The 126,528-nt window shown below is 33.4% G+C and overlaps 13 protein-coding genes across 15 annotated transcripts; 4 read left to right on the forward strand and 9 right to left on the reverse strand.

Annotated features, from left to right (window-relative positions):
• The first annotated feature begins 12,054 nt into the window (after positions 1 to 12,054).
• LOC106118714 (gloverin-like) lies at positions 12,055 to 13,692 on the forward strand. Its single transcript, XM_013313456.1, has 5 exons — positions 12,055 to 12,120; positions 12,241 to 12,361; positions 12,433 to 12,526; positions 12,608 to 12,799; positions 13,064 to 13,692. Exons 2-5 carry the CDS (start codon positions 12,264 to 12,266, stop codon positions 13,199 to 13,201), a joined length of 522 nt encoding a protein of 173 aa, XP_013168910.1. The 5' UTR covers positions 12,055 to 12,120; positions 12,241 to 12,263; the 3' UTR covers positions 13,202 to 13,692.
• Positions 13,693 to 22,624: 8,932 nt separating this feature from the next.
• LOC106118712 (glycine-rich protein DOT1-like) lies at positions 22,625 to 29,480 on the forward strand. Its single transcript, NM_001312005.1, is given in 2 exon segments — positions 22,625 to 22,710; positions 28,284 to 29,480. Coding segments are annotated over 2 exon segments (1,026 nt in total). The 5' UTR covers positions 22,625 to 22,698; the 3' UTR covers positions 29,298 to 29,480.
• Positions 29,481 to 57,360: 27,880 nt separating this feature from the next.
• LOC106118570 (UDP-glucuronosyltransferase 2B7-like) lies at positions 57,361 to 60,042 on the reverse strand. The gene is made up of 4 exons (XM_013313234.1): positions 59,159 to 60,042; positions 58,739 to 58,961; positions 58,273 to 58,492; positions 57,361 to 57,968 (listed from the first exon to the last, which is right to left on the reverse strand). Exons 1-4 carry the CDS (start codon positions 59,984 to 59,986, stop codon positions 57,683 to 57,685), a joined length of 1,557 nt encoding a protein of 518 aa, XP_013168688.1. The 5' UTR covers positions 59,987 to 60,042; the 3' UTR covers positions 57,361 to 57,682.
• Positions 60,043 to 60,947: 905 nt separating this feature from the next.
• LOC106118561 (UDP-glucuronosyltransferase 2B31-like) lies at positions 60,948 to 63,772 on the forward strand. Its single transcript, XM_013313225.1, has 4 exons — positions 60,948 to 61,812; positions 61,927 to 62,149; positions 62,848 to 63,067; positions 63,466 to 63,772. Exons 1-4 carry the CDS (start codon positions 60,982 to 60,984, stop codon positions 63,755 to 63,757), a joined length of 1,566 nt encoding a protein of 521 aa, XP_013168679.1. The 5' UTR covers positions 60,948 to 60,981; the 3' UTR covers positions 63,758 to 63,772.
• Positions 63,773 to 65,630: 1,858 nt separating this feature from the next.
• On the forward strand, positions 65,631 to 67,839 carry LOC106118572 (UDP-glucuronosyltransferase 2B19-like). The gene is made up of 4 exons (XM_013313235.1): positions 65,631 to 66,476; positions 66,663 to 66,885; positions 67,102 to 67,321; positions 67,521 to 67,839. The coding sequence occupies exons 1-4, from the start codon at positions 65,649 to 65,651 to the stop codon at positions 67,807 to 67,809; spliced, it is 1,560 nt and encodes a 519-aa protein (XP_013168689.1). The 5' UTR covers positions 65,631 to 65,648; the 3' UTR covers positions 67,810 to 67,839.
• A 93-nt stretch (positions 67,840 to 67,932) lies between these two features.
• On the reverse strand, positions 67,933 to 74,991 carry LOC106118498 (UDP-glucuronosyltransferase 2B4-like). Its single transcript, XM_013313158.1, has 8 exons — positions 74,079 to 74,991; positions 73,689 to 73,911; positions 73,192 to 73,420; positions 72,582 to 72,741; positions 69,619 to 70,443; positions 69,323 to 69,545; positions 68,970 to 69,189; positions 67,933 to 68,274 (listed from the first exon to the last, which is right to left on the reverse strand). The coding sequence occupies exons 1-8, from the start codon at positions 74,895 to 74,897 to the stop codon at positions 67,989 to 67,991; spliced, it is 2,985 nt and encodes a 994-aa protein (XP_013168612.1). The 5' UTR covers positions 74,898 to 74,991; the 3' UTR covers positions 67,933 to 67,988.
• Positions 74,992 to 76,335: 1,344 nt separating this feature from the next.
• Positions 76,336 to 79,552, reverse strand: LOC106118703 (UDP-glucuronosyltransferase 2A3-like). Its single transcript, XM_013313437.1, has 4 exons — positions 78,269 to 79,552; positions 77,851 to 78,076; positions 77,220 to 77,439; positions 76,336 to 76,894 (listed from the first exon to the last, which is right to left on the reverse strand). The coding sequence occupies exons 1-4, from the start codon at positions 79,103 to 79,105 to the stop codon at positions 76,609 to 76,611; spliced, it is 1,569 nt and encodes a 522-aa protein (XP_013168891.1). The 5' UTR covers positions 79,106 to 79,552; the 3' UTR covers positions 76,336 to 76,608.
• A 6,949-nt stretch (positions 79,553 to 86,501) lies between these two features.
• Positions 86,502 to 94,964, reverse strand: LOC106118499 (transmembrane protease serine 9-like). The gene is made up of 13 exons (XM_013313159.1): positions 94,741 to 94,964; positions 94,277 to 94,426; positions 93,832 to 93,967; positions 91,355 to 91,447; positions 90,903 to 91,071; positions 90,374 to 90,626; positions 90,053 to 90,202; positions 89,539 to 89,714; positions 88,341 to 88,396; positions 87,762 to 87,933; positions 87,391 to 87,643; positions 86,913 to 87,062; positions 86,502 to 86,711 (listed from the first exon to the last, which is right to left on the reverse strand). Exons 1-13 carry the CDS (start codon positions 94,879 to 94,881, stop codon positions 86,502 to 86,504), a joined length of 2,109 nt encoding a protein of 702 aa, XP_013168613.1. The 5' UTR covers positions 94,882 to 94,964.
• Positions 94,965 to 95,309: 345 nt separating this feature from the next.
• On the reverse strand, positions 95,310 to 97,307 carry LOC106118501 (vitellin-degrading protease-like). The gene is made up of 3 exons (XM_013313160.1): positions 97,263 to 97,307; positions 95,878 to 96,010; positions 95,310 to 95,485 (listed from the first exon to the last, which is right to left on the reverse strand). Exons 1-3 carry the CDS (start codon positions 97,305 to 97,307, stop codon positions 95,310 to 95,312), a joined length of 354 nt encoding a protein of 117 aa, XP_013168614.1.
• A 763-nt stretch (positions 97,308 to 98,070) lies between these two features.
• On the reverse strand, positions 98,071 to 101,219 carry LOC106118666 (UDP-glucuronosyltransferase 2B15-like). The gene is made up of 4 exons (XM_013313357.1): positions 100,164 to 101,219; positions 99,200 to 99,422; positions 98,693 to 98,912; positions 98,071 to 98,359 (listed from the first exon to the last, which is right to left on the reverse strand). Exons 1-4 carry the CDS (start codon positions 100,980 to 100,982, stop codon positions 98,071 to 98,073), a joined length of 1,551 nt encoding a protein of 516 aa, XP_013168811.1. The 5' UTR covers positions 100,983 to 101,219.
• A 241-nt stretch (positions 101,220 to 101,460) lies between these two features.
• LOC106118665 (UDP-glucuronosyltransferase 2B4-like) lies at positions 101,461 to 104,767 on the reverse strand. The gene is made up of 4 exons (XM_013313356.1): positions 103,305 to 104,767; positions 102,625 to 102,847; positions 102,044 to 102,260; positions 101,461 to 101,736 (listed from the first exon to the last, which is right to left on the reverse strand). Exons 1-4 carry the CDS (start codon positions 104,121 to 104,123, stop codon positions 101,472 to 101,474), a joined length of 1,524 nt encoding a protein of 507 aa, XP_013168810.1. The 5' UTR covers positions 104,124 to 104,767; the 3' UTR covers positions 101,461 to 101,471.
• A 2,179-nt stretch (positions 104,768 to 106,946) lies between these two features.
• Positions 106,947 to 113,772, reverse strand: LOC106118502 (UDP-glucuronosyltransferase 2C1-like). The gene is made up of 6 exons (XM_013313161.1): positions 112,923 to 113,772; positions 112,422 to 112,644; positions 111,832 to 112,051; positions 110,918 to 111,169; positions 110,300 to 110,306; positions 106,947 to 107,198 (listed from the first exon to the last, which is right to left on the reverse strand). The coding sequence occupies exons 1-6, from the start codon at positions 113,745 to 113,747 to the stop codon at positions 106,947 to 106,949; spliced, it is 1,779 nt and encodes a 592-aa protein (XP_013168615.1). The 5' UTR covers positions 113,748 to 113,772.
• A 4,713-nt stretch (positions 113,773 to 118,485) lies between these two features.
• Positions 118,486 to 121,133, reverse strand: LOC106118588 (uncharacterized). 3 transcript variants are annotated; one of them, XM_013313257.1, is made up of 6 exons: positions 121,034 to 121,133; positions 120,280 to 120,493; positions 119,669 to 119,811; positions 119,259 to 119,400; positions 118,756 to 118,882; positions 118,486 to 118,667 (listed from the first exon to the last, which is right to left on the reverse strand). In XM_013313257.1, exons 1-6 carry the CDS (start codon positions 121,086 to 121,088, stop codon positions 118,491 to 118,493), a joined length of 858 nt encoding a protein of 285 aa, XP_013168711.1. In that variant the 5' UTR covers positions 121,089 to 121,133; the 3' UTR covers positions 118,486 to 118,490. The 3 variants fall into 3 exon arrangements, with proteins under 3 accessions (XP_013168711.1, XP_013168710.1, XP_013168712.1); XM_013313256.1 differs by having other exon boundaries at positions 120,280 to 120,511; XM_013313258.1 differs by lacking the exon at positions 121,034 to 121,133 and adding an exon at positions 120,721 to 121,001 and having other exon boundaries at positions 120,280 to 120,511.
• Between the last annotated feature and the right edge of the window lie 5,395 nt (positions 121,134 to 126,528).

Genomic DNA, 126,528 nt, shown 5'->3' on the forward strand with positions numbered 1-126,528 from the left:
AGAGTGGGCTCGTTTAATAATAAACTGTTTCGTGTAATGAAAACCAGAATCGTATTATGGTAACATGCTATGTGTTGCCGACACATACGGCCCTTGTGCCCTTTTATACTTCTTTTTAGCCAACTTCAAAAAGAAAGAGGTTATGAATTCGTCTGTGTGTTTTTGGGGTTCCTTACCTCACAGTAAAAAAACGGAACCCTTATCGGAAAAAAACGGATCACTTTCTTGTTCTTCCGTCTGTCTGTCAAGACCCTTTTTCTCAAAAACGCGTGAATGTATCAAGCTGGAATTTATATCAAATGTTCAGGTCTGCGGTCGCTAGGTACTGTGAAAAAATAAAAAATCAAATAAAAGATATAACCGTTTATTTTTTATGTGTGTTAACGCGTAACTAAGCTCCTGGTGCTCCGATTTAGAAATTTTTTCACTTGATCGAAAGGTTTTGCTAATTGGGTCCCATTTTTTTACTTATAATTTTTATATTTAGAACAATATGTATCATTTCTTCCTTTTTCTATTCCAAAATGGCAGTTGTAAATAAATTAACAATCAGATAATTGCGTGCTTATCCTTTTCCTTTACTCTGCTTTATAATATTTTTATTTATTTTTTAATTATTATTCTATTTTCCAAAATGTATCTAAATCCGACCGTTCGTTTCCTTCCACCTTACTTTCCGTCGTCTTTACTATGTTTTGTTATTTCAAATCGTAACAAAAATTATTCTGACAAATCGAATGAATTTACTATTTATGAAATAAACATCTTAACTCGTCCTTTATAAATATTAAATTTTTTTTGTTAAAGTTTATTTTGAATTGATATTATTTTGAATTATTAGCTTTAGCTACTATAGGAAATTAATTTTTATTACTACAAAGAAAATAGAATAATTACGAAGTATTTATCAACAGTTTATACTCAAAACAGTTTAATTTGAAGTGACCCAATTGAAGTTGTAAAAGAACTTTTGTGGCATTAAGTTATAAAGCTTTCTAAAGCTCTAGAAACTTGTCCTACTTTTATTGAACCATTATGATGCGTACTTACGGATTTATTTACGATTTTTTAAAACTAGCGCTCGCCTGCGACTTCATCACTGCATAATTAAAGTAGCCTAAAACATGCCCGCGTACATAAGCTACCTTCCGTCATAGTACTGTCAAAATCGGTTAAGCCGTTCCTTATATTACCTGGGACAAACGCTGTCTTGCGGACATACATACAGACAGACAAAAAAGTTTAAAATTGTTTTTCGTCATCATCTACGCAAATATATCATGTGTAGGAAATGTTTTCGATATAACATACAAACACAGACACTCCAATTTAATTAATATGTAGAAATAGTAAGGTTTTTATCGAATATGTATGTTGTTTGTACATGTCCATTTCTTTCCGAATTATTCTTATATAACTTGATTCGTCGGTGGCTCAGGGGTCAAGCACTTGACTTGCAATCTGCAGGTCCTGTGTTCGAATCCCGCCATGTACCAATGTGTTTTTCGATTTCAGATTTACATATGTACATTTATCCGACGTTCTTACGGTGAAGGAAAACATCGTGATGCAGCCTGGCACATATCTGAGAAGAAATTCAAAGATATATGTGAAGTCTACCAGCCCGTACTGGGCCAGCGTGGTTGGCTATGGCCTAATCACCCTTAGGGTAGGCTCCGAGCCCCTCGGTGGGTCGTATAGTGAGCTGATGGTGATGAATTACTTGATTTATTTATTGGTTGAGATATAAACTAATTATTCATTACTTGTCTTATTCAATCGTTTACAAAGAACAATATGTAAAAAATCCATTTAATTGGTGGTAAGGTACTGGGTAAGCAATTTGTAGAATCGGCTATTGTTTTTTTCTTTTTAAAGTGTTCTTAATCGCCGGAACGTTTTCATGAATATGCAGACCACGACCGTCTGGAAATAATAATTATTCGAATATCAAGCAATCGCCGCTTAAATGTAATAAGAAAAAAGCAATTGGAGTACTTAGTATTATAATACTATTAGAAATTAAGATACCAATATGAATATGTTAACCGAAATCTTACTTCTTACTTATATCATATATGCGAATAGTTAGATGGATGGATGTTTGTTAGAAGATATCTCCAGAACGACTGCAAATTTGGCATATGTGTAGAGCATAGTCTGGAAGAATACATAGGATACTGTTGCCGATATAAACGGACCTTTTTAGTCTTTTTTTACTTTTAATTTTTATATTTAGAATGTCTTATGTTTTTCATCTTCCTTTTTACGTTTCTGACATGAGAGTTGTAAATAAACTTCCGATAGTGTGTGCTAATGTTTTCATTTTCATTTTTAGTTTAAACTTTTATTGTTTTATTTTCCCCCAAATTTACCGCCCGTTTCTTTCGTTTACATCTTTACTTTTCCATCGTCTTTAGCTACCTATTATGTTTTTTTTTTAATTTGGTGCGGACGGGGTAGTGGGCAACAGCTAGTGATTTATAAATCGTCGAGTTGAAAGTCTCCATGTTGCATATTTTAAGAGCACTTCAGCGTACATGAAATATGTATTAGCATATGCTTTAATTTATAAATAATTATTTTAAATCAACATTAATTTAAGTGGGCTTTTTAATGCCGTTGCAGTTGGAAAATTTCCTTTTTAATTGTTACTCAACCGTGATAGTCAACAGAGTTGAAACTTTTAATTAAATATATGCAAGCAAAATTATTAATTTAAAAATTCTCCGAACGAGTATGTTTCCTTATCATCTTATTAATATAATAAAAGCGTATGTTTAGATGGATGGATGTCTGTTTGAACGACTGTATGGACCTCTCTGATCATAGTCTAAAATAATACTGGGTACTTATAACGTTTCTTTTTTAATACCGTGCGAAGTCACGGGCAACAGCTAGTTTTATATTGTTAGAGACTCATTATCTTATTGATATTTCAGAGGTTTATTACGATGAGTTTCTACTGCCTCTTAAACAAAACCAAGTTAGACATATTTTCATATCTCACATAATTTAAAATACACAATAATGCCGACGACTTATGTTACGAGAAAATGCAATCAGGAGAAAAAGTAGTTTGTTCATGAGATAAAATCTGAACAGATATTATAATAATATAGCTAAGTTGAGAGTAAGCAGACACTGATAGTTAAGTGCTTAATGTATCCGGAGAGGCATCTCGCAGCTTGAAATTGAAATTGCTTAAGGGTTGTTTTCACTAGCGCGACTCCGTTCGACTTTGTTACTTCCAACACTTTTTTCTTGTATAATGTCGGCATAGTGTGTACGGTTACAGGTTTTTGAATATTTTTTTCTTGGTTTTTTTTTTATTATTTCAAAATGATACTTCATCTTTTATGCTCTTTTAGTTAAAGATCATAAGACATGATTTTTAGTACTCTCTTATCTAATTATTATGTGTTTTTTTTTAATATAGTCCTAAATTTAACATTGCATTTTAAGACATGTAAATCTAAATATATCTTTAGTCTATATCTTTAAGGATAGTTTTATCATAACGCTCTTAATATGTCAATTGGTTTTTAACAAAAATAATACTTCGACTTTTATTCGCGTCAGTGGAACTGTTGTTTAATTAAAGTCTACTTTATGAAAGTAACTTCAGTTTTAATATTTTACCAGCAGAATAAGCTCTAATAGGAAACGTTTATTATAGAATCCTTTATTACTTCCTGTCGCATGCCATAAGCGACCGTTCAATACAAATATCCTTTTATGTTTAACACAAACTAGTGTTTACGTTTCAAGTAGTTTATTTATGAGAGTTTTTGTAGTAATTTGAATTTAATTGATGATGTTTAAATGTTCTAATTGCATGGTAAATTCCTTTAATCATCATCATCATCAACCTGCCCTTATCCCTATTGAGGGTCGGCACAGTATGTGCTACTCCTCCATACATCTCTATCAGCCGTCATATCCGAATCTACCCTACGCATATCCTCTTTTACACAGTCATTCCATACTTTTTTGGTCTTCCTCTACCTTAGTAGCCATCCACATTCAATCTCATTACTTTTTTGCTTATATCATCATCATCCCTCTGCATAACATGTCCAAACCACGCTAATCTTTTACTCCACAATTTCTCGATCACTGGCGCTACTTTCAAACTTCCTCTAATATATACATTTTTAACTATATCCTTTCTTGTCACACCACACATCCATCTTAGCATACGCATTATATATATTTTTTCATCCGCAACCTTGGTGGCCCAACATTCAGATCTGGTAAATTCATTTAATATAACTCAATATTAGACTCTGAAAACTGATCGACCTACTTTTGGAGACAAGTCAAAGTCAACAGTTTGTATGCGTCAATCACTGCTATTAGGTCTCACGCAATGCCACCTATAAGTACCTATATGTAGGTTTTTTTAGTACTAACTTCGTTAAACCAATTTAAAAAAAAAATTGATTATTTCAATTTAGTTATTAGCAAAAATTTAGATAATATTTGTGTTCCAATAAATAATTAGCTACCGAATATTTAACATAAAAAACATATTTGGAACACGCAACTGCTACTGACCTCGTTGCGACAAGTATGTTGGTTTCGTTGAGTTTAACTTTTAGAAAAAACCGGGCTAAGGTACTCAGACTAATGGCAAGACGGCGACAAAGAAATTCTGTTCAAACTGTACATTACATTTCCTTAAAACTTTACTTAATTAGTTTTTTAGTTACCAGCCAGTCTCAATCTAAAGCTGGACATAGACTTCCTTTGATACCTACTACAGTATACTTATTCAAAAACACTGAAATTATGAGAAAATTAATGAAAAATACTAGAATAATACTACCTGCCGCCAGCGACTCCGTCCGTGTTGGATTAAAAATTAGATATTAATTGATTCTCAGACCTTCTGAATATACATGTAACATTCCATAAAAATCGGTCAAGTTTCGGAGGAATATGGTAACTAACATTGTGACACGAGAGTTTTATATATAAGACATTTAACTATTAATATTCTTTTGTATTAATAATAAAACAAGATATTGAAAGTTAAAGGAACTTTTTGGCAAAAAAACCTACAAATTAAAGGTGTTTTTTTACGAAAATTAGATTTTTTGTTGAAATTACATAAAGTTATGTTTATCGCTTGAAAATGATATTTAATGTAACAAACCAACGTAGAGCTGACCTGGCGTGTCTGACGCTTAGGGATTATAAAAATGAAATGCAAAATCCCAGGTTTGTGTCGACGTTGCCTTTTAAAATTATATTTGCATAACTATACATTCTTGTGAATGTTTTTTGTTAATTTTTGAATGTTTACATTGAACAACTTTTCGAGAGTATGCATGTCCGTTTTATCGTGACCTCGACTGATTTTGTTAAGCTAGATTTTATAGACTAACAGACTAATGACTGTCCATTTGACTGTCTAATATTTAGACCTATTAATGTTGTTATGGCTTTGTATATTTTAACGTATTAATATTTATCGCAAAAAGGCATCTTGCAGCGATTTTTCGCAATAAAAGTTTCATGTAGTAACCTTATTCTAGGGAATGAATTTTATGCGGCAAGAACATTGCAACGAGCTTCTATGCATAGTTTATTCTTAGCACCTAAGCTTTGTAAACAAATATAATAATTTTGTCTTACATCTGGGGAATAGCATGTAATAGATAGTAAATTAAAGGAACAATCGGATTGTTAATTGTTAACGATATGCGAAAAAAAATTGTCTTAACCCTTAATTCGATGGTGTCCAGTGTGACGAACAACTAATTACAAAAATCTATTAAACTAGTTTAGAGATAATTACGTAAGTATATCTTTGCTAAAAAAAACAGTATTTTTGCTACAAAAAATTTCATCGAATTAAGGGTTAAGCGTAACACTAAAACTGACCTATTTCTTTTTCCTTCTGTTGCACTATAGAAAAAGTAGTTGTCATTTATCAAGTTGCAAATGGAACAACATTGTAACACTTACTGGCAATGTTCCATATACTTTTGTTATACAACTAGACTGTTAATAAACAGCAGTTAATTTTTATCTTTGAATACATTAGGATTATAACATTCTAGAAATAAGACTAGATTTCTAATATCGGAACATCAAGTGAATTTAAAACTTTACTAGCTGTCACCCGCGATTCCGTCCGCGTTGAATTAAAAACAAAACATAATTAGTAGTCTATATGTTTTTTCAGACTATGTTCTATATTTATGGTAAATTTTATCGAGATTCGTTCAACTGTTTTGGAGATACCTTCAAGCAACATCCATCCGTCTAAACATTCCATCTGAATATTCCTCGAATCGTAGTTATCTTAGTCGTAGTTGATTTAATACCGTAAAAATCGGTAATTGGTCACTAAAACAGAACCTTAGGGACCGACTATGTAACGTAAACCGAATCGGAATGAAAAATGTCTTAGCCGTTTTCAAATGGTAGCTCTAGCATGGTTTAAAGTGTAATTCGTTAAAATGGAAAGCAAATCTCGTTGAAAGCGGATTCCTGCGGGAATCCTGCCAAAAACCTCAGAGATACGGGAGCTTTCAAATCCCCTTTGATTTCGTCTTGAGTCTTGACGAATGTAGACATTTGTAGGTGCACAATCAAATAGCAATCTTTTATTTCAACTCGATTTTCCTGTTGCAAAGATAATTTTTATACTCAGTCCAGTAAAGCAGATAAGTACAGGTTGCATCACGATGTTTTCCTTCATCGTAAGAAAGTAGGACGAATGTACATATGTATATCGAAAAACACACATTGTACATGGAATCGAACCTAAGACCTGCACATATCCGCGAAAAAATTCAAAGATATGTGTGAAATCAACCCGCACTGGGTCAGCGCAGTCGGCTAGGCCATAGCCGACTGCGCTGACCCAGTGCGGGTCACCCTTAATTTTTTTTTCAGAAGTTCGCCAACATTGAGCCTTGACAAATTGTGCTTACCCTTAAGTTGAGGTAGGCTCCGAGACCCTCAGTGGGGATAGTGAGCTGGCGCTGATACAACTATACAAAAAGAAATAGTAACATAAAATACAATATCAATTCGACCACTGATCTATTGTGACTTCGTTATCCGTACAGCTGAAACAACACGATACTGCAGCGTTCGTCCGCGGGCACTAATTAAAGCCGTTGGTAAACATTGGGAATGATTGTTATTAATTGTTTTATTATTATGTACATTTTCCAATAAATTTGTACAATTCAAAATAAACTCCGAACGGTTTTGAGGTTCATATTTTATGTATTGTCAAATGATAATAATTATTCATTTATTTATTGATTTTTAAGATAAATTTCCCCAATAAAAACATATATAGAACGACAAAGTTGTCTTACCCGGTGGGAATAAGTGAAACTAAATTAATATAGCTCACTAGCGCCACCTTCTGAATTTAAAAACATGTCATTAGTACATTGTCCCATTGTAGTTGACATGTCATGTTTTATGCCATTTTTAAGCTTCTAAAAAGTGCGACAAATTTGTCTATCCCGTGACAGAGGTCTTGTTAACAGTTGAGTTAGAAAATATTAAAACTTTGAAATCTTCTCTGGCATAGAAAATAGAACATTAGACAGCTTTGCTCTACGACAAGGTTTTTATCTATCACTGTTAGATATGTAAGAAAAGTCTACTTAGGCATAAAATTTACTAATAAAATACCCAACAAGAATGCTGCAATAGCACAAAAATATTTTGAGACCTTTTTACATTGACAAGGGGGCGTTAGTGAGCTATTATAATTAACTTTGATTTATGTCCATAGGGTCAAATAACTTTGTTGGTCTGTAAGTGGATAGAATAACGTTATTTTAACGTAAGTATTGCAACGCTGAGTTTAGCTAGTAGAATCAAACAACCACCCAATATCGATTAATTTGCATTGCATAATCTTAATTAAAATTTAGCCTCTAAAAAATTAATCTCTTTATTATCGAAATTTTAATGTAAATTGTAAACATACGGGAAGCTCACATAATGTAGGAAAGATAATGGACATTAGTGTCAGAATTTTGCTTTTATAGTAAACTTATAACGTAATACAAAAACTAATTAAATCCAAAGTTTATTAGGTCTATTTATCGATATTAAATATCGTCCGAAGAATAGTTCTGCACTCTTAGTAAAATCGCCTTCAATATTAAATTTATTAATAGAAAAGAACAACCTACTTAAATGGTAAAAAGGAAGACTGAGAGTCTATTACGAATGATTGCGATATGCGTTTTCGTAATCTCATCGAAAATAATGTCAAAATTTGTCATTCTACGTTTACGTCCATCCGGGCGGTTTATACAAGTCTAATACAAATTTTTCGATGACGTTACGAATAATAGTCAATCACCTAATGGTTAAGGGTACGGATTTCCGATCACGAGGTCGGGGGTTCGAATCATGCCATTAGACTTTTGTCGTAAAACCATATCCAAACACAAGCCTAGAGCTTAGTTGGAATGGTAAAAAAAATATTAGTAAATTTATAAAAAAAAATTGCTAATATTTTACCAAAAAAAATTACTCGCTATTTTTCGTGTTAGGCCCTCCCTGTATTCTTGTTTGTCATTTTGAGTTAACTATCTATTGTTCAAACTATCACGAGTGGAAGGACAGCGGTATTTTACTCTAAAATAATATGACATTTGATAATTTTTGGTCTTCTTTGGCATCATTCCAGGAACGAACTTTGACGTTGATTTGTTAAGATCTTTATCTGATGGACTGATTTGGCAGCGATTACGGAGCTATATTTCTTACTTACTTATACCTGATTTACATTATGCCAGTTCCGTCCCGTCAGCCATGAGACGCCCACTGCTGGGCATAGGCCTCCCCCCAAGATCGCCACGATGACCGGTCTTGTGCCACCTGCATGACGCTCCCGCAACCTTGACCAGGTCATCGGTCAATTTCAGTAGGACAGTATATTCTGGCATGGACTTTATAAGCTTACGAGTGCCAGTCAGTGTTTACTTACCAGTTGTTTGCCAGCACTGATTTGAGTGCTATTGTCTTACTGTACTGGCATAATGTAACCAGGCGTCATATATTTTAGAGCATATTCGTAATGATACTTGCCGATATTTTATTTGGAACTCATTGAAATATTACACTACTGCTATTAGTTTGAAATAAACTTGGTTCCATATCAGCAATATTGGCTCCTGGCTACCATTATATACACCGTATCTATTACTCGCAACATACGTGCGGCGTGGTACAGTTTCTAGCAGTAAATTTTGGGCGTTCGCCAAATGCAATGCTCATCCATTATGTTGACTCGGCAGTGTACGGGAAATTGCGCGGTCCCATTGTCGGATACGTTACGACAAGTGACCCACATATTGTATTTAAATTAATCTTGTTGTTATGTGTCTTCAGAACGGCTGAATTGGTCACGCTGAAATTGGGCCTAAATGTACAATATAGTCTGGAGGAACGCGGAGGTCACTAATTTTTTTTTGTTCTGCGTGGACTTAGTGGCGCACGGCACTGAGTACTGCTACTTTTTTCGAATTTGTTTTTATTCTAATTGTGTCCAGCAGTTTAATCTGCTGTTTTGTACTATGATTTTCTTATAGGATGCTAATATCAAATTTACTTTACAACTTGACGAAATTTACTCTTTCATTAATAAATAATGTACCTATTACTCACGCCTCTACTGTTGAAATTCGTTAACAAAAACATTCCTCTTATTATATTAGCCAAAAAAGAAGATAATAATAAGTATATGCAGTGATATTTTAGTTATGGAAAATAACGATTTACCATTGTAGTTTTAGTTCGTTTCGTAAAAAAATGTCAATAGTTTTTATTTCAGATATCGACATTATGCCGTGCTACTTTGACGTGAGGTACAATGGACACGAACACGTTATATACAGAGTAAATACAGCTCTCTGGAGTGTGCTCTGTGATTGAAGCATGTTACATGTCCGGTGCGGGTCCATTTCCCAAAATGCATGGATTTAGGTTATGCATACATACATATAGTTATATAATATGAATTAGGAATATTAGATATTATAATAATTGATATTTAATTCAAAACATAGCTAATAGTATTAGTCACTAACTATCCCCATATAATGCACTAGCGGGCGCCCGCGACTCCGTCCGCGCGGAATAAAAAAAACATAATTAATAGCCCATGTGTTCTTCCAGGTTATATTCGATATGTATGCCAAATTTCAACGAGATCCGTTCAGCCGTTCTGCAGATAATTTTAAACATCCATCCATTCAAACATTCGCATTTAAATTAGTAAGAAAGATTTGTTTATGTGGCATTCACCATCTGTAGCTTAAAAAGGTAGAGGAAGAACGAACAATGTATGGATGGATGTGAATAATGATATGTGCAAGAAGGAGGTAAATTCAGATATCACGGCTTACATACTTACGGTACAGTATATATTGTGTCGACCCTTCGTAGGGTTAAAAGTAGGATGACTTTGGAACTGATGCTATATTTAACCATTAATATTTAAACTATATTTATCTGTTTACGTGTATGTGTAACCATTTTTAATGGCATCATTCAACACATACAAACACGATAGACTAGGTGATTACATTGCAAACACCGCCCTTGTTTTTATAAAAATAACAGTCGAACAGTTTTTGAACGCTTTGTGTACGGTCAGTAAAATGGTAATTAATTTTTTTTTGTGGAAAATATTAAAAATACAATTTAAAATGCAATTATATTTAGTTTAAAATAGCAAGGATTGTTTATTGGTGGAAAATATATTATAGGTATACGTTTTTTGTCCCAGTGCTGGGCATTGACCTTTGTCAATGCTTTCCAAAGACTACGACGAGTAATTATTACAATTGCTAAAGTTTCATACAATTTATGTAAGCAAAAAAATGGAATAAATAGCATTTTCCCTGCTCTTAGAGCAACTCTTGTCTTTGTTAAATCGTGAGAAAAAATGCTAGAAATAAGCAGAGGGCTGTGGCAAAAATCAAGTTCAATTGTTATGCTATCGCTACACCGATAAACATCGAAAGAGCGCCACTCCAAATCCGGCGCTATGCGCTTCCCGCATGTCGCGCTGTTTATCCAGCCACGGCAAATACTGCCACATCCGTGCCCCCGCATACACAGTGTGTACACTGCCTAACGTGCAACTGCATCGCGCTTCCGTGCCATCGCATAGTGAGAACATACCCTAACATGCATCCACAGAGTGGTATGTCTTCATACCTCTGCATAGTGTGAACACATCCTAACAAGTTTGCAATCTTCATACATTCTTCATATCTTTGCGTAGTTTGAAAATACCCTATTCCTCATCGGCTGCATTACTTCATGCTTCTATGCAGTATTTAATATTATGAATAGGCCTTAAACTACATCTGGAAAGTGGTATATCTTTTTACTTTTGCATTCTAATGTGCGTTTGGAAACTAGCATGACTTGTTTTTTCTGCAACGTATGAACCAGCCTTAACTATGCTCATGAGAACGTCAATTCATGTACTGTACAGTGTATCCAAGCCCTAACGTGAATTTGCAAACTGCCGTATCTTAATGACCTAATGCACAGAGTAAACGAGGAATCTACAATGTGACGTAACACTAACCTATTTAACTGATTGCGCGAAATAGGTTAGCAAGGAATAAATTAAGATTATTTAACACTAGCTGTCGTACGCGATACCGGCCGCACAGAATTAAAAAAAACTTAATTATTCCAACCTATGTTCTTCATCTATGCCACATAAATGCAGCCGTTCTGAAGATATATTCATACAAACAACCACCCATCTAAACATTCGCATTTATAACATTAGCAATATTTATAACAGAATATCACCGATTAACGTCAGACATGTCCATTGACTCGCTGATTCAGGTTATCGCCCGCATTTTTTTTTCAAATTAAATGAAGCGTATTAAAAAATATAAGGATAAATATTTCTATTAAAAACATTGTAATTTGTGTTAAGGAAAATTGTACTCTCGCTAAAGTAAAGTCCCGGTAACCAGTTAAAAGTTAATCCCCTTATAAAAATGGGGTGAGAAGTGAACATATAAACGAATACTTTGTTAACATTTCTCCATACCATAATCAAGGCTTTGACAGCAAAGAACAAATTTACAGGTAAGTAATAATAATTATGTTGAATTCAATCAAATCTTAAAGGATAAGTAATTGTTTAAAAACAAAAAAAAAATACTTACTGAAATGCAAATTTATCATCACTCAAATATTTTTTTGCAGTCGGTAATACAAACTCAAGCAAAATGCATCCAAAAACCACAGTCTATTTAATATGTTTGGCTATCTTGGTTTCCATACAAGCAGTATCATCAAGGTCTGTAGAAGATCTATCGAATTCTGGGTAAGTTACAACACCAACTTTGGCTCATCATTTTGTAAATAAGGTTACTTATATAAAGGCAATTGTTTTAGGGAACAAAGACAACGACGTGATGTTACTTGGGACAAGCAAGTTGGTAAAGGCACTGTGTTTGGAACTCTCGGCAACAACGATCAAGGACTATTCGTAAGTTCAAAATAATCTTTATTACTATAGCAACGCATTGACGAAGTTAGAGAACAAGTATCATTTTAATTTACTTTCCAGGGTAAAGGTGGTTACAAACAGGACATCTTTAATGACGACAGGGGAAAGTTGCAAGGCCAAGCGTACGGTACTAGAGTGTTAGGTGCAACTGGAGATAGCAGCTTGCTCGGTGGTAAACTCGATTGGAACAATGTCAACAAAGACGCCAGTGCTACTCTTGAAGTTACTAAGCAAATACATGGACATACTAACGTAAGTTCAATAGTCTTTAGGCGCGAGAGCGAAGCGTGAAAAGAAAGCGAGAACAGAAGGCTGTTTGCTTGAAATTTTGATTACTGCTAGCGTCTTCTTGCTTTACACTTTATATGTTCGTGTTTTAAAAAATGTTTCACTGATACTTCCAATCCATTGTTATCTATAGTCAGACTTTACAGCTTGGCCAATTTTGAAACATCATTCGATTCGTATTCCTTGTACTTTACAGTCGATTCTTTAAATTATTTTCTTACTTAATAGGTGGATGCGGCATTATCTAAAGTATGGAACTTCGTCAAAAATACTCATTTGTCTGCTGGTGGTACGGTCAACACGGACATCGGCCGCGGCAAACCCGACTACGGTGTGGGTGCCACCTTCGAACATAACTTCGGATAAGGATACATATGTGGTTCGTTAATGCGTCTTGACGGGGAGCGATAGTGGCCCAAATTCATAAATGAAAGCTGAAACCTTATTAATAAATAAATACTAATTATAACTACTTTAAAGATAGTGTATGTATTTTAAAATATGTAAACCACTAAATTTATAAGGTTTGGATTTCTTGTAAGATGGTAAACAAGCAAGCGACCACCCGAATACGCCAAAATATCAAAGCGAACGCTGTCCATAGACATCTGCGACATTCCTATGCGTCCTCCGCCAAATCCACTTCCCTTTTCCAACATTTCCTTAAAAGAAAGGGGTGGGCAGGGGACGTGGGGTAGTCCTCCGGAATTCACATTTACGAAACTCGGAATCCCTTCCACTTCACGCCAGTCTTTCGTGTGGTCATGATGTTACACCAATCGACATGACTTATTCGTGCACCCAACAAATACTGTTGTTGTGGGATCTACCACTGTTAAGTCTCGATTATCTGCATTTATAAAATTTCCAATTTAACTAATAAAAATCATTACATTTTTATATGAGTGTTTTGAATAATTTATGTTTAATTTATTACCTTTATGCCGTGTTATTCTGTATTTTTTGCACATATAATATTAACCTCTATCCAATTTGTTTCCATTAAGTTAGATTTCTTATTTATCTATTCATTTATTAATTATTAAATAAAAATCTTATTATAATTGTTCAGTCCCGCGTTGTTTGCTTCTTTTAGGTTATATTCTGACTTAAGTAATCCAAAATAAAAATAAAAATATTGAACAAAATAATTTCGCTCAATATTTTGGATCAACGAGTTAAAATCTTTTGTATACAACATCACGAAATGTAATGTTTTAATTATGTATCTAAAAGCAATAGAGATAAAAAACAGACGAATCGACGAACTCCTTCTTTTTGAACACGGTTAAAAACACAAAGCATTAACGTGACTCAATCTGGGGGATTTACCGTCAAAGGAGCTATAGTATAAAAACGGAATACGTGCAAAAACCATTAACAGACTTACAAAGTTGCAGTTCTTTCTCGCATATCGTGCGATGGATTCCAGAATCGTTTTCATTTTATTCGCTTTAGCCTGTGTTGTTTGCTCTCAAGTATCTATGCCGCCTGGTTATAAAGAAAAGTAAGCTATTTTAATTATTCTAAGCTTTGTATTTTCAACCATTCAAACTGCATTTTACACTGAAATCAGTAAATCTCAAAATAGTCTGAACAATTTTATTATAGTACATTATTTTTCTAACGTATTACTTGACTTTATTTTACAATATTCATCAAATCTTACTATCTTTCTAATATTATAAATGCGAATGTTTAGATGGATGTTTGTTTGACGGTTTCTCCAGAACGGCTGAACGGATCTCGATAAAATTTGGCATACATATAGAACATAGTGTGATTTTAATTCCGCAGGGACGGAGTCACAGGCGACAGCTAGTAATTGGTAAAAAATAATTATGGCCACTAGTGTAAAACCGTCTCTACATATCTCTATTGTACTTGATTTGTTATAAAAAAAACTTGTTTATTTTTAATTATTTTATGTTTTAGATATCCTGAATACTACAAATATTCCAAAATAGCCCGTAAACCTCGTAGTCTTCCAATGAATGGGTTAAATTTTAATTTAATAAAGTTCAACTATCGCAACACGAAGTAAAAAACAAGGAAGAATAATATATTAAAAAAATATTTATAATGATGAGAAATTATTACAGTACATTATGTTTGGTGTAATAACATGAGTAACCAAAAGCACTTAAGAGTAATTAATAAACTCATCGAAGCACTCAACAAATTAAGACCATATTCCCAAGAACGATACACTTACTGAAAGTTGTTTCATGATGCCAAAGTTTACCCTTTGCAGTTAAACATACTATTGATTGCCAAACTTTCTCACCTTATCAATGAGCTTAGTCCAACAGTTTTACCATAAAAATAGAAGGGGAATAAAAACAAAAGTGTTATACTAATTAATTACAGTGCCATCTCTCGGCTATTAGTAGAACTAATGAAAATTTAAGACTGCTTGAAAGAGTAAATTAAAAATAAATTTTAGTTTATTCAAAAAGCTAGCTAGTAATTTAAATGGTAAGAATGCATTTAAAAGCTTATTATAAAATCTGACTAACTGTATGAATGAACAAGTTTTTATAAACAAGTTTTAAGTACCCTAATATGTGCCATCTATTGAGTAAGTTAGGAACCAATTTGTAAAGAAAAATTCATCTAGTAATTGTAGATGGCTGTAAATTTTAAAAGTATGTAAGAATTGCAATAAAAAGTGTATTCTATAAATTGTACTACCTTTTTTAATTAAAGAATTTAAAAATTCAACTATTCTAATTTAATAAAAATATTTTAGTGTTTATTCTGTTTTAACTCAAAAACTAATCAAGCGATATCTAGTATACATTATGTAAATACGTAATCCAGTTATTTCCTAATAACAAGGAATGCTTTCTTATTTCATTAATGTTTCGTTCATTACTCCGCTATGGTTTGCTGATCAATATAACAGTAACGAGATAATAATTAGGCGGAGATTCGTTAGTGTGATTGGATGCGGTTCCGGATTCTTGCATTGACTACAGTCTCGGATGTTATTATCCGTGTCTTATTGATACTAACTATATACACGTTTTATTTTCGATGTTTGATTCAACAGTTCCGTAGAAATAGCTTATTATTAATGTTATAGATTTGGTTTCACAGATGGCGTTGTACCATATTTGTTAAATTTAAATAAAAAAAAAGTTATACACAAAATTTCGTTACAAATATTCAATTTAAATACATTACATAAATAGAAATTAAACTAACTGTTTTATCTTCAAAAACTTGTATTTATTCTTCTCTGACAAAACAAAACTTACGCAACCTATACTTTTGACAATCCAAAAAATGTAAAATTATAAAACCTCTTTCATCATAATATAAAAAAATATAAAAGAACAACAATTATCAAAGAAAAACACTTGTACACACTGTTGATAACTAAGTCCTGTGTCACTTAAGTTTAAAAACATTATTTGAAGTGCTCTTATTACATTTTTGCACAAAACTAGACGAAAGTCACGGTCTAATAACTATACTATTAAGTGATGCCATTGAATTACATAGCTATGTAACTTGTTACTTAAACGTAACTTAAATTTAAGCAATTTACATAATACTTTACGCTTCAGTGATCAAAGTCGAGAACATCTTTTACAGTTGAACATTTTTAGTACAAGAACATTTTAATGTCTAGTTTAAGTTGTAACGATTACGATAAACCTTTTTTTACTTAAACTTACCTACTTTTAATAGTATGTATTGTAGGATTTTTCGTTTTTTTAAGGCCCTTTGTACACAAGGCAACGTAAATCGTCGAAAATAATATTGTGTGCGTTGCGAGAATCGCGTTTCGCGCTCCGTGCACACAACTTTGATTCGTCGCCGCGAGACGTCTATTCGGTCAGTATAAGCATAGCGACTACATGTCAACTGTATAGATTTGCTCTGCCATCTTGAATATTGCAGCGACTTCTCTCACAACGATCTTAACCAGTGACTATTTTTGGTGACATGGCAACTTCAATCTTTGTAAACGAAGGGTCTTATATTTATTTAGGTTTATTGGATTTCGTTGGGATTTACATTTTTCTGAACTAATAATTAACTGCACATAAGTCTAGTGAGTCGGCACCGGCTAGTCTCAGATCCGGGGATCCTTGTTTATAGTAAGTTTAATATTACTTCTTGTGAGTCACTTTCAATCTATCCTTTCACTTACAGCTCCAGTTAGCTTTAGTATAGATACAAACGCGGAAGGAAGAAATTATTCGAAAGGTTTAATTATTAAAGAGGTATAATCTAATTGCAGTTTCTACATCCAGATAATTGTATCCAATGCTATATGTACCGGTAAAATACCACGACCACACAGAAGACAGGCGTGAAGTGGAAGCAATTCCGCGTTTCGTCTGATGAGTGTGCGTCCCGGAGGCCTAATTTAGTCATCTTTCCCTTCCCATCCTTTTTCTTATAAGGAAAGGATGGGAAGTTAAATTGGACTTTCCGGATGAGAGGATGCATAGGAAGGGAAAATGATTTCTTTCTGTGCATCCTCTCCTCTGTCGATTAAAGGTAGGCAACGCAAATGCAATTGCGTTTGTCTATGGGCAACGGTCACTACGCTATTTCAGCGATTTCAGGTGGCCGCTCGCTCGTTTACCACCTTATACCTTAAAAAAAAATTAAAACCAGGATGCCTCATTAATTGCAAATAATTACTTATGGTTATGTTTTTCTTAAGTCCGATTGTTCGTTCAACGACATGACTAGTTAAAAACTGTGTGGTCTTCCGACCATATTCAACCCCGCAATATAGCAATTTTACTAATCTTATTTCTTACTAAAAAATGCGAAAGTTTAGATGGACGGATGGATGGATGTTTGTTACAAGGTAACCCCGGAACGGCTCAACGGAACTTGATGAAATTTGTCACAGATTTAGAACATAGCCTGGGAGATGAAATAGGCTCTTAATTATATTTTTAATTCCGCGCGGACGGCGTCGCAGGCGACAATTAGTGTATCAATAAAAATCCTTACTTTTTTGGTATCAATCATTGAAGATTTTTCTTTCCCTCCCTCCTTATAATTTATTAAAGTTTATTTTAAGTTATATACATCAGGCTCTAAAATTATATAGAAGAATACCTTTCTCATTTCATAACAGCCTGTATGTTGTCTGCTTCTGAATGATATAGTATAGATCGAAATCGATTAGTTAACCACAATGTTAAAGTGCTCAGGAGGTTATAAAATAACCGGATATCGAATCGGTTTGTAAACAGTGATGTCATATTTATGTAAAAAACAATATTATGTTCTTACTCTAGTAATATTATATCCATAATATAATGCATAATGTAATGCAAGTCAAGTTACTGCAGTGAGCATTTGCTCGATAATTTTATCGGGAGCGTAAGTGGTTGAGGGGTTAAGCACTGGACTTGTAATATGCAGGTCCTGGGTTCGAATCCCGCCCTATACCAATGTGTTTTTCGATTTAAATAGATTATTATCTGACATTTATCTGACGTTATTACGGTGAAGAAAAACATCGTGAAGACATTTCAAAGATACGAGTATATGTGAAGTAACCCGCACTGGGCCTGCGTGGTCGACTATGGCCTAGTCTTCCTTGACTTAGGGTAGGTTCTGAAACCCTAAGTAGTGGCACGCAAAGTGAGCTAATGATATTTTACGTGAATTTGCAAATTCTTATATGTATTCGATAAACACCATGAGCTAACATATAGCACTTTAAAGGCCATGTTTGACACTTCATCAAATCCAAAATATATGGTCAGGTCTTTTGAAAAAACTGATTACAAAAACATAGCATGATTATGAGTGGCATGAATTATTATTATTTAAAATTTACATAATTATTTTTATAATCGTAACAGAAACATTTTTCTTTTTACTTAGTAAGTGCAAGATTTTTATAAACATGTTACATAACTTATAATAATTTTAATTAAAGATAAATAAGTTCAACTCTTTATGCCGGCTGAATTGAAAGTTATTTATTATTTTATAATAATATAAAAATAAAATCTCGTAACAAAAAAACCGTTCAAATATTTCTTAATCTGTCTCAACTGTAACTACTGAAAATTGAGTTTAAACATCTTTAGTAATTCTGACCACCACTGACATAACACGGTCGTGAGAGTTTTTTTCTTAGACAATGTGTTAGTACGTGACTGCACGTTTTGCGGATTAACTCAGAGATCGTCCGGTCGTCGACCCAACTAGGAAACTGTAACAGTTGCATTTAACTTTGAACAGGAACTTTAACTTAGTATAACTTAATTACTGAACATATGGAAATGTAAAACGGAAGTTAAGTTTGAAAATTGTTGAATATTAAATGGAAATTCAAATGTATTGCAAAGCGTTATGTCATGTTTTTGTTGTTTTTCGATCCCAATTAAGATGCGCCTAGAGCAGGGAGATGAAAAATATTTTGGTCTAAGTAAAGGGGGCAGATAAAGTCGATAGAAAGAGAGAACCAGTGAGAGGAAAGAGTATGGGTTAAAGTAAAGAATAAAGAAAGAAGAACGAAGTCTAGACGATTGTTTTTAAAATCTTAGGCACAGAAATTGCATCAAGTTCTATATTTCAAACACAGCAACAACATTTATCCGTAACCCAAAGGGGTAGACAGAGATAACGGTTATTCATTTGGCACGGTCCTGAAACACTTCTATTCTCTCTCGAACATTTTTATGATGCTTATTGAATGCAGGTATTTAATGAATTTTGTAATAATTAATTTATATAATTAGAAGCAAACTGTTTACAATTTTAAGTACAAAAGTCTTTGGTGGAATTGTAAATAAACAGACGTCGGCCGTGGCCCCTTCAACTGAGGGCTAATTTATTAAGATCGTGGCAAATGTAAATTTGACCGACGGAGTTATCAAGGCCCTTTGTGTTCGAATGCTTATTTATATTCATTATACAACCAAACTTTAAGGATTCTTACACACTGTGGTATTATATTTTATGTCCCATTGCGTATTATTGTGTCAAATTTTGCAAAAAAACAGGTGTATTCGTTAAGGTTTTCGGCGGCGGGAACTACAACTATTGTAATTAACTGTTTTACACATGATCTGATGATCTCTATGTCTGTTCTTGTCTCTGTCTAATCGTTTTGTTTCATAAATATTAAATAATTTAATGAACACTGTAAGATTATATTACTTGTTTTTTGTATGTTCGTTTAGCTTCAAAAGCGAATTAGCTATATGTATACTGTATGTAACTACTGCGAAATAAAAATAAACACGGCTGATTTTGTAATGCGTGGTCTTACATGCCTCATACAACAAAATCAAACAAATAATTTAGGTTACACAAAGTTGTAATAAACCAAACTGACTGATATACAAAAGAAAAATCAGTCAGTCGGGTAAATGTTACAAAGAGACTGAGTTTATAAAGAGTTCAAGCGAACATGTTTGAAAGGCGTTAAACAAGACTTTAAGCTTTAAATGGCGATTCGGGTTAAATGACTCTCAAGTGACCATCGCCGAACATTGGCCAAAGTTAAACCGAGTGTTAATTACTTAACTAATGTGTAAGCACCCTTAAGTTTAAGTTCCAACCGAAACTGTTTTGATAAAACAGTACGAACTTTAGACTTACTTATTAATTGAAATTGAAATTTATATGAAAGTAGACGAGGCTTTTCGATGCGAAGTTCTAATTTTCTTGCGGTCGCGATGTTAAGATAAATGTTCAATGAATTATGTTCCAACGTAAAACAAAAAGAGGTGCGTTTTAATTAGAAATTATTATCATTTTATATAAAAAAATTCTCGTATCACAATGTTAGTTACCACAGTCCTCCGAAACTAGTTGACTGATTTTTATGAAATTTTACACGCATATTCGGTACGTTATATACGTTTGAGAATCGGCTGTTATCTATTTTATAATCCTGGGAAGACGGAGTCACAGATGACATCTAGTTGAATATAAAATCATTTATTATAGAAATAAAGACTAACCACTGTGTTGTATATAGATAAATCTTGGATAGATTGTTGCTTGTATATGACAGCTTTAGTTTCGTTCAGACCTAAAAACTTCAGTTGAACTGACTGTATAATTAGTTCGAGTTTGCAACACTGCAACCAACTTCTAACATCAGCGTTAAAATGGGGAAAATCAAATAAGCACAAGATATTACGACTTATAGTCTGTCCAGTGAAAGAGTTAATGAGATTAACTAATTTCTGAACTACGATTTCTATGAATTAAGGATACAATCTCAAATCAATTTCATATCATCATATTCATCAGACATACTCGATTTGAGATTAATTGTAAAAAACAACGTTTTGGCGGCATTTTAACGGCACAAATCACGTTAAACGACTTAAGATAAGATAAGATAATTAAATTAAAGTTGAAAACGTACGATATTAGTGTCAACATTCAGTGGAATTGTACCTTAAGTAAGTGTTTACATATAAGAAAGATGAAAGTAAAAGACGGTGGTTTGTAATACGATAGTTAAGTAATTCCGTTCACTTCTGTACACTTGAAAATAAATTGACTTTAAAAAAGTTAAAAAAGGATCATGTTAATTAAACTGTTTGTCTACTTTTTAACGTGGTTTTACATTACCGAAACAATTATACTGAACATATTGCCTTCCCTCTCATTCTTATTTAAAAAAATGAAATAGAAAACATTTTTTGTATGGATTCTTAGACCGTGGAAAATCACAGTAATATTTTATTGCTTTGTATTTGCGAATTAATATTCGCTTATAGTTTTAAACAAACTTAATAAAGGTATTAAAAAAATTATGTGTCGTTTTAACAAAAATGTTTATTTATACAGGATGTTCCGTAATGAATGGATAATCCTGAAACCGCTTAAATATACCAAATAAGTGCTCAAAAAAGTCAATGAGTTTGCAAATTTTGAAACTTAATTTGCAATTATTTTATGTTTTGTTAATTTACCGTAGATTTATGTACCCTATAATATCAAATTAATTAATTACGATTTTGTCACATATACTACAATATTATAAAGTCTGAAAATTATAGTATTATTTTCTATACTTTTTATTTAAAAAAAACTGGACTAATACTGTTTTCGATTTAGTAAAGTCTCTATATTGATATAGATTATGTGACGATTCATTCAGGGTTAAGACGATACGAGAACCGGACTTAAGACGCACGACGGACTTCCTCTGATCCCAGGTAAGTACAGGGTGTTCCTTTTTTGTACATTATAGTAATATTTGAATATATTAAATGTAACAAGTAAATATCATTAGTTGAGCGAGCATACCATTTCCTTAAAGGCCGAAAATGCATATGCAGTTCCTCTGGTGTTGCAGATGTCCATGGGTGTCGTTGATCACCTCGGTGTTCCCGCCGCTCGTTTGCTCCCTTATTAAAAAAAAGTTATCATACTGACTACAAAGGTAGAGGAAGACTAAAGAAAGTATGGAAAGATTATGTGAAGGGATATGCGTAAGAAGGGTGTAGATTCAGGTATGACGGCTGATAGAGAAGTATGGAGGAGTACATACTGCGCCGACCCTACGTAGGGATAATTTTAAACCATTCATTTCTCTATTAAATAATTTATTTTTCTTTGTGAAACCAATTTCGAAAAGTATATCAATTAAAGTGTAGAAATTAAAACCAAATGTACTTACTTTCGATATATTGTATATGAACTAAGGTAATCAAAATGGTAAAAAAATATCTTATCTAACATAGTAACCACTCTATAGATGTCTGAAAAGCAAAGCCTTTCTCGTGTTCCTTACACTAACAATCTCTTCCGGTCACTATAAAATGTAAGCGTGTTTGTACTAAGGCATCATTGCATTGCTTCCTATCGAGCGGCGATACACCGCCTTCCCAAGCATTACCGACATGAAGACTTTTGTAAGTTACATTTCATATTAACTTAAAAGTAACTTAGTTTAAGTTTAAACAATATATCAAAATAAATACCTTAGTGACAAGTGAAGATAAAGTGTGCATCAGTGAAACGAAATAAAAATAATATTGTTTTTGAGTGGCAAGATATGTCATTGATTTATGTACGTGTAAAATCGGGAATAACGTCTACTGGTTTACATTAACGAATAACAGATGTCGCTAGTAGTCTTGTGGTGTCACTAACTTTTTGAGTTTCTATAATTTTTTTTAAATATTAGCAGATTTTTTGTTAATTTACTAATATTTCTTTTACTGTTCCAACTATGCTCTAAGCTTGTGCAAGGATATGGTTTTACAACAATAGTCGAATGGCGGGATTCGAACCCCCGTCCTCGTGATCGGAAATGCGTACCCTTAACCATTAGGCTATTGACGCTCCAAAATAGTCCCCAAAAAAACATAGCTTCATCTATACTATTAATAAAATCGTAGTGTCTGTATGTAATATTGAAAAAAAAATCGATTTCGTACACTTGAAGTTTTTATCGATAACGAAAAAGTAATATTTGACTGTCTGTCTGTCCGCAACTCCGCGTTGCTTCCGAGTAATTTCCGAAACAGTTGGGCCGATTCTGACCGGACTTTGACGGGAAGGTAGCCTTACAAGCGAACATATTGTAGGATACTTTTTATTCCTAAGCTAACTAAGTTTAAGGCAACCGGTGATTTAGGTTATGTTAGGTTAGTTAACAAAATATTGTTTATTTATATTACTTTAGCTTTTATTTACTGTCACAATTTTTTTAAAGAAAATCTTATAAAGATAAATACTTTTTATAGTAATCTGTTAACCTTATCGTTTATCCAGCACAGCTAAACATAAGCTTCTTATTTCTAAAGTGGTTTGCTAATAACACCGGACTCTTACATAAATGAATTTAATTTTCTGCTCGGAAGTAACTAAATGTGTAATGCTTTCATAATAGTAAATTTCCATACGTCTTGATTGTTTTTAATTTTTTAGAATGGAGGTCGATACATTATTTCGCTATTTATTAACTGACTTTTGCCCGCGACTTCGTTCGCGCGGAATTAATTCAAAATCTAAGTCTAAGTAAGGATTTTTTTAATCAGTTCAGTAGTTTCGGAGCCTATTAATTGCAAATAAAGAAACAATCAAATCTTTCCTCTTCACAATATTGATATAGAACCATATCGAAATACCATTATTTTACCAAAGCCATTGCAGTATTGTTTGTTTAGTTAACTAGCTGTCGCCCACGACGCCGTCCTCGTGGAATTAAAAATAAATACTTAATTGGTAGCCTATGTGTTCTTCCATGCTATATTCTAGATTAATGCAGCCATTCTTTAGATACCACATCTAAACATTCGTATTTATAATATTAGTAGGATTGGTACTTTATTTTGTCAATTTGTGTATGGATTTTACGAGATGTTTAAGTAATATTATAAAGTTCGCGTTTATCTATAGATACATATGTGTGCGTGTATATGTTGTTTACGAATGGTGAATATATCTATATAACTAACATATATTTATAAATATAGAAATCAATTACCGTTCGTTAGTCTCGCTAAATCTCGAGAAAGGCTGAACGGACTTATCTTGGTCTTCAAATGTTCGTGGAGTTCAAGGGAAGGTTTAAAATTTGAGAAAAATTCTAATATTTGCCGGGAACTAATTAAGTTATTTTTCAATCCATGCGGACGGAGTCGCGGACGATAGTATAACATATATTTTACTAGACATCTTGTGAATATAGTCATAAACAAGTCACTGTAAACATATTAATCAAATAGCCAAACGGAATTTGGACACGTTTAGGCGATTACTGTAACAGGATATTACGAGGGATAATGTTATGTTAAAGCTGACTCTACTGGTGAACATAATATATTAATTGTTTACTAGTAAGCCTTGGAATTGGATCCGAATATTGAAGAGAATTAGTGACGAAGGTCCTAGGTTCAATTACCATTATGTTTTACAGTGGTAGACGCCAGTCATAACAGCTGGCTCGATCGGTGTATAAAATCTCACAGAACATTTTCGTCAAGTGGCAGTATATTCCGCGTTTCGTCTGATGAACGTATGTGCTGCAGGCCGAATTTTAGTCTCCCTTTAGGTGATTTGGCTGATTAAGCGCATATGACAGGGAAATATTCTCTTCCTATGCATCCCTCTCCGACAATTAGGGGATGTATAGTAGTTCCTTATAGTAATTTGATACATACAAAATATTAGAAATTAAACTAATTGTCAAAATATTATACGTGATTTTTTTTTGGAATTTAGAAATTATAAAAATCGCAATATTACATGGATGTAAATTTTCAATACAAGAAATCTGCGTTTTTAAGATTCTTGGAGTTATTTAAATTTATAAGAGAGCTTTTAAGCCATTGAAAGTAGCATTATTCAATTTCGCTTTACCCTTACATAACAATATGGACTGAAAAAACTCCGGTAAATCTCCTTCAGGACTATAATATGATTTCAAATGGTTGACTGAAGAATCAGTCATGCGCAAATTAAATCTCATATTTCATAGATTGCTTCCAATCACGTGCTAGGGATTGAAAGGTTGAAAGGTATCGATAATTTGTCGATAGTCTCTCTGTTTTTATTCCACTCATGTGGAGTCGGCGAGCCAGGTTTTGTGAAACTTAATTTTGTCGATATTGTCCTCTTTATTCATAACCATAATTTTGTCAAAATCATTTTAATTTTATTTACTTAAATATTTTATTGGATATTGATTTATTTGTCCATAAGAGAACTTGGAGAAGGTTTTAGTAAAAGTCTTGTTGTAAAAATTTACACGTTTAATCGTTTGTTTTTTATTATTTTAATTGATGATTTTATAAAGTACTGGATACTGTTTAAATGTATACAATTATTGAATTAACAAATTTTGTTCCATTGTCACAAGAACAAAGTTTGATTAAAATCTACTGACCTCAATTGATGAATTGTGAAAAGGCTAATATTTTTTGGTAATTGACAGTTAATTATTTTTCGGTTTGTTGTCAACAACACAAGTTGAATAGAAAAGTTGTAAAGATTTCGTTATATTTTAAGTGAAATTAAAATACATTAATTTAACAACATTATTATCGATAAGTCTGTAGGACAACACTAAATAAGAAAGGTTTATTTATCATGTTACAAAAAGCTGAGTTTACACAAATATCTTTGCGTTCCTTTATAAAGTAGCGGTTCCGATAAATTATTTTACAGTGATTTAAGTAGAGAGAATTTTAATACTAATAATATTTAAAGGCTGATCCAAAATTTAATGTTTCGCGTTACTTGTTATGTTACCGATAAGTCCCATTTCCATAATACTTGTATTAAAATATGTTGTTATCTCTACTTTTTCAAAAACAATGAGAAGGATAATGATATTTAACTTCTTACTAATATTATAAAAGTAAATGTTTAGATGGATGGATGAACGGATGTTTATTTGAAGGAATCTCTAGTTCTGCTGAACGAATCTCGATGAAATTTAAGATACATATAAAATACATATATCTGAAAGTACACTTAGACTACAAATTAAGTTTTTTTTATTTCGCAGAGATATAGTGGCGGTCGACAGCTAGTCAAAAGACTATGAGCGTGTCAATTGTTGAAGATTTTGATACACTACTCATTTAAAATCTGTTGAATACAGCGTGTTTTTAATACATTTGTTGTTCTTAAAATATGATGTCAAATGACCAGTTTGCGGCAAACAATTTAGTGTCGATTAATCACGCACGGACCGGTCGCGATAGGCGAGTAAAAGGGAACATTCACTCTCACTACAGATTCATAACGTGGACCACAATTGTGGCCGATCACTTCCCGTACTCTTCATTAACTTTCAATGTTGTTTTTATTTTGTTTTTAAAACACGCTTTATGTAATTTAATGTGCAATGTGAATGGTTTTATATTTGTTGTTTATTGAAGCTTTCACCGGTTTTAATATGAATGGAGTGGATAGTTATTTTAGAAAGAAAGAAGATGCTTTACTAATATTTTCACGTCCATTCTTGTGTAGTTTTAAAAATACATAATGCTTTTCTAGGCTTTCGATAAGAATAATTTATATATGAAGTCTCAAATTTTCAAAGTATTGTTATTACTTTTTTCATGGTCAATAAATTGCCCGCTCGTTTTATCACGACGGTATCATTGCAGAGTATTTTTTAATATTACAAGAATAGTAAACATGTTAATCTAAATAAAAGATTACACGCATTTACTCCCAAATGTTATTGATAAAAACAGTAAATGCTGTGATATTACTTAACCGAAACCAAGATTCTTGTGAAACATTGTTCTGTGAACCGCGTCACGGTCTGTCGGTCACAAAGTTATGTCGGTGACTTTTTTGGATAAGACGATTTTATTACTATTGTACAATATTACATAATTACCTAAAAAACGTTTAAACACGTGCAACAGTTATTTCAAGTGATAAACTATCGTAGAACTAGCGGTCGCCCGCGACTCCGTCCTCGTGAAATGAAAAAAAAACATAATTAGTAGCCTATGTGTTCTCCCAGACTATGCTCTATATGTATGCTGAATTTCATCGAGATCCGTTCAGACATTCTAAAGATACCTTTAATAAATGTCCATCAATCCACTCATCCATCTTAACATTCGCATTTATAATATTACTAAGATAGTGGCGTTGCGATCAGTTGCTCATTTAGAACGTGTAAAGAGATTCGAATATAATGCTATTTATACAGCGGGCTATATGAGAACTTTCATTTAAATATTTCGGCTTTACCATAATCGTCAGTACCGAAATTTGTCATATGTAAGTATCAAATTAGACATCCCACACTCTACCAGTCGTAAAGCATGCGTTTTGTTTCGTAATTAATATTAATATGTGTGTATATACATAAGCGCTAATAGCCTAATGGTAATGTCACGTTATCGATAAAAAACTTCAAGTGTACGAAATCGATCTTTTTTTTCAATATGACATACAGACACTACAATTTTATTAATAGTATAGATGAATCTATGTTTTTTGGTGACTATTTTGGAGCGTCAATAGCCTAATGGTTGAGGGTACGCATTTCCGATCACGAGGTCGGGGGTTCGAATCCTGCCATTCGACTATTGTCGTAAACCATATCCTAGCGCAAGCCTAGAGCTTAATTGGAATGGTAAAATAAATATTAGTAAATTAACAAAAAAAATCTGCTAATATTTACACTATAAAAAAATATCTATTAAATGTCTTCACTTAGGTATTAAAACGTGCAGTATAATTGATTCACAACGTGTGAAACAACGTCTGTAACAAAGTGAAAGTTGTGCAGAGTGAATGTGAGCTGAGATTGGATGCACTTGTTTTGACGGATGTCAGGCGTTACAGTTACCTAATCGTAATTACTTATACATTCTAGATTGCTAGTTATGATATTGTGTGGAAGTTTTTTTTAATTAAATAGAATAACGCGAAATTTAGTCCGGATTCCCATCTTGGGTGACTTGGAATGAAACCTTTTCTAACCGAATTTATTTTATGGTTTCAGTTGTGTGTTTTGGCGTTAGCAGTTGCATCATGCAAGGCTGGGTATGAAGCGAGCGAGTTTTCAAGCAGTGGGGCGGGAGATCACGGCGGGTACGACGGGAACTCTGGAGGAGGTCACAACTTTGTACCTATAACTGGGGGAGGACAAGACTTCTCTGGTGGTCATGGACAAGACCATACCCTTGCGCTCACTCAAGGATCGGGACATGATTTCTCTGGAGGTCAACTAAGTCATGACGAAGGAAATAACCTAGGTGGTCACGAAGCTACAGCTTTCGGAGGCCACGGTGGTGGATCCTTTGGTGGTCAGAGTTTTGGAGGAGATTCGTATCTACAAGCGGCACATGATCTAGGCGGTCATGGCGCAGGATTGGCTGAATTTGGAGGACATAGCGGTGGATTCGGTGGCAATGGAGGTGGGCAAGTTGGACATGTAGGCCAGTTCGTTGCTCAAGGTGGCCATGGAGGTTTCAACGGCGGTTCCGATGAGCACGAAGGAAACTCGGGTGGATACGGAGGACAATTCGACGGCCATGGTGCGGGACAAGTTCAAACTTTCGTCCTTCAAGATGGCGGACACGAATTCGGTGATCATAGTCAGGGTTTCGGAGGTTCTGGTTTCGAAGGTCAAGGGTATGATGGTCATTCTCAAGCTATACCAGTTGGCGAACATGTTGATGAAGAACATCCAGTAGCTGTGCCTCTGTACAAACACGTAACATACCCTATCCACAAGCCAATTCATGTTAATGTGCCCAAGCCAATCTTAGTAGGAGTGCCCCAGCCATACCCTGTAAAGGTACCAGTTCACAAGCCTGTGGCTGTGCCCGTTGAGACTGAAATATCAATTCCAGTTGAGAAGGTTGTACCCTACCCTGTTGTGAAGCATGTTCCTTACCCTGTCGAAAAACATGTGCCCATTAAAGTAGAGAAGACTGTGACCGTCCATGTACCTCACCCCTACCCAGTTAAGATTCCCGTCTACAAAACGATCCATCATCATAAAGGTCACTAAGGCCTTGATGTAGCGACTCGTGTGATGGCTTGTGTGCGTAAATTTGTGTTTGTTTGCCTGTGCCTTGTAAATATTGTTATCTAATTTTAAGTCATTTTCAACTGTCTTCATGTTGTAGTTGATTTATTTATTGTGTGGTTTTAGTTATAAAATGTTTGTTGAATATACGAATTTGTTACCTGATGAATCCTTTATTATAATTAATCTACCTAATTTACACGACGGTCTTTACAATAATCTAGTGAGTTGCTTATTCTTCCTTATTCTGCTATGAAAGAGAAGTAGTTGTTTGCGAGATTTTGCATCTTCTTCCCTGCTAAATCTCTATGTACCTTTCTAGTATTCTTTATAGTGGTGAGATCTGCTTCATCATCAACCTGTCCTTATCCCTACGGAGGGTTGGCACTGCATGTACTCCTCTATACATCTCTATCAGCCGTCATATCTTAATTCACCCCATTCTTACGCATGTCCTCTTTCTCACAATTTACCCATTTTTTTGAATTTCGTCTACCTTCTTCATTACTAATAACTAACACATTATAAACATTTAATATGCAAACTACACGCCGAAGACATTCATATGTATTGTGATCAGTCCCGACTCTGGGGCTTTGAGTAAATCCTCTATTGAGATTTATCGACTTCCAAACGACATTGCGAGCTGAGAGTATAATACGAAATCGAATTATGTTGCTATGCTAAAGGGTATTTTCAATTTTCGTTTGAATTGCAACTTATTATACCTTTATGTTCAGAATTAGATTCTTATAAACATTCTGTTCATATTTTTGCAGTATAAGATAAATGTATTATCAGATCGTTAACTGTAATTTTAAAGATATCTTACTGATAGTATAAATGGTTCATGGATCACGCTGAAATTTAGCATAAATGTAGAACATAGTCTGGAAGAAAACATACGATTACTATGCTAAAGATTATACTATATTATATATGCTTTATGTGATACTAATTAACTTACTTAACATGTATGCTGTATGTTATACTTAAGTTTTTTTAATTCCGCACGGACGGAGTTGCGAACTACAGTTACATATTTTGGAAACAATTTATTTTTTTAGGTACTCCTATTTTTTATGAATTAAAGATAACTTATAAAATTGAAGTTCTGAAAATTTTATTTTGTTAGTTTTATATTTAATTACGCTTTATCTTTCAAAGATGTTTATTTATCTTTTTTCTAAAGATAAGTTATTGGATAAAGATCAAATATTATTCAATTATTCTATAGAACAGCATTTCTAGATTATTTATATATTTTAGTTCTGACAAAATCCCTTACTAGGATATCTCGCTATCCATATGACGCTGGCTCTGATGGAATAATATAAAATGGTATTGAAGAAGGATTTGCGTAGGAAATTGTGCAATTTGTAAAGAATTCACTAACTTACTTCTTACTAATATTATAAATGCGAAGATCTAGATGGATGGATGGATGTTTGTTTATTTGTGGAGATAACAAAGGCTGTACGGATATCGATGAATTTAGGCATTTATGTAGAACAAGGACTGGAAGAACTCATAGGCTACTAATTATGTGTTTGTTTTTAATTCCGCGCGGACGGGGTCGCGAGCTCCAGCTAGTTTACAATAAAATCATGAAACTATATTAATTTTATTACATTTCCAACGTACTTTAACCAATAGTATACAATAAAATGTAAGTATCATTTGATGTTGTTAAAAATTCTAGAGGCCTATGTCATTAGTAAGTTTTTACAATGTATATTTTGAGGGTCCTTAAGCAACAATAAACAAGGCTCCAAAATTATCTCTACGGCATACTTTAACTTTAACAAGTCATAAAAGTAATTTTAAAGTTTTGGTGCATTCTTATGAGCAAATACAAATCATATTTCCAAAATAATACCCCGATGAGATAATTTAAGTAGAGTATTTACACTTGGTACGCCTTCGACATTTAGAAATGGATGGTAAAAGCCATAGAAAAGAAGTAAAATGTATTCGAGTAAAAAGTAATCTGATATAAAAACGGCTAAGCACTCAGGTATATTCGTCCGGTGGCAGCACTGACTAGTTTCGAGCCCATGGGGAGCCCTTCATCAGGATGAGTGGTACTGGTATTATTTCGCGGACGCGGCCTGTCGCTCACTGCGCGCCTGCGCTCTTAGGGCGCGGGGTGCGCCGGCGTCGTCGACGATATTGATACCAAAGCGTCGGCGTTGTTGTTGTTCAAGTTTCGAGTAAAAAGTATTTAATTTGAAAGATTGTTCAGTTACAAAAGGATATATGAATGTACTAGCTGATGCACACGATTCTGTTCGCACGAATAAGAAAATAATTAGTAACCAAGATGTAAAATTCCCGCTCCGTCAGTCAGGTAAATTTCGGCAGTCAGTTCTTTCAAGATTTTTATCGATATAACGCATAGTTTTTAGACATCACTATTCCGTTATCCTGAGGGTCGGCTCTATTCAAATTTGGAGCACGACATCATTTGGACGCGGCCATTGATATGAGCTATGAGTTTTTTGCGAGCTCCCTATGCTAAGATGTCCAATAAACCCGCTCGAATGCCAGTCTCCTGATAGTCTATTACGTACAATACGATTTCACTGCAATACTTTGCCATACGTACAGTTGAGGACGATTATTTCCTACCCATTCAGATGAAATATCATTTGACGCTCTCAATCCTATTAGGTCGAAAAACTGAACTGAAAATATAAGTCGTGAATATTTTTCTTAATCAAAATTAAATAATTAGATTGATAAGAAATATATTTATATTTTAAATACGCTGTGTATGTGGAAGAGGTGAAAGATTTGTGCAGAATTGTGCAAAATGTGCATCTCTACCTATCGTACTAGGTAACAACCATGAGTTGGGTTCCAAATTTTTACAACTGATAATTTTAATATGTAACATAAATTTTAGTTTACCATGTTATCGATAAGTTTATAAAAAATGCGTACATCACTATTGCACATCCTAAATGAGGGTTTTATTCAAATTTGAAGTAAGATGAAACTTCGGACGCCGCTCCTATAATATAAGCCAGAAATATTTGTTAATTCCCAAAGGAAAAATTCATTATTCAAATGTAAGTTTTAACCTAATATATTGTAGGTAAATGTGGTATGAAAGATTAAGGTGAGTCTTAAGGTGTGATAATTTGTGCTTTATAACTTAGAAGTGTGCATTGTTAGGACTAAAAAATGGAATTTCTAAGGTTTGTAATAGGATATCAATATTTGTTTTTGTTAAGTATCTATTACATTTATTTTAAATAGATTTGTTTGTTTCAAAGATGGAGTTTCCTTTGAGCTGTTATGAAGAAGATTCGAAAATGTGGCAGTGTATTGACCCAACACTAGCCTTACCAAAATGTCGACGTTTATGTCCCCTCACTAATCATTCTGACACTGGATTTTGTAACGAACGCGAATCATTCGCGCCAAAGGATTCTAACTAATAATTTTTAGTCATTATAATGTCTAAAACTACTGAACTGATTTTAGAATTTCTTTTACCAGTAAGTAGATAAGCTTAGCCTGGTGCTGCATTTTTTCTGCGAATATTTGGAAGAATTTTCTTATAAGGAAAGGATGGGAAATGGAAGTGAACTTTCCGGATGAGAGGATGCATGGAAAGGGATAATATTTTCTTTCTGTGCATCCTCTCCTCCGTCGATTAAAGGTAGGCAACGCATATGCAATTGCGTATGTCTATGGGCAACGGTCACTTCGCTATATTAGCGATTTCAAGTAGGCGCTCGCTCGTTTGCCACCTTATGATATAAAAAAAAATTGGAAGTGATTGAATATTTAAATGTCAAAATTATCCATAGAGCATCTCACATGTAGATAAAAGTGTTAGACAAAATGTCCATCTAATAATTTGCTATTTTTAATTTAAAGTCAAAAAAATATTCGTTTACCGCGTGCTTTAAAAATGATTTTCAAAAGGAGAAAATTTAAAATAGAATTTCACTGAGAGAAGGTAATGCGCCTGTGGAAAATTAGCCGGTATTTTCATTTGACACATTAGCATAGGCGCAGTTTGTGGAGAGTTTGCATACTAAATCACTTTTACGTCGCAACGCCGCGTGGACTGATAAAACTCGACCGCTCACTGCTATTTCACCGCACAAATTAATCTCCGCCTCTTAAATAGCGAATAAAATTATTCCTCTACCGAGATAACTTATATTTTGGTACCGCTACTACTTACTACTACGACTTAGGGTCCTTCAAAAAGCGAGCTTATTACCATCTCAAACGCATCTGCGGTTCCTCTGGTATTGCTGATGTCCATGGGCGTCGTTAAACACCTCGGTGTTCCCGCTGTTCGTTTGAACTCTTCTCTTATAAAAAAAGGTCTTGACAGACGGACGGACAACAAAGTGATCCTATAAGGGTTCCGTTTTTTTTTGCTATGAGCTACGGAACCCTAAAAAGGTAAAATAAGTGAAACAATTGTAATACAGATTTCTGTGACATTAAAAAATTCTGTCAGAATGATTTTGATTGCGTTGATCGGAGCGGATGGAAAAAATTGGTTAGTTGCGTTTTATTGGTTCACTTCACAATTTTCCATTGATTTGTAATATAACCGTAAGTTTCCATGGAGATATATGTTAAGTAAACACATCATAAACGTCGCAATATTTCTAACGTTTTAATTTTGTAAGATTATTTTGACAGTGTAAAATCCACGGTATTATTAAGTAATGATTTTCACTATATAACGGACAAATATTTCATGCATACCACCGCTTGACAACCTGTTGAATTCTAGTGTGTTCTAGATTTATTCATTCGAAAAATAGAACTTAAATTTATGATTCACTAGTTGTCGCCCACTGACACTGCGCGTGATTAAAATAAAAATCGTCGTCTATGCGTTCTTCCAGACTATGTTCTTCATCTATGCAAAATTTCAACGAGATCCATTCAACTGTTGTAACAAACATTCAAACATTCTTATTTATAATATTAGTAAAATGTAATTTAAAGGCTTTACTTTTAATTTTTGTCTGTTGTATGTTGTAAAACAGTACGGTCGCTTTACGACTGGCGATGTCACTTCACAGCTAATAAAACTTCCCCTCGAGTCACATTTTCTTTGAGCTTTGTAATTCAATTATTCTTTTTGCGGTTATGGAGGCGTATTTAAAATTTGTGTAAATATTTTTTTTCGTTTAGTTTCGCTTTTTTATCTTATGTGTAAATAAATTATAAACGTGATATGGTTTCAAATTATAATTACAATTTTAAAATACAATATAATATTACTTGTACTGATTGTGAAGCAAATTTTTCCTCAAAACACTTCGTAGGACATGAATTACTTTAAAAACAGAGATAATATTTCTTCTTACTGAGGTTACAAATGCGAATGTATGGATTAATGGACGGGTGTTTGTTCGAAGTTATCTCCAGTACGGCTGCATGGATGTCTCTGAAATTTGGCACAGATTTAGAACTTAGTGTGGAAGAAAAAAAAGGCTACTAATTAGGTTCTTTTTTAAATCCGCGTGGACGGAGTCGCGGGCGACAGTTAGTATTTTGTATAAGCCATGGAATTTCCTAGTTAACATATTATATATTTGTGCTTTGTTTTTCTTAATTTGAACGATGTAACAAAACAAAATAAGATCAGTAACGGTTCTACAGCCCCGGATTAACACTGGCATGATGGAATTTTTATTAAAAAAAAAGTTATTTCTGCAGTAAAAGTAGGGCGCGATAGAATTCCAAATTCAAATTATTCCACGCATTTGCATGAGCACAGCTGTCGGGGTGTTTCAATTTCTAATCCGTTATCTGCCGCTCGGAATCGACTCACTTGACAGCCAATAAAACAGCGTCTATCAAAGTGTACTATAAGCGATAGTAATACAGTGGATTTACTTTTAATTTACATACCTTTATCCTTTAAAATGGACATACTGTTATGAAGTCAAAGCATTTCATCGATGTTATTGCACGTGTTATGAAAATAATGAACTTTATCACACAAACTAAAGGAAGGCGACGAAGACGACTACACTGTAATTCTTTTGTTATCTTCTATTGTGACCTAAAAGACTGTATCGATTTTAATGAGTGAGAGGTTATCAGTTTCGGTGAGTTACATTCTCTGAATAGCATACAGATATATATTTTTTTCTTTGATCTTATAGCAGTTGTCAGATAAACGGTGGGTTTCTGAATAGCAAATCTTCTGAAACAATAGTATTTCAGGAAATTGTGCAGACTATGAAATTTTCGGGCCACTTTGAAGTGACCGACAGTTGTGCGGAAAATTGAAGAAAAAATTCGAACATTTCCACCAACGGTCACGTACAAATGGCTTTATGGCATAAATTTGAATAGTACTCACATTCAAGACATAAGCCTGTGAAACGTTTCAAAACAATTCTACAATATTACCATGTATTCAATTACTAGCTGTGACACGCGACTCCGTCTTACGTCTTACTTAAAACTTAATAACTAGCCTATGTGTTTTTCCAGATTATGTTCTACATCTATGCCAAATTTAAGTGAGATATGTTCCGGAGATAAATTCAAACAAACATCCATTAAAACATTCGCATTTATAATATTAGTAAGATTAATAAAATATCAGCATGGAATTTCTTCAACTAGAACTAAAACAAAACATTTGCATTCACAGAATTTTGCTGTGGGTTTTGATGTAAATTGCTTCGTAGTTAGATTCTAAGACATTTCCGTTCATGCGGTAAATATTATTTCTGATGAATACTGTGAAGATGTTTACGTATTTTCCCAGTTGGGAAAATTGTAAATCTAAGATTAATACGCCATTAGCATCACTGCTCATTTTTACATTACCAATGCGTTGTTTAGATGCCATTAGTATGTATGAATTGTTTATGTTAGTACTTTTATAACTATTTTTTTTATATCTCAAACTGAAGTCAATGAAATAGCGAAGCGACCGTAGCCCATAGACATAAATATATATATATGTATAATAGCAGATGCTTTCGCTACTTTTAATCGATGTAGGATGCACAGAAAGATAATATTTTCCGTTCCCATTCATCCTCTCATCCGATACCATCCTTTCCGTATAAGTGGGTGGGAATGGAAAGATAAATAAAATTGGTATAAATGCGAATTTTTAGATGAATGGATGGATGGATTGATATCTGTTTGAACGTATGTCGAGAACGGCTGAAGGGATCGCGATGAACTTTGGCATACATGTAGAATCTAGTTTGGAAGAACACTTATGCAACTGATTATGTTTTTTTAAGACGCGCGAACGGAGTCGCGGAAGACAGCTAGTTATTTAAACATTCCTTCCGCAGCTTCTTTAAATTTCTTCCTTTTGAAATGTTAATAAATATTGCAGTATATAAATTGTTTCTTGAACAATTCGAATACACGCTTTATGCTTCATTTTCAACACAAAGTAACTTTAAAGAAATGTCACAAACATTTTTGCATGCAACTTTAAAACTGGATATTCCTTAATAGGATGTCACATTTCAAAATGTTGCAAACATTATGTGTCAGGCGACGAGTTTTACAAAGAGCTTTTAAGTTTAGAAAACACCTCATAAATTATCTGCCTTTTTTCGCGATAAAGCACGTTTTATTTACAACAATAATTCACATTTTACGGTAACTCCGTTACAATTTTGTCAGTTTTTTTTACTAATAATGTGAAAATGAAAATAATGCCAGAAGTCAATTTTTTTTTTAGTTTGATGTAAAAGAAAAAACATCATAAAATTAGAACTGTTCTCGCAAAGAACAACGCTCGTAGAAATCTTATCTTACTAATATTATAAATGCGAAAGTTTAAATGGATGGATGTTTATTCAAAGGTATCTCCGGAACGTCTCAACTGATCATAATGAAATTCGGCACAGATATAGAACATAGTCTGAAAGAACACATAAGCTTATTCTTTTTAATTCCGCACTGACGAAGTCGCTTGTGATAGCTAGTATTATATTTTTAATCTTTATAACAAAATTTATGTTGGACATAAATCTACAATCAGTTTGCGGATGTGGCGTGAAAATGAAAAGAAAGATAGTAGCCGGAAATTGAGACCGGATGATCTAATGAAAAACTGAGATACTGTTCAGTTGGAAAAAAGGCAATTTATAGCTTTATAGCTTGACATATAGATAGGCTATATTTGTTCTACCAAACATAGCATTCTACTCCAGAAAGATTTTTTACTGTTATTTAACTTAAATCAGCATCATAAGAATGAACTATCCAAATTATAAAAATTATGTATAATATAATATATTATATAAAATTTTCTAAATAAAACTCCGTTTAACGTAATTTGTGCGTGCCTGTAATTGGCATATATATGTAAAACGTTTGTGTGATTTTTGTTTTACTGCTATTTTATATGCTGTTGGCTTGTCTCAATAAATAAAATCTTATATCTTTAAATGAGCAATTCTTGTATATATATATATAATTGGAATCTCGGAATCCAGCAATCCAATCTCGAGCAACTAGATTTTAAAAATAAAACGACCACAACAAATATCTTAAACGTAATTATAATTCCTCATCAAATACCATGGATATAGAAATTTATTACGTTTACTATAACAATAAAACAATTTAAACTATGAAATATACTACATAGAACAATTTTACAACAATGTAAAAAGAAACAAAATTTATTACGCCACAGAGGAATTTATTTTTCAAGATACCTTTATGGTTCCATTAAAGAATTCGCGTAGAAAATATTTAGAGCTTTAAACTTTATGCTACAAAAGTACTGAATTCAATTATATAAAAATACTAGCGGTCGCCCGCGACTCCATCCGCGTGGATATGTAAAAAAAACTTAATTAGTGTAGCCCACCCATCCATCCATCCAAGTATTTGCATTTATAATATTAGTAACTTAAATAAAAAGCAGCTCTTCAAGGCATAAATTCGGAAAAAAATGAATAAATAGTATCTTATGTCCGTTTCCTCTCTCTAAGCTACCTCCTCACCAATTTTCAACCAAATCGGTAAAGCCGTTCTTGAGTTATAAATAGTGTAACTAACAAGACTTTAGATTTTACGAGCGTTTATGGTTTACAAAGTAAAGAAATCAAACTCACAGAAATGAAATTATAAAATTGATAACAGAGTACATACAGAAATTATATTTAATGAAGGCATACGAAACAAACGGTAACCTTAGTATACAAGAATTTAATTAAGCATGAAATGAATATAATCGTTCAAATAAAGGCTTCCATTTCTACGCAAATATAAGCATTGTGACTGTCGCTTATGACTTCGTCCGCTTGTACAAGTAACCTTCGGTTTCCGTATAATATGTGTATAAAACATATCGTTTTCCTTGTTTTTCATCTATAAAAAAACAGAGAAAACAATATGATTTAAACGGTGTATAGATTTTGGTGTCAGACATTCATGATAAGTAATTTTCCAATAGCAAAGTTTCGTCTATACATCAGTTAACTAGTAAGTTTTTCTAACTTATTTATATTGATTAAATCTTGGTTATATACAAAAAAGGCTAGGTTTTACTGTTGCCATATATAGATATATAGTATATATATATATAGTATATATATATATATATATATATATATACTAGTTACTGTTTGCCTTGAAGAGGCATTTACAGCTTCACCGGGCGTGAGGTGGCCGAGCGCAGATGGTGCTTAGCCTGAATCTCGTTTAAGAGTAACAAGACTCGAGGGTTCCATCAGGAGCCTCGGCTCAGGTAGCTACTTCGTTATAGTTACCGGATTGGGAGGTCACCGAGCTCTTAGATCGCTTAGGTATCCATAGTCATAATGCAAATGGCAAGTTTAAAATCAATATTTGTCAGTTCTAAGACCATCAGCTACGAAAGTAACAACAAACTTCGTGTAACTTGAACAAAACTTAAACTTTACTAACTTGGAAACGTTGAAACGAAATTATCGAATTAAAACTTTACTACGAACTATATAGAACTTGCTTTTGTTAGAGGAACGTAAACTTGTGCAAAGTTTTGGCTACAAATTGTGAACATGGAAAAGAAATAAGGCACATACTAAAATAATCTTATACTTGTTTCACACTAGGGTAGAACGGTGAGGCAAAACAGTAGACAATGCAGTACTACCATTATTTAATACTACACATCTGTCTTAATTACTGTTCTGTGGCTTTGCGCAACATTCAACAATAACACATATAACAGTACGACACTGCCTCACTCTTCTGTCTCTGTGTTAAAAGAGCATTAGTAATCTTACTAATATTATAAATGCGAATGTTGAATGGACGAATGGATGTTTGTTCAAAGGTATCTCCAGAATGTTTGCATAGAGCTGAAATTTGGCATAGATGTTTTACATGGCCTGAAAGAACACATAGGATACTAATTAAGTTTTTGTTTAAATTCCGCGCGGACGGAGTTGCAGGCGACAGCTAGTATTATAGTAAAAGCCATCCAAAACTGTCCATCAATATCCTTTACTGCTAAGAAGAAGAAAAGGTCTACCTAAATCATGATCTGTCAAATTGTTTGGTGGTTTAGTTGTCCTCCAATAATTGAAAATATTGAAGATAGAATGTGTATGTATGTAAATAAAAGTGTCGAGTTTCAAATTGATATCTTTATTCCGACGCTGTAACACCATTCTAAGAATTTTCTTCCAGTTGACCTCTGATTTGCAAAGTTTCCAATTTAGTAGCATTACTGCAAGAAATTTCCACACAGACTACTGCAATTGTTTCGCAAAACTTCATCCGGTTCGTGTACTGTTTGAAAAGACTAGCCGAGTGTAGTGCCTCTCTAGTTGCAAGTTACTCTGTAATAAAACTTCTTCCCCTTGTTTAAGCTTTGATCCTCCGACTTAGACCTAGTTATTTGTTTGTTGACGGTATTATTTTGTGGAAGTACAATTTAAAAAGGGATTTAAATAATCTTAAAAGTGTAAATTGCGTGACAATGCAAAATTAAGATATGTTACTGATCTTGGAGTTGGGAGCTGGTCAGAGGAATTTCTAAATCAAAAGACAGAACTTGATCTAGTTCAGGCTCGTTTGGATCATCTTGATGAATTCAGCTTGTCACTATATTTTACAAGAACATGATAAAGGTTAGTTTTTCTTTAAAGATTTACACTGATTATCAAGTACGTGTATATGTAAGAAGAAGATAAAATTCAACGAATGAAAACAAAGCGCGTGCACAAATAGGTCGCATGAATACGGCTTTATATGCAACAATAATAGAGCCACTAACATAGCTATTATAACGTACGTCGTTTAAAGTGAATGTTTGCTCTTTTATTTCAGTTCTAAGAGTTGCCTTATTAATGTAAAGGTCCTTAAGAGAAAATATTTATTATGTTTTAGCAACTTTGAGTACTATTTTATTTACATTCTGAAGGCGATACAATATAAAGATAGTTTTTGCATTTATTAATTTAAATATCTAATGAAGCTTAGGATAGTTTTGTTCAATTGCCAGTGTGGTGTGGAGTCAGTGACCTTGACTATATCAAACTTTGATCATTAAGTTAAATTCACCGTTAAATAATTTGATACAAACTATTAGGTTATAGCTTTCCAGACAATTTCATGTGACGTTAGTACATCCTTCGAACAATTGTGGTTGAACGGTAACATTAATGTTCATTGTACTTTGTCGTATTCCTAGTAAATGGTCAGGCAATATTAATGACTTTGCAACAGTCGACTTAATTCGAACACTAACCGCGAGAACATATTCTGAGAAAGTTAATTCTTAAAGAATTCGACTTTACCCATATTATTCAGCATTTTTTTTGTGACTGATTGCCACTGTTTGCCTTGAGGAGGCATTTACAGCTTCACCGGGCTTGAAGTGGCCGAGCGCAGGTGGCACTTAGCCTAAACCTCGTTTAAGAGTAACTAAGCTCGAGGGCTCCCTCAGGAACCTCGGCTCGGGACGTTACTTCGTTATTATTACCGGATTGGGTCATTCAGCAGATCGTGTGTAAATGTTAGGGCAAAGTCTTTTATTACCTTAAACCGCGTTTTAAAATGACAACAACGCCATCTAGTTAATTGTAACCAAACTATTTTTTTATTCTTATATTATAACATTATTAGTTATTTACGTTTTCTTTGAATTCTACTTCCTTAAGTCGATTTAACTTTCTTTAACACAAAGCTTTGATTTCCTTTTAGATATTTAGGAAGGACATTGTATTTTGATAGGCCAGAATCAGATAAAACCGAAAAACCGTTTCTAAATGCCATAATATGTAAAAACATCCAATTTGATGGCATCTTTTAAAAATACTCCGACATAAAAATATTTTAATTTATCTCCTTTTTTCTTTCGTTGGTATCTACAGTTACACCATTCAAAACTGACTACAAATAAAAACTTCTTGTCAACTTGTATAGAGTAGGTTAATGACCCGTAAAATGTCGAAATTCGCGAACGTACCTCGTAATTAATGAGGGCAATATAAACTTTATACATTTTCATGTAACGACACCCTTTGCTTTGCTCTCAACTCACTGTATCGTAGAAACTTCGGAAAGTGTAATGTAAACTAATAACGGCCTATCTACTGGAAGAAAACGCTTTCACTCTACGTATACGATACTAGCTTTCGCCCGTGACTCCGTCCGCTTACAATTAAAAAAATAATTAGTATCCCATGTGTTCTTCTGAAATAGAATCTACATGTATGCCAAATTTTAGCGAGATCCATGCTGCCGGTCTAACGTTCGCCCATACACCCAAACATTCTTATTTTTAAGATTATTATACTATGAGATAGCCAATACACAAATAATATAAATATTAATAACTGCCTCTTACGAATATTTGCATTTAAATCTACCAAATGTTTGGTAAAAGCGCGGACAGTCTTTTGTTAGGTAATCGAACTGTGTACTAACTATTACCACGTTTTTTAAATTCGGATAAAAATGAAAATGAATGTAATAGAGCAGATGCAAATACGAATAATAAAAATGTTTTCAAGCGACGTCTATAAGAAAAAATCTTTATTAAGCAGAGCAATATGAATGATGTTCAATTTCCTTAACGACTGTAATAAAACTCCTAGTACAGGTTAGCAGTAAACAACTTAAAGAGAAAATAAGGAAAATGTAGGTGAATGTAATTACACGGATAGGGTCACATTCATCTGCATAGGAAATAAAAATAAAGTCGATCAGAGGCAATCTTACTTATATAAAGTCTTGATAAGAAAAGAGCGTCGGTGGTTCAGGGGTCAAGCACTTGACTTGCAATCTGCAGGTCCTGGGTTCGAATCCCCGATATCCGACGTTCTTACGGTGAAGGAAAACATCGTGATGCAACCAAATATCTGAGAAGAAATTCAAAGATATGTGTGAAGTCAACCAACCCGCACTTGGTCAGCGTGGTTAACTATGCCCTAATCAACCTTAAGGTAGGCTCCGAGCCCCTCTGTGGGGATGTATAGTGAGCTGATGATGAAAGAAAAGATAAAAAGAATGCAGTAGCATTACTAGGAAATATCATAGGCGAACATTTAGCCAAAAGTGGTGAGAAACAAAAGAAAGGCGATTTTAAAAGAATCCAAACTAATGTGCTTGTGGTTAATTGACTGTATTGTGTTTGCTAATTTTATTCTATACTAGCTGTTGCCCGCAACTCTTCCGCGCGGGATTAAATAAAAACACAATAAGTATGAGTCCTTCCAGACTATGTTCTACATCTGTGTCAATTTTCATCAAAATGCGTTCAGCCGTTCCGGAGATACAATCCAACAAATATCCATCCATTCATCCAATTATCCATCCATCCAAACATTCGTATTTTTAATATTAGTGAGATTTTTGTAGCTGTTAAAATATCCTTATTATGAACACTGGTTGGTGTTTAATCCCAAACAATTATTATAAGTACTTTTAAAGTACGTAGCGTGTTTTGATCTAATTTAAAATTTCTACCGAAAAAAACTTCAGCTCTGATACAAAAGTTGAGCAAAAGTGAGAAACCTAAAACGTTAACATGATTTATTAATCTACTCCAGCACTCAAATTAATATCCTCAATTTGTATATAGGAAGCCAACAAAACTTTTTTTTCGAACAAAACGTTTTGCTTTAAATTTATGGACGATGAGAAATGTTTTTACATGTCTACGGAACGGTATTTTCTGGTCTATTAATTAATTGGTTGTTTACTGCCCAATTTCGTGAAGTTTATACACAACTTTGATCCCTTTCGAGTGCTTCAACTTATAAGAAAAAAAATTAGGGTCTGTTAGTCATGTTTATTTGATTAAGGTCCAACTAACTTCCCCTTTGTTACTATTGTGGAAGAATTGCTCTCTTTTTAATCTATACATATAAATAAAATTGTAGAGTCTGTTTGTTATATTGAAATAACCATTTTTTACTACATGTATATGAATATATATACGGAACACGCACCAAAATTATATATTTTTTTTACAAATGTTGTCTGTCTGACTGTTTATTCCGGTCAATCTCTGTACATGGATTTAAATAAAAAACCCTTGTTTGCAGAAAAATGTGTTAATATTGTAGAACATGAATAATAAAAAGACATAGAAAACTGATCTGACATTACTAAATTCAAAAGTTTAAATTTCTTCTTTTTTCTTAGATTTAATGGCAGCTAAAGTGTAAAAACTCCTTGAACAATCTCTAAAATATTTGGACCGATTTTGACGGGAGGGTTAATGGCAGATAGCTGATGAAATAAGGAGTAACTTAGGCTAAGTTTATTTTATAAGAATTCCTTTCTTTTAGAAACATAAACTAGTGTAATGTCCAAATACTGTCCATTACCGCGCGCAGCTCAAAGATAGTATTTCCCGTGGACAAAATCGCAAGCACAGCTAGTCTGATATAAGACGTGACGTCAGTCAGATGGAAACAATAGCTCCTAATGTACAAGTAACTTATCACTCTTGTTTCAATAGTCATTTGTGTAAACATTTAAATGTAATGTGGTTTCCATGATGTTGCTTTAACTGTTTTATAGCCAACAATAACAGTTACCGCAAACGTCTGCATGTCTCTGTTTCTCGTGATATGATTACACTGAATACAGAGTTTAATCTAGCCTCTAGCGTTAGTTTGCCTGCTCTTAAGACTATAATTTTCTATAGAGTTTCTATTGTGTTTATTGTTAATCTAATGAGTATAATTTTTATTTGCCTTATTTGCTATTTCTAGTTGCTAGTAAGTCTCTAAAAATGTAATAGCATAGAACAAAAATTAGCCAATTTAAAATTATTACATTTATATTACTATAGCTATTGCCCGCGACTCTATCCATGTGGAATTAAAAAAAAACTTAATAAGTAGCCTATGTGTTCTTCTATACTATTTTCTACATCCGTGCCAAATTTCAGCAAGATATATGCAGCCGTTTCGCAGATATCTTTAAACAAACATCGTATTTTGTATAAAATGAAGTGTGATTGAGCTAATTCATTGAGTAATTTGTCCACAGCCTTCCGTTGGTTCAAATGATTTCTGTTGAAAATGCCCTTTAATTTGTCTCTAGTTTCGACCATCAAATTACGGTAAAACGTGACATGCCGACGCTAAAATACTACCAATACGTAGTAAGTTGTATTCATTCAGGCTTACGTCATCTATATTTATACATATAAAAGAAAGTCGTGTTAGTTACACTATTTATAACTCAAGAACGGCTTTACCGATATGGCTGAAAATTGTAAGGAGGTAGCTTAGAGCCAGGAGACGGACATAGGATACTATTTATTCTTTTTTTTTATTTTTTTTTCGAATTTATGCCTTAAAGAACTGCTTTTTATGCAAATGTTTAGATGGATGTGATGTGGATGGATGGATGGGTGTTTGAAGATATCTCTAGAACAGCTGAAAGGATCTCGATTAAATTTGGCACACGTATAGAACATAGTATGAAAGAACACATAGGCTACACTATTTAAGTTTTTTTTTATATATCCACGAGAACGGAGTCGCGGCGACAGCTAGTTTTAAATATATGTAATATATGTTTTTTTTTATATCATAAGATGGCAAACGAGCGAGCGGCCACCTGAAATCGCTGATATAGCGAAGTGACCGTTGCCCATAGACATACGCAATTACATATGCGTTGCCTACCTTTCATCGACGGAGGAGAGGATGCACAGAAGGAAAATATATTCCCTTTCCATGCATCCTCTCATCCGGATAGTCCACTTCCACTTCCCATCCTGTCCTTATAAGAAAAAGGTGGGAAGGGAAAGAGGACTAAATTAGGCCTCCGGGACGCACACTCATCAGACGAAACGCGGAATTGCTTCCACTTCACGCCTGTCTTCTGTGTGGTCGTGGTATTTCACCGGGCTCAAGATGTTAAAGCGGGCTCTACCACTGTTAAATGTGTTAAGATTTCAACGTAAATAAACGTAACCCTAGCATTTTTCCGTTTTTACAATGCATTTAAATCAACAAAATATCAACTTTTTAGAAAAAAATCCTATTGATAGCGGTCAAAAAGCAGTGACCAAATACTTTCTTTGTTGTACATTCGTTTGATCAATGGCATAACAACAGATCTTCTCGGTATAGGCGCAAAACATTAAATGCGAGAATTGGGTTGTGTGATGCTTTGTTCAACAATTCCGTTTGTGCGACATGGAATTGGACGACGCCGACGGATATATCAAGACAATAGACTCACTCAGGTGTCTTATCGTAGTACGCTTGTATTTCCCTATAACGTTTTGGTGTTTTTACTACTAAATAAATTAAATAACTCCTTCCTCTGGTATTACTGATATCTATGGGCGTCGTTGAACACCTGGGTGTTCCAGCTGCTCGTTTGCCCCCTTCTGTTATAAAAAAAAAACGAATTTTTCAACACCATTGTTCTAAGTAGAATGGATGGATGTTTGTTACAAGGTATCTTCAGAATAGCTGCATGGACCTCCCTGTAATTTGGTATATATGTGGAACATAGTCTGAAAGAGCACATAGGCTACTAATTAAGTTTTTTTCTTTAATTCTGCGCAGACGGTGTCGGGTGCGACATCTCGTATAATATGGTAAAGAAACGTTCGGTATAAAAATCAAAATTTGTTTGTTGTTCAATTTATATTTCATTTCCTCTTGCAACATTTTTACCGAAGTAAAGTTGCGTATAATAATGCTTAATAAAACATCCTGTATACGGGCGTTATAAGACACGGAAGAAAAGTTGTTCACCCTTGTTCTCCGTAATGATACAAGTAAACACAATTTACAATCCTTATAAAAATGCCAAGTCGACGTTATTTCGTGTGAATTACCAGCTATATAGGTTTTATAAACACGGGAGAAGAGTTAAGTTTTTACGCCATTTTCTTATAAGATTAGGGGCCAAACGAGCATTGTGAACACCGAGGTGTTCATCGACTCCACAAACTCAGTGATCAATTTGGATCTTATAACTTTTAATACTAGATGACTTTAAATGTAGTCATCATCATCAGGTCACTATACGTCCCCACTGAGGGGCTAAGAGCCTACTCTAAGTTAGGGTTGAATTATATTATCGTATACATACGTATAATATGGACAAAATGTAAGTAAATTCCTCTTTTTGTTTTAATTAATATTTAACTTGACCCTTTCAAATATCATAAATTGTGCTATCACATTCCACGCCACTTAGCACCACGTGCGGTTTACCAAATGATTGCGGAGGGTCCGAATCCTGAGTCGGCATTTTATCACACCCTATATAGTTTCATAGCAGCCATGTTATCTCTTTTGTTATTTAATTATCAAATAAAATATAATTAATATTCTTGATTACTTAATAATTTATACGAATGATTGAATGCTAACTCTGTTTGGAAATAAAAGCTTTTCTTTCCTTCCGAGAAACATGCCAAGTGAGGTTCCTGTCATCTAATTCTATCTCTATTATTAATTCGAGTTTTCAACACCGATACAGTCAGCAACGAAATCGTGAAAATCAAATACGCACAAATTACCACGGCTTTGAGCCTGCCTGTCCAGTGGAATGTAGAGGCCAGTAACTCAGATGCTTACGCAATTGTGCGTAATTAATATAACGTCATAATTCATTTAATTATCACTTTACGGGCCGTTTGATATTAGTCACAATCGCTTTAATAAACAAGAAGGGATAATATATTGATATGTTCTTCGTATGCGTGTACAGTCGCGGAAATCCGCGGTGTTCCACGAAACAATTACCTTGTTTCTGCAATGAGTTGCACAAACTACGGGATAACAATAAAAAGGTGTAAAAAATACCAATAAAAATTATTCGTTTTCCACTGATGGACACATTAAAAAGTTGCTTTCTATTGGTTCTTGTTTAAGCGTTGTCGTCTTTATGCATACGAAACGTTGTTATGAATTTCGCTTCTAAAGTGTAACACTGCTAGTTTCCCCGACTGTATTTTTTTAAATTGCTCAGTATTTTAAATCAGATTAAAGAGTCTTTTTACTTTAGCTTGGACAGTAGTCTCATTCAGTTTTTGATACGAGCACAACAAAACTTTGTTCACCAAAAAACTTAAAGAAACTCGTTAAAACACTTTGCAAGTTTTCCGTAACGTTATTAGATTCAGGACGTTGATACTTGCAAAATATTATTGTCGGTCGAATGAAAGCAATCTCAACTCCAAATTGAACTTTACGTTTTGGGAATTACAATTTATATAAATGGAAAATGTTTTGATAAGGGACGTTTGCGCGCCTTTATCCGCCAAATACAAATGGGTCTAAGTCCACAGTGTTTGGTTTGAATGTATCTTATATTTCTACAAAAATATAATAAAACTTGAAGTCGGCCGCAACTCCGTCCGCGAGGAATTAAAAAATAAAGCTTAATAAGTAGCCTATGTGTTCTTTCAAACTAAGTTTTGCAATCTGCCAAACTTCATCAAGGTCCATTAAGCCGTTCCGGAGATACCTTCTAACAAACATCCATCCATCCATCCAAGATTCGAATTTATAACATTGGATTTACACTTATATAAATATTTTACTTAAATATATTGATTTATACTGAAATATAATAACAACAATTTTAATATAAAAATTAAACAAAGGTGTTGTTTTGATTACTATAGTGTGACGTAAATCCGTTGTCAAAATGATTTAAAATGTTTTGAAGTAACGGTCACGCTGCAGCATTTTGTTGGCTTGCGGCAGATCAAAATCACAATGAAAGGATTTAAAACATATTGTTTTATACAATAATCCGTTAAGGCACAAATTTTCATATAAAAGTAATAATAACAAAATACTTTGAATAAAAAAGGACGTGTGAATTTTTGAAAATAGAATATAATCTTTGCAAAGTCGCCATTTTAATTTTTTCTCACTTTATTGTGATGTTCATTTATTTTTATATTTTTTAAGGAAGCCGAGTAAAACGCCAACTAAGAGACAGTGTAGCATATTAATAGTGATTTTTTTTTTAATTACTCAAGTCACTTTTGAGTTTATTACATGCATATTAAAATTTACAAATACAAATATTTCGTCATCGCACTGTTATAAAAAAATAATTGCATAATCTTTTCCACAACAATCTCCAGAATTTTAGTGAGGGTTGATCGTCGACAGTACGACGTTAGCGTCCGGTATATGGAGCAATAAAATGCCCACTAACGATCCGGAGTAGCAGTGAGTGTTCACCGAACGTTCGGCGAACGTTTGCGCGCCGCGTCAAGTGGCCTGGAAAGCGATAACCTTGCAATTTATGTCCGCACTATTTGAATAGATCGCGTTCTATGTTGCCAAATGAATTTAAACTGAAGTTGTTTAAGGTTTTAATTTTTCCTGCTTATAAATATTACTAATTTTATAAATGCGAGTGTTTGTATGTATAGATGGATACTTATTATAAGGCATCTCCGGAACGGCTCCACGAATCTCTCTAAAATTTAGCAAACATGTAGAATTTAGTTAGAAAGAACACATAGGGCTACTATTAAGTTTCTTTTTAATTCCGCGCGTGTACGGAGTCGCGGGCTACTATAGTATTTTTCGTTTTAAAAACCAGTATCAACGAATCCACCTCTATATTATTTTACGTTAAATACCTTAAAAATCTTCAATAGAAATGTGTTTCTATACGTGGGAAATTACGAAGAAATGAGGAATGTTATTTTTCTTAATAATGTTTTGGAACCTGCTTTGAGAAATTCTTTTTGTAATTAAATTTGAGAAATTTTTCGCTTCATACCGCTAATTAAAACGTGAATAATTTCATACGATTTTGTTTTTTAAAGATTTATAATTACATTTTTACCTTAGTGATGTACGATCTTTAGGAAATTAATTACCATTCTTCATATATTTAATTTATATATATAGAAACCTTTGGTGATATTAAAAAAACTTTTTAAGAGTACAGTCGGTCGCGGAGTAGCGGGCAATAGTAAGTTAAAAATATCTTTATGCTTTTAACGTGTATTCGCGTAATTTTCTTAAAAAGTGATAGGAAGTTTTTGTTTCCTATATTTATACAAATACGTAAAAGAGATTTAATATGTATTTTATTTGACACAAAACGCACGCTGCCACACCGCCGTTTCACGTTTCCTCCAATGATTGTAAATTGTATTTACATGTGTCGTAAGATGTTATAACGGAATAGATTTGTATCAATAAATAAACAGAGCAGTTAGGATATTTCATTGCCATCATTTTCGCAAATTTATCGCGGAAGGAAAAGCTAAATAAAAAGTGAGCAAGTAAATGTGTTTATTTAATCGGAAATGAAGCTGAAAATAAGTCTGACTGTACCTCTGTGTGTGGAGTTCTTAAACTTTTTTGCGCAAAGAACCCTAAAGATACGCGTCCTTTGACCCGCACCGGACGCACCGCACGCACGGATTAAACGTATTTGCTTTTTCTAGATGTGATGCGGGCGGCGCGGTTGATGAACGCAGCTCTATGTAAAATTATACAAACCAAACTAAAATCCACTGCGGGCCGTGCGTCCGGCGCATACCAATGGACGCTCACCTTTAATTCTAGCTTTGATAATTCTAGGGAATATGGAGAATACGAATGTCACCTCATACTTTTGACTTTCGAAATCTATAATCTTTAGTTTGAGGTTAATTGATTATAGGTGGGCAAGGCATTTGCTGCGGACGGCTATGGCCAACGGTCGCTATTTTGCTTGTATTCGGGTGATCGCTTGTTCGTTTGCCACTTTATAATATAAGAAAAAAATTGCTTTGATCAATTGTGTTGTATGAATCGGATTACAAAAATTATTTGATCGTTCTAACCAATATTTAATAAGTCACAATGACTTGGATTTGTGATTGCTATTGCATTATTAATATCAGATAAATTTACACCAAATAGATATAAAAATACTGCAGTAGAGAAAAGTTCGAGGTAAATTGAACAAGCAGTTTGGGCTACAGGCTGTTATAATGCATCTTTGTGTGTCCCATATGTGTGTGCACACATGTAGTCATGTAAAAAGAAAGGATAGTTTAAGGATTAGTAAAAGTAGTTACTTAAGAAATCTGTTTTGTTTCATAAGTAACTTGGTCGCAGTTGTTGGCAAAAGTCAGTGAGTTAATAAAACAGCAAGCGATTTGACAAAACTTTACTAATATGGAGTTGGTAAGGGGACATACCCTAATATAAAGAAAAAAACTCTTGCAACACATGAAAGAGTTTGAAGTTTTGTAAAGTTAAACAGTAATAAAAACATTTGAAAATGAGGGATCACTTTTTTTAAACCCGATTCGAATAAGAAATAACAATAATCTTACTTCTTATTAATATTATAAATGCGAATGTTTACACGGATGGATGAATGTCTGTTTGAAGATATCTCTGGAACGGCTGAACAGATCTCCATGAAATTTGGCATACATGTAGACCAAAATCTGAAAGAATACATAGGCTAAAATTATTTTATTTTTCTTTAATTCCGCGCGGACGGAGTCGGGCAGCTAATAAGTAATAAAATTATATTAATTATTTCTGTATACTATGTTTAACTTTAAAGAGTTGTTTAAGCAGACCTGTAGTTATAATTTAAGTTTTACTAGTATTTGTTATGCATTGTTCTACTAAGTTAAGTTCCAAAACTCTCAGATTTAACAACAGTGTTGGTAACATTTGAATAAACGGGCTCTTTATAGTTACAGTCGACTATGAAATATGAAGAATATTAAGCAAACAAGACCTGAAACTTAAGCAATAAACGTAACATTTCTGCTTAGTGCAGTAAAATGTCCTGAGTAAAGCTTTCTCATTACATTACCGTTTCAGTGCCTTGTTTTAGGTACTGTATGAATAATTTCCATAGTTACTTCCTGAGAGTAGCTTATTGTCTATTATACAGGAACTGTTTTGTTTCTTATTTAAATGAAATTGGGCATAGTATAATACATAATCTTGAAAAACGCATAGGATACTCAGTGAATAGTGGGTTTTGTGGGATAGATCTTTTCAATAACTTGATAATTAATATATTAAACAATATTAAACAAGGAAATAAATACTCAGTTTTTTAGTTATGTATTTGTAAGAGCTCGCGGCTAATAGCAACAGTTACTCAATACAAAATAAGAGTGTAACGTAATATCGAAAAAAAACATATTTCCTACACATAATGTTGTTTTGTAGCGTTGCTGATAACGAAGAAACAATTTATAAAAATTTTGTCTGTCTGTATGCTTGTCCGCAAGGCCACGTTTTTTCCGAGTAATCTGCGGAACGGCTGAACCGATTTTGAAGGGACTTTTAAGAGACGGTAGCTGCTGAACGCGGGCATTTTATAGGCTTTGTTTTTTGCTCTGATGAAATGGCGATCGCTAGTGTTACAATAAAGGAGAGCAATTAAATTTCAAGCATGGAAATAGAGTATTAGTTATATATATCTTGGATAAGACAGTTTCCGTGGCCCAAAGTTAAGACGGCTAATTATTTTAAGTGACATTGTTATCCGCTTCGAACACTGCAACGCTTTGTATAGCTGCATTACATTAATTAGTACAATGTAACGTAATACAATGTAATTAGGTTACGAGTAGCGTAATATCTCTTGAGAAAATGTTGTGAAGTACTATAGAATCTAGCTGCTTCATTTCACTACAGCTAAGAACTCTGAAGTTGACTTTGTGGGGGAGGGGAATGAATAAGGGGAAAATTTGTTTACTAGGTCCGACTATGGTTGAGTCCAAGCCGACAAAAGTCCGCCAACATTGAACAGATTTAATTCATATTCCTCTTCTGAGTACAGGGGTACAATCAATCGGGTTTTTTTGTGGTTAATTAACAGAGTTATTAACTATAAGTATGTACAGACAGCTTTATTAACGAATACGTGCATACTTTTTGAAACCTACAGCCCATACAAGTTTCTGAAGTTTTGTTAATGTATAAGAATGTAATAATGCAGCCGACTGTACATTGTACTATAGGTATGTTGTAAATTAATTTACATGCGATATGGAATATCAACTACAGGTGCTATATTGTTAAGCCGGTTATGAATGTCTAGTCAGTTGCTTCATAGCATTCGTGTAGCTTAGCTGTCGAGATGAGAAATGTTGGCGTCTCTAGAGCTTTATGAACACAGCATTTGGTCAAAGGCAAAAGGACTTGCTGAATCCAGTGAATCCGTCTTGTATTACTTGCATGATATAAACTACAACAATACATTAGAATAGTCTTGTTTGAAGTGAAAGTTAATCTATAGGTACCTAATAAAATTCCAGAAAGTTTATTATCTAAAAGTGTAAACCTTCTTGGTGGTAGCAAAGAGTTTGTTTCGACAGACTGAAAAAAAATTGTGAACACGATTATATTTATGATCTCCGTGAATCTATGTTACTGTAATAAAACATCTTGTGTACTAAATTTATATAAAAACGGCTAAATACTCACGTATATTCGAAATGATTGACAACCTGATTAAGGGCCCCCGATGGGCTCGAAACTAGTCGGTGCCGATGCCGGATTAGCACACGTGAGTGTTTTAGCCGATTTATATAAGTTTATTATAATTTCTCACGAAAGTTTGAATAATCTTGTGTACTACTAACCAAGGCCCAAATCCCAGTTTTAAACACATTTTTTTTCTCAAAGATAAAAGACAGGGATTACGATATATTTTATACAGTAAGTTTAGGAAGCAATTCCGCGTTTCGTCTGATGAGTGTGCGTCCCAGAGGCCTTACTTAGTCCCCTTTCCCTTCCCACCCGTTTTCTTATAAGGAAAGGATGGGAAGTGGAAGTGGACTTTCCGGATGAGAGGATACAAGGAAAGGAAAAATATTTTCTTTCTGTGCATTCTCTCCTCCGTCGATTAAAGGTAGACAACGCATATGCGTATGTCTATGGGCATCGGTCACTTCGCTTTATAGCGATTTCAGGTGGCCGCTCGCTCGTTTGCCACATTATGATATAAAAAAAAATCTAATGTATACAGTGAGTTTAGTCTCAGACACCAACGATAAGAAAAATCGAATGGTATAAATATTAGAAAACATAAATATAATCGTAGATAGGAATATAATACGAATATCTGATGAGGAACAAATTCAGGCAATACAATCATTGACAATTTTGTGTCTATACCATCTCCATTTAATATCAAAGTTTGGACAAACAAAGCAATCCAATTACTGTACTAATTATCAAAATTTGGTCGAGCACGAAAGGGTTAATAATACTGTAAATACGCTTCTGTGGGTTATTTTCATGTAATTGTATGTTTGTTTAGAAAATATAGAGTTACTTTTTGTTAGGGAACTAGACCTCCAGGGAACGGTGGTGAAAAAAAATCAATTTATTATTTCTAATCTCTTGATTATTATGATAAAATAGTTAATGAATCATTTCTGAGGATGACACTTATTTGGACAATATTATCATACATATTGAGGTTATCAGCCATATCTATTAGTAGACATATTACTTATGTTACTTTGAATCATTTGGCGCGAATGGCGCACTTTTGTTACCAAGTCAAGTGTCAGAATGATTAGTGACGGGACATAAAGATCGATATTTTAGTAAGGCTAGTGTTGCCAGTACACCGGCACAGTGTCGGATTTTCTTACTAACACTATGTATGGAATTGCAATGTAAAATCAAAGAATCGACATAAGGTTTCATTCATCTAGACATAACAAACAGATTGACTGCAATATTTTAATACAATTCATATTTAAATAACGAACTCCTTTTAATTTGTAATTAAGAAAAACAAACCAATAAACGTTGGTTTCTGAGACCAAAATTTGTGTAAAAAGCATATCCCTGTCATTATCTTGCGACAGAAATGAGATTACAATATATTTTAAAAGGGGAATTTTGGTCTCAGAAACCCACAGAATTATAGACAAACATGACAGAATATAGAAGCCAAACCTAGTTAACAATATACATACGAATAATACCATGTTGTGTATGTGTTACTCTGATTTATGTTCCGGCTCGGCACTAGGTTCGGTGCCAACGTAAATCATCTACCGATATGGTAGATGATATTACGTTATTGACATAAATTGTCAAATATTACCACAGATAAAACGATCTATATCCTCTATATTTATATAAAAATTGTTGTTCGTTAGTCTCGGAAAACTCGAGTACGGCTGAACGGGTTTATCTTATATTGGCCTTGAAATGTTTAAACTCGAATAACCGGGAACTAATCAAGTTTTCTTTCATCCCACGCGGACGGACTCGCGGGCGACAGTTAGTGTTGATGACGAATGATGTCGAAAGACAAAGGAGATGTAATAAGCAAGCAAGCTTGCAAGCAAGCAAGCTTGCAAGTGGTCAAAAATTTAATAATTAAAAGAAATAAAGTCGCAATTGCGGATGTCTATGGACGAAATTGCTTCGCTATTTCGGCGACCTGGTCACTTGAATCATTTATTAAATTACTAGCGATCACCCGCGATTCTGTCCGCGAGGAATTGAAAAAAAAATCTTAAGTAGCCCATGTGTTTCTGTGCAAACTTTTATTAAGATACATCTAGCGGTCTATTCATCTAAACTTTCACATTTATAATATTTAGTAAGATTGAAGTGGTTTAGTCTTATGTTAGGTCTTGAATATAAAGTTACAATGAAAATGTTATGCCTAAAAAAGGTAAATTTGGGAAAAAAGAGCTCAAACATTCCTCTAGTGATGTTTCGTTTTGCATAATCGCCAGGTAAAGAGGGTATTCTTGACACGTTGTTTTGCCTTGCCTACATAAACATCTTGTCTTGTGCATTTATACCAAGTGTTTCCCTCTAATCATCATTATAATTTTATACCACGGACATTTATATTGTATTCAAATGTACAGTTTATTCTCAGAAGTTATTTATATCGTATTTAATATTCTACCCAAGCAAGGTTTTGGCGACAGGCGATCAGCCGAAAAAAAAGGTCAAAACCTTAAGGTTTATAAAGAGAAAAAGAAGACCACGGACAATTAAAAACTATTTTTTTCAACCAACCTTGACCACAATTACAGCCAAGCAATATTCTGCTTTGGTTTTTTTATATCAGTCACGTTTCGTATCCCAAAAAGTCGTAAAGTGGATTGTGGATGTTCGCTTGTCCACACCAAATGGAGGTTCGTTGTCTCTTCGTACCCCTCTGGGTTACAGGTGTTAGTTGTGCATGTATGTCTTTAATAATTGGTATGTACTCGTAAAGATTTACACGTATGAAGGAAATAACATAGTTAAAATTTATTCAACAACTACGTAGAATATGGAAACGCTACGTGTGGTGCAAAGGAAGTGAGTAATGGCCGGAATTCTTTAGGGACCTTGCATCCTGCTAACGAGAAAAGTTCACGTATGTATATCAAAAAAGGCAGTATATTTTACTAAATAGTCAGTCTATTTTTATGTAAAAAATTAAACAAGTAAATTAGCATTTAAAACTAAAAAGTGCTTGACAATACTTGTAACCTACTACAACTTTTTAAAAATTGTTTTTATTATTTTGAACTTCAATATTTTTAGCAATGATATACACAATTAAAAACGACACATATACAAAAAATGACATACGTAACAAAAGAAAATTGTACTATTAACACTATCTGACTTTCGAATACAGTCGAAAATATTAAAAAAAAATATTTAACGCTATAAAAAATATGGCTAGTTAAATTCGAACTTGATATTCACTAATTTAAAACTTTATTTCTTACGTAAACACTCTTTTAATTCTAGTAATTAAATAACAATTCGAGTAATAAGACTGTTTTTTTTAGTCAAAATTATCTTTGATATCTCAAGGGTTAACAAACCGCATATCAAGTTCGTTATATTCTCCAAATCCTCCAAGTTACCCGACATTCCCCAACTATTATTGATACATATAAACTTTCAAATTTCGTCATCCCTAAGGGAAGAGAAATTCACAACTAAATTCATAATACCTTACCACATTACAATACTTCGTTAGAACTGTCTCTGGGTACGTTTAAGTTTAACATTATAATTGATATTCACTAATACAACTTATACAACAGACAACTTATAGTTGGTTTCTGATACCAAAATCCCCGTATAAAAGGTAATCCCTCTCATTATCTTTGACAAAACAGAGATAACAACATGTTTGTTACAGGCATTAAAGTCTCAGAAACCAACGATTAAACTTGTTTCTAAAGTTGTATGTAATTTCAACTTTTGATGCCTTGCTATGAAATAAAATTAACTGTAGAAATTTACTACATTGATACATTATTGACATCCCTTTCATTACCGTGGACGAAACAAAATTCATATTTTAGGACGGAGGCCTAACTTAGTCCCCTTTCCTTTCCCATATATATCCCCCTTTTTCTTATAAAAAAAGGATGGGAAGTGGAATTGGACTTTCCGGATGAGAGGATGCATGGAAAGGGAAATATTTCTTTCTGTGCATCCTCTCCTCCGTCTATTAAAGGTAGGCAACGCATATGCAATTGCGTATGTATATAGGCAACGGTCACTTCGCTATTTCAGCGATTTCAGATGGCCGCTGTTTGCCACCTTATGATATAAAAAAAATATTTAGTATTACTGTGAAATAGAACAAAGCACACTTCTCTTTGTCTTATATGAGTTTTTCTTCAAGCCATTAGTTACAGTATGTAAATCTGTTGGATGTTTTTGCAAAAAAAAAATCTTTGTAACTTTAGATAGTAAACCGTTTAACTCTTTATTTAGTATCCGGGACTATTTAGGACTTTAGCGATAGTTGGATTTCGGCGGTAAACTGATTGAGAACACGTTAGTTCAATTATCGAACGCAGTTTCGAGCAGCATTCAAATGGAATCGCTTAACATTGAACCATGTGTAGTTAATTACAATTTTAGAAACTTTGGATTCTAAAGTCTGGATTTAGACAGTTACATACTTTTTAATTTCTGTTTTCGAAAAATTCTTGAGACATTAGATACTATTATTCTGATTAAAATAAATAATAATAATGCAGAAATTAAGGTAACAGAACTTATAAGGAGACATAATTCAATTTCGTAATACTCGGTCCAAGATAAGTTGGCAGCGGGCGCCCTCAAGTGCTTAGCGCCGCCGTTGCGAAGGACGTATTCTGTCCACCAGACGGCGCGCTCTAGTGGAGTCTGAGGCTGGTCCTGCATCAGGGTTCGTAGTCTTTTTACGTTATCTCGGTAGCTTGAAGAATAAAAATACATTTTAAGCTTACTAATTAACAATAATTGAAACTATTACGATTGGCTTGAATCTACACAGAAGACAAGTCAAACTAATTCCAAGTAGTGATGGGGTGATAAAGTGTTAATGTTAGTTCTTGTCTCCTTCATATTCTTTATAGAAAGAAAGAGATGGATGTAACCTTGACCATTTCGAACACATATGGACAGGCGTGAAATCTCCCACCGATGATATTGATTTAGTTAATTTAATACTCGTATATTATAATATAATTGGCTCAAATCTGTTCTCAATAAAACTTTACCTTTTATTTTCAATAACTTCTAAAATTGCATTCCTTAAGCCGTCTTCACTGAGTTCTTCGAGATACAATCTAACTCCAATTTTATGATGGATATATTTCTCTACATTGTACCATTGGTCTCCTAAAATCGGAACACCGATTAATGGAACACCAGCTGTTATTGCTTCATCGGTAGATTGCAGACCTCCTTGTGTTATAAATATCTTCACATTTGGATGCCCTGAAAATATAACTATTATTTTAAGAAAACATATCTTACTAGCTGTGGCCTGCGACTACGTCTGCGCATTATTGAAAAAAAAAATATAATAGTAGTGTACGTGTTCTTCCAGGCTATGTTCCAAGTATATGACAATTTTCAGGAAGATCCATGCATCCATTCTGAAGATACCTTCTAACAAATATCCATCCATCCAATGTACAATACTTATTGGAATTAATTTTGTCTCAGTTTTTTTTTACTTACTTAATAGATCGGCTTGTGGTAGCCATTGAAATGTTTTGATATTCTTAAATTCTTCAGGTAAATAATGATCCTTTATCTTCCACAATACATTGTATGGTAATTCTGAGAGAACTTTTTTGAAGATCATAATTTTTTCTTGAGGAAGATGAGATATGTTGACATTAGTTCCAAAACTAAAATATATCACACCATTTTCTGAAGCATCGAGATATTGCTGAAGATCCTGGAATGTAGATAAAAAGCTGTAAATAAATTATTACATACATTATAATCTTTCTGTCTATGACGTTGCTATAATATCTCCTTTACGATATCAAGAATAAAGTTTGAAAATATATATATCACTTGTTTGAAATCCATTTGAAATTGAAGTTGAAATTCTCCATGAAGTTAATAATGGTTTGGAAATGATGAACAAACCTTAGGAAGTGACTTCTGTGGCTTTTGATGCAATCCACCCATGTGTACAACAGTAGGTGGTACTGGGTAATTACCCTCCCAAATCTGATGAATATTCACAAATAGCATGTCAACATAATCCTTCAGCTTTGATAAAGTTGGCGTATCCGATCCGAAAATTCGTTTAAGCAATTCATTAAATTTCTCATCACTGTGGTTAAATATGTATTGAATACGTATATAATTGTATAGTTCTGATATTTTTTCATATAAAGTTAAATTATTAAGTCTTTGACTATACATGTTATGGTATAAAAGTGCTTTAGTAGGTGCTCCAACTATTTCGTAACTACCGATGAAAGGTCCAAATGAACTGATTAAAATAGTTGGTGCTTTAAATTTATGACTTATACCCAACATGGGAGTAAACAATGCTTCTATGAATATCAAATCATATCTTTTTTCATTCTTGAGTATATGTTGAACCTCATTTGTTAGTAAGATTGCTTCAGTTGCTTTATATATAAGTTCTTTGACAACAATAGCCTGATTTAGTACATCAGATTTACTTCCAGTAACTACATTGGATATTATTTTTCTAATAACATCGTATGTGGCGTCATGAACGTTAATTTCAGTTAGATTTGCTGGAGCATTTTCTTTGGAGAACATTGGATCTGTGGTCACTACAGTCATTTCATGGCCGAGTTTAAGTAGTTCTAAAGTCAACGGTCGAAACACAATTTGATGACTGATCGACGGACAAGGATATATTGCTAAAATTCTTGATGCTTCAATATTCAAAGTTGATCCTACCAATAATATTAGACATAAACTGAACCGTAACATTTTGAATTTAGTTGTATAATTTATTATTATTAAGAACTAAAATCTTTTAAGGTAAAGTTTACTGATATGTTTACCGGACAGACACTTACGATACTAAAAATATAAAGCTTGGTCATTGTTATTTCAACTCTGTTTATATACCAGTTTTATATCTAAGGTTATTTTTATTTAAAATGGTACAAGGAAAACCATACTATTTTTTATAAAGATAAGGTTCATTGTCCAAAAACAAGGCGATATTACAACATAAAATGAAAGATAAATTATAATCAACAGCCAAGAGCATCAAACGGATTACCCGATTTGTTTGCAACGTGTATGAATCATAAGCGTGATTCAACTATACAATCTTGCGTAACTTTTATTTGTTATTATTAAAAGTATACAAAAAATAATCAATTTATTCTACCTTAGCTGTCGCCCGCGACTCCGTTCGCGTAAAATTAAAAAAAATAATTAGTAGTCTATGTGTTCTTCCAGATTATGTTCTATATGTATGCCAAATTTCACCGAGATCCGTTCAGCCGTTCTAGAGATACCTTCAAACAAACATCCACTCATCCATCCATCTAAACATTCGCATTTATAATATTAATAGGATCACGACAGACGAGTACTATACATTCACAATTTGGCAACCAGTCATAACAAAGAAATTAATATGTTACAATCAGTTTTGAGGTTATTGCCTGACTGTTGATTAAAATAACCAGCACGTTCACCTCTCTTAATATAAGCGTGGGTGTTATCGCAAATATAAGTATGTGTTAGAGCTAAAATAAATTTGAAATGCTGTCCAAGTTTTTTGCGTTTTAAGATTCTGTGTGTAGTAACACGATTTTAATATTAGGAGATGACGAAGCTGATGATAGCAAAAACAAATTATTCGATAAAGTCATCAAGATAATTTTAATAAATAGCTTTGGTATTTTTGTAATCATCTAGTTTTAAACAGGTTGTTATAAAATAAGGAGTTGTTATATAAAAGTGTTGTAATGATAGTAGTGAAGTTGATTGCTTTACTTTTAAGTATCATCATTAGCAATAATGAAGCTGCGAAGATATTGGCCTTGTACCCCTGTCTGTCAATCAGTCACCAAGTAGTCTTTCGGCCGATTACATTGGAATTAATAAAGCAAGGTCATGATGTAACTGTTTTGACACCTTTTCCGATGTTTAAAAAGGGCGAGGCTCCTAAAAATCTAAGAGAAATCGATGTATTAAACGCAACTTATGGAATATACCTCGACCACTTTGCCAAATCTGTGACGGGGAGCAAATCTGATTTGTACATGCAATTTGTTAACATGACATCGGCTATTCATTATTCGTCAGCAGCGCAAATGAATTTAAAGGAATTTAAAGATCTTATAAACGATTCATCAACAAAATATGATTTAATATTTGTGGAAGCTTTGTACACACCGTTTCTTGGAATATCACATGTATTTAAAGCGCCAATAATTATGTTCAGTTCTTTTGGACCATACATAGATACATATGACATAATAGGATCGCCAAGCCATCCTTTCTTATATCACCATATGTATCGACAAAGACTTTACAATTTGACATCATGGGAGAAAGTCAGTGAACTATACATGACATTTAGACTTCAACAAATACTAAACGAAGCTGAAGATAAAAACAACAGACTGCTGAAAGACGTATTTGGACCAAATACTCCGGATTTAAGCGTTTTAAAAAGTAACGTGGATATGGTGTTATTGAATATTCATCCAATATGGGAAGGAAACTATCCAGTACCACCAAATGTTATTTATGTAGGAGGGTTGCATTTAAACACTCCTAAGGAATTACCAAGAGTAAGTGAAAGTGAAACAAGTTCAAAAGTAGATAAAGCGGACAATGTGTCAAATAAGAATTTTTAAGAAAGAAACTTTACACATTTTAGGATTCAAATACGATTTATATTTCAGGAACTAAAGGAATATCTCGATAACTCTACCAACGGTGTTATCTATTTCAGTTTTGGTTCTAACGTTAGACCATCTATGATGCCACAGGAAAAGTTTGAAATTTTCAAAAAAGTATTCGCTCAACTACCGTACAATGTCATATGGAAATGGGATACAGACGATTTCAAAGTTGACTCTCCTAATGTAAAAATACACAAATGGTTGCCGCAATCTGATTTATTAAGTTAGTTATAATTAATGTCATATATTTAATTCATCAACCTGCCATTATCCCTAGGGTCGGCACAGTACGTACTACTCCTTCATACATCTCTCGCATCTCATTACGCATACCCTCTTTGACACATACCTTCCATACTTTCTTTGGTCTTCATCTACCTTTGTAGCCATCCACATTCAATCTCATTACTTTTTTTAATACACCAATTTAATAATACAATAGAGGACCCGACAGACGTTGTCCTGTCTACACGTCTTTAATTTGAATACATTAATATGAAGTTAATATTTGATGAAAATTGTGAATCTAAACCATTCCCAGATACCCTTGAACACACACAAAAAATTTCATCAAAATCGGTCCAGTCGTTTGAGAGAAGTTCAGTGATATACACACTCACAGAAGAATAAAGATTAAATTGTGACCCGCTAAATGGCCGCACATATGAATTCAGTTTTTATCAGCATTGATAGACAATCTATTCTACATTTAAAAGTCATGCAGATCATTAAAAATAATATTAATTAGATTACAATTTTGCTTAGTAAGTGTAAGATAGCCAGATACTATCCATATCACATTAATGGCTGGCATTCCTGAACGGTGCGCTATCGCGGAACTTTCTGCCTCGCAGACATGTTGTGTGGCACAGGGTGTCGGTTGACAGACAGCAAAGTTTTAAAATTATAAATGTATTTCAGGACATCCAAATGTTAAAGTGTTCATAACTCAAGGTGGACTACAGTCAACCGATGAGGCGATTACGGGCGGAGTACCACTTATTGCTTTCCCTATGCTAGGTGATCAGTGGTATAATGCAGAAAAATATGAATATCATAAAATTGGTATAAAATTGGACTTTGAAAATCTAACTGAGGATAAACTGAAGGATGCAATAACTAAAATAGTGGAGGATAAAAGGTGAATAGATATAATATGAAATTACCAATATTTAAAATATGAATGGTCTATTGCTTGCGAATCTGTGAGCGCGGATATAATAAAAAAAAAAAACTTAATTAGCCGAAGACGGTTTTATATCTGTGCTAAATTGCATCAATATCCGTTGAGCTGTCCCGACGATATCTTCTAACAAACATCCATCCATCCAACCAACTAAACATTTAGGACGATGAAAGATCATAAATTGTAAGGTTTGAAAATTATTTGGAAATACATAACCGTAAAAAACTTTGTGTGAAAAATTACCGCCTATTGTGAAGTGCTACTGACCATTAGTATCCTTGCGACTTCTTGTTGTGTAAGGATTGACCGTTAAGAATAAGATGCCATTCGATTTAAATAAATCTTGTTTTCAGTTATAAAGATAATGTAGCTCGTCTACGTTCTTTGATGCAAGATCAGGCGCAACCTCCGTTAGAGCGGGCCATGTGGTGGATAAATTACGTAATTAGACACGGTGGAGCAAAGCATCTCAAATCTCCCTCCTCTAATTTACCATGGACTGAATATTACGAAATCGAATTACTCACTTTAGTTGTTCTAAGTTTAATTATAGTAATTACCTTGGTATATATCTTGATAAGATATTTGTACAAATATGCGACCGTGATATTAGGAAGAAATTTAATTAAAATGAAAAAAATGTAAAACGTGTTTGAATTAATTTAGTAAAATTCACACTGTTTATTGAGTGTTCTGGTGAATTAAGTACCTGGAATCTACGTTATTAATTTAATACCTTTAATTACACAATAGATGTGTTTTGTTGGCTATTTATTCATGAAAATCCGAGCAACCATAACATCTGTTGCACCAACTAGCTTGGTGCAAATCACAACTACGAAATAGGTTTCAAGCGGAGGCTATTCTGCGTTTCGCCTGATGAGTGTGCGTGCCGGAGGCCTAATTTTTCATTTCATTTCCCTTCCTACTCATCTCTTATAAGAAAGTGATGGCAAGGGGAAGTGAATTTCAAGGGATGCAAAGGAAGGGCTACTTATGTCCTTTTTCTTTGCGACCCCTCCTCCATTGATTATAGGTAGGCATTGCATTTACAATTGCGTGTGTCTATGGGCAGCGGTCGCTCCGCTATTTCGGCGTATTCAGGTGACCGCGTGCGGGTTTTCCACTTTATGCAACTCAATTAACGATAGCGAATAACTAACGGTAGCGCCTTGGTAAATAAAATAGCAATACATTGTTTGATAGTTATTTTCATTTTATTATACTAGAATACTTTTGTCGTACTTGTGAAGAGATAGAGTATCATAAGATAGTGATGTAGTCATGCTCTATGCGTGACATGCTTACAAGATTATTATAATAATATCTTAATAATTTATGTTTAATCTTGATAAAAGCCAAATTGTCCCAAAAATATTAAAGATTTTTTTATACATAAGATATTGCCTAATAAGCCTACATCTGATGATTTTGGATTTTCCCGTTTGCCACCTTATAATATAAAAAGAACTTTAAGTTGCACTATCAACTAACAGTGGTAGAGCCCGCTTTAACATCTTCAATTGTTCGGTGCGCCCGGTGCAATACAGCGACCACACAGAAGAAAGGCGTGAAGATCAGAAAATTCTGCGTTTCACCTGATGAGTGTGGTACCGGAGCCTCAATTTAAGCCTATTTACTTACTATTCTTTTTCTTAGAAGGAAAGGATAGGAATTGGATATTCCGGATGAGGGGATGCAAAGGAAGAGAAAGTAAATTGCAATTGCGGATGCCATGTCTATTTTGCCACCTTGTAATATAAAAAAAAAGTTTTATTCAAATGTGAATTTCTATCTGATGAAATCATTTTACATTTAAGTAATGGTTGCAATTTTCATAAAAGTTTATGCTACATAGAAATCCACGCGGTTAACGATCGAGTAGAAGTTTTTAACAGTGGTAGAGCCCGCTTTAACATCTTCGCACGAATCGGCCTGGCTCGCCTGGTGAAATACCACAACCACACAGAAGACAGGCGTGAAGTGGAAGCAATTCCGCGTTTCGTCTGATGAGTGTGCGTCCCGGAGGCCAAAATTAGTCCTCTTTCCCTTCCCACCCTTTTTCTTATAAGGAAAGGATGGCAAGTGGATGTGGACTTTCCGGATGAGAGGATGCATGGAAAGGGAAAATATTTTCTTTCTGTGCATCCTCTTCACCGTCGATTAAAGGTAGGCAACGCATATGCAATTGCGTAGTCTATGGGCAACGGTCACCTCGCTGTTTTAGCGATTTCAGGTGGCCGCTCGCTCGTTTGCCAACTTGTGATATAAAAAAAAAAGTTAATATTGAAGTAATGTTATATTATCAAAAAGTATATGAAATGACTAATTGTACGAGTAGACTATGTTAGATAATAGATAAGCATACTTCCTATGGCAATGTTGCGTCGTGATAGATATAATAAAATGATAAAAAACAGAATCAGAATATATAAAGCATTTTGAATCTTATGTTATCAGTAATAATTAGCTAGCTATTGTGTTTTTTCTAATACATAATCATATTTATTACAAATTTTATAAGTGATATTTAAAAATGTTAGAAATAAGTTTGTTTGTTGTTTTGGTGTTCGGAACACTTCATATTGAAGGAGCAAGAATTCTAGCAGTATATCCTTGTCCATCGATAAGTCATCAAGTTGTTTTTCGACCGTTGACGTTAGAGTTATTAAAACTCGGACATGAAGTTACAGTGGTGACACCAGATCCTATGTATCCAAAAGACGGTGCTCCAGCTAATCTTACCGAAATCGATATACACCAATCATATGAAATGATGCATAAAATGATTCAAGAAAATGGACCAGAAACTGTATTCGACAACTTAAATGTGGCTGTAGCTGTTCATGACTTTCTAAAAACACAAACTGAATTTGTAGTTAAATCAAAAGAGTTTCAAGATTTATTATATGAGATAAAGACAAAGAAGTTTGATTTATTAATGATAGAAGCATTGTTTACACCCATGTTGGCATTAACGCATCTAACAAAAGCACCAACTATATTAGTAAGCTCTTTGGGGCCATTTCTTGGAAACTACGAAATGATGGGAGCTCCGACAACGCCATTATTATACCATCATCCCTTTAGCAATAGACTCTATAATTTGACTTTATGGGAAAAAGCAAGTGAACTATATAACAAACTGCATATTGATTTTAGTAATAAAATGAGCGAGAAGAACATGAATGAATTTCTTAAGAGAATTTTTGGCTCCGATATTCCTCCTTTAAATAAATTGCGAGATAATGTTGATATGCTTTTTGTGAATTTAAATACAATTTGGGAAGGGAATTATCCAGTGCCACCGAACGTTATACATATGGGTGGTTTACATCAAAAACCACAGAAATCATTACCACAGGTATAATTTTTAAGCTAATAAAAACTTCTTTCAGTGAGAGAAACAAAAAAAAATTGGGACCAGTCAATTTATGAGGAGTCCTGGAGATCAGTAGCAGATTTGCTAAAGAACAGAACTTTTTTCAGTGTATACCATGAAATGTGATCATGTTGTCGTTTAGTTTCTGTGCAATATTTTATATTCCAGGATCTTCAACAATATCTGGATGCTTCGAAAAATGGTGTAATATATTTCAGTTTTGGTACAAACGTTAACACATCTGTATTGCCTGTAGAAAAAATGGCAGTCTTTGAAAAAGTGTTCGCCGAATTACCATACAATGTGTTATGGAAGATGAATAACGATAACTTTCCGATAAAATCGGACAATGTTAAAATATTCAAATGGCTACCGCAAGCTGATTTGTTGAGTAAGTCTTATGAAAAAGATGTCAAATTGATTTGTATTCTATAAGTACACCATCAACAACTTATTATACGACCCCACTAAGGGAACGTATCCTAAGTCAGGGCAAACTAGTACTCATACTAAAAATGTCACATTATTTTCATTCGTTTCCACAATTTCCTTACAAAGGGGTAGAAAGTTTTCACTTCCCGAATAAAGATTGTTATATTTTCATCAGGGCATCCTAATATCAAAATGTTCATAACACAAGGAGGTTTACAGTCTACTGACGAAGCGATCACAGCTGGTGTTCCTCTCCTTGGTATACCAATATTAGGAGACCAAAGGTATAACGTAGAGAAATACGTACATCATAAAATTGGAGTAAAGCTTATGTTCCAAGATATTACAGAAACGAATTTGAAAAATGCAATCTTTGAATTAGTTGAGAATAAATGGTATGTATCATTTTCCTTTTTACTTAAGTAAGAACAATGAGTCACATCCATCTTGAAAGTAATCTATACATTTAAATATTGCTAGCAAGCTCAAGCAAGGTTGATCTAACGAGCAACGAGCTAATTTTTTTAAAACGATTCATATTCTTCCCTTGTATTAAAAGTAACAAATCTTATTTATTTTTTATAATGCTTTTAGCTACAAGGATAACATGGTGAGGCTACGATCATTGATGCAAGATCAGCCGCAGACGCCGCTGGAGCGTGCCATCTGGTGGATACAATATGTCCTTCGTAACGGTGGTGCTAAGCACTTGCGGGCGCCCGCTGCCAATTTACCATGGACTGAATATTACGAAGTAGAGTTACTTTCGTGCATAGTTTTTGTCTTCATAATTTTAACAGTATTAATATTCTTTGTTATTAGAAATTTACTGTCGTTTGTATTAAATTTCTCAAATACTAGTGATAAGTTAAAGAAATTGTGATGTAATTAGATTTAGTTTTTAATATATTTATTAGACACAAATTTATGTATTCAATTAGATATAGTTGCTAATAGAAAATCTAAATTATCTATTTATGAAAAAAATATTTAAAGTGTTAACTTTTTGAAGGATATAAATCTATAATTAAACAGAATGCAATATATTTATAATATATATAGTTAGTCCCTTTTCACTTTCAACTTTCGGAACATACCAATGGTTAGTCTAACCAGGAACTTGACTGTTAATATTAAAAAGATAATAAATGACAATAATATTATTGTAAGAGTAGCAACTAATTCAATTTCCAAATACTTTATCCATGAGATATTTGCTGTTGGACTTTTCAAATGTTGTGCTCCATTGTTTCGTATAACATATTCTGTCCACCACACTGCCTTATCCAAAGGTGATTGTGGTTGATCATTTATAATCTTCCTTAATTTAATTATATTGTTACGATATCTGTAAAAACGTAATATACAGTTAGTATTGTTAGAAAGAAAATCCGACATTGTGCCGGGGTACTGATGCAACACTAGCCTTACTAAAATGTCGAAATTTTCCCCTCACTAATCTTTCTGACACTTGTCTTGGTAAATTGGTAATCTCCCGATATTTCTGCACACTGGCATATCACTTGAATCCCGTTTTTTACGAATGTTATAATAGTAAAGCACTGCCTTGTCACATTCAGATCTTAACCCTGGTTAAATTAAAATCGTACTAGCTGGATCAGCTATTCTGATAACGACACTTATCAATACGGTTTTACTGCAATAATTTTGTCGTTACAGCCAATTGAATAAGCCTGATTGATTTTACCCACGCCGTAGAATTCATCTTCTGTGATACTTGTATTAATATAGTAGTCTCCGATTGTCAAAGATATAAAGGGATGAGAATATATATCAATTAGCTGTCGCCCGCAGCCCTGTTTATTTTTCGCTAAGTAGCCTTTGTAGTTCTTCCATACTGTGTTCTACATCGATGTATGTTCTACATCAGTGCCAAATTTCAGGTCGATCCGTTAAGCGGATCTGAAGATACCTTTTAACAAACTTTCATCCATCCATCATCAACATCCATCAACAATAAAGAAACAACCCAAGAACAATATAACCTACTTATCAGTTACACTAAAATAACATTTTACTTACTTTTCGTCTTCTATTACAGTATCTATAGTTTCCTTAAGCTTTTCCTCTGTTAGTTCATTGTAATTAAGTCTAGCGCCAATATTAAAATGTTCATACTGTTCAGTATTGTAAGCCTGGTCTACAAATATTGGTATTCCGATCATAGGTACGCCAGCTGCTATTGCCTCATCAGTTGACTGCAAACCACCTTGTGTTATAAATAGTTTGATTTTTGAATGATCTGGAAATAAAAATATAAGGAATTTGAATGAGCGTCGGTGGCTCAGGGGTTAAGCACTTGATTTGCAATCTATAGGCCCAGGCTCCCACCATGTACAAAGAATTTCTTAGGATTAAGAGTTAAATATACTCACATAGTAAATCTGACTGTGGAAACCATTTTCCAATTCTAATATTTTTGGATTCTTTTATTAATACATCTTCATCCCATTTTAATAGTACATCGTAGGGTGAATTGGAAAGAACATTTGATAAAACATGTTTTGTTTTATGTGAAAACGTCTTATTACTTACGTTACTACCAAAACTAACATAAATAACACCGTTCTTAGACGAATTCAACCAAGCTTCTAAATCCTGAAACATTTTTATTATTTGAGTAATATTTAATAGTTATACGAAGTAAATCTAAATCAAAGTCTAAGCTTACCTTAGGTAGATCTTTCCTTGCATTTTGAAGCATTCCTCCAACAAAAATAACATTAGACGGTACTGGATAGTTATTAGCCCAAAGAGGATTCGTGTTTAGGAATAACATATCAATATTGTTAGTTAATTCATCTAATGAAGGTATATTGTCACCAAAATGTTCACGTAGCAAATTATTTTCTAAATTTCTAGTCTTTCTCATTACGTACTTAGAAACTGCAAATTCTACAAGAGTTGAAAGTTTCTCTGTTAACGATAGATTATGACTTCTTTTACGAACGCTCGATGGGAAGAAGAACAGATGCATCGGAATACCAAGAGCTTCATAGTTACTCATTAATGCTCCCATTGAACTGACTTGGATAACTGGTGCCTTAAATATGTGTGACAACCCTAAAGTAGGGGTTACACAAGCTTCTACAAGTAACAAATCAAAATAATCTTTATCTAATTTTAGTATAGCTCGAAATTCTTCATTTTCCAATTGTACCCTGAAAACTCTGACGAATAATTGTGATAACAATTCTACTTTTTTCAATGAACTTGTATCTTTTTCATATGCTTCTTTTGTAGTTTGATTCTTAACTGCATAGGATTCGTTGTGGACGTCGATTTCAATTATATTTTTCGGTGCTTGTCCCTTAGGGAATGCTGGATTTGGAGTTAAAATGATGAGCTCATGACCTCTCCTTGCAAGTTCTTGCGTTAACGGACGGAAAACAATTTGATGGCTTATAGATGGTGTTGGAAATACCGCCAAAATTCTTGCACATTGTGTTGATGATATGTAAATCACAAATATGAATATTAACAGCATTGTAAATACATTTGCTGTTCAATTGTTTTTTACACACTATATGACGGGCGAGTGGTCGACCCCTAGTTGACAGTTTCAGGTATCGCTTGCGTAAATCCAAGAGTAAGTAAGTGTCCTCCAAGTCTAGTACTGGACTTCGAAGGATCTAGAAAATAGTTCTTTGTTAGTTACACTAGACACTACTAGAAAGACACAGACTAATATTTATAACTATCTCTCCAGACCAATATTAAAAGAATACTGACAATATAAAAGACTTAGTTGTATAAAGTATCGTTTTATTTTACATTAATTTACAATGAAGTCATTACTTTAATTTTGATTGATATTTAATGACGTTCTCGCTTAATGACTTTAGTTAGACCAGTTTGCTAGTTTTCTTTCTCTAAGAAAACCTAATGTCTTTTGACTAATTAAGTGTTAACAGACTCTTATTCCTTAGAAGAAATACGTCTAACAGTTTCATTGTGATTCATTTGGGTAGGAATTACTTCGATTTATGAATTATAATTACAATATTTTGACTAATGACTAAGACTGATGACGTTTTTAAACACGCAGTTATCACGTCTCTATCACAATAATTACACATTTCTAAGTACGTAAAATGATAAACTCGTTTTAATTTGGCCACATAAATAAAAATCAATATTTGTTTGTCCACGCGTACCAGATTTTTAGTATATTCGGAACACTTACCGTCTGCAGAGTTCGTGCTGTAATTTGACATAGATGTAGAACATAGCCTTGAAGAACATATACGCTACTATTTTATACAATCCATGCGTATGGGCTCTCGATCGACAGCTAATATTTTGTATTTTTGTAAATATATCACATGTCTGTATCTACTGAATGATTTGGCCATATGATTGCTTTTGCTTAGAACTTTTAAATAAAGGATTTTCATGCATATGTTACGTTTAAAATGAAAGGCAACAAAATTGATTTTTTAACACGAAATAAATCCGTAAACTAAAAATAAGAAAACCAAAGCGGCCATGTGACTGATATCTTCGCTTACCTCATACGGTGCAAGTAATCGCACGGTACACACGCATATCTAGTTGTAGATATGAGTATGTAATTCATTATTGTGTAATAAACATGTACACATGCACACCTTTAGGTAGATCTGTGTTATCTTACTAATATAATAAATACGAGTGTTAGATGGATGGATAGATGTTTGAAGGTATGTCCAAAATGAAGAACATCTGGAAGAACACATAGGCCACAAATTATTATTTTTTTTAGTTTATCAACCCCGCTAGCAACCGCAGCCTTCATCGCTAAAATGAAGTAAAATCAAATAGGCACGAAATACCAAGGCTTATAGCCTGTCCATGACAGTGAATTCAATATTTAAATTTAAACACTGTCACGCAATGGGTTAATCGAATGTCCATTAAACAAAATTTCAACCATGGAGATTCGAGTCACGACGGAACTGAATTATCACCTCCATTTTATCCTAACCAATTTCGGCCAATGGTCAGATGGGAATGTAAAGTAAATTATAGTTTGGGCTAGGAGAATAGCGATTGTAAATTAAATACTTTTTAAATGATTGTAAAAAAGCTTATTTGGATAAATACATAAACATTCGAGAGAATCATTGTTGGCACAATAATATTTTTAATTACCCATTTCATTTCGTGAAAAACTCGATAAATTGCAAAATTGTAAACGTGTTTAATTATTTTTTTTTCTAGCAAACAGAATCGCCTTTTCCGTGGCCCGTCCTACTATTCATGACCTAAATATAAATGATGGGAAATTTGTCAGAGCAGTCTTAGCAGTGCAGTGTTTTAATTCTTGTTGTTTTCTTATTGTTTTATTTTTAAGAGATATTTTATCATTGTTATGTCAACGTTGATTACAATTTCAAATATGGGACCTCTACGTTGAATTCTATAAGCGCCGCTAAATTTATTTCAACTTTTTGTGTATAATTAAATTATTGCAATTTTTTTTCAGCAGGCGTAGTTAAATGAAACACTAATATAACCACTTAAGTACCATATTATTAAAACTTTACCTTGAAATAATATAATAACTAGGGATTTTTATGCCGTTTTCTCTTTTATTTTAAATATTATCATCTTGCCAATTACCTTACTCGTTATTTTTGTTATAATCTTTACCATAACATACAATATAAGTAATGCAACACTCAGGAAGAAAAGAAGCTCCAACTCCAAACTCATCCAAGATTTGTTTGCAGTCCACCAAATAGCTCTCTCCAATGGCTTTTGGGGCTGATCAAGTATTTGTTGTCGTAGCTTAACGACATTCTTCCGATAACTAAAGTATAAAATATGTTTGTTATACTAATGCTGTTTTTACTTTAAATCTTATAACACAACTAATAGGAAATTTTCAATAATAGTCGACAATTATTGTACACATTATTGAGTGGAGTGGCTGGCTACGTGGAGTTGCTTGCGTCAAGATTCTGATAGACTGTAACTAATATATAAATCTTTCAAAAAGCACATGTTTATATATTTAGCTGTAATTTCTTATGTAATAACATTAAAATTATATACCTAAAGTACGGATAATAGGTTTTAAATTAGCATAAAACTATCATCATATCGTCTTTATTCCATTCACTCAATGAAACATCGACGGACCAGGTTTTCGTCCTCTAAATTGATGTTCATTTTCATATCCACGTCATCTTTCGCATAATATATCCATCTCTTCCTAGAACCTACCAATGTACCTTTAGCATAAATCTAGTAAAAAATATTTACTGACCTGTCATACAATGTAAGTCTATTAATACTCTCCTGTAGTTGCTCCTCATTCAATGTATCATATCTGAGTTTTACTCCGATATTGAAGTGGACATACTGTTCAGTATTATACCACTGGTCTGCTAATATTGGTATACCTATTAAAGGTACGCCAGCTGATATTGCCTCGTCTGTTGACTGCAAGCCCCCTTGAGTAATAAATACTTTAATATTTGGATGTCCTGAAATGCACAATCTTTGTGAATTTGGGACTTAAAAGTTTCTCATTTGTTATATCTCAAGTTGTAAATGACGCAGAGAGGATATTTGCCCTTCTAATAGTAGTGTCCCTCTCGGAAGAAGACAATTAGAATTTAAAAGCATATTCGTCAGACGAAGAGCGGAAATATTGTCAGTTCATGTCAGTTCGTTCGGTTTTGTCTGGTCATGGTATTGGACAGATCGTTTTCAGCACTATTTTTTATAGATTTTTATTGTAAAAATACTTACGTAACAAAGTAGCCTGTGGAAACCATTTCATAATTTTTATATTATCACTGTGATTCGATAATTCATTTTGATCCAATTTCCATATTACATTTAATGATGATTTGGTAAATACCTGTGCCAAAACTCTTGTAATTTTGGCACTGACTTCATTTGTTTTTACATTGGATCCAAAACTAGCGTATATTACACCATTTTTCGAGTTATCTAGAAAGTATTTCAAGTCCTGGAATAAAATTATTTTAGGTTTAAAAAAATTGCCTGAACATAATACAACAGCACTCTACTTCTTTATTTAAATTTTGGATTACTGTTCCAGACCATTTTGAATTATGCAATACCTAGCAAATTATTTCCTTGATTACATTTAAATACGTTTGTTTTCTTACTTACCTCTGACAATTGTTCGTCAGTATTTTCATGTATTCTACCTATAAAAATGACACTTGGCGGAACCGGTGTATTTCCTGCCCAAATTGGATTTGTTGCTAGAAATAACATATGAATATTGTTGTTCAGTTCGTCGATGCGAGGCACGTTACTTCCAAAATATTTACTCAACATTACATTTTGTAAATGTTCACAAATAAAATGTGCAAAATAAACTTGTAGAAATACTTTCAATTCCATCATCTTATCCCACACTGAGAGGTCATATAAATTTTGTCGCATTGTTGTGAAGTACACTGTTGGATGTATTGGAACTCCTAATGCTTCATAGTTGAATAACATACCTCCAAGAGAACTAATTTGAATAACTGGCGCTTTAAATATATGTGAGAATACTAAAGCAGGTCTGATGCAAGCTTCAAGAATTAATAGATCATAATAATTTTCATTCTTCTTTAGCAAATTCTGCACTTCTTTTGTTTTTAACTGTTCTTCAAAGATATTTGTAAGCAGATTAGCGAACATAAATATTTGTGTATACATACTTTCCTGCTTACCGTATGTTTCATATACATTTCTGTTAGTTGAATTGTATGAAATATTGTGCAAATCGATTTCAATCAAATTAAATAGACCAGGGTCTTTTGAATTCACAGGATCCGTTGTAACAACTGTAACTTCATGGCCTCTTCTTGATAGTGCTTGTGTTAAAGGACGAAATACAATTTGATGACTAATAGACGGTGTTGGGAATACAGCTAATATTCTTGCTGTTTTAATATTATATAAGTTTATTAAAATAAAGAAGAAAATGATCCTCATTGTAAAGGAATATAAGTTAGACTAAATAGTCAGCAAACGAGTTTTCATCGTGTTTTAAGTGGTACTTATTAACTCTTTTAAATAACATTAGTTTTATTTTAATGTTTTTTCCTAAGTTATTTTTTGTAATAAAGGTTACTTTGTTCAGAACATTGATAATGGATTCGTAGAAGAGTCTGTTTCTAGTAACGCTGGATCGTAGTGTTAGAACTTTTTTAGATCCAATTAGGCTCACGTCCTAAAGGCTTAACGGACTGAAGTCAACAAAATCCAAGCACATTTGTGGTCTAAAAAAGTTTTTTTTTTTAAATTATATTTTAATTACAATCATAATACAACAATAGTAATAATTTATTAAATAATATCCATACTCCAAATATAACGCATTAAAATTAATAATTACTCAGTTTTAATGTAAATGATATACCTTCATTTTAAATCATTTTTATATCACAAAGAAGCTGTTAACGTAATTTTTCGATTCCATTTTATTTTCTCTACATGCAATAAAGTATTATAAAGTACTAGCGGACCCGACAGACGTTGTCCTGTCTACACGTCTTTAATTCGAATATTATTTAAAATTTAACACTGCCATGGTAGCGCCATCTGTCGGATCCAATGTAAAACATTCCAAAATCAACAACTACTAATAAATTAAAAATTAATTAAAAAAACATTGTCCAGCGGACAAAATTGTGAATGTAAACCATTCCCAGATCCCCGTGAACACACACAAAAAATTTCATCAAAATCGGTCCAGTTGTTTGAGAGAAGTTCAGTGACATACACACTCACAGAAGAATTATATATATATATAAAGATTACCTTTCCATTTCAATATTACATTATTTATTACTTACTCTATGTTTATTCAAAAACATAAGAGACATTTTTAAAGCAATAAAAATCAGTTCCAGTTTATCGCAATTCGTTAGACGCGTACGTCAGGCTCATGGAAGAAATTAGATTCCAAATCCAGCTATTGACTTGGAAACTTCAATAGACATTGTTGGAATTTCTATTGCAACTAATCTAAAGAATCTGTGTCAACTTCTCGATTCATACGTCCGATTTCATTTCCGTAGATATTGTATAGCTAATTTATACTGTACATTGATTATTATCCATTGATCAACCTTTGTAATTGAGGATTAGCTACTTCCCAACCTTTTTCGTCTAATTCCTGTTGAACTAAAGCACCTACTTGCCTAAAATCGTTGAAGAACTAATTTTCTATTGGCTTACATAATGTCTCATTAACAATAGCAACCAGTTGTCTACCGCGACTCTGTCCGCGTGGTTTAAAAAAAAACATAATTAATATTCTATGTGTTCTTTTTGACTATTTTTTATACGTATACCAAATATCATCGAGATCCGTTCAGCCGTTCTGATGATACCTTCAAACAAACATCCATCCACCCCTCCAAACATTCGCATTTATAATATTAGCTTGCCATGTTTAATTTGCAGCTTGTTCGTATTCCAAAGCTATAGGAAATGATTTCCTTCTGTGCGTGTCATCGCTTTAATAGTTCTTGTTCCCCAAGTTTTCTAAACTAAATATACTATACTTTAAAATCATAAGAACTTCATTTAAAAACACATTTACTTGTAATAACAGAGTACAATTTGTAACAATTAACTTTACTAACTTGTCTATCATCCCAAAAATTCAGACTGCACAAATAATTTCTTCTAAGTTACATTAATCCGTTTTAAATTTAACATTAAACAATGAACTTATTAGATATCTCAACAAACAATTCAATAGCCAAATACAAGAAGCACTAAAAGTTAAAATTAAGATAGCGATGACTATGAAAACATCAATTTCTAGATATTCAGTCCACGTAATATTTGCAGTAGGCGAGCGCAAGTGCGCAGCGCCTCTTTGCCGCAGCACGTGCTCTGTCCACCACACCGCGCGTTCGAGGGGGCATTGAGGTTGGTCGTTCATTAGCGAACGTAGTCGAAGCATGTTTTGATGGTAACTGAAATAATTAGAGAAAGATTCTTCATAGGAACAGGAGGAATTGTACAATTAGAACTCAGAATGATTATAAAAGAATAAGGAACGAAAAGGTTGCGAGATTAAACGCTGGTAGGAGCGGATGCCGTAATAGAATCGATGAAGAAAATATCACAATCTCACAGAATATCGTCTAGTGACTGGTTTCAACAGTTAATCTCTTCCCATTATGTAATCAATACTTCTTGTATTCAACGCCGCTAATAAGAACAAACGCTGTATGAATACGTAAAGTGATTCAATATGCATAAATGTGGCAAATAAAAAAGTAATGTGTTAGAACTTACCTTCTATCCTTAATTACCATCATTATCGTCTCATATAGATGTTGTTTTGTAATGTTGTAAATGTCTATTTTCACACCAATTTTAAATTGCTCATATCTCTCCACGTTGTAAAATTGATCCCCATAAAAAGGTATACCAATCAAAGGTACGCCTGCAGATATTGCTTCTTCTGTAGATTGTAATCCTCCGTGTGTTATGAACAACTTAACTTTCGGATGCTCTGTAAAATTAACAAATTTAAAATCGAAGCCAAACATGAATAATGCATTTTATTTCTTAAGAGAAGGGAGCAAACGAGCCGCTGGAACACCGAGGTGATCACCGACACCAAAATGGTATGCTCGCATCTTGAAGGTCTCTAAGTCGTATTGGTTTCAAGGTGGTTCCAAGGACAGATCCACAACGCGGCTTAGCGAAGCAAGAAATTGTGCAAGAATAGCACCGTTGTGGAATGACAGCCATCTAGGTTGTGTGGATGGAACCTGGCGGTGTGTCGTATCGTCCGATGACGGAACTCGGCGGCAGGAATCATTCTATTAAAGTATTAAAGCTAGTCAAAATAAAAACCTAGATAGTAAATTATACATGTGTGCTATTTATTAGCATTTTTTCTATAGTTGTGTATACTTACTTAACAAACTAGACTGCGGTAACCATTCCGATATCATAATATTTTTAGGTGTCCTTGATAATAATTGACCTTTATCCCATTTCCATATTACATCGTAGGGCAATTGCGAAAATACTTCCAAAAACATTTCAATCGTTTCTGTACAAAGTTGTGAACTTTTAACGTTACTGCCCAGGCTAAAATATATTACTCCATGTTTCGAAGCGTTTAAAAATAATTTCAGGTCCTATAAAAAGAAAAGAAAGTAAATACTTCATTCATTACAGTGGGTGAGTTAGTCTGTTCTCATCTGACCTGCTGGACCTCAAAAGGTTTCACTAACTTAAGTTTACATTTTATTAAGACGTCTTTGCACATACACTAACTTCTGGCACGCTTAAAATGACTGGTTAATCTACCATTCTCAATAAATACATACCTCTGGTAAGTCTTGTTCTGCATCTTTATAAATTCCTCCTATATAAACAACATTCGGGGGTACGGGAATGTTTCCCACCCACATTGGATAAACATTTAGAAGCAGCAAATCGATATTGTCTGATAATTCAGAGATAGTAGGTACATTTGCACCGAAAATCCTTCTTAGCATTGCATTTTCACCTCTTTCACTACTAGCTATTATAAATTTGAACCACAGAAATAAATGCACTTCTTTTAATTTATCCAATAAAGATTGATTGTTTATTTTTTTATGGATAAATGTTGGAAATCGAAGTGGATGTACTGGGACACCTAAGGCTTCGTAATTGTAAACCAAACCAGCAAAGGAACTTAGTTGTATCAATGGCGCTTTGAATACATGAGATAGTACTAACATTGGTCTCACCCATGCCTCTATTATTATTAAATCATATTGAGTCTCATTATTTCTTAATATTTTCTGAAATTCATCACTTTGAAATTGTAATTCTACTAAATTTGTAAATAGTTCAGTCATTTTGAATACTTGAGCTAAAGGGCTGCGTTTATTTGGTGTCGCTTCATTTAGAATTATCTCTTTAGCATTGTATGATATGTCGTGTAAATCTATTTCTGTTAGATTTTCTGGTGTTTCACGTTTTGGGTACATCGGGTCTGTTGTGATAACAATTAGTTCATGTCCACGTCTGAGTAACTCTAGTGTCAGGGGACGGAAGACTTTCTGGTGACTTATACATGGTGTTGGAAACACTGCTAAAATACGACCGCTATTTACACAATTAAATAAAATTACTAATATCAATGGAAATAACAAAGTCCTTAAAGATACATTCATTTTTAAAAATTACTTAATTTGTAGTATTTTAAAGACCCCCCCCCTAAACGGGTCACGTAGTATGGGTACGTTCCCTAATTTGTTTTACAATACTGAACTGTTAAATATAAATTAAGTATATCGAAGTAAACAGCGAATTGTTAGAATTTTCCTTTGTCATTAAACCTCCTCCCTGGTCCACTCCACTCCACTTCGTTTATACGCTAGTAAAAACCTCAATAAGCTCACTGTTATTTCAATTAATTCACTTTGTACAAAACTATACAGAATTTCTTATGCACATTTAAATTGAAATGTTATTTCATTTTTCGGAGTCACAACACTTTGATTATACACTTATATTAACAACATTCCAAATAAAAAATAACTTGAAAAATATGGTCCCAAAAATGGTCCCAAAAAATACCTATACCAAACTAAAGTCTAAGCTCAACTAGTTTTGTCTGTTCAAAGTTGCTGCATTAAACTTAATGAAGTAGTATTCCAATAATATTAAACATACAACGAGCATATTTGCTTTCTTTTTCCTTTTACATCAAACTCGTATATTTATCTATCTAAAAAACAGGTTCTTATTTGTATTGAAGTTCGTTTTTAACAAATGTAACTAGCTTTAGACCGCGAATAAGTCTGCTCAAAATTAAAAAAAAAAGATGATGTGTATCTCATATTATACTGGAGACTGTTATATATCTGTGATGAATTTCAATAATGGTGTTAAAATTTTGCAGAGTTATCCAGTAGATATGTAAATTAACGTATCTTACGGGAATCGTACACTTTTACGGTAACATGTAGCCTATGTATTCTTCCAGACTTTGCTCTACATCTGTATCAAATTTCTACGAGATACAAGCAACCGTTCTCGAAGTACCTTGTAACAAACATTCACACATCTGAACATTTATAATATTGCATAGTAAGATTTTTATCTATTGTCAAATAAATAATTCCGAATAATCTAAGCGTTCAAAAACATTTTTTTAATTTATTTCTCTTTTTATGTTGACGGTAATGTATAGACATAACATGAAATACAACTTTTAATAGCTTAGAAAAAATACTACTCGAACAATGTCGGTTGAGAAATTAAAATTGTAAAGAGTTTTTTTTTGTATTTCGTAACAGGTAAGCAGTAATAAAAATATTTATAAGGTAGGCGTTTTCTAATTGTCTTGCATAAATTAAATTAACCTTACTAGGGAAGCAGAAAGTAAGGGATTATAAGTACTTAAGTGTTACTTCCACTAACTCAACCACTTTGTTTTTTTTTACAAAGTTTATTGTTAAAGGCTTGCCCGTTTGTCAACTTTTTTGACCATGAACTATTGAACTAACAATTGACAATCACGTTATCGAAAATTTACTCAGTAGTTCTATACATTTTTGAATTTAATTATAGAATCTAAAAATGGAAATATGGAATGTAACAATATACAAGTCTATTAGACAGAAAACGTCTATTAACTTACAAATATTTTTATTACTGCTTGTTTGTTACGAAATACAAAAACAAAAAAAAAACACTTTACATTTTTAATTTTTCAACTGACATTTTAGTTAGAATTTTTTCTAAGCTATAAAAAGTTCTCTGTTATGTCCGGTTAGACCGCAAATTATTGGAGTAAAGACGGGCAAAATGGTTATGCTAAGAAAAACTCCCAGTCTTTAGAGTATTTTGCGGCACACAGACGCTACACTACGTATAAAATCGCACATGAGTGCTTCGCTCGCCTGACGGAGTGACAGCTAACACTCATTGATATAGTCAAACAAGAATTCCTCTGGTTTGAAAGGTGGCAAACGAGCGAAGAAGTAGCGAAGTGACCGTTGCCCATAGACATACGCAATTGCATATGCGTTGCCTACCTTAAATCTACGGAGGAGAGGATGCACAAAAAGAAAATCTTTTCCCTTCCCATGCACCCTCTCATCGGAAAGTCCGCTTCCACTTCCCATCCTTTCCTTATAATAAAAAGGGTAGGAAGGGAAAAAGGACTAAATCAGGCCTCCGGGAGGCACACTCATCAAACGCGGAATTGGTTCCACTTCACGCCTGTCTTCTTAGTCTTGCAGATATCCAAGGGCGTCGATGAACACCTTGGTATTCCCACTGCTCGTTTGTCCCCTTATCTTATAAGAAAAATCGGAACTATGTTTCTTTTGTCTCTTTCTTACAATTATACTCCAATGAATCAAAATATTATTTTTATCGGCAAATCCATTTTTCCCGCCTGCCTACTATAGTTCAAGTTTTCAAAATTATTATAACCGTCAATTTGATTTAGCGTGAGGCACTATTGTTATCTCTGTTGTTTTAGATGTGAATGAGAGGGATGGCGATACATCTAAAAATACGTGTTTTATAACTGTTATTACGATAAACATAAAACGTCTATCGAGTATAGATAATAAGTATCCTTTTAGTTTTTATGTGTGTCCTGTGTTCTTTAAAGTTTACTCTTACTAATATTATAAATTCGAATGTTTGGATTGATGGATGTTTGTTTGAAGGTATCACCAGAACGGCTAAACGGATCTCGCTGAAATTTGGTATACATATTTTTAGACATTATTAATTAGAATCCTTTGACGCGAATGACGTGCTTTCGTTACAAAGTCCAGTTTCAGAATGAATAGTGAGGGAACAAAAACGTCGATATTTTAGTAAGGTTAGTGTTGCGTCAATACACTGGCACATTTTCGGTGATGATTTAGTTAAAAATAAAAAATCTTAGATTCTGAATTATAGTCGAATTTCGATGAATGAGCTAATACTATTTGTAATAAAACTTCGCTTTAGGTTTGAGAAGAATAATAAAAAAAAAACATATTTTTTGCGATTTTTTCTTGCTTTTTGTTCAACGTGTAATATTATTTTAATCTAAATTTAAGTCTTTTCTTGCATTTTGTTTAACTTTATTTAATTATGTTCTAGTTATGGGACACTTATTGAGTTTATAAGTACGTTAACTTTTGCGTAGAACACAAAACATAGTTATTATTAGCATTTAAATATTGCCCAGGATTGTTAGCTCGTTTAAGCTTTACCCAATATCTTTTCGCTTAAAGATTATTGCTCTTCGTATTCTAAGAATTCTTAATATTAACAAAGGGCTGTATCGACATTATATTTAAGTAAAACAGGCAAAGGGTACGTAAAGTTATTCGTTCATTTAACGACTTGTTAGGCTTAAAATTCGCTCGGTACGGCAATTAATATTATGCCCCATTAAAATGAATTGCCAATTAAGTATGATGCATTGAGGAAATTGTTTTAATAAGTATTTTATAAGCATTTTATTGAACAATTTTATCTTTATATCCATTTGAAATAAACGGAATATTTAAATGGATTTGATTAATTATATTTTTTTATCACAATTTTGACCTCAGATATGAAATACGAGTAAAGTTTTGAAAGGCCAATTGAAGACGATTATATTAATTTAAATTTAAATGAATTTTAATAAAAGACATAAATTAGTAGCCTATGTTTTCTTCCAGACTATGTTTTACACTTATGCCGAATTTCAGCGAGATCCATGCAGTTCTGGATATACCTTCTAACAAACATCCACCGATCCAAACATTAGTAAGATTTATTCCTCTTTCGTAAGGTTGTCGACAGTTAGGGAGCCGGCTGTAAAATATAACCAAAACATTATTGTCTTAACACTTTGAGCACAATGTTTTAAGACAAGTTAGTCATATTTGAAGTATGTTTTTGTAGTACTCGGATATATTTTAGCACGGCTCTCTGTTTGATTGTGACGTGTTCTACACCGACTGGTATTTGGCTTGACGCCAGAAGGGTTATATGCGCTTCGGTACGAACGGTGTATCGCCGTCTTTTGTTCATTACGGTCTATTACGTACTTATGCAACAATGAAGCACGCATTTTTAATTTTTTTTTCCAAATTTTGTGGAGTAATTTAAACCATTGGAGGGTTTCTTTCGTGAATATATAATTCGCTTTACTGTGACTGAAGCCACCGCAAACTTCATTTTTAAAATAATCGTATTGGTGTTGATTTTTAACAAAAAATTATAATTACTAAATGCTTTTATTTTTTCTTGGTAGAGAATAAATTTCAAATTGTAATAATTGTTTTGAACTGTCAAATAAAACTGTAGCATATATTGATGTCATTTTGATGATGTGTTTAATAGAGAGATATCAGTTATGTATTTTTATTTCATAAGTCACCTTATTTTTTTTTTATTTAAATGCAATTTGTATTCGCATTGCATTAGTCCTCTTCACTTGGAAATGTCACATATAAAATAAATTATAGCCTCGTCGAATAACAATTATTGTACAAATATTTCACAGAATAATATAAATAGAAGTGAGATTAATATTTGCATAAATAATTTTGATTATTTGACTAATATTAAAAAGTGTAAATTTGTATGGTTGTATGTAATTTCACGTACACAAAGTCGCGGGTGACAGATAGTAAATATAATATTTATTGTAACTTTTGCTTGTTCACTCTTGCATAAAACATGACGTGAAATGGAAGGAAAAACAATGGCAAGCGAGCAGAGATCCGGACAATTGAGCTGGCTCCGGTGGATAGGGCCGACCTCGATACTTTGACTGAAGAAAATGGGACACTACGACTTGGATGGAATCAGACCAATTACCTTGATGGAATAGAAATCGAATTATCAAACTAACTGTTCTTAACAACGTTTATAGTAGTAGTAATAGTAGTCTATGCAAATCTTACTTATTACTAATATTATAAATGCGAATGTTTGAATGGATGTTTATTAGAAGATATCTTCAGAACGCCTGCACGAATCTCGCTGAAATTTGTCATAGATGTAGAACATGGTCTGGAAGAACACATACGCTACTAATTAAGTTTTTAACTTCTCGCGGACAAAGTTGCTGGTGACAGCTAGTAATTTTATCTATAGGAATTCTTTGCATTAGGCATCTACTGAATCAATTTGAAAAACTCTTTCACTGTTGGGAAGCTACACTGTCCCCGGGTGACATAGGCTGTATATATTACTTAATAGATTAATTTGTAATTTCGAGAGGACGAATTGTAGCTAGCTGCTAGTAGTTTATATAGTCCTCTTTCCCTTCCCACCCTTTTTCTTATAAGGAAAGGATGGGAAGTGTAAGTGGACTTTCCGGATGAGAGAATGCATAGAAAGGGAAGATATTTTCTTTCTATGCATCCTCTCCTCCGTCGATTATAGGTAGGCAACGCATATGGAATTGCGTATGTCTATGGGCAACGGTCACTTCGCTATTTCAGCGATTTCAGGTGGCCGCTCGCTAGTTTGCCACATTATAATATAAAAAAAAACAGTGATATAAAAATAATATTCATGTTGTTAAGGAGATAAAATGACCAGCATAAAGACAAAGTAGTAAGTAACAAATATGACAACACACTACCTAATTTAATTATTTTTAAGTTGTTTTTGTGTGAATACTTTTATTATTAAATAATGTTGTTCATAAATTGAGTATATTCATTTATCAATAAATAACAAATTGGTTTTGAAATTTGCAATTGTAATTAGCCAAATTTTGAATAAATTTTCCAATTTATATACTTACTATGAGTATATTTTAGATTATTTCCTAAAATTTATTGCTATTCTTTTTTTATTGCATTTATTTCCGACAATATATTTATTCTGCTTGAAAATATTTTATTCATCGTATATAACTGTTTATGGAGATTAATTTTAGGAAATCGTACAGTTGATTAAACAAAGTGTATTCGGTCCGAAGCGATTCCATAACGAACTTCAAAAATCTATGAAAGTGACAATAACTTTAGATATGTCACGAGCATGTCACGTTTTTTCCTATACATTTTGAAAAAAAATGTCGATTTTATTAGCGATAGTTATAGACAATCGAATGTTGTCTTGCCCTGCTGTACAGTTAAAACTGAAGAATCGACAATGTAGTTTAGTACAGGAGTTTCGGCAGTAGAAATACACACCCAACATGACACCTTACTAATGGATGGATGGATATTTGTTTCATGTTATATCTAGAACGGCTGCATGGATCTCGTCGAAATTTGGTATAGATGTAGAAGAACACATCGGCTACTAATTGCGTTATGAAAGTATCGATGCATCATAATCAGATTTGTATTAAGGAAAGAAATACTTAAATATACATTTTAATGAAATATGCAATAGCAAATATATCGTAAATTTTAACGTGTGAACAACGCGCTAAGCTTTTAATGGTTTAGCTGACCAGTGATAACAAAAGGACGGACGTTCTGCTTCCAGCTTTGTGGCCATGAAGTTTTTAAATTTTTTATCTCAATTTAAAATGGTTATATTTTCATTAGTATGACTTTCCTTCATCATCTTTCTATCCCATTCAATGTGGGGCCAGCGCTCCAAGTTTTCGTCGTTCAAACCATCTATCGATAAAGGTAACGAGTTTGACCAACCTGTGACTTAATATGCTTAATTTATTTTGAACAGCAAGAAGTGCTTTGATACATATTTTTAAATTTATTATAAATATTTAAGAATATGTCGTGAGCAAATGTTAGAAATTTATTCCGCGCTGTTTATGGCCTACAGCTATAGATTATTTTAGTTCGTCGCCGTCACGGTAATCTTTATTAATGACTAACACGAAAATTCACCTTTCCTTTTAACGAATTGGACAAAAACATTTTTAATCTATGTTATCTTATTGTCTTACTCTTACTAATATAATAAATGCGAAAGTTTAGATGGATGGATGTTGGTTTTAAGGTAGCTCCGGAAAGGCTCAACGGATCTTGATGAAAGGCACTGGTGAAGAACATAGTCGAAGAACACATAGGCTACTTATTAATTTTTTTTTAATTCCCTGCGGATGGAATCACGGGCGACAGCTAGTTTAAAATTGTTTAAGTTAAATTCTTTAACTTGTTCTTTGTTACTATATATTATTATTATTATTATCAAAGATCGTTATTCCTTTGTTTCATGTAATTATTACTTTTGTATTAAAAAGTCTATTGTGCTGTTATTTTATTGGATAAAGATTTGACTGATTAAATCTTTGATATTAAATGATCAATCGATATTAAATTTGTAAAAATAATATGTTATGACGTCAGAGCGGGTATATTTATACCTATAACGATTAGATTCTAATGTTAATTAATTTAAATGTAATTAATATTTAGTTAAATTTATAATTAATATATTGTTTTGATATTTAGAATATTTATGTTTATATAAAACTGATTTTATAGCGCGTCTAAATTAAGAGTGTATGTTGAATAAATTTATCGTGTATTTCACAACCCGTGCATAAAATTTAACTTCACATTTTTTCTCAGGCATTAAAAGTGACGTCGATCTGACGTAAATAAATACATTATGTATATTAAATGTCTATAATTTAAATAACTTATCTAATACAATAAATGGAAACGGTCTAAATATATGTTTACGGCGTAAATACGTGATGCTGTCATCAATCCAGCCCCTGAGTGCAGACACCTTGGCGTAGACTCCAGGATAGTTCGGTCGAGCGCAGCCCAAACCCCACGATACAACTCCAACCAACCTTCCATTGTGGACCATTGGGCCACCGCTATCACCCTGAAAATAGGTAAAAAGATTTATTTTGGTTTCTTCAAAGCAGAAGAATAAATAACAGCGCCATCTATTGATAGCTCGCTGTAACTCTTATACAAATTCGATTAATAATTCCAATTGCTAAGTGATAGTATGCGTTATATTGGCAAAATATGAATGTTGTATTTCTTATTTCTGAGAAATGAATAACGAAACTACACAAACCTGACACGCATCTTTGCCTCCTTCAGGAACTCCAGCGCACAACATCGTTGGCGTTATGTTATACATCGGTGAATAAGCTTTGTTACATTCATTTGAATTCACTTTGGGTACCAGTACCATTTGTAATGTTGTGGGGTAACCACCACCTTCCTGTAAAATGGAAATTATTAAAAAATTGGCTGTCGCTCGCGACTCCGTCAGCGCGGAATTAAAATATTAAGTAGCCTATTTGTTCTTCCAGACTATGTTCTACATCTGTGTCAAATTTCATCAAGATCTGTTGAGCTGTTCCGGAGATACCTTCTGACAAGTATCCTTCCAATAATCTAAAGTTTCGTAAATATTTTTAGGGATGTTTCATTCTTTGGCATTATTTTATTCAATATAAAATCCAATAACAAAAACTGGTGCCAGGATTGCTTTATCTTGTACCTAGTTACTTACACATTACTTTTTTTTAATAAAGAAATCAACTCACGCGCAAATTTCCCCAACCAGATACCATTGTGATATCACCGTCTTCAATTTCTTCGTTGTTATTTATCAATTCAATTGCAGCGATTCCATCATTGAATGTTAATGGTTTAGAAAGAAACAATAATGCTACATCACTGTCCATTTTGGTATAAGTAAAATTCGGATGCCAGAGTAAATCACTAACTGGATAAAGATCACCACCTTTTTCATACGATGATGAACCAACACGAACCATATAATCTTGAGGAGCGGAACTGAAAAAAATCCACAATAAACACTTTAAGTTAACGCATGACTATGGTCGTGATGTGGCATGAGGCTAATGGTGCTGCGAACTCTTCCACTGTAAAAATTAGTCCTAGTATTACTTACTTTAAAACACAATGTGCTGCTGTTAGTATTGTATCGACGGCAATAATAGATCCACCACAGGAATGTCTACCATTTTTTACGAGTGATATTTGATAAGGAGCTGATGTTATATCTATATCTTCTCCGCCAACAATCCTCACATCTTCTTTTGTTTTAATTGTCGGTACTGATGCTGTAACAAAAATCAAATTCACTATTGTACCCACTTGATTTTAAAATATTATAAAATGCGAAATTAAAATCGTCACATTCTATTATATCACTTGCATTATTAGGTTAAAGGTACACGTCCATTGGCTTGTGACGTACACATTGCACGCAGGAATTAAACAGATTTGCTTTTTGAAATGGGCCAATGGACACGTACCATAAAGTCGACAGGAAAGGATAAAAATTGTAAATGATTTTCAATATCAATTAGCTTCTTTCCGTACACTAGACAACGTAAATGAAGGACCTAATGAATACGAATTTGATAATGAGAAAAATAAGTGCCTTAAGATCAACAACACAAAAAACTTTGGTCATGTATTATGGTTGAATTTCAGTAAAATCTAGCTAATAATGAAATTGCCTTACCTACTACACCGATAGTTAGAAGTAACAATATAAATTTAAACATTATGCAGCAATTACTCTAACGCTCTGGATTGCTTTGTTTAAGTTGGTGCATATATACTTAAATTATATAAAAAAGTATACGGTCAACAATTAAAACTGATAAATATTAACCTTCACATCATTTCAGTTGTAATGACAGATAAAGTGGAGATTTTATGATAATATTTGTAATTCAATTTAGAGTGGAATTGATAAGGATTACAAAATACTATATTTATGTTTTCTCGATATAATTATGTCATACTAGCTGTCGCCCGCGATTCCGTCCGCGTGAAATGAAAAAAAAAACTTAATTCCCGGCAATTATTCGATTTTTTTCTCACCTTTTAAACCTTCCCGTAAATTCAACGAACACCTCAAGATCAAGATACGATAAATACGATCAGTAGTTATCGAGTTTTAGCGAGACTAATAAACAGCAATGTATTTTTATATGTTCATAATTTCAGATAATAGTAACATTAGATAGATATATATTGTGAATTTAAATTTACCAAGAAGTCTTTGTTTTCAGTAAATAAAATTATCAAAAAATTAAAAATTAATTTCTAATAGTTAAAGTAAATGATTATATGTATCGTAAAACACATTGGTACATAGCGTGATTCGAACCCAGGACCAGCAGATGCTCCAACGCTCTGGAATATTGTAATGTGTAATTTACCTATCGACTAAAATAATCGGATTATAAAGAGTTACCTTGCCTCGTCTGTAAAGGGCCTTAGAACAGATAATTAGCGTGTCGCATAACTGCAAGAGATTAACAAGTCGTTCCATACTCAGAGTCGGCTTAAGTTTACTCAATATCTTAGATTATTCATACTAAATTCGCTTTCAAAGTATTTAACAACTCTTTTACGCAGTTAGAATTATACGCTTTATTATCCTGATCACTTAAAACTCTACTAGAGTTTGGTTCACTGATTGCTACTTAGTTAAGTGGCAATTAGACATTATTAATTACCTTTTGAAGGACTGTTATCGACATCATTGTCTATCAAAGACTTTTGTGTGGTAAATTATTCTGCGTCGTTCTTTCGAAATAATAAGAAATTTAATATTCGACAATATTTATTCAAAATAACTATTTTAATAAATTACTAAAAAATAAATATAAATTAATTAAAATTCATAATAATAACATCTTTGCTTAAACTAAAATGCTCTTAAGACGTATTTTTGGCGTAACATTTCGCTGTTTTGGTCGATCCAGTCTCTCAATGCAGCGACTTTAGCGTAAACTCCGGGATAGTTCGGTCGAGCGCAGCCCAAACCCCAGGATACGATTCCCGCAAGACGACCATTGTGTACCAATGGACCACCACTGTCACCCTGAAACCAAAAAAAAATCTTTCTTTTTATAATTCTAAAAAAAAGTGTGTTAACAAGAATGTTGCAATGAGAAATCTGTATGTTACTGCAGTTAAATTTCGAAGGGGAGAATCAAGAAAGAGTGACAAAAACCAGATTCAATTAAAAATGAAGAAGTATCCTAAATTACAGAAAATGTCATTATAGATGTGTAGATGTAGAAGAAACCAAAATTAGGAGTAGCGTGGTGTATCGGGATATTTGTTTTTTTTTATTGGACGACGCTATGCCACCCTGTTGCTCTTCCTGTTGTGGTGATCCTAAAGACTTTTATACTTGTTACTCTTTAGTTCACGTACCTGACAAGCATCCTTGCCACCTTCAGGTACACCAGCGCAGATCATCGTAGAAGTGACAGTGTAGGAAGGTGAATACGCCACATCACACATGGCGGTATTTACTGTTGGTACTAACACCATTTGTAGCTGTCTTGGATATCCACCAGTTTCCTAAGAACACCAAAAAATATGATTTAAAACCTTTGAACTCGAAATGTTATGCCTTAATTTTTCATTCTTACATATTTCATCATGGGTGACAACTTAACATAAGCAGACCCACTTTTACTTTACTCTTTTTTTTGTAAAAATATTGACTATTGTACTGATAGATTAACTCACCCGAAGATTTCCCCATCCAGTGACCATAGTGATATCTCCATCAGGTACCTCTTCATTATTTTGTAGCATGTCAATCGGTGCAATACTGTCGCTATATACCAAAGGTTTTGACAACCTCGCTAAAGCAACATCACAGTCCATCTTGGAATAAGTGAAATTGCGATGCCATGCTAAATCACTCACTGGAATCACTTGACCACCGGATTGACTTGACGACGAACCAACACGAACTGAATAGTCACGGGCGTTGGAACTGAAAATAATTAAACATAAGATTATATTAAAAGATATATTATAAAGCTATTAAGGTATAAGGCATTCTTCTGATGTAATAAAAGGCTTGATTCGCTTCAGACATTTCGCACGATTACAATAAGCTATGCAAGCTTAATGACTATACTATTTTGTACATACTTCGTCTTTCTTAATAATCCCAAACTACTTACGATGGTGGTGTAAAAACGTTCATTTTGACTTATTTTTGGCTACTGTCTTCGATTTCTATTGATCATCTTCGCTATGTACTTACCCAGTAACACAATGGGCGGCTGTGACAATGAGGTCATTCGCAATGATAGCTCCACCGCAAGTATGACGACCTCTTCTTAACAACGATACTTGATATGGAGCTAGTGTTATATCAATATCTTCTCCGCCAACTATTCTAATATCTTCTTTAGATTTTGTCGGTAGCGATGCTGTAACAAAAATAAAATTAACTTCTTTAATTCTTAATGTTCATTTAATTAAAGTAATCTTATATAAAGAGTCGGCTGTAATAACTGAAGGTTTCGACTTCAGGCCTTTTATTTTCGTCCCTCATTTTTTCTTCGATAAAACAGAGACAGCCTTCGGCAATATAAGTGTCACTGCAGTTTTGCACTTGATTATTGATCTTTGTTCTTTTGAAATCGAATTTAATTAAGCTTCAAATAAATACAGTCGAACAAAATTATAACTTGAAAATTATAGGGTACTTACTCGCTAGACCAACAATGGTGAAAACAAATAGTAGACTATACATGATGGTTATTGAAGCACTGAAGAAACTGGATGTCACAGCCATGGTGGAGACTATATTTATACCATGTAGTTACATAAAATATTAGGTCAAATATAACAATTATCGGTGATAAAATCAAACCTTCACACAAATTAAATTACAATGACAGATAAATGTGAGATTAGAAGATAGTGTTAATTTTGAATGGAGCATCAGATAATTTTATCTAGCACGTGTTTGTCTATGATATTGTTTACCATTTTTTCAGAAGAACCGAAAGACCGTGTTTGTATAACGGCGAATGAAAGCTAAGATACAGGATTATGACTTGAAGCGGGCTTGACCTCATTTTGGAAACCTTGGCCTTTTAGTAGCACAAATAAACATTACACAACATTTGACACAGTATAAATAATAATAAGGCAGTGTAAATCAAAGATAAAAAGTTGCTCTTTTAAATTTATGACGTATGAATTCTGAACATCTTGACCCTCTTGAATTTTAAGCCCTTAGTAGGGGTTTATGGTGATTCTTATTGTATGGACTAGTAGTTAAAATCATCATCGTCATCATCATCTCATTGTACTTATTCCCAAGGTTTCGCCAGCATAAATAGGCTGGACCTAAGGGGGCAGGTAGGGTTTATTTTTATTTCAAAGTTGGAGATTGGAAATAACTCATAAGTATTTTTTGAATTATCTATAGGAATTATAAGTATCTTAGTTTACCCCTGACGACGCGCATGCATTATTCCTATCACAAAGAGTCGACGTCTAAGTTTTTGGTCCGCCAGAACTATCTCCCATTATTTCAGGTCTGTTCCTCTCCATTCTTAGTCTTGTCACCGTTTATGCAAATCATACTTCTCTTTTTAGGAGTACATCTACTCCTCTACTACTTCTTACCACATAATGCTAATAGGGCTAATACATATAATAAAAATTAATATTACAATGTTTTGAAAATTTTGTAAGTCATTTATTTTTGTATAATTTCTATTCCCCGAAATTTAAAAACATTCATTAATATACGGGATCCCTGGAAATTGCATATTAATGCAAAAATTTTGTGCTTTACTCCGTGGTAATTATGACGTAGCAGTAATTCTCAGAAACCTAAATTATAATTATGCCAAATAATAAATGTGTTTGATAATCATCAACATGAAAAGCGCCAATAATAATGGTTAAGGGATCGATAATCACGTGCTGGAGAGAGCGAATCCCTGTTCTACTATGTTGTCCTAGTACAAGCCTAAAGCTTATTTTGAATGGTTATTATTATTAGTAAGCTAGCTTCGTCCGGACGGAATTAAAAAAAAATAATTAATGTATGTATCCACATTGGCTACTTATTTATTGTTGTTTAATGAACATTTCCAGACGATGTTCTACACCTATGCATTCATCAAGAACCGTTGAGTCGTTCCGGCGATACCTTCAAACAAACATTCATCTATCTACACATTCGCATTTATAACATAATAAAGATCAACACAAAATTTACTAATACTTTTAGTAAAAAAAATCTCTCACATCTACATTATAATAATAATATGTATTTGATAAGAAATTAATGTTTTTAAATGAACATAATTTGATTTTACTTAACCAATGTTACTCAATAGTAAGCGTAGGTTGAATAGATTGTTAGTCCAATACATTATTTATTTTTAGTTGTATTCTTTACCGTAAAATTCTACTGGCAAGACTTGTATTTTTACATATATTGTTGTCCCTGTTTTGTCAGAAGTAATGAAAGGGACGCCAGTACTTTCTAGTACAAGAGATACGGCTGTGAATTTCTACGGTAACGATAGTCTGATGTTATTTTCTTAAAACATCTTTAATATTAATACAAGTTTTGTTATAAACAAGTCTTATGAGGCGAAATATTTTCTTTCAGTTGCTTTTTTTTACTGGATATTAAAACTTTGTCGATGTACAATTATACAAAATAATATCAAAGAAATTCTTAAATGACTCTTAATTATTTTTATTGAAACAACTAAATTGTGTCTTCTTTAGTGAAGGTTATTTGACAATTGATTCTTTGACAACTATGTCAAAGAATTCTGCAGAAGGTGCTTTATTTCTGGAATATCTTTATTAAATGCTTGCCTTCGTAATAACAGAAATATCTGAGTAAAATTTCTAGTTTCTAGCCCCAGTAATTTGCTGTCCATTGATATACAGAAGCTTAGTCAATCAGACAGTCTGTTTCTTTTACATATGTATAGAAATTTGTGTAACTCATTTCACTACTCTTTAAATAGGGATTATTAGGAACAGGATTTACAAAAATAATCTTTGTTTAATTATTTTATTTATTGAAATACACAAATACGTCATAGAACAAAAAAATTACAGGAACATAATAAATTATTATAACTATCTACTCAACAATAAATAAGATTTTAGGAATATTGTTTAGTGGTTTACTCTCAAGTAATAACTGGTCTCATCGACCCATCTTCTTAGAGCTGAAACTTTGGTATACACTCCAGGATAGTTGGGTCGTGCACATCCGACACCCCAGGACACTATTCCCGCTAATCTTCCGTTATAAGCTAGAGGTCCTCCACTGTCACCCTGTAGGCAGATAATAGATGTTGAGTAAAAATATATAAGATAAGATTTACAGTGCAGTAGTTGAGAATCTTTAGCCGATGTTGAAGAACCTAAAAATTATTTGGCTATGGTTAAATTGAAGAGAAAGAAGTCAATTTCATTTTTTGCATATACAGAATGGTCGCAATTATCAGCTTACTATACGTCCACACTGAGGGGCTCGGAGCCTACCCAAAGTCACGGGTGACTAGGCCATATTTAACCACGCTGTCCCAGAAAGATTATTGACCAATTAACACTGAAGTTACCAATAATGTTTATAGTAAATACCTGGCAAGAATCTTTGCCTCCATCAGGTAGTCCTGCGCATATCATTCTTGGTGTTATCACGTACTGCTTGCTGTAGGCATCTTTGCATTGTGTTGGATTGACGATTGGTATTAGTACCATTTGCAAAGTCGACGGATTACCTCCTCCTTCCTTAATTAAAAAAATCAAAGTTATTATTGACAGGCAAATTAATAAAAAACATTTGTACGTTTATAATTAAATTGTGCGATTTTCTAAAACAGGTTTAATAAGTTTGCTTACTAATTAAATTAATATTCATTTACGTTACGGAGATTTTAGAAAAGATTTTTTTTTAACTTTTCAATAGAAAAAGAAACAAAAGACTAACTATTGATTAAAACTTTAAATCTGTTCAAACTTTAGTTCATTTTTTTGCGACTCAGTTGACATTTACTTAATTTATTTCTATAATTGAACAGCAATTATAAATATGTTTTATTTACCCTTAGATTTCCCCAACCTGTGACCATTGTAGTATCACCATCAAGTATCTCTTCATCTTCTTCAACTAAAGCGATAGGTGCAACACGTTCACTAAACTTCATGCGTCTCGAAAGCCATAGTAAGGCAATATCGTTATCCATATTTGATGATGAAAACTTTGGATGAACTTGTAAAGCACCCACTCGGTAGAGTTCACCTCCTGAACGCGATGATGACGATCCAACGCGCACCACGTAATCACTTGGCCTATAGCTGAAACTATAATTTAAAATATTAACTAGCGGTCACCCAGGACTCCGTCCGCGCGGAATTAAAAAAATTATAACTAGTAGCCTATCTGTTCTTCCAGACTATGTTCTATTTATATGCTAAATTTATTCGAGATCCGTTCAGCCGTTCTGGAGATACTTTCAAACAAATAGCCATCAATCTAAACATTCGCATTTATAATCTTAGTAAGATGTTGCACTACAAAAGAGAAGTAAATACATAGCCTAGACTTCTGTTGGTTGCGATTCTTTATTATTTGACTATTAGTTGTCACTTTTCTGTTTCAAACAAAAGTTACTCACGAAGTAACACAATGTGCAGCGGTCAGAACGAGGTCATCCGCAATAATGGAACCCCCGCAGGAATGTCTACCAGCGTAGACTATTGACACTTGATATGGTGCCCCTGTGATGTCTATATCCTCACCGCCAACTATTCTTACATCTTCTTTTTCTTTGGTGATTGGTGAAGCCACTGGAATATAAAAATTTGTGCTTTATAGTTGTTATGTCTGATATAATACGACAAATCGATTAATCGACATCACAGGGGACAGAAGAGCTGGCAGCTACCTCGGTCAAAGAATAAGTTTAGCTGTACAGAGGGGGAACGCTGCCAGTATCTTCGGGACCTTGCCTAAAGGGACTCCTTTTAATAACATATTTTAGTTAATTATTCGGTTTTTTTTTAATTTTATTTTATATCATAGATTTAAGACTTTATGTAATCATAGAAATAAGGATGTAAATTAATTAAACGTATTCTGATACGACAAATTGTGAATGATTCGTCTACTTCACAATACTATCACAAATTCCTAGCCCTATTTTTCAATCATGATATTAGAGTTGAAAGTTTCTTCTTACCCACTAAACCAAAGATCGTGAGAAACAACAACTTGTACATTGTGTCACTGCTTTCAGATAATTGTAAAATATCTTCTGGAGATGAAGAATTTATATCAGAAAGATCTCTAACAATTATTGGTTTTAATTTGATCTTCAATGATAAAATTGAAACCTTCACACAAATTCAGTAGCATTGACAGATAAGGTAGATAAAATGGATTTTGATAATTAAAATGTAACAATTTTTATCTAAAACTGGATTTTATAGCAATAAATATTTACTTTTAACTTAGTAGTAGATGAAGATTACCTACACTTGGAGTCAATTAAAAGCACCTATGACGGTTTACTCTGTCTTTCGTTTACTTCTAATTTCGGAATAACTTTATCAGTAAATTAAAAATTAAGATGATATTCATCTTTACTTCTTGTTTCTTATAATATGACTAGCCGTTGCCCGCGATTCCGTCCGCGCGAAATTTAAAAAAAAACTATTGGTCGCAGCGTAATGTTATATAGCCTAAAGCTAAATGGACTATCCAATAAAAAAAGAATTTTTCAAAACGGACCAGTAGTTCCTGCGATAAGCACATTTAAACAAATAAACAAACTCTTCGGCTTTATATTATTAGTAAAGATGTATATCGCGGATAGGTCGACGCAGCGTAGGTAGGCCTCCCGCACGATTGAACGATGATCTGGTCGAGGTTGCGGGAGTGGACTGGATGCGAGCGGCACAGGACCGGGCATTGTGGCAATCGATGGGGGAGGCCTACGTCCAGCAGTGGATAAATTTAGGATGATAATATGATATTCATAAAACAACATTTTATTAATACAAAGTGCTATAACGTATCAATTTTATGGAAATTGATGAACGTGAAAATTGAAACTATAAAAAAAATGTATATTTCAAATATAATTAACAGTTTCCATTTAGAATGTTATCATGTTTTCTATACATTTCATTCTTAATTTCATTGTTTTTAAATCGCTTAAGTTAATATTATCTTAATGCTTTATCTTTATACGGTATTTAAATAGGGCATGTTCGTGACATATTATCTTTGAATCTACAAAGTATTTTCTAGTTCACGGGTATGCATACAATTACACAACCGAACACCAAAACAGTTTTTAGTGATTCTTCTAAGAAAATTTTTCTTTAATTTTTTTTTTCATTTGTTATTAATGTCATCATAAGGATTCCAATACAGGATTCACTAAGATCAATCTCGAATAACTTCAGCAACATAAGGGTTTGATGAAGGTCATAGGCGAGATGGGGCTGGAGTGATCCATGTATGGCCATGGAAAATACGCGCTAGTCGTGGAGTTGTGGAAACCATAGCCCCTATTATTAACTTAAGGAATATTACGCCTTTGGTGGCAAAGGGACTTACAATCTCTTTTTCTATACTAAATGGAATAAGTAATTTTGGAGCCATATTTTGGCGGCAAAAAATGAGTTCTTGAGAAGCGTTTATTTAGTAAGTAGCCAATGTAGCTTTTCTATTATAGTTTAATCTGAATTGAAAATTAAAATTAATTCTAGTATGTTTTAACATCAGGTTATTGGTGTGAATGGACTAAATTTCCTTTTACTTTTTGTTTAATTGAAATTAAATTACCTATTTAACTATCCAATGTTAAATGACCTTCATACATGTTATTAAAATATATCTTATATCTTTAAATGAGCAATTCTTACATATATAATTGGAATCTCGGAATCGGCTCCAACGAATTTAATAAAATTTAGGGGTTTCGAGGGCGATAAATCGATCTAGCTAGGAATCATTTTTAGAAAATGTCATTTTATTCGTGTTTTATCGATAATTAACTTAAATATAAACTTAACTTTTTATATCGGTAAGATCGAAAAATATTATTCATATTTCATCATTTTATTAGTAATTCGTACTTAAATATAATTTAAAAAAAACACAATTAAAAAAAAAATACCGAGCAAAGCTGTCATCCAGGTACTGTATACATATTAAGGAAGCTTAATTTATACCGTAATCAATTTAAGTATATGACCGAATAGTAAATTAGTTACTATATTCAGTAATTCAATCATTTAGAATATTTAATAGGGATAAAAGATTATATAGCTCCAATTCATTGAATTAAGAACCACAAAATTGAACTATCATCCCAAAAAAAAAGTCGCAAAACATTTTAAAATTTTATTTATAAATTCAAACGTTATTCATTCTTTAGTTTATTATCAAGTTTGATTTTCGAAGATACGATTGAAACTAGAATTCTTAATAATGAGAATGTAAATCCAAATAGAATAAGAAAAGAACAAGCGATGAATAACATAAGATCTAGTTCTAGGTATTCAGTCCAGGTAATGTTAGCGGCGGGGGCTCTCAGGTGCTTTGCGCCGCCATGTCTCAGCACGTAGTCGATCCACCACATGGCTCTGTTCAGAGGCGCCTGTGGTTGATCCAACATTAGGGAACGGAGACTAATTATGTTATCCTTGTATCTGAAATTAGAATATCGTTCCTTATAATCGGTATATCTGCATGACAACGTGGATATGGATCTGCCGGAGGTCTATGTCTTGGTATAGTCAAATTACTAGGATGTATCTGCAGTATCCCTTTGCTTTAACTTTGGATGCAATTTTTATACAAGAAGGTTGGTACCCATTCCTGTCCTCAATGTTGTATAGGTAAGGAATTGGTATTTCTTTCATAGACTGTACTGCAAATATTTACAATGTTTACTGCCACTATTATTTCACTAGGCGCTTATGACGTTTGTTACTATTTGTCTTAATTAATAGCTGGCTGAAACAAAAAAAAACTTGATATACCTGTTATCTTCAGCTACATCTAAAATTGCATTTTTCAACTTTTCTTCGGTAAGCTCTTCGAAATAAAGTCTTTGCCCAATTCCATGATAAACATATTTTTCAACATTGTACCACTGATCGCCTAGCATTGGTATACCAAGGAGAGGAACACCAGCTGTGATCGCTTCGTCAGTTGACTGTAAGCCTCCTTGTGTTATGAACAATTTAATATTTGGATGCCCTGTAATTGTATAAGTTTCTAAATTAAAAGAAGACACTATGAAGACTATTGAATATCATTAGAGAAAACCTGAGGAGCGCCTGTTGTGAAATTGGAGCAAAGAAGAGAATCAATTCTTCCAGTTATTTTGATGATTTTTTTTAGTAGGCGCTAAGTAATCATGTTCAACAATGGTAATATGCTCGCGGGATTATAATGGTCAGTTTAAAATTTTCAATATGATATTTAACGAATTAATAGCAGTCACATATGGTGTATAGTTGAATATGGTAATAAAATTTACTTACTTAACAAATCAGCTTGAGGTAGCCATTTATATATTTTAACATTCTTCGATTTTATAAAAACACTCTCTGTATCTCGTTTCCAAATGACATTGTAAGGTAATTGAGAAAGTACATTTTCAAATATCTCTATTTTATTTTGCGGCAGCAAAGATAGTTGTACGTTTGTCCCAAAACTAAAGTAAATCACACCATTGTCTGACGCGTCCAGATATTGCTGAAGATCCTAAAAAATCGTTCAATTATTTACTGTTACCGCGTATTTAAACTACATTATCATTTAACATCAGGTGGGGTCCTCATAAAGCGCCAGTTTAGTCATTGTTGAGGAGAAAAACAATTCAAGGTCACATTTTTTTAATAATGATTTTGGAAGAAATTTTGGCAGAAATTTTTAGAAGCAAATTAAAAAAATTCTTATCTTGAGTTTCCATGGTAAACAAATCTGTAATTTAATACATTATGGTAATTCTTAATAGATTAAAAAAAACAATCAGGTTAACAATTTTTTCTCTCTATGTATCGTCAGTGGAAACTTAAGGTTAATATTTTCCACTCAAACACACGAATGAACAAATAGAATAAGTCTATGAGATAGCGTGCAAACTGAATGTATGGAAAAATACTGACAGATACATTTATGGCTATTTAACCTCAAGGGCAATGATAAACTAGTGTTTATTCTAAACTGAGTTAAAATGCAAACTAAAGGAACCAATTCTGAGATGAAATCTTCGTTGCGCAGTTAGAAGTAAGATAATAAAAATAATAATCTTACTAAGTTAAATGTGAAAGTTTAGATGGATGGATGTTTATTAGCATGTATCTCCGGAAAGGCTATACGGATCACGGTGAAATTTGGCATATATACAGAACATAGTCTAGAAGAATATGTACGCTACTAATTAGATTTTTAATTACACGCTTACGAATTCACAGGCAAAAGTTAGTGTAAAAATATAAATACCTGGGTTAATTTTTTTGGTTTCTTCATGTGTAATCCACCCATATGTATGACATTTGGCGGTACTGGAGTATTCCCTTCCCAAACAGGATGTATATTAATAAACAACATGTCAGCATAATTTTTTAAAACACCTAAAGACGGAATATCTGGTCCGAAATACTTTTTAAGCAAATCATTCTCTATCTCTTCTCTCTTTTTTAATTCATAATGAATTACCAATTGATTGTAGAATTCAGTTAATTTATCTAACAAAGTTAAATTGTAAAGTCTCTGCCGAAACATATGGTTGTATAAAATTGGATTTGTTGGTATTCCCATTATGTTATAACTATCTACATATGGTCCGAATGAACTTATTAGTATTGTTGGTGCTTTAAATGTATGTGAAATTGCTAAACCTTGAGGGTATATCGATTCTAATAAAATCAAATCAAATTTTTCTTTACTATTTATAAGATCTTGAACTTCTTTTGTTTTCATTAGCTCTTCAAAGCTAACAGAAAGAAGATCGAGAATACCTTTCACTTGATTTAATAAATCCCAATTACTTCCAGTTACATGAGAGACAAAGTATTTTTTCAACGCAGCGTAAGATCTGTCATGTACATCGATTTCTGTCAGATTTTCATGTCCACCTTTCGGGTACATTGGATCAGAAGTGACAACTGTCACTTTATGTCCTCGTTTAAGTAATTCTAGTGTTATTGGACGAAACACAACTTGGTGACTGATGGACGGACATGGATACACTGCCAAAATGTTTGCCGATTTAACAAAGTCACCAATAATCACTAAAAGCAAAACCACAAAAAACTTCATTTTTTAGATTCCACTTTTAAACATTTACGGGCACATAAAATAATTCGTCTTTTCTTTTATACGTGATTTGTATGTTATCAAATTGATCCGTGGATGGGTTAAAAATATAATCCAGCTTAACACTTATGCTTCTTATTTCTAAATGAAACGTTACTTGCAATTCTCTGTATAAAGACGACTTGCTTTTACAAAGAGTTGCAGTTTGAATAAATTAATAGTTGTTAGATGTATCAATGACATGTTATCCTATTTAAGCGAACTATGTAATTAATTTTGCGATTATGTTCAGGACTTGGAAACGTGACATATGTAAATGTTGTTGCACTTTTTAATAATCAAGTGCATAAGTTTCTCATACTTCATTTGTAGATAAGAAAGCAATAAATTACGTCTGTAGCTCTATTATTGACCAACAGATGAATACACAATACTAAGTCCGGTACGGCGAATCGTTAAATAAAAATTAGAATTTTGTCTCATTTATTTTGTTCATTTATCTTTACATAATATGCAAAAAACTAAAGATCTTATCATTAGGATTGTCGATATATATACAATAAAGCAGTAACAAGCAATAGACATAATTAAATCTAGATGTAGGAACTCCGTCCAGGTGGTGTTGTCAGTGGGGACTCTTCGTTGCTTGGCTTCGCCGTGTCGCAGTACGTAGTCGATCCACCACATTGCTCGCTCCAGTGATGCCTGCGGTTGATCTGCCATCAGCGATCGGAGACGAATTATGTTATTCTTGTATCTGAAATTATATTATATTTAGTTACTAAATGAAAGCTCTTATGTATCTTTTTCCTTTCGTAAAATTGTTGCCATTAAGTCAAGTCTAGGATACGATATGTTAAGTTCCTATACATTTTTCTACCTATCAGTACCCCCAAAACATTGGGATAGGCAGAAATTTATTTGATTCCTTATCCAATGTAAAAGCAGATAACACATGTGCGCTTCATTTGTTTATTACGGATAAGTATGGGAAAGTTTCGAACTTTCTTCATATATCCGTTAGGAGAACGACTAGCAGTAAACAAATTGTTTTGGGATCTTACCTTTCGTCTTCGGCTACTTCTAATATTGCATTCTTTAACATGTCCTCGGTGATATCTTCAAAATCGAGTTTTAGTCCAATACCATGGTAAACATATTTCTCGACGTTCCACTGGTCTGCTAACAGTGGTATGCCAAGGAGAGGAACCCCTGCTATGATCGCTTCGTCAGTTGATTGCAAGCCTCCTTGTGTTATGAACAACTTGACATTTTTGTGCACTGAAATATATAAGTAAAGATTGCTTATATATCTCGGACAATACTTTGACAAACAGGATTAGAATCTGCAGGTCTTGGGTTCGAATCCCGTTATGTACTAATGTGTTTTTCAATTTTTGATTTACATTTATCCAACGTTTTAAGGTGAAGGAAAACATTGTGATGAAACCTGCACATATCTGAGCAGAAATTCAAAGATATGTGTGAAGTCAACCCGCACTGGGCCAGCGTGGTTGACTATGGCCTAGTTACCCCCTAACTTATGGTAGGATCAAAGTCTCTTAGTGGGGACGTGTAGTGAGCTGATGATGACGATTTATTTGTCAGAATTTTCATCCATTATTTATAAATAACTTTAACATACTTAACAATTCTGCTTGCGGTACCCATTCCAATACTTTAATATTGTTAGATTTTACGACAATTCCGTCGTTATCTCGCCTCCATATAACGTTGAATGGCAGTTGGGAAAAAACTTTTTCGAAAATTTGTATTCTTTCCAGCGGCAGTAAAGTGAGATTCACGTTTGTACCAAAACTAAAGTAGATAACACCGTGGTCAGAACTGTCTAATAATTGTTGAAGATCCTGAAAGAAAAATATTTAAACTGTAAGGCGATTGACATATAGTCTATGCCTTTACTGACCAGAAGAGACGACTGGCATCGACGATTTGACCTTTCCTTTACCGAATGCGCGCAACGCGATACTCCCGACACAATTAAATTTATCGATTATTCACATACGTTGCTTTATGAAAGAAGGTGTCATATTTGATCTTTATTTTTTTTTATATCATAAGGTGGCGAACGAGCGAGCGGCCACCGGAAATCGCTGAAATAGCGAAGTGACCGTTGCCCATAGAAAGTTGCCATAAGCAAATGCATATGCGTTACCTACCTTTAATAGACGGAGGAGAGGATGCACAGAAAGAAAACATTTCCATGCATCCTCTCATCCGTAAATCCGTTATTTTTGACGGTTCAAAATTATAAAATTGAATAGACTGACTTGATTAATTAATGATAAAGAAATTAGTAAGTACCTGCGGTAAAGTTTTAGGAGATCGTGCTTGTACTTCTAATCCACCTTTAAATACTACGTTTGGTGGTACAGGATGATTTCCTTCCCCGATAGGATGTAAATTTACCAATAACATGTCAATATAATTTTTTAAAACACTTATCGTTGGAGTATCTGGCCCAAATAGACTTTTAAGTACTTCATTCTCTTTTTCCTCTCTTATTTTAACTTTGGTAAATACTATCTGGTTGTACACCTCTTTTGCTTTTTCTAATAACGTTAGATTATATAGCTTCTCTTGGAACGTCCTGTGGTATAAAATGGGATGTGTCGGTATTCCCATTAATTCATGAATTCCTAAAGACATTCCAAACGAACTTATTAACATCGTTGGTGCTTTGATTATATGAGATATAGCTAATGCTTGAACATATGTTGCCTCTATTAATATCAAATCGTACTTTTCTTTGTTATTGTTGATAACATTCTGAACTTCCTTTAATTTCATTTGTTCTTCAAAACTGATAGAAATAAGATCCATTATACCTTTAATTTGATCAATGAAATCTGATTTGCTTCCATTTGTAGCCAAATATTTCTTAATTACCGAGTACACATTGTGTACATCGATTTCTGTCAAATTTTCATATCCCTCTCCTTTTAGGTTCATTGGATCAGGAGTGATTACTGTTAATTTATGTCCTCGTTTAAGTAATTCTAGTGTCAACGGACGAAACACAACTTGGTGACATATCGATGGACATGGATACACTGCTAAAATGTTTGCTGATTTAACAAAATCAACCGAAGTTATTAATAACATAAACACACAAAATTTCATCGTTAACGAGTTTAAAAATACAAATTTACTATAGGAAGTGGTTGTAGTTTTTAAAGACTTTGCTTGAGTTAATCTATTGACGATAGACTATATATATACTGTGTGATTAATGGTCATCCACTACTAAATAATCGTTTGACACATATCTTAAGAAATCAAACACGAAAAAATCACACGAAACAAAACGCTAACACTGAGACATTTGTCTCATTTAATTAAGGAGTTAACTTGTTATCCTACCAACGGCCATTTAAACAATGCAATTCCTTTATACTTACAGGTTGATAACCTTTCTGATGTTCTAGAATAAACGCGTCACTTATTGCGTCATAAAGGTCATCTTTAGTTCGATGTTAAGTTGAGCCTATGAGAATTATTTTAATAATTTAGTTCTGGTCAGGATACATAGATCTGTATAGATATATGCTGGATAGTTCGCTGCTCGGCTAACTGTATATCTATTATTAGTTTGATAATATATCATCACTACCAAGCACTTCGGTCAGCACCAATATGTGAACAACAAGTAGGCACAAAATACCCCGGCTTAAGCCTTTCCAGAGGCATATACAGATCAGGTCAAAAATGAGAAGAAAACATTTTATTACAAGTTAATAACTAAACATCCGTACAAAACATATTGTCTCGGGTTTTCAAAGATAATGGAAATTATGAAAATTAATATACTCGTATGTACAAGTATTTCGGTAAATCACATGATTAAGAACGGTATTATGAACAGCCGTAACCGAGTAAATTCTGTCTACCCACATGAGATATAGGCGTCGTTGTTTTGTCTTAATGATAAATTAAATGGGGTGTATCTTATATGTGTCATATGTATTTCCGATATTTGTAACTATAGATCGAATAACTTACATGGCCCGGTGGGAGTTAATTACACTAAATAACAACAGCTCATTAGAACCTCCTGACATTTTGCAAAAGTGACAAAATCCTTCTCCTACTATATGGCTACACAAGATTTTTATGGTAGTTTTTGACATTTACCAAGGGACTCTTTAAAGTTTTTAGGGTTACCAGTAAGCAATGATTTCCTATCTTCTTCCAAAAGTCGTCTTTCTTGCAACTCCAAACAATTGATATGCATCTAATGACCTGAGTTCTCGTAGTAATTTCTTCCCAACACATTAGCAAACTCATAACATTATGCGTGATAATTTTATGGAATTCAAAAATTATGAAAATGGCAACATTAGTCCGTACAGTTACCGCTACCTCATTTATCAAAATATGACGATGTCAAGACGACTTTGTTAGTTCACATATTTCTCGGATACCACAAGAAGGTCGAACTAAAGTTTTCTTGTCATGTCTTTGCTTTTATGTAATTTTCCCTGTTGATGTAGGTTTTTTTTATTTTCTGACGAAAACTAACCGCATAGCAGAGGCTCATCGGGCCAGATATGTTCGGCGGACTATACACTTATTGGTTACGTGAGTGTATCTTGTTTATTCATTTTATGCGGCACCAAGTTCACAGGATCATCTAGACTCTTGATAACTGAAGCAAACATAAGTTCATGACGCATGTTATTTATATATTTATAACGATTATATAACTTTGAGTACTTTCTCTCAATACTTTGGAGCAAGTACCTAATATTAGTGGTTGTATCTAACATAAAGGGGTAGAATAGTCCATTGACTCTTACTGGTTAAGCACTTGACTTGTAGTCTATAGGTCCTGAGTTCGAACCCCGCCATGTACCAATGTGTTTCTTGTTTTTGATTTATATATCCACATTTATTCGACTTACGGTGAAGGAATACATTGTGATGCAACCTGCATATATCTGAAAGGAATTCAAAGATAGTTTGAAGTTTGAAGTCAACACATATTGGGCCAGCGTGATTGACCGGCCTAATTACCCCTACCTTTTTTTTCCAGAGAGGAATGCTTTATGCATACTCCGCGCCCCGGGGGGGACGCGGTAGTTATGTGGGACTCTCCTCCATAGCGGAGGCATACCCACTAAACCTCTCTGTTCCTAAAACGCATCGGGACGGGGCAACGAGCACGCTTTCGCTCTCGTCCACGGTCCAATTACCTCTACCTAATGGTAGGCTCCGAACCCCTTAGTGCGGACTTATAGTGAATTGATGATTATGATGTCACACACTAAAATCAGTTAAACTATTTAGACAATAATGCACGATAATGGAATGGTCGGAAAAAAGACTGGAGTGAAAACCTTATCTAGCTGCGTAATCTTATCGCGGCCAGTACAGTCAAAAATATGTAAAACCTCCTTAGAAAATAATACCTAACTTATGGCAAGACAGCTTTAAACCAACTACAATCTTGTGAACCCTTTTTTGGACATTGGCATAGGTCCCTAATGACTCTCTAAAGCTTCAAAAATATTTTTCTTCATTAGATTTCTCAGGGTCGTGTAGTTTTATGTTGAAAATTTTCACACAAACATGTCCCGACGGTCCATTATAAGAGGCGTGCGATGAATTAACTTTTGGCGGCGACAGTAAAGTACTAACACTTCGAGTATAACGAGCTTTGCTGAAACTTTCAGCTGAACAAATTAAATTTTGAGGTTAAATGTAGGCTTGTCTTGTATTTTAACAAAGGACTTTACTTAAATACAAAATTACGTCACACTCTGATAGTAGAATGTATTTAAATAACTAGCAGCTAATAAAGAAACAAGAAATACAAATAATCCTACAGAATATTATCCAAATCGAATCGATTGACTCTTAAACATAGTTCAAGCTATTTGAGTTAAAATCGACATTACAGACTTCATTCGTTTGCATCTAAAAACATCTTCTTCTTCGTATTCTTCATTTCTGAAGGTCGTGCTTGTCTTGATACGCTTTAACGGCTGTATCGACCAGCTGCCTCCACGCCGTCCTATCTTCGGCAGTCTCAGGGCAGTCGTGATATTGAGTCCCAATATAGCCTGCACTTGATGACCAGCGAGTAAGTGATCGACCCTGTGACCTTTTACCCTCTATCTTTCCGACCACAACCAATTTGTTCAGGTTGTCAGGGTTTCTCCGGGCAATATGTACAAAGTATCCAAGGACTCGTCTCTAAAAACATACAATCCGTGAAAATACTACTGACTTAAAAAAATAATAGTTCATTTTAAATTTATTTTATTTTAAGCATAATGCTTCACTGTAACAAAAGTCTTTGAGATAAGGAAGATCATAAAGTTGCGAGAGTTTCAACTAAGTTTAAACTCTGAGACTTGGTTAAAATTTGCTAGCTGCCTCTCTAATTTAGTGTTATTATTACTATAACTCTACAACATCAAAATCATACAGCCAGTTTACTAATGAAACATAGTTAAAAGCGGTAGAGTCCGAAGCAGTATTAGTAGCTGTACGAATAGCCTTACAAGTGCAACTCCTCTACGACACAAGAAGACACGACTTGGAAGTAATTACGTATTTCGGCTGATGAGTGTGTACTGAGACGAAATTCTTGTCTTCTTCCTCTTCCTAACAATAATCAGAATAAATGAAAAGGCGGATGAGATGCATGGGAAGGGATAATATTCTCTTTCTGTGCATCCACCGATTCAAGGTATGCAACGCATCTGCAATTGCGTATGTCTATGGGCAAGGGTTGCTTCGCTATTTCAGCGATTTCAGGTGGCCGCTTGCTTGTTTGCCACCTAATGATACAAAAAAGTATGTAAAGGCGAGTATGAGGCCGTAGAGGAGGGAGAAATGTTTCCTTCTTTTACTTCCTTTGTCTGAAAGGTAGACAGTGCAAAAGATACAGTATTAATTGTTCCAGATGTCTGTTGGTAGACGTCTTAAGCAAATAAAGTGCTTATACGTTTGTTACCTCGTAACATTAAAAAGTAAATGGTATATTATTTATTCCAGTGAATGTAACAGTTACTATAAAATGTACGTTTGATTAAAAAAAAACAAGATGGCGGAATTCGAAATCCAATTAGACGCTGGTCAAATTGTTTGAATCCACCTTACTCGTTCCATTCACTCGTGCGTGTAACTCAATTATCCATGTGTTCCACTTTTAGTTCCATTGTCTAGATTATAGTGAGATTTTTCTGTGTTCCGTACAAAGTAAAATAAATACTCATTTCTCTGTATAATGCACGGACTTTATGTTGAGTCCGACTTGTTTTTTGTAGATCTATCGGACTTAAACCTTTTTCATTTTATCATCACATACAAATATATGTTTGTAGGTTTGTCACCTGAGTGTACCTAAACTAGTGGACAGATTTTGATAAAACTTTGGTAGGATATTCTTAAGTCACCATAGAAGGTTTTTGATACAAAAAAAATCTTTAAGATAAACTTTTTTTTAATGACATAATCCGGAATCAGTACGCATTTTCAGACAGGCAGACAATTTTTAGTTATAATTTCAAAAAAAAAATATGTACACAAAATATTATATATTATATTATTATATTATTTTTCCTTTGGATATATATTAATTGTACATATAGAAAAAAAACTCTCAGAGTAGTTTGATATGAAATAATATTTCTTTTCTGATGATATCTTCATATCAGCTTAAATCTACAAATTGACAACTCAACGAGATCTGTCATGGCGCGATGTACCTTGTTATCCCAATAAGCCTCATGTAATGACATTTCGAAACGAAAAGATAATACTTGGTAGGCTATTTTTAAATAACTTCATATAAAAAAACTATCTCCATTTGGCGCGGTCATCTTGCAACTTCCACATTAAATTTCCGCATACTCGTCATATATATACCCATCGGTTTCGGATGTCACCCTTATAAAGCTTAACTTTTTTTGTCATATACACTATGTGGAAGTCTTGGTTTCTAAACTAGGGAAAAAACCCTGTGTTTTAGGAGTTAATCCCTTCCTCTTATCATTACATCAATTTTTATATTAAATGACGAAAGAAAAAACAATAATTTTTAATCTTCTTTTGAAATCTTACTTCTTTACTATCTCACTAATACTATAAATGCGAATGTTTGGATGTATGGATATGTATGTAAATCGAAAATCTGAAAATATATTTCGACATGGTGGGATTCGAACCCAGGACCTGCAGATTACAAGTCAAGTGCCCAAACCCCTGAGCCACCGACGTGCTTATATACATAATGCAGTGTTACAATAAGCTACGAGGAGCTATGTGTACTAGGCTAAGTCATCATGTATATTAACAGCTAGGATGTTAACTATCTGAGCGCTTCACGTTGTGCTTTAACGATAGTTTAATGGCCATAATAAAGCTACAGCTAATGCAATCATTAAGTCAGCAAGCAAACAGTTCTGTCTTGTAATTACTGAGAAATGAAACGTGTTTGTACATGAATAATTCAATACCTAATATACTTTTACGATCTTACTAATATTATAAATGCGAATGTTTAGATGGATGGATGTTTGAATCTATCTCCGGAACGGCTCAACGGATCTTGATGAAATTTGGCATACATATAGAACATAGTCCGGAAGAACACATAGGCTACTAATTATTTTTTTATTCCGTGCGGACGGAGTCGCGGATGACAGCTAGTGCTCTAGATATTTATTGTAAAATTGTTTTAATTTTAATTAATTGTTTTACTCTTATTCTTTGAAATACATTATTGACAGTGGGATTTGCTCTTTTGAGAGTTATATTATGTTTTTTAGGATATAGCAGCTGAGTTGGCACGTCAGTAAAATCAGTGATTGTGTTCCCGAAGTGCCAACTTACCGCACCACTATGTTAACAGCGCCCTCCTTACGGCGTGTTTAATTAATGCGTAGTTCACACCATACTCCGTGACAATGAATAATGTTTCATACGTTGTAGAGCATGATAACTACAAGCCATTGTCGCAACTTATCTAATAATATTCAAATTAATTTTATATAGGCCAATGTTTCCGCTATCCGAGAGTTATTATAATAATTATTATATTATTTATTTTCAATTATCTTTAAGTTTAGAATTGAATCTGTCTGAACGCTTGCCCTAATTATTAACATGGAATTATTTATTCAGCGCCTACAATAATTTGAAAAGAAAATTTGCTATTTTTTTTTCTGTAGGCAATATTAAGGTTTATGAAAATTATTAACTTTTAGAGTCTCGGAAATTCTTAATTGAAGTACATTTGTTTGAAACTTCATGTATGCTATCTCTGAACATTAATTACAAAATTTTACGTCCATTCTGCCAATACGTGAACAATAAATTATACTTCACAAAGGCGCAGTATTTCTTAAAGGTACAACTTTGCACGTTTGTTATTATTTAGATCAGTAATTTCGATAAATGTGTAATAAATTATGTACGAATAAAACTTTATACAATCCGATTGTAGAACAAAAAATATACGAAAATAAAAATAAAGAAAAAACAGTTGCGATTAATGGTGTTATACATTTTGCGTACTTTAGCAAAAATATTGTTTTTGATAAAATTAAATAGCTCACCCATAGTGAGACAATTACTAAGTCCTTTGTGTCTAACATTTCTGAGTGACTTTTGCACGAATTCTAAATTTCATTTGTTTATGTTTAGTTGAACTTTCAACTGAACTCATTGTCCGTAAAGTTTAACTAATTAACTGTTGGAAAGTTAATTCATCTCGACTCCAAATATAGTCCGACAAAATATAACTTTTTGGCAACTTAATTATATTTGTAAACATAAGAAATGCATTTAATTTTAATTAAAATATCTAATTGTTTTGCAATTGATTTTGTTATTTTAAAACATAAAACAATATAAGTAGATAAATTTTCTATTAATTATTTTTTAGTTTTTCATTACTTGAGTATATAAGAAAATTCTTTATAATACAATATGATATAACAATACATAATCCAACAAAAACAAGCAAAGCAGTGATTGTAATTAGAATTAAATCAATACGATAATACTGTGACCACGACAAATTTGCGGACGTCGTTCGTAAGTGTTGAGCGCCGCCATGCCGGAGTACGTGCTCTATCCACCACACAGCTCGATCGAGTGGCTTCTGAATTTGGTCTTCCATTAACGTCCTTAATTTGATGACATTTTTACGGGAACTGTGGAAAAAAATTATAGTTAATTTATAAACTTAACCAACCAGATCGGTGGCTCAGAGGTAAAGCATTTGACATGTAATTTCCAGGTCCTAGGATCGAATCCCTAAATATAGCATGTGTTATTCAATTTTATATATTACGTATAATGTTCTTAAGGTGAAGTAAAACATCGTGATGCCACCTGAGAAGAAATTTAAAGATGTGTGAAGTCACTCAACCCACACTAGGAGAGCGTGGTTGATTATGACTGTGGCCTAGTCACCCCCTACCTTGGGATAGGCTTCGAAACCCTTAGTGAGGACGTATAGTTAGTTCATAATAATGAATTTATAACACATGAAAATGACATGACACTCTTTAGCCCTACAACAGAATATAATTCTAAAGCCACTTAATTTTTATAAATGACTAAGCTAAAACTTCGTATTGTTCAAGTGCCTTCAAGTGGTTACAAACGGTCAATACATAATTGTCTGGAAAATTTAACTAAGAGTAATAATGACAATTGTTATTCGTACTTATCATTTACCTTATTATAAATGCAAAGATTTTCTATTACGCCATAGACAACTTTAATACGATTCCACTACTTTTGATGATGTTCAATCAATATCAAACATATCCCTTATTTCAGTGGATATAAATAAGAAAATTTTGCGTACCTTTCATCATTAATAACGGTTTTGATAGCATTCAAAAGTTTATCTTCAGTAAGAGTGTCCAAATCGAGTCTTACTCCTAGTCCGTGATGTACATATTTTTCAACATTAAACCATTGATCCCCCAACATTGGTATGCCGATTAATGGAACACCTCCAGTTATAGCCTCATCGGTGGATTGTAATCCTCCTTGTGTTATGAAGAGTTTGATTTTCGGATGTCCTAGAAAATTATGTGACGTTAAAATGAAGCAGATTACCTCTTTCATTTGATTTTATGTAATACTAGCTGTAGCCCGCGACGCCGACCGCGCGGTATTAAAAAGTAATAGCCTATGTATGCTTCTATACTATGTTCTGCATCTGTGTCAAATTTCATCAATATCCACTAGGCCGTTCCGAAGATCTGCAATGAAACATCCATCCATCTAAACATTCACATTTATAATATTAGTATGTTTATGGTTAAAAACTCTGCAATTAGATTTTCCGTAATAACATATCTGTCTTAATTTCCATCTTCAATTACTCCAAATACCCCTACCCACACAGCGTAATTTTTCACGCATTTAAGTAAATGGAAAAATACTTACTTAATAAATCTGATTGTGGGAACCATTTCATAACTTTTACATTATTGGACACGGTAAACGACATCTTAGATTGCCATTTCCATAAGATAGTATATGGTAGTTTTGAGAAAACCTTTAAAAATATTTCTATTTTTTCTGGCGGCAACAACGCAGGATCGACATTGGTGCCGAAACTAAAATAAATTACACCATCCTTTGAAGAATCTAGAATTGAAGTCAGGTTCTGCAAAAAATAAAGACAAACTAAATTAAAATCTTACATCTAATAAATTTTATAAATGCTAATATTTTAGATGGATGGATGTTTGTTTGAAGGTATCTCCAGAACGGCCTAACGGATTTTGATGAAATTTTGCATACTTATAGAGTATATTCTGGAAGAATACATAGGCTACTTATTTTGTTTTTATATAATAATTCCACGCGGACGGAGTCACGGGCGACCGCTGGTAGAAGAATAGTTAACACTCGTTAATTTAATTAGTGATTCTGCATACTTACAGATGGTAATTCTTTCCGTGGCTTTTGGTGTAGTCCTCCCATATAAATAATATTTGGTGGCACTGGTCGATTATTATCCCAAATAGGATGGATATTTAAAAACAACATATGTACATTACTCTTTAGCTTCGCAAGTCCTGGAAAATTTACTCCGAAGATTTTTCTAAGAGCCTTATTTTGCTTCTCTTCTTGGTCGTCAAATAGTTGAAACATCTTGAAATGATTGTAGTATAGTTCATTTAATGTTTCCCATGTTGTTAAATTATATAGCCTCTGTCGTAGTGGTAATGGATAAAATATTGGATGATTTGGTGCACCTAACAATTCATAATTTCCTATTAGACCACCGAATGAACTCACTAAAATAACTGGTGAATTATAAATGAAAGATAATGATAATACTGGCATAGCACAAGCTTCTAAAAGAAGTAAATCGAACGTATTATTTTTATTTTTAATAATTTCTTGAACTTCTTCAACTGCCAATTGTTTCTCGAATATCATGGATATCGAATCGAAAGCCACTTCTAACTGTGTTGCCAAATCATCTTTATTTCCAGTTGCGGTTGCTAGAAATTTTGCCCAATAATTATATGATATTTCATGAACATCTATTTCTTTTAATCTCGCTGGTGCTTGACCTTTTGGGAAAGCTGGATCTGGAGTTACAACGACCACTTCGTGACCTTGTTTTGCTAATTCTTGTGTAAGTGGTCGAAATACAACTTGATGGCTTATTGAAGGTATTGGGAAGTATGCTAATATTTTTGCAGATTCAATTTGAAAAAATAAATTTGAATTTAGAACAATAAATAATAGAAACATTTTAACACGTTCGTATATTGTCAAGGAACTGATATAAATGACATGGATGTGATCAGCGTTATCTGCACATCTATTGACGTAATTACTATTTAATAATATTGCATTAGTGCTAAATGCATGTTGCCGTAGTGTTCTTGTGTAGTAAAGCGATGAAGTTTGCTATTATATTTTGCAACTGGATCTTTGTTACCTTTTGTTATTTATTGTGTTTATCCTAAAATTTCTCCTAACCAAATTGCAGTTATTGAATTTCATCTAAAATCATACTATTATCCTAAATGCGAATGTTTAGATGGATGGATGTTTGAAGGTATCTCCGGAATGGCTCAGCGGATCTCGATGAAATTTGGCATACATGTAGAACATAGTCAGGACGAACAAATAGCCTACTAATTATTTTTTTTAATTCGGCTTAGACGGAGTCGCGAGCGACAGCTAGTTATTCATAAAAATTACCCCTGCATTATATTTCACATCCGTGTATTTAGCGCAATAACTGACTTGGTTTTTTATGAGATTTCATAATTATTGTTGTGGATGTTAACGCGTTGCGAGAATCAGTTTTTTTTTTGCTGATTTTTGTTTCTAATATTATAAAAAAAATAAAGTAAAGAGAGTTTATTCCTACCGAGGTTTACTCGATTTCATTCTATAGTTATTGATAAGACATTAATAATCTTTTATTGGTAAATATAAAGAAAAACTAAAAAAAGATAAATTGGTACAACACTAGTTGTATTGTACTTTATGCTACGTTATAAACAGTGAATAGAATATAATGACGTCACAACGCAATTGGTTGTCATTATTTGTCTTTGAAGTATTGTTTCATTGAGACAAGGAAATGAGTAGACAATTCTATGCATATATATTTATCTATATACAGTTAATAAAATTGTAATGTCTGTATGTAATTACGTTACGTCTTTTGACTTGATTTATTCTTAAAGATCGCTTATGTGTGCTGGAAAATGTATGTGGTCATCGTCGTGTTCCGCGTGCGCTAGGCGTGCAAGCGAGAGCACGGAACAAGCGAAAGAGAGGCACGATCGGCCTTAGCATTCGGCTAGTGATGTTAGTATCTGTCTTATAATTCGATTTTACTAATATTATAAATGCGAATGTTTTGATGGATGTTTGTTACAACTCCAGAACGACTGCATGGATCTCACTGAAATTTGGCATATATGTAGAACATAGTCTGGAACAACACATGGACTAATTATTAAGTTTTTTTTTAATTCCGCGCGGAATACAGCTGCAATTCATAAAAATTTGTAAAATTATCGTCCGTAAACTGACTTTACAGACAACCATGTTTTTAAATAACATGCTGACAAAGTCGCGGACGACAGCTAGTTTACAATGTAAATATATGTTAGTGGTTAATGTGTTGTCTGGCTGTTTCCACCGCTGATACTTGTTGAAAAAACATAATTATATTTCTGTGTCTTCTTTCAAAAAGTATAAAAAGGGTGATTATTATGTTTTTGTACAATTGTCTTGGCAGTGGAAACTTACTGACAGGATGTTTATTATTACTATAATGTTTTTATATCTCACTTCTTACTAATCTTACTAATATTATAAATGCGAATGTTTAGATGTATGTATGTTTGTTTTAATATATCTCCAAAACGGCTGAACGGATCTCGATTAAATTTAGCATACATATAGAACATAGTCTGGAAGAACATATAGGCTACTTATTAACTTTTTTTTAACACCGCGCGGACGGAGTCGCGGGCGACAGCGAGTGATGTTATTTGTTAATAGTTAACAAAAAAAGAAAATTATATATCAATGACTGTAAATAAGTCCATTACAGCGTATATAACAAGATTATTAAACCATCCATATAATTGACATACAAAGTAAAAAAAAATATATTTACCTAGGTAAAAAAATATTATAAGCACAATCGTCTATGAAATTTTTATACAGTCATGATAATAATGACGGATTAATTACTTTGTAATATTATTAAGGATAATAATAAAATCCGTACTAATATTATAAATGCGAAAGTAACTCTGTCTGTTTGTCTCGCTTTTATGTAAAAACTACTGAACCGATTTCATTGAAATTTGGTACACAGATAGTCTGGAGCCTGAGAAAGGACGTAGGGTATATTTTAACGCGAAAAAAGGTTGTAAAGGTTGAAAATGGGCGAGAATTTATAATTAAGAATAGTCATTTTTACAGTTAGAAAATTGTAACATATTTCTTAAGCTGTTAATTCGATATATAATAAATACATTTGACATCCATTTTTGTAAAAAAAAATTCTAAAGAGTACAAAATAAGTATAGGGGATGAAAATTTGTATTAGAATATGCGAGATAAATGTGAATGTTTTGTTTAATAAATTTTGTGATTAATAACTACATAAAAAATTAAAATCCTACCCAAAGAGAGTATTTCACGCGAACAAAGACGGGTGCATAGCTAGTAGTATGTACGACTTATCTTTAGTCAATTAAGAGAAAACATTAATTATCTATATGTATACAATTCGGTAATCTGGATAACACGTGGTTCATGAGACATGCCTTATTAACATGACAAGATTAGGTAATTAATAACGAATAATTAGTTTAAGCGAGTTGTACAACTTGACATTTGACCGTGGGTTTCTCAGACTGAAATCCTCGAATAAAATATATTGTTATCTCTGTTTTGTCATAGATGATAGACGGGGAAGACAGTATGTTTTATACAGATGGCTTCGGAAACCCATAATGTGTTGGAATACATTTACGCATCCATCAAAGCGTCATTATCTAATTTATATTATATAGAGTAATTGAGATTAGTAATTAAGTATTCATATTTCAAAACCAATACGACTTAGGGACCTTCAAGAAGCGAGCATACCATTTTCTTAAAGGCCGGCAACGCATCTGCAGTTTCTCTGGTGTTGCAGATGTCCATGGGTGTTGTTGATCACCTCGGTGTTCCAGCCGCTCGTTAGCCCTCTTCTCTTATAAAAAAAAAGTTAGTATTAAAATTGTGAATACCGATTTCAGTGACTTGTATTATGATATTATGAGATGAAAGAATATATATATAAATAAATATTATAAATGCGAATGTTTGGATGGATGATGGTTTGTTAGAAGGTATCTCCAGAATGGCTGAACGGATCTCAATTCAATTTAGCATACATAGAGAGCATAGTCTGAAAGAATACGTACGTGTATTTTTATATAACGGCCCGGCGTCGCAGGCGACAGCTAGTTAACAATATTTGGAAATCATGATTCATGATGTTTTATGTTGTTTATAATGATTTTTATTTTTATTTTTGTCAGTCTTTGTGTCTGCAAGTTCGCGCTTGAAACCGCTGGAACGATTTTGATCAAGCTTGGACTCAAATGTTGCTGTACGGACACGGAAATATTGTGACTACTAGTTGAGCCTAAATCTGTTATAGTTTTTTTTGACAGGGTATTTTAGTAGCCGATATATTTAAGAGGTCTGCGTTCGGTCGAAACATTTTAGGCGACTACAATCTAAGATCTGTATATGTAGTGTAAGTACTACACTTAGAAATTTTAAGTTTTTCCATCAAACTCTCTTTCGCAAACACAAAAAAACAAAAGAAAAAATTGTCATCACTGTTACTGAGCTTTACAAAAGTTGCCCAATCGATTTAATTCTGTTTGTTATCTTTTTCCGATACAAGTTTAATCCGGTTCCTGAATTAAACGCGACATAACAAGGGTCGACGATTACAGAACGAAAACCTATGATACAGTTCGTTTACTATGACTTCTTTCGAAATGATCTGATTCGTTCGGAAGCAAACATCTATAATTTGATGTACATTTAGATGTGGATTAATCTACATTTACTTGGAATTCTTAAAAAAAATCAAGAGTACAACTCCTTACTTACTCCGCTGGCGCAGCGACACGGAGTTGGTCTTGGCCTCCGACAAAAGATATCGCCAAAGACGCCTGTCCTGCGCCTTCTCCTACCAGTCCATCGTCCAGATAACGCTGGCGAGATGCCGTATAGTATGGACAATTCCTACTTAACCTTAATTTTGTATTAAATTACGGTATTTTACTATATAATTCAAAACTCTGCTCTCAACGTGCTTAATTTCAATGCAGAAAAATTAAAACGATAAAATGTATTAAAAATAAAAATATGACAGCTAAGTTTAAGTCAATTATTACTTTAATAAGTTATTATCATGTTAATTAATAACTAAATTTAAAACTTCAACGGCATAATTGCCGCCTATTATGATGTTAATGTTATCATTAGGCACTTATCATTAAAAGTGCAAATTCTGTCTTTTATAATTTAAATTAATTTGACTTATGCAAATTTGTTAAATTAAAAGCAAAAGATAACCACGAAAAGTATGTATAAAATATGTAAAACGGATATAAAAGTCACCGCTTAGTAAACCCACCTGGAAACATCTTGTTACTGCCACAGGGAATTCGCGCGTTATCTACGCCAGAGGGATTTGACAAAATGCATTCGCTTCGAGGCGATTCCAAAGCGAACTTCAAAAATGTATGGAACTGACGCGCGACAAACACGTGACTTATCGAAAGTTATTGTCAGTTCTATACATTTTTGAAGTCTGTTATGGAATCGCTTCAAAGCGAATACACTTTTACCTAACCCTAGGACGTTATCCGATTGAAAATAAAAGCAAACGAGCAAGAAAGAGAGAGCAATACTTTCGGCTCGCTTCATCATAATAAAAACCAAATATGTTTATAAATTGTTTATTATTTGTATGCCTAAATAAACTGGTATAAAGCACAATTCAGCTGATAGTCTATTTCCCGCGTCTTCGGTATCATCTGCCATAACTAGTTTGGAAAGAAGGAATTCGTCAGGTCGCGGATCCCCGTCAGGACAATTAGAATAAATAACGTTGAAGTCACAATCCTACAAGAATCAATAGAAATAGGGCATTAGAGATACTAAGAGTTATGAAGCCACGGAAGTTGATTTGAAAAATGTAATAGAAATTTACCTGAAACACGTCACCTTGAGATACAATAACAGAGAACTTTTGAAGAATAACAGCCTGTACGCGACTGCATTTGTTTACACCATCTAGAAGTGATTCCAGTGTGCAACGTCGAAATTGAGCTCTCGCACTGCAAAGATACGTTTATATAATAAACCTTTTAGCTTCAGAGTTTATACATTCTTCAAATGTTCTTTCCTCGTGCTACTGATGTAACTTTAATTACATGTTTAATGTTTTTCTCGGACTCTGTTTTCTGGTCCCAAGTCTTTATAAACCCTAACCTTACTTCTTACTAATATTATAAATGCAAATGTTTAGATAAATGGATGTCTTTTTGAAGGTATCTAGTGAACTTGGCTGTATGGGTCTCCATGAAACTTGGCATAGATGTAGAACATAGTTTAGTAGAACACTTAAGATACTAATTAAGATTTGTTTTTAATTCCGCGCAGACTAATTCGCGGGCGACAGCTACTTAAGTATTATTTTAACACGATTCTCACCAACATAAATAAAAATGTGTCACGTAATGTGTCCACTCGTGCGTCGTATTCTTTTTGTCGTCGACAATTCGTTTGAACTTCGTGTAACAATCTTCCCACGCAGCTGCCGAACTTTCAATACATCGGGGCAGATTCTGATATTCTAAAATAATATATTCTTGAAGACTTAACAAAAAATTAAGACAATTCATCAAAAGAAGTGTCAATAGTTACAAAGTAAATAGGAATAGATGTTTTCTATGGGTCCGTAATTTTTGTTCTTGCAAAACAAATAATTTCTTCAACCACTACGAGGACAATAGTTTCCATAGCAATTTTATGGATTATAAAAACTACAACAATAGCAATTGATCTGTTAGAAGCATTCTTCTACTTAGCAGAATTTATATGACTGTTGTTAATAATCATACTTGATATAAACCACTCGTCGTCGCAAATATTTCTTAATACATGGATGTGACCCTTGATACTTTCTTCATAGAAATAATTTTCTGTAACATCTCTGCAATCCACGTTCCAATCGGTAGCGCAATTCGTTAAATGTCTTACGGCACTAAAAGAAAATATTTATTGACTGATTCAGGAGAAAGCAAATTTTCTGGACGTACGTTTGTCAATCTGGTATCCGATAGACTAAACGAATGAATCGATTTTGACTAGTGGGGTGTCATTTGATTTCCATTCTTTCCCTAAGAGTCATAGGTATAGTTAGTCTAGATTTTTTGTTTCTTAATTAGCAAATATATAATTCAAGACTCGTAGATAATCTTACTTCTGACTAATCTTGCTAATATTATAAATGTGAATGTTTAGATGGATGGATGTTTGTTTGAAGCTATCATGAGAACGGCTAAACGGATATCGTTGAAATTTGGTATATTTATAGAATATAGTCTGGAAGAACACAGAAGCTACAAATTATATATTTTTTATTTCTGTGTGGACGGAGTCGCGGACCACAACTAGTATTAAGAATCATTTAAGCTAACATTTCAACTGTAATAATAATCTATAACCTTACCTGCACCATTCTGAAAGTTTGTTGGGCATTGGTGGTCTTTTTCTGGTTGAGTTATATATCGTCGCTGCTTGAGCGGTACAATTTAAAGCGTATTTAGTAAAATCATCGCAATTTATGTTCTTTGAAGCCACTAGTTTCTCAGAGTCTTTACTTAGTGTCATTATTGGTGCGAATTCGTTGTCCTCTCGTGTATACTGATTCCTCTGTGTTAGATCTTCGTAATCATTGAAATCTGTAAATATCCCGATTACCTTTTCCAATTTTCAATTGGTAAATGTAATGTTTGTAGAAATAAATGAGTATTAGTGTTGTGATCAATCTGAGAAGACTTTGTTTATGGATTTGAATTTAGTATGATTCTAGTATCTCTTTGATATATGATAAGGGGGCGAACAAGCAGTGAAATCACTGAAAGGAAGTCACTGAACCCATGGACAATACCAAAGGAACTCCAGATCGTTGTCATCCTTTTGAGAAACGATATGTAAGGCTCACTTTTTGAAGGACCCTAAATTCTAGAGTTTTGGATATGCGGACAGATGATTCCACAACACGACTTTAACAGAATATTTTTCGAAAACCGCGTGGTTGAGAAATGTCAGTTTTCGAGATGATGAGAATATAATCTGGCAGTCTGCACTGAGTTCCACTTTGTATCATTTTTGTTTAGAATTATATTTATAGATGAAACTAATATAGTCGGTGTTTGTTTACTATCTCTACGTAAGTTGTGACTTTATAATAATTTACTCACATACACCGTCTATTGAAAAACTAACGGCTATAAATATGAATAAAATTTTGAACATATCGTAATTTCAAATATAATTTTTGTTTATAAACCATATCAAAAAAATGTCAAACTGACAGATTAATCGAGTCATGTCACAGAAGATTAGACGCTGTGTTCAGATTACGCATATTTAACTTAACCAAATTATATTTTACAGTTAATGTAATTGTTAGGAATTAAAAATTTACATTGATACGTAACTTATTATTATTGATTTGGATTAGCTTAAATATTCAGTGGGAATCGATCGCTATTTTAGCGAAGGTGGCCACTTTACATTATTCTATAAAAAAAACTAACTGTCGTCCGCGACTTGGTCTGCGTGGGATTAAAAATATATGTTGGCCGATTCTCAGACCTACTCAATATGCTCACAAAATTTCATGAGAATCGGTCAAGCCGTTTCGGAGGAGTATGGGAACGAAAATTGTGACACGAGAATTTTATATATTAGACTAGCTGTCGCCCGCGACTCCGTCCGCGCGGGATTAAAAATAGATGTTGGCCGATTCCCAGACCTACTCAATATGCCCACAAAATTTCATAAAAATCGGTCAAGCCGTTTCGGACGAGTATGGGAACGAAAATTGTGACACGAGAATTTTATATATAAGATAAACCATTTCACACCTACCCTGTTGGTTCAGGCTAAGCGCCATCTGCGCTCGGCCACCCCAAGCCCGGTGAAACTGTAAATGCCTCCTCAAGGCAAACAGTGACTACTCAGTCACAAAAAAAAACACCTACCCTGATTTAGCCACATCATACTTATTCAAATATATGTACATTTAAAACTCGAAAAGTTTAACTTTCTTCAAAAAGTTACACAAGAAAAAGTTATATATTTCATATTGGTACAGGCAGTTTATAAAGTACGTGAGAATTTTACTACACGTCGCGTTGATGTCAATGTTACAGTACTCAGTGTTGCCGTATTAAGAATAAAAACCAATAAAAGATTTCTCTGACTGTAGGTTTCTACTGCAGTGACACTTTTATTCATATACTAGCTGTCGTCCGCGACTCCGTCCGTGCTGAATTACAAAAAATATACAATTAATAGCCTATGTTCTCTTCCAGACTATGTTCGATATGTATTCCAAATTTCGTCGAGATGCGTTCAGCCGTTCTGGATACCTTCAAACAAATATCCATCCATCCATCCCTCTATTCATCCATCTATTCATCCATCTATCCATACATCTATCCAACCATCTATCTATCCACCCATCTATCCATCCGTCTATCAATCCGTCTATCCATCCATCTATCCATCCAAACATTCGCATTTATAATATTAGTTGTTGTATAAGGTTTGTTGTCTTTTTTTGTTTGAAGAGAATCAGAGGGATGACAATATTACTTAATATACTTGAAACTGCAGTTAGAATCTGCCACCAGTATCATTTTTTATCGTTACTGTAACATAGATAAATTCGTTACAATTTAGTGTTACTTGGTACCGCAATATGAAAAGGATGAACAACTGTAGTTATCGTAAATATATAAAAGGAAATAATTACTAATGTTTAATCACTGACCTCTCTACGTAGACAGGCTATAAACCGCGTTATTTTGTGCCTAAACGATCTTCGCCATTTTGGCGCTGACGGTTGCGGTTGACGGCGGTGGTGAGGATTGAAACTAAACTGTCATTTTCAAGCAATAACCTATCAATTTGTAGCGATCAGTGTGTTTAATACATTCCCAAACATAGAAATATGTACGAATTGTAAACGCTAGCGTAATAAGTAACTTATTGGAGATCCTAAACCATATACGTAGTTACTCCTATCGTTGCTATTATAATTTTCTAGGCGTGATTTAAAAATGACGTCATTGACCTATATCTATATTTAAATGACGTAGTTAATTTTTAGAGTTGCTATTTATAACCTGATGGATATCACGAAGGCTATATAATTAAACTAATATAAAAACACACGTATATTCGTTCGATGGCGGCACCGACTAGTTTTGGGCCTATCGGGGGCCCTTCATCAGGGTGAGTGGGCCTGGTATTATTTCGCGGACGCGGCCCCCAGCTTACGGACGAATATACGTGAATGTTTAGCCGTTTTTATATCAGTTTATAATAATGTCTCACGAAACTTTGAATAGTTTAATAGGCTATATAATTGCTTGACTTAAAGTATCATCGTAGAATCTGAAAGAGAGGATGCAATAAAATATAGTATTGTACGTCCTCATTAAGTAGCTTAAGGCTGCGCGGGACGGGCGAAGGATTTGCTCCGGCTTCATAAAGAACCTCGGAATTGTAGATGCAGTGCCATTTGCGAGGACGCTCTTATTTGCATAAAATTACGAGCCTTTTGTGAAAATAAGTTGGTACGTGGTCGTGGCGATTGCTTTGTTGATATGAATTATTTAACAGAGTTTAGTACATCAATATTTAATTGTGCTTTTTTATATATCATAAGGTGGCAAACGAGCGAGCGGCCACCTGATATATTAGATATTTAATAGAAATCAATCAAAATTCTTTAATATTTAACTGTCGTATTTGCTATTTTTTTTGTTTTATCTGTTTTTCTTTCTTGTTACCCTACCTCGTATTGTGTAAATGGTGTGAGACAAAAGGGCCAGCTGAAAACCAGCGCCATCCATGCACCAGCTGAGCTGGCTACCTTTTTTGCCACATCCTTAATTTAACTAATCTATTTTTTTTGTAGAATTTTTAGTTGTTTGTTTCAATAAATAAATAAATATTCTTTTCTATTATAATGTCTGTTATTATGTTATTGTTAGCGTTATCATTGTAGTTGCATTATCTCCATACTTGAATGGTAAAAATACTAACATTGCTATAGTCTCTAATGCAGTTTCCTTGTTAACGTCTAACGGTGGTATGTTTATCAGCACAAAGTGCAAGGCTTTCCCTCCGCTAATGTCAATTTGTCTACTGCAGCGTGCCACGACTGTATTTTAATATTTAAGTTGTTAATGTATCTTGCAGTAACTGATTTAATGTGTATGGGTAAATACTTATATACTTATAGTAAGTTTGTAGGTCTAATCACGATTATAGTGTTCTCTAAATGGCTGAATCAATTTACCTTGGGTTTCCGAGACATAAATCTCTGTATAAAACATATCGTTATCCTTGTCAACTTTGACAACGCAGAGATAACATTTTAACCTTGATTTTGGTTTCTGAAACCCACAGTTATTCGAACAACAGTGGTAGAGCCCGCTTTAACATCTACGCACGAAATGGCCCGGCTCGCCCGGTGAAATACCACGACCACACAGAAGACAGGCGTGAAGTGGACGCAATTCCGCGTTTCGTCTGATAAGTGTGCGTCCCGGAAGCCTCATTTAGTCCTCTTTCCCTTACCACCCTCTTTCTTATTAGGAAAGGATGGGAAGTGGAAGTGGACTTTCCGGATGAGAGGATGCATAGGAAGGGAAAATATTTTCTTTCTGTGCATCCTCTCCTCCGGCGAATATGCAATTGCGTATGTTCATGGGCAGCGGTCGCTTCGCTATTTCAGCGATTTCAGGTGGCCGCTCGCTCGTTTGCTACTTTATGATATAAAAAAAAAGAATTATGACCAAATAATATAATAATCCGTAAGTATACTTATTTGTAATAGTTATGATTGATTTTTTAGTCTTTCTTTGAACAGGAGTTTAATTTTTCGATATTCATATATTTTATTTCTTACTAATATTATAAAATCGAATGTTTTGAAGCATGGATGTTTGTTAGAAGGTATATCAATGTAAAATTTGCACAGATGTGGAACATAGTCTTGGAAGAACATATAGTTTACTAATTGAATTTTTTGTTATTTAGCGCGGACGGAATCGCATGCGACAGTTAGTAAATACATAAATTGGACTATTTTGGAATAAAGTCATTGTTTAAATCTGAACTACATTACCCTTTTACGTTTTAATATTAAATAGTCGTAGTTATAATTATCTTATACTTACTTCAATAAAAGTATCGTAAAGATATTGAAACTTGATTCTATTTAACCTCATTGAACGCATTATAACGATAACAATGGAGCAGAGAATTCACTTTAGAAATATATTGTTATCGATGATCGTTTCGAGTCTTTTCAGCTGCCATTTTCCGTTCAATTCCTAACAATAAACGCGAATACAGCAAATGAAAGGCCAAGGGATCAGACCTCGATACAACACCGTGAATAATATGCTCAATTTCCCGATGAGTTTGAACCAAAAATCTTATTTCTTACTAATATTATAAATGCTAAAGTTTAGATGGGTAGATGTATGTTGAAAGATATCTCCAGAACGGCTGCATGGATCTCGATGAAATTTGGCATAGATGTAAACATAGTCTGGAAGAACACATAGGCTACTTATTAAATTGTCTTTTTAATTCGGATCAGACAGAGTCGCGGGCAATAGCTAGTAAAACTACGTATTTTTTTGTTACCCTAAAAAGCGTTGTAAAGAATAAAAAAATAAAAAGGCATTGGTGTTATTATAATTGCTTTTTTTTCATAAAACGCTATGCTTTTATTATTTTAACAGTACCGTTGTATATTCCGACCTAATGTCAGCCAGACGGTTTTTATGTCTTTGTTTCATGACACAATTATTAGTATTGCAAAAAATATTAATGTAATTAAAAAAAAAATGTAATGCTTTTCGAGTATATTTAAATGTATCTCTATTTTGTATCTGTTTTTATTACGTTTTTTTTTCAAATAAAAAAAAATCCTAAAAATGATTTGAAATGAAAGTGAAAAAAAATCTGTCGAGTAACTTCTTAAAATATCAACGATAAAGGTGTTTAAGGTATTTGTAGAGAGGAGAGAGAGAAGATGGATTTTTTGGACCAAAAAAATAAAACTCAAAAAAAAAATTTTTTTTTCGTAAACTTTTCTGCACTGCTATGCATGATATGATTTGGAATTGTTTCGATTATTTATACTTTGGGCGTTATTTTGAGTTGGCATTGCATCGCACGAGGATTCAACTAGCCTATATAATCACAAACAGTTTAACATCGTTATAAGATTTTTAATGCGGTATCATTTATCTCTGAAGTCTCTCGTTACGCACACTGAGCTCGTATATTGTTCTTGAGTGTCTTGAGAAGATTAAGGATAGATTTAGTTTAAGTGCACCGCAGCAGCGCAATGCAGCTTTATTATATCGAAGATCAACAATTTTATCTGACCCGTTACAATTGAAACTAAAGATTGGAAAAGTCCCCTAACACTCCTGCCTCCATGACCAAACCATTTTGTAATTTAGTAAAAAAATACTAACTCACTATTATAATTAAAGAATATGTGCAAGAGTAAGAACGAAGAGTATGTAGATGCCATTTGTTGTAAAAAAAACTAAAACTAAATTGCATTAGCTCAGTGGCGCCCCTCTGTCAATCTCAAGAAGTATCTTAATATCCTTGTCACGTATGTCATTTTCTGTTTACAAGTAGGTTTTTT

The sequence above is a fragment of the Papilio xuthus genome, unplaced genomic scaffold (genome assembly GCF_000836235.2).
Source record: "Papilio xuthus unplaced genomic scaffold, Pxut_1.1 DF827570.1, whole genome shotgun sequence".
NCBI classification, from domain to species: domain Eukaryota; kingdom Metazoa; phylum Arthropoda; class Insecta; order Lepidoptera; family Papilionidae; genus Papilio; species Papilio xuthus.

Coding starts and splice junctions, on each gene's coding strand:
- LOC106118499 (XM_013313159.1), bottom strand. CDS start 94,881: ATGGATAACGATATTGCCTTACTATGGCTTTCGAGACGCATGAAGTTT. Junction 90,627..90,902: donor GCCGCCCATTGTGTTACTGG/GTAAGTACATAG, acceptor AATTATTTTCAG/TTCCAACGCCCGTGACTATT. Junction 87,063..87,390: donor CTGGTTGGGGAAATTTGCGC/GTGAGTTGATTT, acceptor TCCATTTTACAG/GAAGGTGGTGGTTACCCCAC.
- LOC106118501 (XM_013313160.1), bottom strand. CDS start 97,307: ATGGCTCCAAAATTACTTATTCCATTTAGTATAGAAAAAGAGATT. Junction 96,011..97,262: donor TTAGTATAGAAAAAGAGATT/GTAAGTCCCTTT, acceptor TTATCATTGAAG/ATCAAATTAAAACCAATAAT. Junction 95,486..95,877: donor CACGATCTTTGGTTTAGTGG/GTAAGAAGAAAC, acceptor TTTATATTCCAG/TGGCTTCACCAATCACCAAA.
- LOC106118570 (XM_013313234.1), bottom strand. CDS start 59,986: ATGTTACGGTTCAGTTTATGTCTAATATTATTGGTAGGATCAACTTTG. Junction 58,493..58,738: donor ACCACAAGCCGATCTATTAA/GTAAGTAAAAAA, acceptor TTATATTTTCAG/GGCATCCAAATGTGAAGATA. Junction 57,969..58,272: donor GAAGTTATTGAAAATAAAAG/GTAAAGTTTTAT, acceptor TTATTCTTCAAG/CTACCGAGATAACGTAAAAA.
- LOC106118588 (XM_013313256.1), bottom strand. CDS start 121,088: ATGTTCAAAATTTTATTCATATTTATAGCCGTTAGTTTTTCAATAGAC. Junction 120,512..121,033: donor TTTTTCAATAGACGGTGTAT/GTGAGTAAATTA, acceptor GGATATTTACAG/ATTTCAATGATTACGAAGAT. Junction 118,883..119,258: donor ACACATTTTTATTTATGTTG/GTGAGAATCGTG, acceptor GTATCTTTGCAG/TGCGAGAGCTCAATTTCGAC.
- LOC106118703 (XM_013313437.1), bottom strand. CDS start 79,105: ATGAATGTATCTTTAAGGACTTTGTTATTTCCATTGATATTAGTAATT. Junction 78,077..78,268: donor CAGAACAAGACTTACCAGAG/GTATGTATTTAT, acceptor TTCTTTTTATAG/GACCTGAAATTATTTTTAAA. Junction 76,895..77,219: donor ATGGTAATTAAGGATAGAAG/GTAAGTTCTAAC, acceptor TAATTATTTCAG/TTACCATCAAAACATGCTTC.
- LOC106118714 (XM_013313456.1), top strand. CDS start 12,264: ATGCATCCAAAAACCACAGTCTATTTAATATGTTTGGCTATCTTGGTT. Junction 12,362..12,432: donor GAAGATCTATCGAATTCTGG/GTAAGTTACAAC, acceptor CAATTGTTTTAG/GGAACAAAGACAACGACGTG. Junction 12,800..13,063: donor AAATACATGGACATACTAAC/GTAAGTTCAATA, acceptor CTTACTTAATAG/GTGGATGCGGCATTATCTAA.
- LOC106118502 (XM_013313161.1), bottom strand. CDS start 113,747: ATGTTTCTATTATTTATTGTTCTAAATTCAAATTTATTTTTTCAAATT. Junction 112,645..112,922: donor CACGGAAAGAATTACCATCT/GTAAGTATGCAG, acceptor TATTTTTTGCAG/AACCTGACTTCAATTCTAGA. Junction 111,170..111,831: donor ACCGTTATTAATGATGAAAG/GTACGCAAAATT, acceptor TTTTTTCCACAG/TTCCCGTAAAAATGTCATCA.
- LOC106118561 (XM_013313225.1), top strand. CDS start 60,982: ATGATAGTAGTGAAGTTGATTGCTTTACTTTTAAGTATCATCATTAGC. Junction 62,150..62,847: donor GCCGCAATCTGATTTATTAA/GTTAGTTATAAT, acceptor AATGTATTTCAG/GACATCCAAATGTTAAAGTG. Junction 63,068..63,465: donor AAAATAGTGGAGGATAAAAG/GTGAATAGATAT, acceptor TCTTGTTTTCAG/TTATAAAGATAATGTAGCTC.
- LOC106118498 (XM_013313158.1), bottom strand. CDS start 74,897: ATGAGGATCATTTTCTTCTTTATTTTAATAAACTTATATAATATTAAA. Junction 69,546..69,618: donor CAAGGAAAGATCTACCTAAG/GTAAGCTTAGAC, acceptor AAAATGTTTCAG/GATTTAGAAGCTTGGTTGAA. Junction 69,190..69,322: donor TCCACAGTCAGATTTACTAT/GTGAGTATATTT, acceptor TTTTATTTCCAG/ATCATTCAAAAATCAAACTA.
- LOC106118572 (XM_013313235.1), top strand. CDS start 65,649: ATGTTAGAAATAAGTTTGTTTGTTGTTTTGGTGTTCGGAACACTTCAT. Junction 66,477..66,662: donor CACAGAAATCATTACCACAG/GTATAATTTTTA, acceptor TTTATATTCCAG/GATCTTCAACAATATCTGGA. Junction 67,322..67,520: donor GAATTAGTTGAGAATAAATG/GTATGTATCATT, acceptor TAATGCTTTTAG/CTACAAGGATAACATGGTGA.
- LOC106118665 (XM_013313356.1), bottom strand. CDS start 104,123: ATGAAATTTTGTGTGTTTATGTTATTAATAACTTCGGTTGATTTTGTT. Junction 102,848..103,304: donor CTCCTAAAACTTTACCGCAG/GTACTTACTAAT, acceptor TTTTTCTTTCAG/GATCTTCAACAATTATTAGA. Junction 101,737..102,043: donor GAAGTAGCCGAAGACGAAAG/GTAAGATCCCAA, acceptor ATATAATTTCAG/ATACAAGAATAACATAATTC.
- LOC106118666 (XM_013313357.1), bottom strand. CDS start 100,982: ATGAAGTTTTTTGTGGTTTTGCTTTTAGTGATTATTGGTGACTTTGTT. Junction 99,423..100,163: donor AACCAAAAAAATTAACCCAG/GTATTTATATTT, acceptor ACGATTTTTTAG/GATCTTCAGCAATATCTGGA. Junction 98,360..98,692: donor GATGTAGCTGAAGATAACAG/GTATATCAAGTT, acceptor TTCTAATTTCAG/ATACAAGGATAACATAATTA.